Genomic DNA, 115,717 nt, shown 5'->3' on the forward strand with positions numbered 1-115,717 from the left:
CTTGTCGCTCGCCGCCGGTCCCATGGGGACCTGGTGAGCGTGCACCTCATGGGACCATTGTTCCCTGCCAGTCTTCCCTGGGAGCCGACTGCAGATGGTGAGTATACTCTGTGTGAGTCTGCGATTGAACCCTTTTGGTTCATGGATGTTGTCAGGAGTGCCCTTGCTGCCTTTTGAAATCCTCAGGTAGCCAGAATCAACACACAGTCGATAGGGTTCTTTTCCAAGGCTTTATTTCCATTCAACCTAATGACGCTTACAGATGCTAATTGCATGAGCCTAATGAGGGAAACTTAAGAGAGCTGCCTACCAGGGGTTTCTAGCCTTAGTGAATCAGTTGATCTCTGTTTGGAGGTAAAGGCGGGAAGCCTCTGAACTTAAGGGCTAGGAGGCAAAAGTCCACCCCTTTCCCGTGGGGCATCAGGGCGCAGCTGTTGATGTCGCGCCAAGTGGGCTGAGTGCCTCCTCTCGGTGCCCTCCATCTCCCGCTTGTCCCTGCGCTGGCGCCTAGCATCCCGAAACTCCAGTTGTCCCTCCCCCTGCCTGCCAGGGTCGCTACCACTCTCAGGAATGTGAGCAGGGAGGGGCTTTTATTTATTTATTTATTTATTTATTTATTTTATTTCTATACCGCCCAATAGCCGAAGCTCTCTGGGCGGTTCACAAAAACTAAAACCAAACAACACACAATAAAACAATTTAAAATATATAGAACATTAAAACCACAATATAACAATACAACCACAATAAAACCTAGCAGCAGTACAGGAGTTTAAAATACAGATTTAAAACAGCAAAGATAACAATTTAGAAAGCTAAAATGCCTGGGAAAATAAAAAGGTCTTCACCTGGCGCCGAAAGGAGTACAATGTAGGCGCCAGGCGAACCTCACTAGGGAGCTCATTCCAGAGCCGGGGTGCCACAACAGAAAAAGCCCTCCTCCTAGTAGCCACCCGCCTCACTTCCTTTGGCAGGGGCTCACAGAGAAGGGCTGCTGATGATGATCTTAAGGTCCGAGCAGGCACATATGGGAGGAGGCGATCCTTCAGGTAACCTGGCCCCAAGCCGTTAAGGGCTTTGAATGTTAACACCAGCACTTTGAATCGGGCCCGGAAATGGACCGGCAGCCAGTGCAGCTGGAAAAGTACTGGCGTAATATCAGCTCGCAGGCCAGTCCCTGTTAACAATCTTGCTGCCCTATTTTGGACCAGCTGAAGTTTCCGGACCGTTTTCAAAGGCAGCCCCACGTATAACGCATTGCAGTAATCCGGACGAGAAGTTATCAGAGCATGGATAACTGTAGCTAGGCTATCTCTGTCCAGATAAGGGCGTAGTTGGTATACCAGCCTAAGCTGATAAAAAGTGCTCCGTGCCACTGAGTTCACCTGTGCCTCAAGTGACAGTTCTGGATCCAAGAGCACCCCCAAACTACGAACCTGATCCTTTAGGGGGAGTGCAACCCCCTCCAGAACAGGTTGATTATCACCTAGCCGGGCAGACGAACCACCCACTAACAGTACCTCCGTCTTGTCTGGATTGAGTTTCAGTTTATTGGCCCTCATCCAGTCCATCAGCGTGCCCAGGCACTGGTTCAGAACAGCCACTGCCTCACCTGGTTTTGATGAGAAAGAGAGGTAGAGCTGGGTGTCATCCGCATATTGATGGCACCTCAGCCCACACCTCCGGATAACCTCCCCCAGCGGTTTCATGTAGATGTTAAACAGCATGGGGGATAGAATAGAGCCCTGTGGAACCCCATGGCACAATTGCCATGGCACAGAGCAATAATCCCCCAGCACCACCTTCTGGAATCGGCCAGCCAAGTAGGAGCGGAACCACTGTAGTGCAGTGCCTCCAACTCCCAACCCAGACAACCTATCCAGAAGGATACCATGGTCGATGGTATCGACAGCCGCTGAGAGGTCCAGGAGAATCAACAGGGTCGCACTCCCCCTGTCCCTGTCCCGGCATAGGTCATCCCACAGGGCGACCAAGGCAGTTTCCGTTCCAAAACCAGGCCTGAAGCCCGATTGAAATGGATCTAGATAATCCGTTTCATTCAAGAGTGCCTGGAGCTGTCCTACAACCACCCGCTCAAGCACCTTGCCCAGGAAGGGGATGTTGGCCACTGGCCTATAATTGTTAACATCCTCTGAGTCCAGGTTAGGCTTTTTCAGGAGTGGTCTAATTACTGCCTCTTTTAAAGCGGCAGGCACCACTCCCTCTCTCAAGGAGGAATTTACAACCTCCTGGACCCAGCCGGACAACCCCTCCTTGTTTGATTTAATAAGCCATGAAGGGCAAGGGTCAAGCACACAAGTGGTCGATCGGACTTGGCCAAGCACCTTGTCTGCATCCTCAGGCCTCAGTAACTGAAACTCATCCAATAAAACTGGACCAGACGGTGCTCTGAACGCCTCTACCAATGGAACTGCATTAATCGTGGTGTCCAATTCATGACGAATCTGAGCGACTTTATCCTCAAAGTGCTGCGCAAACCCGTCACAGCGTGCTACCGAGGGTTCCACCGTCTCTCTCCCTGGCCCAGAATGTAACAGGCCGCGAACCACTCGGAAAAGCTCCGCCAGATGACACTGAGAAGATGCAATGCTGGTGGAAAAGAACTGCCTCTTTGCCACCCTCACCGCCACAGAGTAGGCTCGATAGTGGGCTCTTACCTGTGTTCAGTCAGACTCAGCACGAGTTTTCCTCCACCTGCGTTCTAGCCGTCTCCCCTCTTGCTTCAGTGCCCTCAGCTCAGGTGTATACCAAGGAGCTGGCCGGGCTCTGCTCAGAGGGAGAGGGCGCTTGGGCGCGATTGTGTCAACCGCCCGAGTCATCTCTGCATTCCACAGAGCGACCTGGGCTTCAACAGGAGCACCAGCCATACCAGCAGGAAAATCCCCCAGAGCCCTCTGGAATCCATCGGAATCCATTAATCTCCGGGGGCGGACCATTTTAATAGGTCCCCCACCCTTGCAGAGGGGAAAGGCCGCCAGAAGTCTAAACCTCAGCAGGAAGTGATCTGACCATGACAAAGGGACAGATGTTAATTCCTCTACTTTCAGATCACCATCCTCCTGCCCAGTCGAGAAAACCAGATCAAGCGTGTGTCCTTTTATATGCGTTGGGCCAATGACATGTTGGGACAGCCCCATGGTTGTCATGGCGGCCATGAAGTCCTGAGCCGCCCCGGATACAGCGGCCTCAGCATGGAAGTTGAGATCCCCCAGGACCATCATCCTGGGGGTCCTCAACACCAAGTCCGAGACCACCTCCATCAGCTCAGGCAGGGAGTCTGATGGGCAGCGGGGTGGGCGGTACACCAACAGAATCCCTAATCTGTCCCGGGTACCCAACACAAGGTACAGACACTCAAGATCTGCACTCGAATGAGCAGGAAGCCTGGAGAGGGAGATTGAATTCCTATAGACCACGGCAACCCCCCTCCCCGACCCTCAAGTCGGTGTTGGTGCTGCACCGAGTACCCAGGAGGGCACAGCTGGGAGAGAGTGACCCCTCCCAGTTCCCCCACCCAGGTCTCAGTAATACATGCCAGGTCAGCCCCCTCATCCACAATCAAATCATGGATGAGGGAGGTCTTATTTTGGGCCGACCTGGCATTCAGCAGCAGCACCACCAGACCCGAGGGCAGACTGGTAAGGCTGCCAGGAACCATCAGGTTGGGGGAAGAACCAGAAGAGGGGACAGCTGTAAGGTGTCTAGCCCCTCTTCTCCTCAGCTGGCCTGTTAATCCCCCAACGCCATACCTCCCCCTGCCCGTGACCACAGTTATGGTGGCACCTCCCCCACACCCTGAGTTGTCCAATAGTCCTCCCAGGCACATATTAAAATATTAAGATATAAAATATACAACAGTTTAAAAGAATATAAAAGAGATAAAAGAGAACAGCAGCTAAGAAGGAGCAGATAGTCCACGTTTGCCCCTTCCCCTGGTCTTTAAAGCTGCTGCCCTCTGCTGCTACTGCTATTTGCTGCTGGTGTTGTGGCTGCTGGTGTCTCTGGAGAGGCAGGTGGGTAGATCTTGCGACTCCAAGTGCGACGCTAAGTGCGCACTTAGCGTCGCACTTGGCGCGATGCCGAGGCGCTGCCTCTGGCAGCCCCGCCTTAAGTACCTGTGGGCGGGGGCAGAAGCAGGCTTTTCCTCCAGCAGCACCACTGAACAGCGCACGGGTTCCTCTCCCACGGTTTCTATCTCAGTTCAGAATCAGAACTGCTTTGGGGCTCTATGGGCTCTGATCCAACCCTGACAGATGTTTGGGCTGGTGGGAGACTAGGATGGTCTGTTTGGAGCCATTGTCTTGTCTGAAATCTGTCAGCCGTTGTTATGTGAAGAATGTGCTGGTAGAGGTGAGTGGATCCACCCTAGTCCCTCAGCAGTCTCATCCAGGCAGCCCTGCCTGCCGCCCTCTGATGGGTCCCCAACCCAGGAGGAATAAAGACGTGGTGTGAGAGTTGCCCAGGTCATTGGGGGAGCTGCCCCGAGCCCTGAAAAGGGACAGAAACAAGGGCTTCAACGACCACTCCCTCTTGGTGTCTGGGCACGCGGACTTAGCTGCGGCAGTCTGCCCTCCCCTCCCTCGTGTGTGTTGGGGCTCCGTAGTTGAAGGCATGGGGTCCTCAGGTTCAAAAGTGGTACCACTGCCTCCTAAGAGCACGCTGGCTTATTACATGTTTACCCGTTACAGTCTTGGGACATGTACATTTCTAGATAAGCGGCATTTTTTCACAAGGGATGATCCCAAAAAGCAGTTCCCAGTAGAGGGAAGTTTTGATATGGATAAAATTGTTCAGGGTCCAGTCTTGAGCCATTCTTGACTGTACCACACCTTGGTGTTTGCTTTGAATAAAACATCCGCTCGAACTACCGTCCCTGGTCTGTGGCTGAGAGGGAAGAAGCAGGGGGCTTAAATTCTGCAGCACCATAAAGCAACACAGCACCAGCACAGAGAATAAAAACACATATGAGGAGGTAGAGCCATCCCATAGGGTTAAAAAAGTCATTGAAATGTTGTCAAAATATTGGCTAAAGTAACATTAATATGAGACTTGCTATAACAAATCTGTTATAACAATTGTTATAACAGATTTGTTATATAACAATTTGTTATATAACAATTGTTCAGGAGGCAGCAACGAAATCCGTCCCAAAGAAAAAGAAATGCAAGAAAGCCAAGTGGCTGTCTGATGAGGCTTTACAAGTAGCTGAGGAAAGAAGGGAAGCGAAAAGCAAAGGAGAAAGGGGAAGATATACCCAACTGAATGCAGAGTTCCAGAGAATAGCAAGGAGAGACAAGAAGGCCTTCTTAAATGAACAATGCAAAGAAATCGAGGAAAACAACAGAATGGGAAAGACTAGAGATCTCTTCAAGAAAATTGGAGATCTCAAGGGAACGTTTTGTGCAAAGACGGGCATGATAAAGGACAAAGAAGGCAGGGACCTAACAGAAGCAGATGAGATTAAGAAGAGGTGGCAAGAATACACAGAAGAACTATACAGGAAAGATCGTAATGTCCCTGATAGCCATGATAGTGCGGTCACTGAATTTGAGCCGGACATCCTCGAGAGTGAAGTCAAGTGGGCCTTAGGAAGCATTAGTAATAACAAAGCTAGCGGAGATGACAGTATTCCAGCCGAGCTATTTAAAATCCTCAAAGATGATGCTGTTAAAGTGCTGCATTCAATATGCCAACAAATCTGGAACACTCAACAGTGGCCACAAGACTGGAAAAGGTCAGTTTACATTCCAATTCCAAAGAAGGGCAACGCCAAAGAGTGTTCAAACTACTGCACCATTGCGCTCATTTCACATGCCAGCAAGGTGATGCTCAAAATCCTACAAGCTAGGCTTCAGCAGTATGCGAACCGAGAACTACCAGAAGTACAAGCTGGGTTTCGAAGAGGCAGAGGAACTAGAGATCAAATCGCCAACATTCGCTGCATCATGGAGAAAGCAAGAGAATTCCAGAAAAACGTCTATTTCTGCTTCATTGACTACGCTAAAGCCTTTGATTGTGTGGATCACAACAAACTGTGGCAAATTCTTAAAGTGATGGGAGTACCAGACCACCTTACCTGTCTCCTGAGAAACCTGTACGAGGGTCAAGAAGCAACAGTAAGAACCAGACATGGAACAACCGAGTGGTTCAAAATTGGGAAAGGAGTACGACAAGGCTGCATATTGTCACCCTGCTTATTTAACTTATATGCAGAGTACATCATGAGAAATGCCGGGTTGGATGAATCACAGGTCGGAATTAAGATTGCCGGGAGAATTATCAACAACCTCCGATATGCAGACGATACCACCCTAATGGCAGAAAGCAAAGAGGATCTCAAGAGCCTCTTGTTGAGGGTGAAAGAGGAGAGTGCAAAAGCTGGTTTGAAACTCAACATTAAAAAAACTAAGATCATGTCATCTGGCCCTATCACTTCCTGGCATATAGAAGGGGAAGAAATGGAAACAGTGACAGATTTTACTTTCTTGGGCTCCAAGATCACCGCAGACGGTGACTGTAGCCATGAAATTAAAAGACGCTTGCTCCTTGGGAGGAAAGCTATGGCCAACCTAGACAGCATAGTAAGAAGCAGAGACATCACCTTGCCGACAAAGGTCCGTCTAATCAAAGCTATGGTTTTCCCAGTAGTAATGTATGGCTGTGAGAGCTGGACTATAAGGAAGGCTGAGCGCCAAAGAATTGATGCTTTCGAACTGTGGTGCTGGAGAAGACTCTTACGAGTCCCCTGGACTGCAAGGAGGTCAAATCAGTCCATCCTAAAGGAAATCAACCCTGACTGCTCATTGGAAGGACAGATAATGAAGCTGAAGCTCCAATATTTTGGCCACCTAATGTGAAGAGAAAACTCCCTGGAAAAGACCCTGATGCTGGGAAAGACTGAAGGCAAAAGGAGAAGGGGACGGCAGAGGATGAGATGGCTAGATAGCATCACGGATGCAATGAATATGAACCTGAGCACACTCCAGGAGAGAGCGCAGGACAGGAAGGCCTGGCGTGCTATGGTCCATGGGGTCACGAAGAGTCGGACACGACTGAACGACTGAACAACAACAACAATAACAAATCTGAGTTTTTACAAAAAGTTACAGATGTTTAAAAATATAAAAATGTTTGAATAAGCCTGGGTGAAGGAAAAGGTCGTGGCCTGGTACCAAAAAGATGTTACAGTCGGTGCCAAGTGGGCCTTTTCTAGGGATACTGTTCCATGGTCTGGCAGGGTGGGGGCAGGGCAGGTTCACCAAGGAGAGGGCCCTCTCTTTCATTGCCACCCTCCATGCCTCAGATGGAGGGGGCGCTTGGAGAAAGGCCTCGGTCGAAGATCTTAAGGCACGGGTAGGTACATACATCTTTTCAGCATCAGGCCAAGATCTGTGTTTACCCTGTTTTTTTAAAAAAAACATAGTTCTTAATATTCCCAATCTGGGAAAGGTGTCACCGGCTGCATTCCATCTGTGGGCGAGGCCAAAGGCAACAGAGATGTGGCCAAAAGCAGAGCGGGCAGGGCCAAAATGAGATCCTTACCAATTTTAAGCATACTCAGAAGCAAGCAGGGCAAACCTCAAAAGTAAACGGGACTGAATCCCTCAGCAACTTCCTCTCCCCACCCCACCCCTCTCCCCTGAAGAGGAAAGTGAATGCAGGGCCAGCCCTAACATGAGGCAGGGAGAATCCCCTGCCTCGTGCAGTGGAACAGGAGGAGCAGCAAATTGCACACTCCCTCCCCCCCGCCTGTTCTAGGAGGGCCCACTGCCACCTCCTCCAGTGGGTGCTCCAGAGAGCCTTGCCAGCTGCTCTCATGCTGTGGGAGGCATTTGCCACATTAGGATAGTGGGCTCTCTGTAGCAACACCCTACTTGGTGACACTACCAGCTGATTGGGAGAGTCATAGAATCATAGAAGAGTAGGGGTGGAAGGGGCCTACAAGGCCATCGAGTCCTACCCCCTGCTCAATGCAGGAATCCAAGTCAGAGCATCCCTGACAGATGGCTGTCCAGTCTCGTCTTGAAGGCCTCCAGTGTGGGAGAGCCCACCACCTCCCTAGTCCTGTGGGCTGCTCTCCTGCTGTGACATGTGCCGCAGCAGGAGAGTGGCCAGTGTGTCTCTTGGGAGCAACCACCCATCCTCTATTTTTGAGGATGCCCTCTGAGGGGCAAGTCAGGCACACTAGTTTTTATGTTATTGGGCTTTCATAAGCCCCAACCCCATAAGCCAGAAATGGTAATAGAATGATTTAAGCTCCCTCATCAAGCTCCTCCCAAACCATTCCCCTAGAGTACTAAGCACTGCCCCCTTTATATCATGTTGTTCACTTATTTTCACTTGCCCTCACCAGAATAATACCCTTCTCCCCAAGAATTGTCATGTCTGTGTGGTCACAGATGGTGATTGGTCTTGCCAAAATCCCCCCTCATTCTCTAGTCTTTGGGCCTGTTTGCATGTAGCAGCAGCAACTTATGGGTTAATTAATTAACCTACAATTTGCTGGGTCACATGCCCAGTATGTGCTGCCGCCGCTTTGCATAATCAGCCTCTGAGCGACCCAATCAGCGGTAGTGTTGTGACATGCAAACCCAGACACTATGGGTTGGTTATGGGTTAAACAACCCATAGTTAACCTAAGCACTAGTTGTAGGTTAACTATGGGTTGTTTAACCCACAAAAAACCCAGAATGTCTGGGTTTGCATGTCACAAAACAACCTCTGATTGGGCCGATCAGAGGCTGATTATGCACAGCAGCAATGGCACATGCTGGGCATGCGACCCAGCAAATCGTAGGTTAATTAACCCATGATAACCCACCATGTTGTGCAAGCTGGTCACTGAGTTAAGTTGCAATGAGCCATCATGGTCCAATAATTGTCTTCCCTTTTGTGGTTGGGGTCTTGGGGGCAAATGGGTTGTATTGTAACCCTTTGGGCCACTCCATTATAGTTATAAACAAGAAAATTGAGTTCTACCTTTTCCCTCTTGTGGCCTGGATTTCTGTTCCAGACTATACAGGTCTGTTTAACTCTGGTAACCCCTTACACCCTGTTACCCTCTAGATGTTTTATAACTATCACTGATCAACAGTGTCTGGTGCCCATTGGGGCTGGTGGGACGGAGGGCAGGGCAGATACACAATATTCTACTGAGATTGTTGGAGAATGGCAGGACAAGATTATGAGTGGCAATCAGCGACAGCATGCCATGCATTGGAGCAAATGTACCTGGTTGTGGTGGGATGTTTAGCCTTGAGTAGAGAAGGCTGAGTGGAGATAGGATAGCACTCTTCAAGTACTTGAAAGGTTGTCACAGAGAGGAAGGCCAGGATCTCTTCTCGATCATCTCAGAGTGCAAGACATGGAATAATGGGCTCGAGTTACTGGAAGCCAGATTCCGGCTGAACATCAGGAAAAACGTCCTGACTAACAGTCAGTATAACAATGGAACCCATTACCCAGGGAGGTGGTGGGCTCTCCCACACTGGAGGCATTCAAGACGAGGCTGGACAGCCGTCTGTCAGGGATGCTTTGACTTGGTTTCCTGCCTTGAGCAGGGGGTTGGACTTGATGGTCTTATAGGCCCCTTCCAACCCTACTATTCTAGGATTCCCTGCCACAAGTGGGTGGGGGAGAGACAGAGGGTCACTGCCCCATTCGCCCCAAATACTGAGCCACCTCTGTCACTGATCATTGGCCATACTGGCTGGGGCTAAATTGAGTTGAAGCCTAAAGCATCTTCAGGGCACCCAGTTGGGGAAAGCTGCTTTATGTTGACTGGCGTCAGTGCTTACAGAAGGCAACCCACCAAATCTAGTATGAATTGGCCCCAATGTAGATCCCTGGTGGCTTATTACAGTTCGTAATCTGCAATGGAAAGATTGAGAGACAGTGTCGTGTAGTGGTGTTGGACTGGGACTCGGGAGATCCAGGTTTGAGTCCCCCCACTGCCACCTCAATCCAAGGACAAAGAGTCTGATGAGGCCTTGCTTGGATGGGGTGGAGGGGGACAGGGAGGAGGTGCCCCAAAAGACCTCCGGTCAAGTCCAGTGCACAGTGTCACCACTTGACTGTGGCAGAGGAGGTGCCCCCAACAGCCTGGGCAAGCCCCCCAAGTGGCCTCAGTGGCACTGCCTGGAGCCAAAGTGTCTCCTGCTTGAAATATAGTGAAGGTCACAGCAGCAGAGTGCCCTTGCTGGGAGGGAGGGGAGAATCAAGCACCCGGCAGCTGCTCCTTTTTTGATCCAGGGATGTGGCCAAGCTGGTCTCCTGGTTGCCATACTGTTCTACCTAATGGGCTCCCCAGAGACATCTGGTTGGCCACTGTGGGAAACAGGAAGCTTGACTAGACGGGCCTTTGGGCTGATGCAGCACGGTGCTTCTTAAGAAGCCTTCCCCAGCCTCAAATGTGGTGGATTACAATTCCCAGACGTAGGTTTAGCACGCTTCAGAAACAAGAGCATGATCTACTAATGAGTTCAGATGTGCACTCCTTGTATACAAGTGTTCCACAGGCCCAGGCATTGGTCGTTACAGGGTAAAAATGAAGAGGAGAAAAGCATCTCGGATAGGAAAGCAAAAAAGAGAGTAAACTCAGGCACTGATTAGGGCAAGAAATGGTTTTAATCTTGCACTTGTAGCTCACAGAATCATAGAATCATACAGTAGTAGGGTTGGAAGGGGCCTACAAGACCATGGAGTCCAACCCCCTGCTCAATGCAGGAATCTAAGTCAGAGCATCCCTAATAGGTGGCTGTCCAGCCTTGTCTTGGATGCCTCCAGTGTGGGAGAGCCCACCACCTCCCTGGGTCACTGGTTCCATTGTCGTATTGCTCTGACAGGACGTTTCTCTTGATGTTCAGCAAGAATCTGGCTTCCTGCATCTTCAGCCCAACTTGAGCTCAATGCGTTTGGAGCCAAGGACTCCTTCCTCAGGAGCTTGCAAGATTCTCTAGTACGTCTTGAGGGATAGAATCCTCAAAGTCATTTTTAGAAGAGAAGAGCAATGGCTTTCTTTCTTTCTGATCTCATTCACAAATGCAGAGGCTGTTCATGAATGAGGACAGACAGAAAGAAAATCATTGCTCTTTCATTTGAAAACTGATAAACGATAAATACTGGTATTTGGTAGAGGACTCAGGCCGATTTGCACAAAACGAGGGTGATTAATAAACCACCCAGCAACCCTACAAGAGGCCATGGGTTCTGGGTGGTTTGTTAACCACCCCAACCACCCCCCTTCGCTGGATTCAGACATCACGGCAACGTGCACTCAGCGAGGGTAATTAGGGAAATCAGCCGGGACACGACCGGCACATGCAGCGGTGGTTAAGAAGGCCCCAAGGCTTACTGTAATGTCATGGAAACGTGGTCTCTGGGTCCAAAAAGACCCTGCTTTTCTTTCACTATAAGCCTGGCTGGTACACAGCAATACCACTTAAAGATTGAAGACTGACCAGTCTACCCCTCCAAGAAGCATCAGAGCCTAAAGGCCCATAGAGTACACATGTGAATACTCTGTGTACTCCAAGTATACCAAAAAACATTATACCTGTACAAATAGTGGATAACAAAATACATCTGACTAAACCATTCTTGGCATCACCACCACTTTGCAGAGCACTTCTCGCTTGGGGCATGGATTTCTTGAGTTAATTATGCATTGCATGAATAAATACAGTTTATTGATTTATTGAATAGATGGTTATTTTTTTATCCCACCTTTTAGAGGCTGTTCACCCTCATAAACCAGCTTTACAAAGCTATCAGTAAAATGGCAATATAATCAGTTCACAAAGTATTAAAACAATAAAATAATCAAACAATATTAAGATTAAAATAACAACAGTAGATATTTCTTTGTTTATTATGTACATTTATTCGTTGCCATTATACTGAGGGCTGTACTATGTCACCCTTTGGGTGAGTTTCAAAAGCCGCTTGGAAAAGCACTACCAGATGATACTAAGATACATTCAAGGTAGAGAAAACGTTCTTCTTTGCCACCATTGCAGCCACCTAGTAGACTCGATAATGAGCTTGTACTACTGTTCGATATGTTGCGGTTTCCCTTCACTTCCTTTCTAGATGTCTACCCGTTTACTTCATTGCCCTTACTTTTGCTGAAACCCAAAGAGCTCCTTGGACTGCGTTAACCAGAAGAGTTTGCTCAGGGGCAATCATGTTAACTTCCCAGGTCATACCACAGGTCAACCAGGGCTTCGACAGGAGCGCCAGCCATACCAGGCACAAAATCCTCCAAACTGTTATTTAGACACAGTGCCATGCAAACAGTAAAAGAGCTAGCCAACTGGAAGTTTTCCCCACACTCTAAACATTTAAATCATTTTACCCTTGGCCTTCTAGGCCCCTTCCAACCCTACTATGCTATGACCCCATGTGAACCTTCTGATGTTCAATAAGGGAGCGCTTTCCAAAATAGCTCTTTCCACACTCCAAGCACTGAAACGTTTTCTCCCCCGTGTGAATTCTTTGGTGTGACACAAGGTATGAGTTCTGACTGAATTTTTTGCCGCACTCCAAGCACTGAAAAGGTTTTTCCATTGTGTGAATTCTTTGGTGTCTCCCAAGGTATGAGCTCTGAGTGAAGCTTTTTCCACACTCCAGGCAATTAAATGGTTTTTCCCCTGTGTGAATTCTCTGGTGTGAGACAAGGTATGAGCTCTGAGTGAAACTTTTTCCACACTCCAAACATTTAAAAGGTTTCTCCCCTGTGTGAATCCTTTGGTGTGCTACAAGTTGTGAGCTCTGAGTGAAGCTCTTTCCACACTCCAGGCAATTAAATGGTTTTTCCCCTGTGTGAATTCTCTGGTGTGAGACAAGGTATGAGCTCTGAGTGAAACTTTTTCCACACTGCAAGCATTTAAAAGGTTTCTCCCCTGTGTGAATCCTTTGGTGTGTTAAAAGGAGTGAGTTCCATCTGAAGCTCTTTCCACACTGCAAGCATTGAAAAGGTTTCTCGGTGTGAATTCTTTGGTGTGTCATGAGCTGTGAGCTGCAATTGAAGCTTTTTCCACACTCCAAGCATTGAAAAGGGTTTTCCTTTGTGTGAATTCTTTGGTGTGTCATAAGGTGTGAGCTCCAACTGAAGCTCTGTCCGCACTCCAAGCACTTAAATGGTTTCTCCCCTGTGTGATTTATTTGATGAGAAGTAAGATGCGTCTTCTGAATGTGAGTTTTTTCACACTCCAAGCATTTAAATGGTTTCTCTCCCATCTGAATACACTCATGCAAAGTAAGTGACTCAGCCCAACAGAAGCTCTTTCCACACTCCAAACTATTAAGTGGTTTCTCCGTTAAGTGGTTTTTTTGATGGGAAGTGAGGTATTTCTTAATTCTGAAGTTCTTTCCACACTCACAGCATTTGAAAGATCTCTCTCCTGTATGAATTCTTGTATTAACGCTTGATTGACAACTGAACTGTTTCCCACATACAAGGCACTGAGTCCTTCCTTCTCCTTCATGTATTATTTCTTGGACTGGGATTTCACAGATGACATCATCCTGAGAAGCAGAGGCTTCGTCCCTCCTCTTCACTTTTGCCTCAGTTCTAGTGCTCTGCTCGTCAACCTCTTCACATCTGGTTGTTTCCAACAACACCCTGCGTGGTTTTCCTCCATCCTCCGTGTCCTGCCCATCACCACCTGGAAAAGAGAGGGACAACTGGTAAGAGGCCAAGAGAGATATGGGGTATGAAGTAAAAAAATGAACACTATTTGTTATCTATCACCTAGCAGCAGCGATTCCACCACACTACAGCAGAGGGAGAGATGGGACTGCAGACTGACTCTCTGTCTGCTCTGCTGAGAGACCAGCTCTTCCATGAAAGCTGGTAGTTATAAATATTTTGTAACTTTGGGTATCCTCACCTCGGACTTCCTGCACAATTCTTTTGCAGAATTCCCTGTGGTTCTCAGCCGGGAAGGCATGAGGGTCTCTTTCTGCTTCTGGGCCGCCTGAGTCTTGCTCTTCCATTTTCGATTCATGCTCCATGGCAGCCACCATCAGGGCTGAAAACATAAGAACATAAGAAGAGCCAGAACCAATCAGACCAAAGGCCTATTTAGTCCGGAACTGTGTTCAGAGTGGCCAACCAGGTGCCCCAGTGGGAAGCCCGCAAGTAGGACATGAGTGCAACAACACCCTCCTGTTGGTGTTCCCCACCAATGAGTATACAGGGGCATACCGCCTCTGATCCTGGAGGAAGTCTATAACCATCATGACTAGCAGCCGTTGACAGACTTATCCTTCATGAATCTAATCCCCCTTTAAATGAACTCCATAGTTTAACTATGTGCTGTGTGAAGAAGTCCTTCCTTTTATCTATTCAGAATCTTGCACCATTCAACTTCATGGGATAATCCCAGTTCCAGTATTACAGCACAAAAAGAAAACCACCTCCCTACCCACTTCCTCCACACCCTGCATAATTTTGTGCACCTCTGTCATGTCTCCCTGTATTTGTCTAAACCAAATGGTCCCAGACATTGTAATGTTGGGACCCCACTGTTTATGTCCCTCCACTGTGAGACAAGACTATTTATTCCTACTCTCTGCTTTCTGTACCTTAACCAGTTACCGACCCATAAGAGAGCTTTGTCTACTGGGCGGTATAGAAATGTAATAAAGAATAATAACAACAACAACAAGAGGACATCTCTTCTTATTCCACGATTGCTAAGTTTGGTTAGGAGTCTTTAGGGATTTTGTCAAAAGCCTTTTGGCAATCCAAGGAAACGCTCTCTAGAAGATCACCTCTGTCCACATGTTTATTGATACTTTCAAAGAACTGTGAAAGAGTAGTGAGAACTTACCTTTGGGGAAGCCATGTTGCTTCTTTTTCAGCAGGGCTTGTCCTTCCGATGGCCTTGTAGGCCCCTTCCAACCCTACTATTCTATGATTCTATATGCTTACTAATAATGCTTGGCATTACACTGGCCATTGCTCAGTCCTCTGGTACAGAGGCTGATCTTAGGGACAGGTTACATGTTTTTGTTAGAAGATCAGCAATTTCACATTTCATTTCTTTAATAATTCTAGGATGGATACCATCTGGACCTGGTTATTTGTTAGCTTTCAGATTGTTAATAAGGTCTAGAACTTTATCTCTTGTCACTAGTATTTGGCTTACCTCCTCAGACTCCCTTTCTGAAAATACCAGCTGAGGCATGGGTATCTGCCCTACAACTTCTGCTGTCAGGAGGACAGATGTAAAGACGTCATTTAGCTTCTCTGCAATCCCCTTATCCTCCTTAAGTACTCCTTTAACTCTGTTGTCATCCAGTGGTCCAAACTGTCTCCCTAGCGGGTTTCCTGCTTTGAAGTATTTAAATAATTATTTTTTGTTGGCCTTGATGTTATTAGGGATATGCTCCTCAAAATCCTTTTTTGCATCCCTTATTGTTTGCTTGCACATTCTTTGTGCAAATTTGTGTTCCTTTTTGTTTTCCTCATTTGGGCAAGACCTCCACTTTTTGAAGGAAGCCTTCTTTTCTCTAATAGCTTCCTTGACACTCCCCATTAACCATGCTGGTGACTTCTTGGACTTGGTGCTACCTTTCCTGACCTGCAATACACATTCTAGCTATGCTTCTATTATTGTGGTTTTGAGTAACCTTCACCTTTGTTGGAGGTATTTAAGCAGAGGCCCGATGGCCATTTGTTAGAGATGACGTAACTGCATTTTGCAGTTCAGAGCCTACAGTTCAGAGCAGGGGATGGGACTAGATGATCTCTGAGCTCCCTTCCACCTCTATAATACTATGATTCTATGAAATATGTATAAGATTGCACTGCATGTAATCCAAACTTTAAAACTATGTCATGTTAATTTTACGGGCTGTATAAATATCTGAAATGCTTTCCCAACAGCCAAAAGTACTTGAACTGAAATTCTTGATCAGAAAAAATATGAATAATATAGTATGGTTTAAATGTTACATTTCAACAAATTAAAATCTTGATTTGGAAATGACATTTATTGGAATACCTGCAAATATTTAAGACATGACAACTCGACACCACACTTTTCCCTTTCATTATTTATATTTTAAGGAGGAAAAATGAAGGCATTTCGGCTATTTCGGCTCAGAGAGCTTCGGCTATTGGGCGGTATAGAAATGAAATGTAATAAATAAATAAATAAATAAATAAAAGGCACAGAAAACTAACATATTAAGGGAGCAATCATATATATATATATATATATATATACACACACACACACACACACATACATACACACAGACACACATACATAGTTGTGGGATTTTTTCTGTCTCAACATGTACAAGATTGTATCTTACATGAAAAATATTCATGACAACTTTGATTTTTAGATTTGACTAGTCCTGCATCCATTCTAGTTGCTGGATTCAACTTGAACTCTGTTCATTATGTTACTCACTGTTGGGAATGAATCTGAGTGTGTGGAGATAGCTAGCAGCACAGATTCAGAATGGGAACAGCCAGAACAGGGAGAGGCTCCCTCCCTAGTGAGCTCAGATATGGCAAGGCCTTCTTCTCAAGACCTTGGTGCACAGATGGCTTGGCCTGGAGGGGCCCCCCTTTCCTCCTCAATGAGAGACCAGGTCTCGGGGGAGGAGGAAAGTGAGGAGCGTGACTTGAGGGATGCCAGGGTCCGTCGCAGAGCAAAGTGGGAAAAGTCAGAGGTGGAGCTCAGACGCTCCTCCAGGTTGGCTATGTGTGAAAGCCTACATAGGAGGGAGCTTCTGTAAGGGAGGGGCATCCCCCCTAAGCTAGTCTGGCTGGGAAGTTCTTGTTCAAACTGCCCGCAACTTCTCTAACTTCCACTTCAGCGCCTCAATTGGTATTCGTAATTTTGTGGGGTAGCTGTTTCCTTTGTAGCCTGAGAGTTTCCTAGAATTTGCATTTGTAAAGAACCTGGTCATTAACTAATAAAGTAGTGAGCCAGAAACCTGGTATCTGGGAGAGTGTTGATTGCGGAGGAGGACGAAGGAATGTGACACTCATTTTATGAAACAATGCTGTTTTAGAAGTAGACATTTTTATGTGGAAAAATAGCATAGTGAAAATTTTTCTACCCCATGTCCCTGGCTCCATCTCCTTCTACAGAGACCCCACAATCCTTGAAGCAGAACTGGTCCCGTGATAGTGATGACAATAGCCCTTTTCTACCTAAAGCACCCATCAAGCCAAAAACAACTAGGAAGCCTTACCCAGAGAAGCCAGATTTCCACAATTCTCCTCCATAACTTCCACATGCAGTGCTCTTTGGCCTGGATCCAGCCATGCCCACTCCTCGTTGGTGAAATACACAGCCACGTCCTCAAAGGTCACTGGACCCTGAAGGAGACAATACGTTCTCCTTTTTAATTTTAAAAGGCAGTATGGGGAGACACTGCAGAAACATACAGAATTATGCATGGTGTAGACAATGGATAGCGAGAAGGTTTTCACCGTCTTTCATAATACTAGAACCCAAAGAGGTCATCCAATTCAACGGAGACAAAAGGGAGGACTTCTTCACCCAGCGAAGAGTTAGACTACGGAATTAATTCCCACAAGATGGGGCAACAGCCACGAACTTAGATAGCTTTCAAAGCAGACTAGCCAAATTCAAGGAGGAGTATAAAGCTATCAAGAGCTACTCGTCACAAAGGCTCTATGGTCCCCCCAGGAGCAGAGGGCTGTATCCAATTCAGCACCAGCACTAACATAAACTGCATTGAGCTGGAGTAAGCAATGTCTAGTGCAACGCCAACAGCATAATTCACTTTATTTACATTGGCACCAAGACCTCTGAATAACAGGGGGAGAGGGGGCTATTGCCCTCATGGCTGGCTTATGCGCTTCCTAGCTGTCAGGGGGCCCTAGCTGGCCTCTTTCAGTCTATTCCAGTAGCCAACTCCAGACACAGACAAAGGATTCTTTTCAAGGCTTTATTCCTTTTACAACTTAATAACTCTACCACCAGCGACTAGGCTATGAACAGCAAAGTAACCTATGCCCCTGGGTTGGAAACAGTTGGTCCCCGTTTGAACGAGAATCACTTGCAGACCCTGAACTTATGGGCTAGGGAGAGTCCCTCCCCTTTTCCCTTGGGTCCTCTGGATGCGACCGTTGCTTGCGCGCCAAACGGGCGCTACGCCTCCTTTCCGCGCCCTCCATAGCTCGTCGCTCTCTGCGTCTGCGTCGAGCATCCAGCCAGTCCTCCTCCCGCGCTCCTTCACTCCCAGGACTGCTATCTATGTCTGGAATGCCGGTAGGAGGAATCTCTGCCAGCTGCAGGGCCTGGGAGGGAACAGCGCGCTCCTCTCCCATGGACGGCTGTTCCTCCTCAGAATCAGAACTGCTCTGAGGTTCTATGGGCTCAGTGTCCACCCTGACATCAGCAGCATCTCATTGGCCACTGTGGGAAACAGGATCCAGCAGTGCTCTTCGTATCTTCACAATCGACTGAAAGGGGCAACTACAATGATCAAGGGACTGGAGCAGCTCCCCTATGAGGAAAGGCTACAACAGCTGGGATTGTTTAGTTTGGAAAAAAGGAGGGTAAGGGGAGACATGACAGAGGTCTACAAAATGATGCACGGTGCAGAGAATGTGGATCAGGAGCCATTTTTCTCCCTCTCTCAAAATACTAGAACCCAAAGGGGTCATCCTGTGAAACTGATTGGTGGGAGATTCAAGACGGATGAAAGGAAGGGCTTCTTCACATAGCTCAGAGTTAAACAATGGAATTTGTGACCACAAGATGTAGTGATGGCCACCAATCTGGATGGCTGTGAAGGTTAGACAAATTCCTGCAGCAGAAGGCTATCAATGGCTACTAGTCCTGATAGCTATATGCTACCTCCAGAGGCAGTATGTACACCAGTTGCTGGGGAACATGGGGGGGTGCTGTTGCGCTCGTGCCCTGCTTGTGGGTTCTGGGTCGACAGCTGGTTGGCCACTGTGTGATCAGAATGCTGGACTAGATGGACCCTTGGTCTGCTCCAGCACGGCTGTTCTTATGTTCTTACCTAAAAGTTTAGTTAGGTGAAAAGCTTGGTGGGATTCCCTTGAAGGATTCTAATGGTGGGACCTTCCCACCATTCCTAGCGGCTGCGTTCACTGAAGCAAAGGGGGAGAGACAGATTCCTGAGGGCCCAGGCCAAGACCTCCAGGCCACCCCATTGCCTGTCTTCCCAAAGATTCCTCCCTTACCTGATCAGGCTGCACAGGAGCTGTCTCCACTCCAGCGCAAACAGGAGAAAATCGAGAATGGATAGCTGGTGTCATTTCATTGCCTGAGAGGAATATAGAGATAGATATTGTGAGTGTTTCTACATGAGGCATTTATTGTGCCCTTGTGATTCCTCACTCACAGTAGTTTGCAGGTGCTTTACATGATGTTGTCCTCCTCCTCTCCCATGCTTTGTAATCATTTTTGCGTTTGTTTGTTCTTTCCTAAAGGTGGGAAGTCTGGTATTTCCTTGAATGGCGGCATGAAATCCTGGTGTATTTGCGCAATTCTGCTACTCCACACCACCACCTAGTGCTTGTGTAATGGAACATATCGAAAGGCAGCAAAAGAAAAACCCCAGGAAAAAAAGCACATGTAAAGGAGCTCATCTTAATCCCACAAAGAACCTGGAAGCAGAAGTCTCGATAAAGTGGCAGGTTAAAAGCCTTGTGTAGAAAAGCCCTGCATCTCCTTTACGCAATTTTTTTTTTAATGCAGGTCTTATGATTCAGTTCCTTGCGTGAAGGAAAAAAAAAAAGGTTATCTCCATGTTTGGCTCTTGGGGCAGAATTCCAGACTGCTTGTTTGAATCTGTTATGGAGCTACAGAATATATTTAAGACAAAGTGCCTTCTTAGAGCTCTGCTGTGATAACAAAATGGAGTGGGCATTTCCGGCTTTAAGCATACACAAGATTGGGCTCTGCTGCTGAAGGGATCACAGTAAGAGGTTGGTTGTGAGAATTTGCAAACTTAGAGTTTGCAAACATCTCTTTTTAAGCAGTGCTAGCAATGACACAATCTTCACTGCATCAACTGCACCCCATTCTGCAAGGGAAGATGACGGAAAGGTACGATTGAAGAGGAAGATGGCTGAAAGACCAAGGAAAAATGTGGGTGTAGGGAGGCTACGTTCGAAGGAGAATCATACAATTTTAGAGCTGGAAGGGACCTTGGATTCCAACCCCCTGCTCACTGAAGGATCTACAACAGAGAAATATACCTGCAGTGAAAGAGAGCCTGCCACCTCTCGAAGCAGCCTGTGCCATGGCTAAACAGCTCTTACCATTAGGATGTTTCTCCTAATGCTTAGCTGAAATCTGCTTCCCTCTGCCCATTGGTTCTAGTCCTGCACTCTAGAGCAACAGAGAACACATTCGCTCCATCTTCCGTGTGACAGCTATTCAGAGAACACCATTGTGTTCTCCTTTAATCTTCTCTTCTCCAGATAAAGTCTTTCAACTGTTCTTCATAGGAATCTGTTTATTGTGAAATGCCTAGAGAAATTTATTTCCTGAGGGGTTTAATACATTTAGGAAGCAATCCTATGGATATGTGGTTTTCCGAGACCCGACATCTGAGCCTGTGTTCTGAGGTCAGTTCCCGGAGAACCGACCTTCCCCTGTTTCCGCGCTGCCTCGCAGGCAGCATGGGATGGCCCCTTGCGCCCCACTTGGAAGAGGAGTGCAGAGTGGCCAAAACGGGGCATTCTGGGGGGCGTTCCGGGGCGGGGAAGGCAGAAATGCCAGTACGACACATCCTATGTATCGCCTGGCAGCCTCCTCCCCCGCTCCGCCTTCTCGCAGCTAGATAGCCAAAATTGGCTGTCTAGCCGCAAATGCCGGGCAGAAGAAGTGCAGAGGGAACGATCCCCTCCGTGCTTCTCCTGCTCTGCATTGGATAGGCGCTCACCTCTGAGTTCAGAGGCGGCCGCCTATCCACATAGGATTGAGCCCTAAATTAATAAATAATCAATAAAATTCCCAGACTTTCACCATCTAAAAGATCTGTAGAACAACATGAGAGTTTATTAGAACCTGTACCGCTGCTACTAACATGGCTACTTGGAACCATGCTATCACTAAGATGGCACAGAAGTTAAGCTAGGCACCTTTACAAATTTTCTTGTGATTGAATAAAGTCTTTACTCTTCTCTTAAACTGGAGGGAGAGGGTTTACTGTAGAATACAGCCTTAAAGAGGCTGTTCAGACAACACGTTAACCCACACTCAGTGGTTGAGTGTGGACTGTTGTTGAACTGTGGGTTGTTTGTTGAACCGTGGGTTGTTGTCAGAATGCAGCCAGGGTGGCTTGTTAACCATGCGGTATGGCTTCTTAACCATCCTGAACAACCCAACAACAAACCAGGGGTTCTCAAGGTGGCTTGTTCAAGAAAATAAGCCACACCACATGGTTAACAAGCCACCCTGCGGATGTTCACAGACAACATGCTAACCCACGGTTCATCAACAACCCACACTCAACCACTGAGTGTGGGTTAGCGTTCTGTCTGAACAGCCTCAAAGTGTTGACACTCATGAAGGTTTCAAACTGGGAGAAGATGCACATGAGCATCTCTCCTCCAAAAGCTCAGGGAAGAATTAAAACAGTCCCCAGATTTCAGGCAGGCATCAGAAGGAGAAATCAAGAGGAAATTTCCCCAGTAATCCTTACCAAGGAAAGTGGCAGCTTGATCAAACTCCTCCAGGAGCCACCGGAACAGGGATCCCTGCCTGGTGCCTGATGGAGCTTTCATTGCCTTACGGCAGGGGTGCTGAACCTTTTTCAGCCCCATGGCCAAATTCCGTTTTGAAGAAGCTCTCGGGGGCCTCATTCCAGAGGTGGGCAAAGCCACAGGCAAAAGTGGGCAGGGCTGAAATTTTTTTAAAAAGACAATTCCATTATTACCAATTTATAGTGGAAAGCATGTCTGCTCAGAAACTAGCAGATAAGAATCACTCAGCAGTAGTTTCAAATAACATCCCCAATATCAAGCTTCTGCATGTCTACTCAGAAGTAAGCAGGACTGAATCACTCTGCCACTTCCTATCCTGGGCCCCACCCCCTCTCCCACAGAGGGAAAAGCTTTTATCTCTGTTCAGCAGCTGATTGGAGATAAGAGCGTCATCCTGCTCAGAACTGAGAAAGGGAGCCTTTACAGTGTAAAGGAAATGGAGATGACATCATTTCCCTTGCTACCCAGGGGTATCAGGTGCTGATCAGAGAGAGGAAGCTGCCGGACTGGATGGTTCTCCACCCCTGCCTTAGGGAAATTAGCGTCCACTTCTGCTACTGGTCTCCACCCCTGAAAGGGAAGTGAGGAAGGATCCCATGCTGGGAAGTGGGAGTGGGATTAGAGAAAGAATCGTACAAGCAAACTGCTTGGGAGTTGGATCTCCTCCCCTTAGGTTATTAAAACAAAGGGTTGGACAATTAATAGGGAATTGTATCCCTGGTCATATTATCTATTCCTTGGAACTACCAGGATGAAATGCTCTCACCTGCTGCTTTTCCTGAGTCTTGTCCTCTACCTGGCTCAAGAGGAAACCTTCAGCCAGGGCCACTGCCTGGGAGCTGGTCTCTGGTCCACATCCTCTCACCCAGCTCTGCATCTCCGGGGGCAGGATGGTCAGAAACTGCTCCAGAATCACCAGGTCCAGCACCTGATTTTTCGTACATTGCTCTGGCTTCAGCCACTGAAGGCAAAGCTTGTGGAGTCGGTTGCGAGCCTCTCGGGGCCCCTTGGCTTCCTGGTAGCGGAAGTGCCGGAAAGACTGGCGCTTTTCATCCAAGCTGAGGGCGTCCTCCTCACCCAGGATCTCCTGGACAGTTCTTTCCCAGAATCCCCCCCTGCTCTCAGCTGGGATGGCATCAGGGTTCCTTCCCTCTTCTGGGCCTGCTGAGCCTTCCATTTTTGACCCATGCTCCAAGGCAGCCCCCATGAGTGCTGAAATATCACCTCCCTTTTCTTCCAGTTACTTTCTTAATAGAAGGAGTGTCCAGATTCATGAGCCATTTAAGTTGTGGGAAGCCAAGCAGTTCTGTATGCAAAGTATGACACTATCGAAGTCCTAAGGTCTTTCTTAAGCAGACGTGGATGATTCCAGCTGGTGCATGGGTCTTCTCCCTGAAGGAAAAGCAGGCAAATACTACGCCTCAAAGAGGAACTTAGAGCAGAGCTCCCCAACCTTTCCCAGAAGGCAAACTGGTGAGATTCTAAGAAAAGTCAAGAATCTAAATACAAGGCAGAGGCGGGCTCTGAGCTCCAAAACACAAAGCCACTCTTTTGATCCTACTGTTTTCTCTTCCAACCCCCATTTCTCAGAAGACAAACTGATAAGGGCCCACAGCTCAGTGACAGAATCTGTGCTTTGCGTGCCTAAGGGGCCAGGTTTGATCCTAGCAATTCCAGTTAAAGGGTCTTGGTAGGAGGGCCTGGAAGTCTCAGGCATGAAACTTTGGAGAGGTGCTGCCAATCAGAGCAGGCATTACTGGCATAGATGGACCAGAGAAGGTATGAGAAGAGTGGGAAATACGTTACTGAAAGCAGAGATGTGGCATTAGGTTTTTAGAACCATTCATTATTACTGTTTGTTATCTCAAGGAGCGCCTCCAGCAACACCAGACAGACAGCTTAACAAGATCAGCCTCGGATGGCCTTCTCTCTGTCCCATCAGCCAGGACAGCTAGGCTGGTGAGGACAAGGGAGAGGGCCTTCTCTGTGGTGGCCCCCACTCTGTAGAACTCCCTCCCTAGGGAACTGAAAACTTGGCTATTCAGGCAGGCATTTGGGGTGCCTTAGGGTATTTTTAAATAATGTTTTAATGTATAATTTTACTGTTTTAAATTGTACCATTGTACATTGCCCAGAGTGGCCGGGTGACCGGCCAGATAGGTGACTAAGAAATTTAATAGTAAATAAATAAATATTGGCTGTTCAAAGCTGGCGGTCTTTTACATTTCTGTGTTCTGGTCTGGTTGGCATATCTGTCCCCACGGTCTGGCCAGTGAAGGATCTAGAGAGCAGCATCCTGCTTCTTTCTACAAACCCGTAGGTGGTGGCTGCTGACGTTGTAGGGAGTCCTAGGAAAAGTCTGGACTCAATGACCTCTAGGGGCCAGGGCCATGTGAGGGGACCCCTAGACACTGACCTTGGGCCAGACACAATTTTTTACCCTAGCCTATTTCACAGCATGGTTGTAAAGACAAAATAGGGGAAAGGGAGAGAACCATGGGCTTGGAGTAAGGGTAGGATGTATTTCTAATTATAGCGCCACTGTAGTGGCCCTATGTTGATTTGGCTGAATCACATTCTGCCGTCGTAATCAGAAATGGGGCCGTAAGTTCTATGGCCTATACTGACAAAATGGCTGAACAGTCTGATCTGAAACCTGGCAGTGTAGGAGATGTGGGTTTGAGGACAGTCCATGCTGGGCAAGAAATGGTTTATTTATAGGAGTTTAAATCTTGACAAGTGCCCACCAGCAGTTTGACAAGTATGGTCTGTTTCCTGCCGCCCAATAGGCTTACATGGGGCTCTTATAGCAATATTTCTCTGTCTGTACAGTGTCTTTTAGAAAAGAGTTTGTCAAGGGAAAAATTGTAATACGTGCTGTGTCACAGAAGTATAAGGTGCAGTATGTGCTGAGGGTCTAGTATGTGCTGTGTCCCAGAAGTATAAGGTATTTATAGGTTTTGGGGGGAAAAGGGTAATTTTCCACCCAATTTTAGACTATGGAATTTCATAAGCTCTTATTCGCAGGATGGGAGCGGGAACAGAATGGAATGCGAGTGCAGCCCTATGGTGGAATGGCAGCACCCTTTCTGACCCTAATGAACCACTGTAGGGAGATTCTTTCTGAGGAGGAAGAGGGAACAGAGACTATAAATCAAGGTTCTGCCCTTTCCAGAGTTACCAGTCAGTAGATGCTTGACAGCCGTCGATAACGGAAGCCTACAGTAACTTCTGAGTCTTGGACTGCACACTTAGAGATAGGTTATATCTTAAGACATTTAAGGCGCAATCCTATGCAGGATTAGACAGCAAAAAGTCCTACAACTCCCAGCATTCCCCAGCCAGCTGGCTGAGAGTTGTAGGAGTTTTTGCTGTGGATTGCATAGGATTGCTACTTTAAGGCACAATCCTATGCATGTTTAGACAGAGAAAAGACCTACAACTCCCAGCATTCACAGCCAGCCACGCTGGGAGCTGTAGGACTTTTCTCTGTCTAAACATGCATAGGATTGCGCCCTTATTTATTTATTACATTTCTAAACCAATGGCAGAAGCTCTATTACCTTTAAGGAATAACCCACCTTTAGGGAACGTATCACTACTGAACTCCCTTTTCTATGATTTTCATAGAATCATAGAATAGTAGGGTTGGAAGGGTCCTATAAGACCATTGAGTCCAACCCCCTGCTCAGTGCAGGAATCCACATCAAAGCATCCCTGACAGATAGCTGTCCAGCCTCGTCTTGAATTCCTCCAGCGTTGGAGAGCCCACCACCTCCCTAGGTCATTGGTTGCATTGTCGTATTGCTCTAACAGTCAGGACGTTTTTCCTGATGTACATCCGGAATCTGGCTTCCTGTAACTCGAGCACATTATTCTGCGTCCTGCACTCTGGGATGATCGAGAAGAGATCCTGGCCTTCCTCTCTGTGACAACCTTTCAAGGCCTTGAAGAGCGCTATCATCTCTCCCCTCAGTCTTCTCTTCTCAAGGCTAAAAATGCCCAGTTCTTTCCATCTCTCCTCACAGGGTTTTGTTTCTAGTCCTCTGATCATCTTCATTGCCCTCCTCTGAATTTTATGTTATTGTTGAGAGACTTACTTTGAATCATTTATTCATTTGGATATTTGTTTTGTGCCCTCCCCCCTCCCCCCTTTCCTTTTCCCTGTTAAATACATCCCATTTTTGTTTTATAAGTTGCTTACTAATTTTTTCCCCACCTCCTTTTGGGGAATAGGTTTCCTGGGGGCGGGGGGAGGCACACAAATTTAAGGTCAACATCATTTTGCCTCATCCAGTACTGAAAGTATGAACCCAGGTCCCATGGTTTCTACCAACCCATAGGGTTGCTGGTAGGGAAGGTAGGGTTACATTTGGAAGCACCCCCAGGACCTGAGTTCATACATACAGGAGTGGATAAGGGAGAAAGATGCTTTCCAGGTTCACTCAAACTCTGAGAAATTACAGCTGTTAAGGGCCATGCCCTTAAAAGACATGCTGTTTAGCCAATATGGTTTCAGGATGATAAAGCTAACCAAAAGCCTGTGTGGGAAATGTACAGGAGTAAGGAGGAATGCTTTACCTGTGACACTGAGCAGGGAGTTGGACTTGATGACCTTCATGGTCCCTTCCAGCTCTGTCATTCAATATGGATAGATATGGCCTTCATATCAATATGGATAGATATGTCCTTCAACGATATCAGACTGCCTGCACTTTAAGATCAGAAAAAGAGGCCCTTCTCATTTGCCCATCTGGGAGAGCAGTCAGGTGGGTGATCACAGGGGAGAGGGTCTTCTCTGCAGTGGCCCCACACCTTTGGAGCAAGCATTGGTGGTCAGCCATGCTTCGTCATTGCAGGCTTTTAAGAAGGACTTGACAACATATTATTTTACCATGGCCTTCTCTTGATACGACTGATATTGTTGCTGGTTTTATTGTTGGCTTTTATTGTTGTTTTTATTGTTTTTATCGCTTTGAATACTTTAACTGTTTTTATGTATTTTATTGCTGCAAGCCTCCTTGAGAGGTTTCTGCCTTGAAACGTGGCCAATAAACGTTTTAAATAAATAAATAAATAAATAAATACTGGTTGCTAGTTGGGTACTTGTAATGTGGAACGGCAGCTTCAGCTGCATATAGTCCATGTGTCTATTCCAGCGAACAGAAAAATCTGGGACTTAGGTCCACCACTTTGCCACGGGCAGCCATCCAGCTCCAAATTTGTTGTGAAGCTGGAATGGTCCACAGAATAGGACACCACGTCATACGCACATTTGCTGGCCCTCAATAGCTGTAATTTTCCAGCCTTTTGGAGCCTGAGTGAACCTGGAAAGCCACAATGTGTTAAACTGAAAGACATTTTTTTGTTTATTGAATCAACCAATACATAGCTGCAGGGCAGTGGAGGCTGGTGACTCCGATTTCAGCGCAGCTCTAAATCCATTCTGGATTTCAGTTAGAACCAGCCAGAACTCTACAGAAGCTATCCAAGGTGTGGAACCCTATTCCCAAAATGGGTTCACAGCCCCACCCAAATTGAAGCCACCAGCCTCCACTGCTGCAGATAACATTTCCACATGGCGTGAAGGTGGGAATCAAAGAGCATTTAGATCTTGCTTGGTTCTCTCAGCTCCTGCCCCTAGAAGCCTCCCTGGTTTTCTTCTGTCACTGGCTGGGCTTGGCCTTTCCCAACCTGTTGCCTGCTGGTCTACAAGTCCCAGCATGCCTCAGGGCAGCTATGCGGCATAGTCCAGCATATCTGGAGGGCACCAGGTTGCAGAAGATTGCTTTGGAGGCTGGCTTCCTTTCCGCTTGACATCTTCCCACCCACTCACTGTCCTGCCTTGCATTTTCTGCTCAAGCCTCCCATGTGCATCTCCCTCACCCGGATCTGTCTGAAGATCCAGGTGATTCCACATGGACCCACAGCCCAACTGGAGTCCGCCCGGAGAAGAGCCTTCGGTGTGGTGGCCCCCTTCCTTCGGAACTCCCTGCCTCTGCAGGCCAGGCAGGCGCCGACACTGTGCTGCGTCCGTGCCTCCCGAACGCAGCTCTGTTCCAGGAAGCATTCCTTAGCCGACCAGCCATGGTGTTTACTGGTATTCCGTTTCCAAAAGCACAACTTTAATCATGGTGCTTTAATTGTTTTTATCTGTTTACCTTTTATGTTCACCACTCCGGAATCTGTTTTAGATGTGGAGCCCTATACGGATGTTGTAGATAAAATAAATGAATACGGGGCGCTGTGGTTTTCTTTCACAGGGAGGTGCGGGGACCCACCAAATCCTCCTAGGTGAGAAAGACATGGCCCAATTCTCGCCCCGTAGAAGGGAGTCCAGATCCTGCTGGCGCGGGATGAAAGCCGGACCGAGCTCCAGCCTCCTCCCGCGAGCGCCCTTCTCTTCCTCCACACATCAGCCCCCGGCTTCTCCCCAAAATCATGCACCAGACCGGATGGGGCGGTGCTTCTTCTCTGGAGGACCCCCCTACCCTTCCTCTCTAGGAATCCGTCTCCTCGTCATTTAACCCTTGGAAGACTGAGCAGAAAACTCTCTCTGGGACTCCAAGCCTGCCATTCTAGTTGCGCTTCTGTGGGATTAAGGGAAGGGGACCTATCGGTGGTGCAGCTAGAGACGTTTTAAACTCTGAGCCCGAGGGTCTTTCAGGGGGCGGGGGCTTCTTAAGGCGGCAATGTGTCTTGCCAGATCTTGCGCATGTTTACGCAGAAGTCTCCCACTGCGTTCTGCAAAGCTTATTCTGAAGGGTGCGCATCGGATTCCAGACAAGAAATCAGCACTTCCTGGCATGTAGAAGAGGACAGATTTTATTTTCTTGGGCTCCAAGATCACCGCAGACGGTGACTGTAGCCATGAAATCAAAAGACGCTTGCTCCTTGGGAGGAAAGCTATGGCCAACCTAGACAGCATAGTAAGAAGCAGAGACATCACCTTGCCGACAAAGGTCCGTCTAATCAAAGCTATGGTTTTCCCAGTAGCAACGTACGGCTGTGAGAGCTGGACTATAAGGAAGGCTGAGCGCCGAAGAATTGATGCTTTCGAACTGTGGTGCTGGAGAAGACTCTTACGAGTCCCCTGGACTGCAAGGAGGTCAAATCAGTCCATCCTAAAGGAAATCAACCCTGACTGCTCAATGGAAGGACAGATACTGAAGCTGAAGCTCCAATATTTTGGCCACCTAATGCGAAGAGAAAACTCCCTGGAAAAGACCCTGATGCTGGGAAGGATTGAAGGCAAAAGGAGAAGGGGACGGCAGAGGATGAGATGGCTAGATAGCATCACCGATGCAATGAACATGAACTTGAGCACACTCCGGGAGAGAGCGCAGGACAGGAAGGCCTGGCGTGCTGTGGTCCATGGGGTCACGAAGAGTCGGACACGACATAATGACTCAACAAGAAGACACAGCTAGACAAAAAGACACGGGAGATGAGAGACTAGGCAGAAAGGACGGAACAAGGCCAGGGCTGAGAGAACCAAGCAAGGCTGAGAGAACCAACCAATTACCCAGGGAGGTGGTGGGCTCTCCCACACTGGAGGCATTCAAGATGAGGCTGGACAGCCACTTGTCAGGGATGCTCTGACTTGGATTCCTGCACTGAGCAGGGCATTGGACTCAATGGCCTTGTAGGCCCCTTCCAACCCTACTATTCTATGATTCTGTGATCTAAATGCTCTTTGATTCCCACTGTCATGCCATGTGGAAATGTCCTCTGCAGCAGTGGACGCTGGTGGCTCCAATTTCAGCAGGGCTGTGCATCCATTCTGGGTTTCAGTCAGAACCAGCCAGACCTCTAAAGGAGCTAGCCAAGGTGCTGAACCCATATCCTTCCCCCCCCCCCTGGTCCCCAGAACTATCCATGCTTTTACAAAGGCTGACACATTGGCAAAAACAAAAACAGTTTGCAAATGCAGCCAAATAAAATAAAGTAGTTTTGCATTTGACTGAACGATACTCTTTCCATGCCTAGAGGCATGGAAAGAGATTTGATGTTCTTTACTGCATTTATTAATTTCATTCATTGGCTCCCCATCAACCTAGTCCTCTAGGCACTGTACAAATAAAATCAAATAAAAACTTAAAACATAATACAAACTTGGGAAAAAGTTTTGGAAAAATCTTCATCTAGACTCCATTTACATGATCTAAACAGAAGTTTTTATAAAGGTCAGTATGCATATGTTAACGCCCACCCACCCCCTCCACCCCAGGATTTTATAATATGGGACATGATGTGTGTTGGCCCTGAAACACATGCTGATATGGTTCATATTTGGGGGGCATATCCAGTTATTAAGCAATTTTGAAGTGATGTTATTAGGGCAGTGGAAGAAACAACAGGGCACATTTTACCAGTAGATCCTAAAATGTCTATACTAAGTTATCTGAAGAATATAATGCCATAATCTGACTTGGAGTTAGTAATTCATTTATTGACAGCAGGATACGTATGTTCTGTAATTGGAAAAAAGTAATGCTCCTCCTGTTTCAGATTGGTATTGAAAGGTATAACATATGGTTTAAGATGACTAATGTCTAAGATTATTATATAAAAAAATACGTTATTTTTATTTTTTTTAAAGGAAAAAACACACACAACAACATACACAATACACACACACGAAAATATCTCTTAAAATTGTAAGGTATCTACCTTTGGCTCCCCTTACACAACAAATGCTTATTATTCTCTACTTCTTATCTTAGTTGTATATCATACACTGAGTTCACAGACATTATCTCATTTCTCTCCTAATTTTTAACAACAAAACAAAAGAGAATTAACAATCTCAAAGTTCAAAATCCACATACATAGATATCATTTTTCTCTATTTCTTGTACAAATTCTATAAAAGGTTTCCAATCTGACATAAATTTAGTTGTTGATCCTTCTTCAATTATAATAGTAAGTTCTGCCATCACTGCCAGTTCCATCATTTTCATGATCCACTTGCTCACAGTTGGTACTGTTTCATTCTTCCACTTTTGTGCATACAATAACCTTGCAGCCGTTGTCATGTAGAGAAAGAGGGTTCCCCCCTTCTTTTACATGTTTATCTGTTAGTCCCAATAAAAAAGTTTCTGGCTTTAATTCTATAGTAGTCTTTAATATTCTTTGAGCTAAAGACTGTATTCATTTCCAAAATATTTTAGCTTTTTTACAAGTCCACCATAAATGATAAAACGTCCCATCTTGATCTTCACATTTTCCAGAAACACCCTTATACATTTTAGACAGTTTAAACGGTGACATACAGGCGGGGCCAGAACTATTGGAACAGGGATAACTGTTTTGGCAGTTGGCCTCTGTACGCCACCACATTGAACTTGAAAGGAAACACACCCAGATGGGAGTGAAGTCAGGACTTTCAGCTGTAATTCAAGGGGTTTGACAAAAGTGGGGCACTAACCATTCAGGAAGGACAGCCAGTGGCATACACACACACACCCATCGTTGGTGGCTCATAAGTAATGGAACAAAAGGCCAACAAGCAGCTGCATGGCCAGGTGTGGCCTGTTTCCTGGGTACCCCATGACCAGTCAAGCAGATAAAAGGCCTGGAGGTGGTTCTGAGTGTTACATTTGCATTTGGTAGCTGTTCACTGGAACTCCCAACATGAGGACCAAAGAGGTGTCCATGCGAGTGAAGGAGGTCGTCATTAGGCTGAGGAAACAAAATAAACCCATCAGAGAGATGGCAAAAACATTGGGAGTGGCCAACACAACAGTTTGGAACATCCTGAAAAGGAAGGAATTAACTGGCAAGCTCAGCAACAGCTTGGAAGACCACGGAAGACAACTGAAGTGGATGACCGCAGAATTCTGCTCATGGTGAAGAGGAACCCTTTCACAACATCTAGCCAAGTCAAGAATGTTCTTGCGGAGGTAGGCATGTCATTGTCAACATCTACAGTCAAGAGATGGCTTTATGAATGTAAATACAGAGGCTTCACAACAAGGTGCAAACCACGGGTAATGCTCAAGAATAGACAGGCCAGATTAGTCTTTGCCAGCAAAAACCTAAGAAAGCCTGCCCAGTTCTGGAATAAGATTATTTGGACTGATGAAACCAAGATTAACTTGTACCCAAATGATGGGAAAAGTATGGAGAAGGAAAGGAACAGCTCATGATCCAAAGCATACCACATCATCTGTCAAACATGGTGGAGGCAGGGTTATGGCATGGGCGTGTATGGCTACCAATGGAACCGGGTCACTGGTGCTTATTGATGACTCGACTGCTGATAAAAGCAGCAGGATGAATTCTGAAGTGTCTAGGGCTATACTTTCTGCTCAGATTCAGCCGAATGCTGCCAAACTGATAGGACGCTGCTTCATATTGCAGATGGATAAGACCCAAAACATACAGCAAAAGCTACCCCAGAGTTTCTCCAGGCAAAGAAGTGGGATGTTCTTCAATGGCCAAGTCCCTCACCTGCTCTCAACCCATCAGAGCATGCTTCTCACTTACTGAAGTGAGGTGACTGAGGGCAGAAAGACACACAAACAAGCAGCAGCTGAAGGCAGCTGCAGTAAAGGTCTGGCAAAGCATCTCGAGGGAGGACACTTAGCATTTGGTCATGTCCATGGGTTCCAGACTTCAGGCAGTCATTGACCGCAAAGGATTTTCATCCAGGTATTAAAGGCGACCTTTAAGTTTGAAATGATGTTGGTTTGTTCCATTACTTATGAGCCACCAACGATGGGTGTGTGTGTATGCCACTGGCTGTCCTTCCTGAATGGTTAGTGCCCCACTTTTGTCACACCCCTTGAATTACAGCTGAAATATACTTCGCTCCCATCTGGGTGTGTTTCCTTTCAAGTTCAATGTGGTGGTGTACAGAAGCCAACTGCCAAAACAGTTATCCTTGTTCCAATATTTCTGGCCCTGACTGTATACCATCTATATATCATCTTATAAAAATTCTCTTTAAGACTTGTACATAAATTTTAGATCTTTTCCCCACATACTTTCCCACTCTTCCATTGATATGACCAACATTTTGTGCCCATTTTATCATACCATCTTTACTTGTTCATCCTCTGTCTCATATCTTAACAGTAATTTATACATTTTAGCAATAACATGTTCATCATTTGTACACAGTGCTGTTTCAAACTCAGATTGTTTGTTCAAATCCACCATTTTTCTCATCTATTTTAAAGCTTTCTTTAATTTGCAAATATGAAAACCACTGGCAGACATGACCTTCTTCCAATAAGCTTTCTCTTGATTTTAACTTATATTCCCCTTGTGACAGTTCCAGTAAATCATTATATCTTATCCATTTAAGTGTGCTATCAAATTCTCTTCTATGCATTGCTTCTTGTGAAGATATCCAACGTGGTGTTTTTTGATAGAACTTTAATTTATATTTATTCCAAATTCTTAATACAGCCCTTCTTATATAATGATTATTAAAATCTACATTCACTTTTGTTTTAGCATACCACAAATAACCATGCCACCCATATCTCAATTCATGTCCTTCTAGTTCTAAAAGTCTTCTATTTTTCATTGTCACCCATTCCTTCATCCACATCAAGCAGCAGGCAGAAAAACAGGTTTTAAAATCTGGTAATCCCAAACCACCTCTTTCCTTTGCATCTTGTAAAATTTTTATTTGAACTCTTGGTTTTTTTGCTTGCCATATAAACTTCGTTATATCTCTCTTTAAAAGGTAAATCAGATGTAATAATGGGTATCATTTGAAACAAAAATAACATTCTAGGTAGTAGATTTTAATTGTTGCAATTCTTCCCAAAAGTGATAGCTGTAATTTTTCCCATTTTAATAGGTCTTGTTTAATTTCATTCCACATTTTTAACGTAGTTATTTTGAAAAATAACAATTCATATCTGTCAAAAAGACTCCCAAATATTTTACTTTCTTTTCAATTTGGAAGCCAGTCTTATCCATCAACTTTTTTTTTCTTGAACATTCATAATCTTTGTTAAAATTTTTGTTTTCTGTTTATTAACTTTGAACCCTGCCACTGCTCCAAATTCTTTTAATTTTTTCATTAAAATTTCAATTCCCTTTAAAGGTTCTTCCAACATAAACACCAAGTCATCTGCAAAAGCCCTCAGCTTATATTTCTCCCTTTTAATCTTTATCCCTGTATTTCGATCATCTTGTCTTATATCTCTGTTCAATAATTCTAAAACCAATATAAACAATAGCGGTGATAATGGGCAGCCTTGTCTTGTTCCTCTTTGTATCTCACAAGGTTTAGTCAAGTCCCCATTTATAATTATTTGAGCCTTTTGATCAGTATATACCGATTTCACCCATTTTATAAAGTTTTCCCCAAAGTCCAGTTCTTCTAAAGTCTTAATTAAAAATTTCCAGTTGAGATTATATTTTTAATCTATTTTTATTTTATTTTTATAAATGAAATAAACACTGCCAACAATATAATCAGAATCTTCAGTTTCCAACATTGCAGTATTCTAAGAAAAAGAAAAGGTAATTTTTTATAAGGTAATATAAGGCATAAGGTAATTTTTTGTGGAGACTCGTGAAAATTGAACAACAACAGTCCCAAAAGTCCCTTTAGTGCCACGTATTGAACCAGGAACACGATATGCATGCTCAATATCAAGTAAAAAATTAGATGGTAAAGCAAATAGCTCATGCAAATGTTTATCCATAAACTCAGCCAAACCTAAATCAGTAGCCACGTCTTGCAGGTGAAATTATCAAATGCTTTCTCTGCATCTAAAAAGATCAAAGCTGCTTGTTTTTCTGGGTGTTTTTCCAAATATTCCATCACATTCAAGACCATTCTTATATTATCTCTCATCTGTCTCCTTGGTAAGAAACCACTCTGGTCCTCATATACAAACTCCTGCAATATTTTCTTGAGCCTTTCTGCCAAAATTGTTGCAAATATCTTGTAGTCATTGTTTAATAATGAGATTGGTCTGTATTTTTTAGTTGAGGTTAAATCCTGTCCTTCTTTAGGTATTAATGTTATATATGCTGTTTTCCATCTTTCCGGTATCTCCCCCTTTTCTAAAATATTCTTCATCATATTTTTCAACGGTTGTAAAATTTCTTCTTCATACTTCTTATAATATAATCCTGATATTCCATCTGGTCCCAGAGATTTTCCCAGTTTAATTTTTTTATTGCTTCCACCATTTCATTTACTGTTATTGGGCCATTCATCATTTGTTTTTGTTACTTAGTAATTTTTGGTAAACTTTATTTATGAATATATTTATCCATTAATTCTGGGGAGATATCATGTCCTTTATACAAATTTGAATAATATTGATGAAATACTTTCTGAATTGCCATATTATCGGTTAATTCTAATCCACTTTCACTTATTTTCACAATTGTTTTCTTTTTCCTTTCTATATAGGCCAACCATCTTCCTGGTTTATTAGCAAATTCAAAATTGCTTTGTTTTACAAAGTTTAATTTTTTTTGCATATCCTGAACTGTTAACATCGACAATTGTTGATGGAGTAATTTAATCTGTCGGAGGACACTTGCCTTTCCTGTTTTTTTTCTTTACGAATTCTTCTTTGTTCTTTATCTGTTTTAGAGTATTTTGTACCTTCTCGTCTCTCTTTTTCAGTTGCGTGTTTTGTTGTATAAAATAACCTCTCATATAGGCCTTACTTGCATCCCATACTGTTCAGATATTTGTTCCCTTGTCCAGATTCAATTCAAAAAATTCTCTCAATTTCTTTTTAGTGTCATCCACAATACTTTTATTTTGAAATATAATTTAATTCAATCTCCATCTAAAAGTAGTGCTTCTTTTCACATATGACATAGATATTGGGTTATGGCCCGAAAATGATCTTGGTAGAACTTGTATTTTGCCAATATTTGTAGCAAGCTCTTTAGTTGTCAAAATCATATCAATCCTTGAAAAAGTTTATGTCTTTCTGAAAAATATGTATATTCTTTTGAGTTTCCATTTTTATCTCTCCATACTAAAACCAAATTATCCATCAGTTCAAAAAAACTTTTAGGTAATTTCCCTTGATTATTCTTTATTTTTTTCTCTGATATTCTATCAATTTGAGGTGCAATCACCCCATTCCAATCTCCCATTAAACACCAACTGTCAAAAGTTAGATCCACGACTTTGGATAAGAGATCCTCATAAAATTCCGCTTTGTCGTCATTAGGTGCATAAACCCCTAAAATCAATGTTGATACACCATTCAGTGTAATTTTAACTCCCACAGAACGACCTTGTTCATCTGACAGTACCAATTCCGGTCCCAAATGTGGCTTAATATATAGAACTACTCCGTTTTTCTTTTTTCGGTTTGCAGTTATAAACACTTCACCTACTTTTTTCTTAATTAAATATTTGGTATCTTCTTTCTTCTCTTGTAAGCATCTTATATCTTGTTTCAATTTTTGTAAATAGTAAAATATTTTCTTTCTCTTTAATGGGGCGAATGCTCCTCAAATGTTCCAAGTTAAACATTTATAATCCATTTTTTTAGAAAATATAAGATTAAGGTACTTTCTTAATTTCCACCTGAGTGCTGTCCTCTTCTTGTACATCAGGTTGTAGGTCTGTCCAATCTTTTCCATAAGTTCGAAGGAACTCTCTTGCTTTTTGAACTGAGTTCAACTTAAATCTCTATTCTCTGTAAGAGAAGACCACACCTTCTGGGAATTCCCATCTAAACATGATCTTTTTCTGTTTCAGGATTGTTGTTAAAAATGCATAATCCCTCCTTTTCCTCAGAAATCTTCCAGGAATTTCTTTCATGACGTTAATCTCTTTGCTCACCATCTTCAGTTTAGTTTTATAGTGCTTCTGGAGAACTGAATCCCTTGCACTTTTCTTTACAAAATGGACAATAATATCTCTGGGTAGACCTTTTGTTTTTGCATATGTCGAATTCAGTCTATAAGCTCGATCTATTTCCATTTCCATGATTTTCTCTCCTTTACTCAAAAAGGCTGCTATAATCTTTACCAATTCTGTTCTGAGGTCAGGTTCTGTGCTGCCATAACTTTCTGCGACCCCTCTAAAACGTAACGAACGTTCCTTATCTTTAAGCTCAAACCAAGCTAAGGCATCCTGCTCATGTTCTAACTCTGTAGTTACAATTTCTGCATTATTTTCTAGTACTTCCACTCTGTTTGTCAGCATTTTAAACTCTTCTGTTCTTTGATTTAATGCATCATCTAATTTCTTAAATTCTTGTCTCAATTCTTCCTTCGTGTCTCTAATCTCCCCCTTTACTTCCAATACTTGGCTCTCCATCCATTTTTCTATAGATTGTTCAAAGGTGCCCATCCTTTGTTCTATACGTTGTTCAAAAGTGCCCATCCTTTGTTCTATGCGTAGTTCAAAAGCCTCCATCTTTTTGCTTATAGCAACTATAATATTCTGTGTTTGTTCGTCCAAGGCCATCTTTTGTATATCTTGCTTCTGCTCAGGTACCTCTTCCTTACTTATAGATGTTGCTTTCACCGATAATTTCGTGGCTCCCGTCAGTCTCTTTTAAAGAGCCTTTCCTGGATTTAGTATTTGTACTTCATTGTTCTGTAGGCATCTCCCAGATATTCGCTCTACTACGAGTTATTCTGATATCCTTTGCTGGTTTATCCAAATTCATAGCACTCATTCAATTATCTTCTTCATTACTTCCTTTATAAATTAATCTATCTGGTTATCCAGTAAGTAATTGATCCTCCAATGCCAAAACAGATCTCTCTCAGTATCAAAAGGAAAAAAGAGACAAAAAAGAAAAAGAACATAAGCTGCTGATTTTTTAGCATCCAACAGGTGTCAGCAGTACTCCTTCTTTAATAAATTTCAGGCAGTCAGCCCACAAGTTGATATTATTCCAGCCTATTCCAGGCTTTCTGCCAAAGATTTATTTATTTTGACTTCGTCGCTTTCTCAAGGTCATGCAGAAGAAAAAAGCAACTGGACAAAAACATAGCTTTCAGCCATATAAATTCAAACATTAAAACCTTCAAGCAATGATTTAAAGAAATAGAAAGTTAATTAGGCTGTAATACTTATTCAAAAATGCAAACAGTCTCAGTACTCTTCCTTTTTTCTGCCTTTGAAAGGACCTCTTGAGCTAAATTCACTTTGTAAAGGTCAGCAACTCCTTGATTTTAATTCAGGTTAGATTTATACAACTGCCATACTTTCGCTTTTTGCTGTGCAAGTGGTGCTTGCTGGTAGCTTAAATTTCCAAATACTATCTAAGATTGGAGCTCGCTGGTCCTTACATTCTCTTAATTAATTAAGAGTTTCAAAACAGCGTTTCAGTAGGTGTTTACCTCCGGCAACTGACCTTAGTTTTGAGCCCCTTTGCACTCTCCGCAAAGGCAGCTGTTCTTCTAAGATTTCATCTGGATGGTACTGCAGGCTTCCCCTACATTTTCCAGGGGGAAAAAAAAGGTTTCTCAACCTTTTCACAGCTGTTTGAAAGAAGTGACCTGTGGAGCCCCACAAGTCACTGCCAGGATGACATGGCTCCTTACCAGAAGTCAGATTACATATTATTTGAGAAATCCAAGGGGGAGTAATACTGAGGGAGTTATATGAAGCTGGATTCTGTTTGTAGCATATTGGAATAACAACTTTCAGGATGCTACTCAACCTTTCATTTTTTCTTCTTTGTTGTGAATAATTGTGATCTTTTTCATACTGGAGGTTTTTAGGAATTATGTATATTTTAATTAATAAATAAATAACATAACACAAACAATATGCAATACCGTAATGCAATACAAACCCCACATAGAGAGAGAGAAAACACATATGGAGAGCTACAACCATCCCATAGGATTAAAACAAAGATCAAACATTGTCACAATAGAGACTAAAGTAACATTAATATCAAACTTAAATAATGCATCTCAATCGTACAAAATATAAACGTGGTGCTGAAAAGAAGTTACAGTAAGTGCCTGGCAGGCCTTTTCTAGGCATACTGCTCTACAATTGGGCAGGTGGGGTGGGGGGGTGTCACCAATGACAGGGCCTCAGATGGAGGGGGCAAATGGAGAAAGGCCTTGGTTGATGATCTCAAGGCACAGATAGGTGCATACATCTTTTCAGCACCAGTGTAGGGGAAATACTTTGGTTAAAAAATGTTATTTGGGCTTTTAAAAACTTGAATAACGGTGTTCCCGGTAGATCAGGTCCCTACAACCCTGTCAAGTGTGGGAAAATTGATTATTTGATTGGTTGACCCTGAGACTATGCAGTGCCTTTATAAATACCTGCTTATATACTTAGGTTATATTTTAAAACATTTAGTAACAAAAAGCAAATATATTGAAGACAATTATAGAATGAAGGTGGTTCTCTCGTACTTGTTAACCATGTTTTAAAAAGGAAGAGGGAACGAGACGAATCATAGTACATACGTTACCTATACAGGTTTCTGCTAGCAGAGGTCGCTCCCTGCTGGGAGAAACCCCGCCCAGTACCTTTCTTTTAATTTCTTGATGTTGCACTTCAACAAGATACGTGACATGATTGGTTACTGTATGCAAATTTTAACTCCCACCTCTTCATACCTATCCAGGAGATAACTTTGTGGAGCTGAAGCATTTCTCTGAGGAGGGCTGTCTCGCAGGAGGTGCTGAGGCGCGTCAAGGTGTGTGTGGGACTTTGGCTGCATCCTCTTCTGGTCCCAGAGGCTGCTAATATGAGGTGGGGGAGTACATCTGCTGCCAGTCAGTGTCAACACTACTGGGTTAGATATGGCTATGCACTACTTCCAGAGCCAGAGACAGTGAGCCTATGTACACCAGTGGCGGGGGAACACGGGCGGGAGGGTGCTGTTGCACTCATGCCCTGCTTGCAGGTTCCTGGTCGACAGCTGGCTGGGCACTGTGTGAACAGAACGCTGGACCAGAAGGACCCTTGGTCTGATCCAGCAGGGCTCCTCTTATGTTCTTAGATGAACCAATGATCTGACAGTATAAGGCAGCTTCCTATGTTCCTAACATAGTTCTTAAGGTACTGAGGGTCCAAGCCGTGCAGTGCGTCACAGGTAAAAACCAGCACTTTGAATCGGGCTCAGAAATGAATCGGAAATGAGTGAAGGCAAGAAAGGACCAGCACAATACGTTCACAAGGTCTGGTCCCAGTTAAAACTCTCGCTGCCAGTTCGGAAACTCAAGCGGCAGCTCCCACACCATCTTCACAGGCAGCCCCACATACAACGCACAGCAGGAATCCAGCCAGAGCAGGGACCGCCGAAGCCAGGCTATCCCCATCCAGAGAGGAGTATCAGGTGAAGCTGATGAAAGGCACTCTGCATCACGGAAAATACCTGTGCCTCTAGTGAGCGATGGATCCAAGAGAACCTCTTAGCTACAGATTGCTCATTAGGTCAGGAGTGGGGAACCTTTTTCAGTCCAACTGGGGCCACATTCCAAGGCAAAATGGACGTGCCCAAAGGCAGAGCGGGCGAGACCAAATGCGATCCACATCCTTTTTAAATTAACTCAGTGAATTCTTTGGCATCTATTAAGGTCCCTGTTCTACTGAAACTTTCCATACGCCATGCTTTTATATGGTTTCACCTGTGTGAATTCTTTCATGTAAAGTAAGTTAGCGAACCAGAAGCTCTTTTGACACTTTAAATATTGAAATCATTTTTCCCCTGTGTGAAATTTTTGATGTGAAATAAGGGAGTTTCTCCCAAAATACCTCTTTCCACACTCCAAGCATTTAAACGGTTTCTTGCCTGTGTGAATTCTTTGGTGTACCATAAGCTGTGAGCGCCAACTGAAGTTCTTTCCACACTCTAGACATTTAAATGGTTTCTCCCCTGTGTGAATTACTTGGTGTGTTCTTAGTTGTGAGCCTTGACTGAAGCTCTCTCCACACTCCAAACATTTGAATGGTTTCTCCCCTGTGTGAGTTCTCTGGTGTGTCGTAAGTTGTGAGCTCTGAACGAACCTCTTTCCACACTCCAGACATTTAAATGGTTTCTCCCCTGTGTGGATTCTATGATGTGCCATAAGGTGTGAGCGCCAATTGAACCTCTTTCCACACTCCAGACACTTAAATGGTTTCTCCCCTGTGTGAATTACTTGGTGTGTTCTTAGTTGTGAGCCTTGACTGAAGCTCTCTCCACACTCCAAACATTTGAATGGTTTCTCCCTTGTGTGAGTTCTCTGGTGTGTCGTAAGTTGTGAGCCCTGAATGAACCTCTTTCCACACTCCAGGCATTTAAATGGTTTCTCCCCTGTGTGGATTCTATGATGTGAAATGAGTTGCCCACGCTGACTGAAGCTCTTTCCACACTCCGGGCATTTAAATGGTTTCTCCCCTGTGTGCAATCTCTGGTGTCTCATAAGGCGTGAGTTCCATCTGAAGCTCTTTCCGCACTCCAAGCATTTAAATGGTTTCTCCTGTGTATAAGTTACTTGATGAGAAGGGAGATGCATCTTCTGAGGGAAAGTTTTTTCACATGCCAAACATTTAAGTGGTTTGTCTCCCATGTGAGTTCTCATATTAAGATTATGGCTTGATTGACAACGCAACGTTTTCCCACATACAAGGCACTGAGTCCTTCCTTCTCCTTTGTGTAGTATTTCTTGGACTGGGATTTCACAGATGTCACCACCCTGAGAAGCAGAAACTTCGTCCCTCCTCTTCCCTCTTGCCTCAGTTCTTGTGCTCTGCTCTTCAACGTCTTTACACCTGGCTCTTTCCAGCAACACCCTGTGTGGTTCTCCTCCATCCTCCTTGTCCTGGAGGGCATCACCACCTGGAAAGGAGAGGGACAACTGGTAAGAGGCCAAGAAAGAAACAGGATATGCAGTCAAAGAACTAACACTACCAGTTAACTATCACCTAGCAGCAGCGATTCCATCAGGCTACAGCAGGGGGAGAGATGGGACTCAGGGACTCTCCTTCGGCTCTTCTGAGAGACTGGTTCCATTGAGATGCTCCTCTTCCTCAATTGTTTCCTTAATTGCTGGTGGTTATAAGAATTTTGGGATTCTTGAGTATCCTCACCTAGGACCTCCGGCAAGGTTCTTTCGCAAAATTCCCCCTGGTTCTCAGCCGGGAAGGCATGGGGGTTTCTTTCTGCTTCTGGGCCGCCTGAGTCTTGCTCTTCCATTTTCGATTCATGCTCCATGGCAGCTGCCATCAGGGCTGAAAACATAAGAACATAAGAAGAGCCAGGACCAATAAGACCAAAGGCCTATTTAGTCTGGAATTGTGTTCACAGAGTGGCCAACCAGATGCCCCAATGGGAAGCCGACAAGTAGGACCTGAGCGCAACAGCAGCCCTGTGCTCGTGTTCCCCAACCACTGGTACACAGACGCATATTGCCTCTGATCCTGGAGGAAGTCTATAGCCATCATGACTAGCAGCCGTTGACAGCTCTATTTGCCATGTATTTGTTTAATCCCCCTTTAAAGCCAGCCAAATTGTTGGCCATCATAGAATCGTAGGGTTGGAAGGGGCCTACAAGGCCATCGAGTCCAACCCCCTGCTCAATGCAGGAGTCCAAGTCAGAGCATCCCCGACAGATGGCTGTCCAGCCTCATCTTGAATGCCTCCAATGTGGGAGAGCCCACCACCTCCCTAGGTCATCGGTTCCATTGTCGTATTGCTCTAACAGTCAGGATGTTTTTCCTGATGTTCAGCCGGAATCTGGCTTCCTGTCACTTGAGCCCGTGATTCCATGTCCTGCACTCTGGGATGATGGAGAAGAGATCCTGGCCTTCCTTTCTGTGACAACCTTTCAAGTACTCGAAGAGCGCTATCCTATCCCCCCTCAGTCTTCTCTTCTCAAGGCTAAACATGCCCAGTTCCTTCGGTCTCTCCTCACAGGGCTTTGTTTCCAGTCCCCTTGGACTGGAAGCTCACCACACCTTGCAGTAGAAAATTCCACAGTTTAGCTATGCATTCTGTCAAGAAGCACTTCCTTCTGTCTCTCCTGAATTTCCCACCATTCCATTTGGTGGGGTAATCCCAGTTCGAGTATTAAGGAGTGTGGTGGAAATGGGGAAGACGACTGTCATTTCAAGGGGTTTGTGGTGAACAACAATTTCTCCTTTCTGTGCCTAGACTTCTGGGTGGGCCTGTTGCTTTAAGTAGCCAGCTATGCTTCTTTTTATTATTATTGTTATTTATCAGTGCCAGCTATCTTCCTCTGATGGCATGACTTGATGGGCTTCTATTTACCCTCTGATAGTCCTTGGTTGGACTGCAACGTCTACCAACTAGTACGATTGCCTAGGATAGTTTGACCTCAATCACTGACGTCATTGGAGTATGGCCAGAACATAGGTGGGATTAATATGAGCATAACAGTAATAGGGTGGGATCTCAATGCAGGCCGACCCAGGAAAGGTGCTGCGGATCAGGCCTTTCCATTCTGAGGGGGTTCCCGGCAACTGTAGGGACGTATGCCTTATAACCTTGCTCTGTAGTTTCTTGCTGAGATCATTGCCTGGTGCTCTTTGGTCCCTGGCTCTGTTAGTTTCTTCCTGCTTAATAAAATCTTTAGCCTTCACCCATTGGGGTGTTCATTGTTTCTGAATCCTAAAAATAACTGTTGCCTCTTGACAACACCGCAAGAGGGAGAACAGCCTCTCCCTATTGGTTCCTGGACCCGTGGAAATTGCCTACCCCTGGTTTAAATGATAACTGGAAGGTACCAGGTTGGGGAGGGCTGTGCAAGGGCATTTCATTCCCCCCCCGAAAGGCAAAAAAGGGGCACCATCCCACAGAGAAAGCTATGACGCCCAGTAAGCGCTCCATATTTAATTCAATTCAATTCAATTTAATTTAATGTATTAATGTATTACATTTCTATACCACCCAATAGCCAAAGCTCTCTGGGCGGTTCAAAAAATTAAAACCAAATGCGGATGTTGACATTTTAAAAGATTTCTCACTGTCCTAAATCAATGGAGTTCTGAATTGGCACGCTGGCCTTAGATTTAGGCTCCGATCCTTTACGTATTTACCTGGGAGTAAGTCCCATTGAACTCAGTGTTGTTTTCAACTTAGGAACCATGTACAGGATTACAACATATGTAAAGAAAACTAAAAAAAAGGAGTATGTCACAATGATTTTACATGCTGCATGAATATCTGAACATGCTACATAATTTTTTATTTATTTATTTATTTCTATACCGCCCAGTAGCCGAAGCTTAAATATAACAACAGCCAAAAGTACTCCAACAGAAATAGTGGATCACAAAAAAAATCAGTCTTAATATGGTTTAAACATTATGTTAAAACATGTAAAGCTTGACTTGGAAATGCTTTATGCCAGAATACATGGAAACATTTAAGATATGATGACTCAACACCATATATTTCCATTATGTTATCTATATTTTAAGGAGCCAAATGAAGGCCCTGAAAACGGTTAACATATTATTTCTATTAGCACGCCTAAGGAGCAGTGTGCATCTATCTCCTTCCTCAGAATACTTACATGAAAAATATTAATGACAACTTTGATTTTAGATTTGACTTGCATTGCATCCATTCTAGTTGCCGGATTTGACCTGTACCCTACACTGCTATCTGGAGAGATGCTGGGGGCGGCAGGACTTTTTTCTGTCTAAACTTACACAGAATTGCATCTGAATTCATTTTATGAAACAAGTGGACATTTTTCTCACTGGACTGATCTCTCCCTTTTTATTAAGATTTTGTTTTAATCTTGATTTTAATGTTGGCCTACTTGAGTGCCACTTTTGGAAGAAAGACAGGATATAAAATTAAGAAATTAAGCCATTAATATGCACCTATCAAGACACAGACCACTAGGAAGCCTTACCCAGAGAAGCCAGATTGCCAGAGTTCTCCTCCATCACATCCACATGCAGCGCTCTTTGGCCTGGATCCAGCAATGCCCGCTCCTCACTGGTGAAATACACAGCCACCTCCCCAAAGGTCACCGGACACTGAAGGGAGGAGAAAATGTGGTCTTCTTAGCTTATGGGAAAAGGGGAGTAAGAGGGGACATGATACAGGAATATAAAACTATGCATGATACGGAGGAGGCTTTCACCCTCTCTCATAATACCAGAACCTGAAGAGGTCATCCATCGAAGCTAAATGGTGGGAAATTCAACTGAGACAAAAGGAAGGATGTTTTTAAACAGCGCATAGTTCAGCGAAGGAATTTGGTTCCGCAAGACGTTGTGATGGCCACCAATTTGGTGGAACCAGGTTGCAATCCTATGCATCTGTAGACAGAAAAGAAGTCCTACAACTCCCAGCGTAGCTGGCTGGGGAATACTGGGAGGTGTAGGGCCTCTTTTCTGTCTTAACATGCATAGGATTGCAACCTAGCAAAATTCATGGAGGATTATAAGACTATCAAGGCATATTGGACGTGAACGCGAACAGAACAGAATAAGAAGGGGAGAGGGTGCGATTGCCGTCATGTCTGGCTTGTGGACATCCCAGTAGCACCTTGCTGGCCGCTGTGGGAAAAAGGATGCTGTTCAAAATGGGCTTTTGGTCAGATCCAGCAGGGCTATTCTTATCGTCACAATCTGAAACTATAGTTAAGATGAGGTGCTTGAGGGGTTTCCCTTGAGGGATTCTAACCTTCGTGTGTGGCCTTCCCACCATTTCCAGTGGCTGCCTTCATTAAAGCAAAGGGAGAGAGCGAGATCCTTTAGGGCTCAGGCCTAGACCTCCGGGCCGCCCCATTGCTTGTCTCCCCACAGATCCCTCCCCTACCTGATTGGGCAACACAGCAGCTGTTTCCACTCCAGCACAAACAGGAGGAGGCATGGTTGGCGGCATTTCATTGCCTGTGAGGAATACAGAAGCAGATATTGTAGCACAAAAGATTTATAAAAAAATTAAATGGGTTTTTTTCATTCAGTTCCTTGTGTGAAGAAACAAGAAAGAATCTTTGCATGTTGGCTCTTAGGGCCAAATTCCAAACTGCTTCTCTGGATGTATTACAGATCCACAGAATATAGCTAAGGCAGGGAGACAGCATCGCTCCCACCCCAGCCTGCAGAGCAAGTGCCTTTCTAGAGCTCTGCCGTGGTAAAGGAACAGGACTTCCAGCCTTTAAGCATATACACATTTGGGCTCTGCAGCTGAAGAGATCACATCAGGAGGTTGGTTGTCAGAATTCGCAAACGATTTGTGAGCATCTCTTTTTAAGCACTGCTATGCCATCTGCAGTGCATCTCCTCCACCCCATCCTGCAGAGGAAGACAACTGGGGTTGAAAGACAAAGGAAAATGTGGGTGTAAGGAGGCTACATTCTAAGGAAAATCAGATTTTTAGAGTTGGAAGGGACCTTGGAGATTATCTAGTCCAACCCCCTGCTCACTGCGGAGTCCACAATGCAGGACTGCACCATCCCTGACAGATGGCCCTACAGCCTCTGCTTAAGTTCTTCCATGGAAGGAAAGCCCACCCAATTTGCCCCAGGAATCCTTACCCAGGACAGTGGCAGCCTGGTCAAAGTCCTCCAGGAGCGACCGTAACAGGGATCCCTGCCTGGTGCCTGATGGAGCTTTCGTTGCCTGACGGCAGGGGTGCTGAAGCTTTTTCAGCCCCAGGGCCAAATTCCATTTCGATGAAGCTCTCAGAGGCCGCATTCCAGGGGTGAGCGGGGCCACAGGCAAACGTGGGTGGGGCTGAAAAAGAGAAGAGAACCCTGTTATTATGAATTTATACAAGGAAGCACTATTCAGAAGTAAACATGGGCATGATGGAATCACTCAGCAATACTTCCAAATATCATCCCAAATGCCCAGCCTCGGCATGTCTACTCAAAAGTAAGCAGGGCAAGGCTCAGAAGTAAGCAGGACTGAATCATTCAGCAGCACACCCAAGCAGCATTTGTACACCGAAGCAAGTATGAGTGTCATGTCTACTCAGAAGTAAGCAGGGCAAGGCTCACAAGGAAGCCGCTTCCTCCCATGGCCCTGCTTGCTCTGCCATGCAGGGAAAAGTTCTTATTCCAGAAGAGCAGCCAGTGAGAGCTTTACCCTGCCAAGAACTGAGAAAGGGAGCCTTTACAGCAGAGATGAGGGACTTGTTGCCCTCCAGATGTTTTGGCTGACAACTCCTCCCATTCCTCACTGTTGACTGACTATACTGGCCGGGGCTGATGGGTGTTGTAGGCCAAAACATCTGGAGGACCACATCTTGTCCATTCCTGTGTACACTGTAACGGCAACAGCTTCATTTCCCAGAGGAACTAGCTGCTGATTGGAGAGAAGAGTTTTTCCCTCTGTGTCAGATGGGGCAAGGCCCGGGGAAGAAGCTGTTGAAATGGAGCGGGAGCCCCCTTAGGCTGGCCAGCCGGAGGTTACCCACCCCTGCCTTAGAGAAATCAATTGCTACTTCTGTTAACTGTCCCTGCACCTGAAGCCGAAGTGAGGAAGGATCCAATGTAGGAATGTGAAGTGGGATTAGGGAAGGAGTGGTGCAGGCAAAAGGTTTGGGGGTTGGATGTCCTCCCCTTGGGTTGAACCCCCACGCCAAAAAGTTGGACGACTAATAGATATTTTTTTCTTATTTCACATTATCTGTGAAACGGAACAAGTTGCCATCGGAGTTCTGCCAGGCTCTGTCATTGCGGGCTTTTAGTAAGGCCTTGAAAACATATTACTTTTAGGACGGCCTTGAAACATATTACTTTACCATGGCCTTCTCTTGATATGACTGCTGTCGCTGCTGCTACTGCTGCTGTTGTTGCTGCTGGTGGTTTTATTGTTGTTTTTATTGGTATTTTACTGTCTTTGTGTTTTTATCGTTTGAAATATTTTAACTGTTTTTATGTTTTTTATTGCTGTGAGCCGCCTTGGGAGAACTCCTGCCCTGAAAGGCAGCCAACAAATGTTTTAAATTAATAGATAAAACCTCCATGGAACTACCAGGATAAAACACTCTCACCTGCTGCTTTTCCTGTGTCTTGTCCTCCACCTGGCTCAAGAGGAAACCTTCTGCCAGGGCCACTGCCTGGGAGCTGGTCTCTGGTCCACATTCCCTCACCCAGCTCTCCATCTCCGGGGGCAGAATGGTCAGAAACTGCTCCAGAACCACCAGGTCCAGGATCTGATTTTTCGTACGTTGCTCTGGCTTCAGCCACTGAAGGCAGAGCTTGTGGAGTTGGCTGCAAGCTTCCCGGGGCCCCTCGGCCTCTTGGTAGCGGAAGTGCCTGAAGCCCTGGCGCTGAACATCCAAGCCGAGGGTGTCCTCCTCACCCAGGATCTCCTGGACGGTTCTTTCCCAGAATTCCCCCCTGCTGTCATCCCGGATGGCATCAGGCTCTCTTCCCTCTTCTGGGCCAGCTGAGTCTTGCCCTTCCATTTTCGACCCGTGCTCCAAGACAGCCCCCATCAAGGCCAAGATATCACCTTTCTGGCCTTCCACTTTCTTTCTTAAGATAAGATAAGATGCTCCCAGGTTGAGCCTTCTAATCTGTGGGAAATGAAGCAGCTCTGTATGCAGAATATTACACTACTGAAGCACTATGGTATTTCATAAGCAAAAGTGGATGATTCCAGCTAGTGGCTCCCTGACGGAAAGGCAGTGTCAGGGTTGTATCTGAGCCCATAGAGTCCCAAGGCAGCTCTGATTCTGAGGAGGAGAGACAACTCGTGGGGGAGGATTTCTCTCAGACTTCAGAGGCGCAGCTGGAGGGGGAGCCCCCCTCACATCCCTGGGAGCGACAGCGAACCAGGCATTGAAAGGGAGGGAAAACCTGATCTTTTAGATGCGAGGCGCAGACGCAGGCACAAGCGAGAGATCGCAGGAGCTGAGCTTCGGCGCTCAGCCCGATTGGCTCGACATCAACAGCTACGCCCAGAAGCATCTCGAGAGAGGGGGAGAACTTCCCCTCCCACCCCTTAAGTTCAGAGATTTGCCACGCTTTTCCCAAAAGGAGATCAACTGATGTCCTAACCCTTAGAAACCCCTAGATGGCTGATCCTTTGTGGTTTCTCTGAGTCTCAAGCAATTAGCATCTGTATGCCACATTGGGATAAAAGGAATTAAAGCCTTGGAAAGCAGCCCTTTTGTCTGGTTGTTGATTTTGGCTACTGGAGAATTCAGTAGGCCCCACGGGCATTCCTGACAGGCAGGCAAATATTAAGCCTCGAAGAGGCGCTAGGGACTGGGGGGAGATTCCCTCACCTGAGGGGTGGCGAATCATAGAAGAGTAGGGTTGGAAGGGGCCTATGAGAACATCGAGTCCAACCCCCTGCTCAGCACCTTTCCTGGCTTGAGACGCATCCCTCCCAATGGTCTCTGCTCACCAACTCTTTCCTTGCGTAGACTCCGAACAGGCATTACGGGACGGGACTTCTCACCCTGTATGCTTCCCTGCCCCGCAACACACGCTCACACCCGCCTCTCAGCATGGTGGTAGCGCAACCATCCATCCATCGCAGAGCAGGCGACAAACCAGCTGCAAGCAGAGGGCGCGGCGGAGCGAGAGAAGATAAGGAGGGCGGCTCCGCCCGCTCCGCCGAGGCACCTGCTCGCTCCTCCTCCCCCTGCGCCGCCGCTCGAGGCTGCGTTCATTCCGCCCCCCGTTTTCCGTCCGGAGCCAGGAGAGCGTCAGGGGCGCCCGAGATCCGAGTCGGGGCCCCGCGCCGACTCTGGAGCAAATGCAGCTCCGCGAAAAACAGCAGCTGGACGCGCACAGGCGCCGCCCGTTCCGCCCTCGGCGCCGGGGCTCTCCCCGCTCGCGCCTCTCTTTCCGGCCTGCGCCGTCCAGCTGCCCTCCTGCCGCGGCTCTGCGGGCCTCCCGGCGCCAGGTGCACGCTCCCCGCTCCCCGGATCCTCCGGGCGGGAAGACAGCGGCCGGCGGCCTTCCGCAGGAGGGGCCCGGACCCTTCGCCGCGCCCACGCAGGAGCCCGCTCCAGCCCGCGCGCGGCGCCCTCGGCTCCCCGCGCGCATCCGCCTCCGCGCCCCGCAAGAAAGCCGCAGGCAAAGCTCCGGAGCACCCCTCGCTCCCCCCTCCCGCGGGGCCGAGCCCCCTCCCGCTCTAGGAACCCGGCTCCCGCCCCTTTAACCCGTAGAAGACCGAGCGGGAAACGCCTCTCTGTTACAGACAGGATTTTCCCCTGGAAAAAAATGACGTTCCTACAATTCCTGAGCTTACGCGACTGCCTGAAGGGGCTTTGGGAACTTGTAAAGGGCTTGCTAAGCGCCTCCTCCTCCTCCTCTTACATAGGGCATGGAGTAAGAAGCAACTGCTTGGCCTTGATTGTATTGCACCATCTTCAAAGACCCTGATGCTGGGAAAGACTGAAGGCAAAAGGAGGAGGGGACGGCAGAGGATGAGTTGGCTAGATAGCATCACCGATGCAATGAACATGAACTTGAGCACACTCCGGGAGAGAGCGCAGGACAGGAAGGCCTGGCGTGCTGTGGTCCATGGGGTCACGAAGAGTCGGACACGACTGAACAACAACAACAAAAAACACACGCCAAGCTCAGGCTTGAAATATACACTCCATATATCACAAGCTGTACATTTAGGACACAATCCTATGCGTGTTTAGACAGAAAAAAGTCGTACCACTCCCAGCATGCCCCAGCCAGTCTTTCAAATTGCTTCTTGGATGGCACGGGGTGGAGTTCACAAAGCAGCAGGCAGCAGAAGCAAAGGGGTTATTGAGCTCCCAGTGGCCTGCCTGACATTCTTGGCAGGCTCCATTCATCTAGGTGGTTCAAGGATGGTCTGGCCTGAACAAAACACAGCTCTCTGGCAGGGTCAGGCCAGAATTCAGCATCAAACACAAGATGGTTAGGATGGCTTTCCTGCTAGGCTGCTGCAATGTTTTCTGGACCAGATCCAGGGTCTTCTGCTTTCGAGGCCCAATCTGAATATACAAGGAAGGTGGTAGCACTGCCTGAGACAGACCTATTGCTCACTGAGTAGAGGGGGACTAGTACTACAAGTACTAGTTCCCCTCTACTCAGCACTGGTTAGGCCTCATCTGGAGTACTGTGTCCAGTTCTGGGCACCGCACGTTAAAAAGGATGCAGAGAAACTGGAGAGGGCAATGAAAATGATCAGGGGACTGGAAACAAAGCCCTATAAGGAGAGACTGAAAGAACTGGGCATGTTTAGCCTTGAGAAGAGAAGACTGAGGGGAGATAGGATAGCGCTCTTCAAGTACTCGAAAGGTTGTCACAGAGAGGAAGGCTAGGATCTCCTCTTGATCATCCCAGAGTGCAGGACATGGAACAGTGGGCTCAAGTTACAGGAAGCCAGATTCTGGCTGAACATCCAGAAAAACTTCCTGACCATTAGAGCAATATGACAATGGAACCGATGACCTAGGGAGGTGGTGGGCTCTCCCACACTGAAGGCATTCAAGATGAGGCTGGACAGCCATCTGTCAGGGATGCTCTGACTTGGACTCCTGCACTGAGCAGGGGGTTGGATGCAATGGTCCTATAGGCCCCTTCCAACCCTACTACTCTGTGATTCTATGGCTCTAAGTTATATAGCCAGTGTGGTGTAGTGGCGAGTGTTGGACTGGGACTTTGGGCTAGTCACTGACTCTCAGCCCAGCCTACCTCGCAGGGTTATTGTTGCGAGGATAAAATGGAGAGGATTATGTATGCTGCCTTGGGTTCCTGAAAGAGGAAGAAAGGTGGGATGTAAATGTAGTTTATTATTTATTTTATTTATTACATGTATATCCCACCTTTCTTCCATTGTAGAACTCAAGGTGACTACATGTGGTTCCCATGTGGTCCCCCCTCCAAGCACTGACCAGACCCAGATCTGCTTAGCTTCAGCCCGGTGGCTACCTCATGTGTCTTCAGACTATGCCCTGGAATGTAATAAATAAGTTACATATATAGTCACTTCAACCCAAAGATTGGAGGACTGGCTGTCCCTCCTTGCTGAAAATCTTGCTTTAGGAGGCAGTGAGCCATCATTGTACAATAATTACGACCCCTGTTGTGGTTAGGGCCTTGTATTATGCAGGAAGGAGCCTTGTACCTTTACGTCATCCTCCCCCAACCTGGTGCCTTCCAGATGTATTGAATTACAATTCCCATAGTCCCCAGCCAGCACAGCCAGGTTGAGGAAGACAGTTCTCATAGGGTCAATCTCCCAGTGGTCCCTCGGCCGGTGTCAGCACTGCAGCCCCAGTGCAAACTTTTGTTTTAAAATAGTTGTGTTAAGGGCCATGGAAGCCTCAAGGCAAGGGTACTGCAGACGCATACAGAAAATGCTTCTCTCAGTTATACTGGCTGCTAGAGACAGTGGAGAACACGTAGCACCACCAAATCAAGCAAAGCAAAGGCATATGGCATTCCCAAACAATTATTACTAAGGAAAATGAGCCAATCTTGTTCCACTTTATATAACAACTGCACTGAAGATCCATATAACACAGCATCTTCTTTCTAGCAGCACCAAAGCATATACTTCTGAGACACTGCCAATGAAAGAAACAAGTGTGACAAATATTTGCCCCAGAAGTCTTTGCGCTATAGTTTAAACATCTTGCAAGATTCTTGCACTAACCTGCATAATAAGCTTCCTTGCAAATATTCCTCCTCCATATTGTTGGCTTCTAGCTCTCTCATAGGGTTGTATCCAATGTTAGTCCTACTTATAGTAGACCCACTGAAATGAATGGGACTTAAGTTAGACTAATCTTGGATACTGCCCATTAGCTAGAACGTTCATATGAGAAGTCATTTTTACTTTTTAAAGAAAGGCATGCTCCTGAAATAATTTATGATAATTGTTTAATTGTAACAACTCTGTATTTTTTGTATGTGGCCTATGCTATCTTATGATCATGTAAAAATTGCTTTAGGATTTTAAAGTATAAGATAAAGACACACCTGATGTCAGAGTCCTGTATAAAAGAACCTCTGTGTGTCAATCCCAGAACCTACTTTGCCTGGTGGCACTTTGTTCTTAAAAAATGGAATGGGATATGTTAACTGTTGATCCATGATCAAACTAAATACAAAAATCCCATCTCATGAAGTCCCTAGCCAAGGACAAATTGGTCACACAAGACTCTCACTTCTTGTTTCTTTCCTGCACTGGATATTCAGAGGTATATAACCTCTAAATATGGAGGTTCCTTAAAACTACCATGGCTAAGATCCATTAAGAGACCATAAATTAAAATAACAGGAGATTTTTTTTACATCTATTATTAATTTATTATCATTAATTATTAATTATGTACTTGTATTGGTTGCCTACCAACCTACTCTTCTACAAGACATACAAATTAAATCAATAAAAACTAAAAATATTGAAAGTTCCATTACCCTTTGGGCCACCAGATGAGAATAAGAAGATGCAGTGGAAGATGCAGAGAAAAAATTCTTTGCCACCATAGCAGCCACGCAGTAGACTCAGTAAAGAGCTTGTACTATTTGATATGTTGCAGTTTTCTTTCACTTCCTTTCAGGATATCTATCCATTTACTTCATTGCCCTTTCTTCTGCTGTAAACCAAGGAGGTGCTAGGGTTCTGTTAAACAGAAGAGTTTGCTCAATGGCAATCGTGCCAAGTGCCCAGGGGTTGTCTCCACGACAATGGAAGGAGAAGCCAACGGTGGCTAACCCAGATTTTTCAAGGAGCTGGCTTTTGTCCACGCAGGGCTCCACAAATGAGCGCACCTCACCATTCTAAGTCCCTTCACAGGAACATACTTCCAGATGGGGTGGGGGGATTGAAGTGAACATCATCAGACCGGCAGGGGCTGATCAACCAATGCAAGAGGCTTCCCCCACCCCACTCCAATGCGAGGGGCTTCTCCTGTCCTTCCTTACAGCTGACAAAACTGTGAAGGATGGAAGCCTCAAGGCTTCACACTAATTACTCCAAAGCAAACATTAAAGAAACACAGGTGCAGCCTTCTTTCTCCCCCTGGCTCCTGATCCTGCAAACAACTGAAGCTTCGCATTAATTACTCCCTTACAGCTGAGAAAGCAGCTTCAACATAGCACTTTACAGCCTTTCCGAGAGTTAACCCTCTGAATACTTACACCACCATGGCTCCAACCAGCCCCCTATCTAATCCCCTTTCTCTTTCCACTGAAGATCCTGATGCTGCAAAGGATCGAAGCTGCGAATTAGTTTTTTCCAAAAAGCGAGGAAGCAAACATCAAAGACATGCAGCTTCAACATTAAGGCAACTAAATGCGTTATTTCAATGCATGGGAATTTTGGTAACTTCTGGACTGTGCATTTCGGGAACAAGCCTCACTGACCACAATGGGAATTACTTCTAAGTGACACACATGTTTGTGCTGGAAAAGACAGAAACAGGAGACAGGGATGGGACACCAGCCCCCTTTCTAACCCGATGCAGCCCAGGGTCCAAGGTGCGAATCTGTTACTTCTGAATGGCAATAAACCAAACAATGGAGAATCGCAGCTTCGAGATAGCGCTTTACAGTCTTTAGGGAATTAGTGCTTTAAAATGTGCTATTTCAATTGAGGGGGATCTCTGTAAATTCTGAAGTGTGCATTCAGGAGACAAGCCTCATTGGCCACAATGGGAGTTACTTCTGAGTAGCCACTAATTGATTTGTGCTGGGAAACACAGGGACGGGAAACACAGGGGCAGGAAACACCCCTTTACCGGGGTCATGGTGAAAGGCACACCCCTGGGCAGGGCTAGCATACCCGAGGTAAATGCAGGGGCTAGGGCACACAACAACTATACCGTGGAGAACCCCACTTAAGGAAAACAATCAAACTTTAAGTAGTCTCAGGAAATCCAGGTTTTCCGCTAAAAGCTCCAGGGTGGCTGTGGGATGGCTACAATGTCATGTGCCTCAAACAACCTTGAAACAGAGCCAGCTTTCAGCAAATCGACTGTGGAGACACCCCCTAGGTCATCTCTGCATGCCACAGATCAACCAGAGCTTTGACATGGATGCCAGCCATACCAAGCAAAAAATCCTCCAAACTATTGGTTAGACACAGGGCCATGCAAACAGCAACAGAGTTAGGCAATAACGCTCTTTCCATATACTAAACATCTAAATCATTTTTCATTGTGTGAATTTTTTGATGTTCAATAAGGGAATGTTTCCCAAAATAACTCTTTCCACAGTCTGAACATTTAAAAGGTTTCTCCCCTGTGTGAATTCTTTGGTGTTCCACAAGGTGTGAGCTCCGATTGAAGCTCTTTCCACACTCCAAACATTTAAATGGTTTCTCCCCCGTGTGAATTATTTGATGAGAAGTGAGGTATCTCCCAAAACGGAAAGTCTTTCCACACTCCAAGCATTGAAAAGGCTTATCCACTGTGTGAATTCTTTGGTGTGCCCTAAGTTGTGAGTTCTGGGTGAAGCTCTTTCCACACTCCAGGCAACTGAATGTTTTTTCCCCTGTGTGAATTCTTTGATGGGAAGTGAGGTATCTCTCAACAGGAAAGCTCTTTCCACAATCAAAGCATTTAAATGGTTTCTCCCCTGTGTGAATCCTTTGGTGAGCTATAAGTTGTGAGCTCTGAGTGAAGCTCTTTCCACATTCCAGGCAATTAAATGGTTTCTCCCCTGTGTGAATTCTTTGGTGTGCCATTAGTTGTGAGCTCTGACCAAAGCTCTTTCCACACTCCAAGCATTGAAAAGGTTTCTCCCCTGTGTGAATTCTTTGGTGTGCCATAAGATGTGAGCTCCGATTGAAGCTCTTTCCACACTGCAAGCACTGAAAAGGTTTCTCCCCTGTGTGAATTCTTTGGTGTGTTATAAGGAGTGAGTTCCATCTGAAGCTCTTTCCACACTCTAAGCATTTAAATGGTTTCTCCCCTGTGTGAATTCTTTGGTGTGACAGAAGGTTTGCACTCTGAATGAAGCTCTTTCCACACTCCAAGCATTTAAATGGTTTCTCCCGTGTGTGACTTATTTGAAGAGAAGTGAGATGTGTTGTCTGAGTGAAAGTTTGTTCACACTTGAAGCATTTAAATGGTTTCTCTACCACGTGAATATACTCATGTAAAGTAAGTGACTCAGCCCAACAGAAGTTCTTTCCACACTCCAGACTATTAAATTTTTTCTCCACTGGGTTAATTCTTTGATGGGAAGTGAGATATTTCTTAATTCTGAAGTTCTTTCCACACTCACAGCATTTAAAAGATCTCTCTCCTATGTGAATTCTCGTATTAATGCTTGATTGACAACTGAACTGTTTCCCACATACGAGGCACTGAGTCCTTCCCTCTCCTTTGTGTATTATTTCTTGGACTGGGATTTCACAGATATCATCCTGAGAAGCAGAGGCTTTGTCCCTCCTCTTCTCTTTTGACTCAGTTCTTGTGCTTTTTTCTTCAACCTCTTTACATCTGGCTCTTTCCAACAACACCCTGCATGGTTCTCCTTCATCCTTCCTGTCCTGCCCATCACCACCTGGAAAGGAAAGTGACAACTGGTAAGAGGCCAACAGAGATACGGGGTATGAAGTCAAAGAACAAACACTATTAGTTAACTATCACCTAGCAGCAGCAATTCCATCAGGCTACAGAGGGAGATATGGGACTGCAGGAACTCTCTGTCGACTCTGCTGAGAGACCAGCTCTTCCATAAAAGCTGGTGGTTATAAGTATTTTGCAACTTTTGCATAGCCTTACCCAGGACTTCCTGGACGGTTCTTTTGTGGAATTCCCCCTTGTTCTCAGCCGGGAAGGCATGAGGGTCTCTTTCTGCTTCTGGGCTGCCTGAGTCTTGCTCTTCCATTTTCATTCCGTGTTTCATGGCAGCCACCATCAGGGCTGAACACATAAGAACATAAGAAGAGCCAGGATGAATCAGACTGAAGGCCTATTTGGTTTGATTGTATTCACAGAGTGGAAAACCAGATGTCCCAACGGGAAGCCCACAAATAGGACATGAGTGCAACAACACCCACCTGCTCATGTTCCCCAACCTTTGGAATACAGAGGCATATGGCCTTGGATACTGGAGGTAATATATTTCAAAATTTTGTTTATTTAGTCCATAGACCTTTCCACATCCGGAACACAAAATAGTAAGTAAAATGAACAATTAAAAAGGATACGTTAAGATATGTAAAATAAGCAGAACTACCAATATTAAAAGGAGTAATTAAAACCAAACATACCTATGCATAACATAAAATCAGCAACCAAGTTTGCATTAGAGATAACGTCCATGACACTTATTTCCCAAAAGATACTATCGGTCATTAATGAACTGTGATCTTATCTTAATAGTTGCAGCAAAATATTTGGCTGTGTGTTGTTTCAACCTTATTTATGCCAGCCAATATATGAAATGTAAAGTCCAATGATTGTTCTAAGCAGCTGTTTGCTTCTTTTGGCTTCAGCCGCTGATTTAGGAGTTAAAAGATGACCCAGAGGACACCGGGTTGTCTCGCTGTTACATTTCACCTGTGTAAGGCCTCAGGCCTGAACCAAGCTATTAGTAGTTCTCGAGGGGCTTAGATGATCCACAATGCTCTCTGACTTTGGTCCAGTCAGCTGCTGTTTTCCTGCCTTTTGATTTACCAGGATGAGTCAAAGGTCGATAGCGTGGCCTCAGCACATTCCATACTAACGAACTGTGGTATCTTATCAGGTCCTAGGATGTGCCTGAGAAGTGAAGCTTGTTTGCCTTAAAGCTGCAGGTGTCTGTGCTGAGAAAGTGTTGACTGTTTTCCTCCTGAATAAGCACTATTAGTCTATGCTGGGAAAGCTGCAGATGAACGCTAATTAACGCTTGCTGCTGTCATGCTGCCTCACTGCTGACATGTATGGTATAAGACCCATTTTACCCCATGGCTCTGGGTTCAGAGAAGCTGTCTAATCCAACGATTGGGTATGCCTGTGCGGTGTAAGTACTCAATAAAGTCTCCTTGTAAGCAAACCTGGATCTGGCTTATCACTATCTCGGCACCTCCAAACCTTAGTAGCCCACAGCCAGGGCATACAATTTGTACTTTACACATTATGTAACTACTTCATTTTACAGAACAATGCACTTGTACAAGCAGTGATTTTTATGTGGAAAAATGAAGTAGTGGAATGGTTTCTACCACAAATCACTGGCTCTATCTCCCTTTTTTATTAACATTTTGTTTTTAATCTGGATTTTAATGTTAGCCACTTTCAGGTCCATTTTTTGGGCAAAAAGGCAGGATAGGAAATAAGTAAATAAATAAGCACCTATCAAATCAAAAACAACAAGGAAGCCTTACCCAGAGAAGCCAGATTCCCACAATTTTCATCCATAACTTCCACATGCAGGGCTCTTTGGCCTGGATCCAGCAAAGCCCACTCCTGGTCTGTGAAATACACAGCCACATCCTCAAAGGTCACCCGACCCTATGGGAAGGAGAAAAGGTGTTCTCCTTTTTATTTTAGCTAAAAAGGGTGTAAGGAAAGACAAAATAGAGGTGTATAAAATTATGCATGGAGAGGAGACAATGGACAGGGAGGAGGTTTTCACCCTCTCTCATAAGACTAGAACCTGAAGGGATCATCCAATGAAGTTGAACAGTGGGAAATTCAACTGAGAAAAAAGGAAGGATGTCTTTACGCAGTGCATATGGAATTTATTTCCACAAGATATGGTGGTGGCTACCAATTTTAAGAGGGAACTAGAGAAATTCATGGAGGATTATAAGACTATCAAGGGATACTAGACATGAAAGCTAAATAGAACATCCAGGATCAGAGGCAATATGCCTCTGAATTACCAACTTCTGGGGAAAAACAGGGGGGAGAGGGGGCTACTGCCCTCATGTCCTGCTTATGGACTTCCCAGCAGCATCTGGTTGGCCAAGGTGGGGAAAAGGATGCTGGTTGAAATGGGCCTTTGGTCTGATTCAGCAGTGCTCTTTGTATCTTTACATTCTGAAGGTATAGCTGGGTGAGATGCTTGGGGGGATTCCCTTGAAGGATTCTAACCTTCGTGAGAGGCCTTCTCACCATTTCCAGTGGCTGCTTTCATACAGCAAAGGGAGAGAGATGAGCTCTCTAAGGCCCAGGTTAAGACCTCCACGCTGCCCCAGGGCCAGGCTCCCCAGAGATCCCTCCCCTACCTGCTCAGGCTGCACATCAGCTGTTTCGACTCCAGCACAAACAGGAGGCAACTGAGAATGGATAGCTGGTGTCATTCCATTCCCTGCAAAGGACACAAAGGTGATGGGAAGATATTGTGTCTCCTTTACACAGACTTTTTTAAAAATAGTTTTTGTTTCAGTTTCTTGGGTGAAAAAAATCCCCCTTCTCCCCATGTTGGTTCAGAATTCCAAACTGAGTGTTTGGATCTTTTACAGAGCCACGGAAGACAGTTAAAGCAGGAAGACGCCATCTTTGGTGCATTGCTCCCACCCCAGCCTGCACAGTGAATGCCTTTCTAGAGCTCTGCCGTGATAAAGGGACAAAACTTCCAGCATTTACAAGATCGAGGCTGGTTGTCAGAATTTACAAACTTAGAATTTACAAGCATCTCTTTTTAACCGGCACTGACGCCATCTTCAGTGCGTCTTCTCCAGCCCATCCTGCAGAGGAAGACAATTGGGGCAGAAAGGCCAAGGAAAAATGTGGGTGTAAGGAGGCTACGTTCTAAGGAGAATCATAGAATTTTAGGACTGGAAGAGTCCTTGGAAATCATGCAGTCCAATCCCCTGCTCACTGCAGGGCCTACAATGCAGGACTGCACCAACCCTGATAGATAACGCCCCAGCCTCTGCTTAAGTTCTTCCAGGGAAGGACAGCCCACCCAGTTTGCCCCAGTAATCCTTACCCAGGACAGTGGCAGCCTGGTCAAACTCCTCCAGGAGCCACCGGAACAGTGACCCCTGCCTGGTGCCTGATGGAGCTTTCGTGGCCTGAGGGCAGGGCTGCTGAACCTTTTTCAGCTCCACAGCCAAATTCCGTTTTGAAGACACTCTCGGGGGCCGCATTCCAGGGGTGGGCAGGGCCCCAGGCAAAAGTGGGCAAAGCTGAAAAAAACAAAAAACAAAAATTCCATTATTACTGATGTATAGTAGGAAGCATGTCTACTCAGAAACAAGCAGAAAAGAATGACTTAACAGCAGCTTCAGATCACATCCCAAGTATCAAGTATCAAGTATCAAGTATCAAGTATCAAGCCACTGCATGTCTACTCAGAAGTAAGCAGGACAAGGCTCAGAAGTAAGCAGGACTGAATCACTTCACAGGTTCCTCCTGGGAGAAGCTCTATTTCCTGATCAGCAGCTGATCGGAGAGAAGAGCTTTATCCTGCTCAGAACCCATAAAGGGAGCCTATTCAGTGTAAAGGAAATGGAAATTACATCATTTTCTTAGCTACTCAGAGGCATCAGCTGCTGATCACTTCATTGATCATAATTCTATACCACCCAACAGCCAAGGTTCTCTGGGTGGTTTACAAAGATTTAAGAAGTCTTAACCTGACGCCAAAAGGACGATAATGTTGGTTATTGTTGGTTAGTGGTGATAAGGGCTTTTCCCTCTGTGACAAAAGTGGTGGGTTCTGGAAAGTAGCTGCCACACCAGGTGGAGAGCCCCGTGGCCTTATGAGTCCCTTGGGCCAAACGTTCCCTATCTATGAAAATCAGTGACCGCTTTTGTTAATATTCCCTGCATCTGAAATGGATGTGAGAAAGGATCCAATGTAGGGAATGGGGAGTGGGATTAGAGGAGGAATGGTACAGACAAAGGGCTTGGGATGCCCCTTACATGGGATCTTTAAAATAAGGGGCAAATAATAGGGAGTGAAGATATTCCTGTTCATGTTATCTGCCCCTTGGTACTACCAGGATGAAATGCTCTCACCTGCTGCTTTTCCTGCATCCTGTCCTCCACCTGGCTCAAGAGGAAACCTTCAGCCAAGGCCACAGCCTGGGAGCTGGTCTCTGGTCCACATTCCCTCACCCAGCTCTCCATCTCCGGGGGCAGGATGGTCAGAAACTGCTCCAAAATCACCAGGTCCAGGATCTGATTTTTCGTATGTCGCTCTGGCTTCAGCCACCGAAGGCAAAAGTTGTGAAGTTGGTTGCAAGCCTCTCGGGGGCCCCTGGCCTCTTGGTAGCGGAAGTGCCTGAAGCGGTAGCACTGTATATCCAAGCTGAGGGTGTCCTCCTTACCCAGGATCTTCTGGATGGTTCTTTCCCAGAATTCCCCCCTGCTCTCAGCCAGGATGGCATCAGGATCTCTTCCCTCTTCTGGGCCAGTTGAGTCTTGCCTTTCCATTTTCGATCCATGCTCCAAGGCAGCCCCCATCAAGCCCAAAATATCACCTTCTGCTTCTTTCAAAGAGTTCCCAAACTGGTGGGCCTTAAGTTGTGGAAAGCCAAGTGCTTCTGTATGCGAAATATGACACTTTTGAAGCACTAAGGTCTTTCATAAGCAGAAGTGGATGATTCCAGCTAGCACCTGGGTCTTCTCCCTGAAGGAAAGGCAAACGCTGTGACCTGGTCTGCATGGTTATGCAGCCCATTGTGGCTTATTAGCCATGTTGGGCTGCAGTGGCTGGTGACACCATCTTGCCAATTCAAGCCCCCACCCTGGTGGCTTCACATGTCATTGTCAGGAGCGCCCTGGTGGCCTCTTTCAATCTACTCCAATACCCAACTCAAGACACAGACAAAAAGATTCTTTTCAAGGCTTTAATCCTTTTACAGCTTAATGACTCTTTCAGATGCTAATCACCAGCAACTAAGCAAGGAACAGCAGAGTAGCCTATGCTCCGGGTAGGCAGTTGATCCCTGTTTGAAGGAGAATCACTTGAAGACCCTGAACTTATGGGCTAGGGAGAGATCCTCCCTCTTTCCCTTGGGTCCACGGGAGGCGGCCGTTGCTTGCGCGCCAAACGGACGCTATGTCTCCTTTCCACGCCCTCCATCGCTCATTGCTCCCTGCATCTGCATCGAGCATCTAGCAAGCCCCGTTCCTGCACTTTCTCACTGCTAGGATCACTATCTCAGGAATGCTGGCAGGAGGAATCTCTGCCAGCTGCTGTGCCTGTGAGGGATGAGCTGGCTCCTCTCCCACGGATTACTGATCCTCCTCAGAATCAGAACTGCTCTGGGGTTCTATTGGCTCAGTTTCCACCCTGACTGTCATCTGACTCCAGCAAGGGTGGATTGATGGGGTGGTTAACAAACCAACCCATAGCCTTACAACAGACCATGAGTTTTGGGTGGCTTGTTAACCACCCCAAGCCACCCTTGCCAGGTTCAGACGACACAAGAAGCCACGCCCAATAAGGGTAATTAGGGAAATCAACTGGCATGCAACCAGCAAGCACAGGGTGGCTAAGTCCCTGTGACCATGCAAACCAGGCCTAAGCCTCAAAGAGGAACTAGGGATGGGGAGGAGGTTCCCCCATCTGAGGGCTGGAGAACAAGGCCATTATTTTTTTGAGAATTGCACAACGCAGCATCCCTCCGACTGGTCTGTCTTACGCAACTCTTTCCTTCCTTCCTTCCCTCCCTCCGCTCCCTCTCTCTTTTTTTGTTTTTCTCTTAGGGACATGTGAGGAACAGGGCTAGTCTACTTCAAACAAAGAAGGGTGGGTCTGCTGAGCAGCCACTGATTCACTGAAATGACTGAAAAAGGATTTGTTAAAAGAAATTCAGGAACTCTACCATTTGTCGATTCCTGCATGACAGCATCTTTCTTTGCTGGCAATGAAGATTACACAGGAGATGAGGAGAGTGAAGACTGCAAGGTTAATATCAGAACCGGTTTTATATCTCAAATTCACCTCCCACCCTGCAGTTTCCCTGTTATACAGCATCCTTGCATGGGGGGGGGGGATTGTTTTGTCTCCCCCTTTTAAAACTAGTGTAACTGCTTCTGCGAGTGACCCCCTCCTTCATTTGGCTTCTTTCTACGTCAAAACTGCTAGGCCTCAGTGCTGCTATTTGGCTTTTGCCACCTTCCAGTCTTGTACCTCATAAAGGAAAGAGGCTACTGAATTCCTCATAAGAGGCAGATAGAAGCAGTTACACAACTGCTGCTAGAGATGAGGCCTATGCGGGGAACAGGCCTTATCTACCTCAGACACACGAATTACGCCATTCAAGTATAAAAGTTGCCCGTTACTTTCAAGACGTTTCTCATTCCCAGGGCACATTTCACCAGCCCTGACAGAAGTCCTTTTCAGCTATTTCCAGGGTGAAAGACAAAATGGATGAAATCTGCCCCCCTTCCCCAGAAAAGGAACAGAGGGCTACAAGTGGAAGATGTTGTCTACTTTCCATCTGTTCCTCACCAGCCTAGCTGTCCAGAGCCCTGCTGGATCAGACCAAGGGTCCATGTAGTCCAGCATTCTGCTCACACAGTGGCCAACCAGCCGTCGACCAGGAACCCACAAGCAGGGCCAGCTCCAGCTTTTTTTGGGGGGGGGGTCCCTTGGGCAAAACACCCTCCTTGGGCCCGCTCCCTCCATGAGTCCACCTTCTCACCGCCACTTTCGCCAGCTGCTCTTGCTCTTCTTCCTCTCGCTCATCACTGCTGCCACTTGCTTCCTTGACAGGCAAAGAGCCAACGGGCAAGTCGCCTGCGGCATCTGCTGCTCCTCCTTCTCACTGCCTCTGCTGCCTGGGCCAGAGCAAAAGGGGAACAAGCAGGTTGCAGCAGTGAAGAGGAGGAGCAGCTCCAGGGGGCGCTAGTCAGTGGGCCCCTGCCGGGGTGTGGGCCCTTGGCAAGTACCCAGTCAAGCCTACCCTTGGCACCACAGTTTTATTTATTTATTTAATTTATTACATTTATATCCCGCCTTTTTTCTTCCAAGGAACTCAAGGCAGAGTACGTTACCCTCCTCCTCTCCATTTTATCCTCACAACAACCCTGTGAGGTAGGTGGGGCTGAGAGTCTGTGACGGGCCCAAAGTCTCCCAGTGAACTTCCATGGCCGAGTGGGGAACAGAACCCGGATATCCTGGCTCCCAGTCCAAAACTCTCACCACTACACCACACTGAATATTGATTCATTTATTACTTTTCTATACCGCCCAATAGCCAAAGCTCTCTGGGCAATTCACAATGGAATACAAGCGGGATAAAAGTTTGGATGACATGCTCAGCAACCTATGATGCAGCAGAATAAAAGCAGAAGTGTCCGGCGGACTGCTCGTGTATGACAGCCCACAGGCCGTTTAACGCATGGGCTGTTGTGTCGGGCAAGCCATGTCACTGGGTGGCCCAGTTTGCATTGACGACAAGCCATGGGCTGTTTAAGCCACGGGTTGTCAGGGCCGTGCAGGAGCCCTGCACTTCTGCTTTGAGTAGGTTGGGCTGAGAGGCTGTGACTGGCCCAAAGTCACCCAGGGAGCTTCCATGGCCGAGTGGGGACTAGAACCCGGATCTCCCGGCTCCCAGCCCAGCACTCTAGCCACTAGGCCACACTGTCTCTCTATCAGTTTTACCAGCCCGTCAGGGCAGGCGGGCCCGGAAGGAGGGAACCTGTTGTGCACAATGCACAGGGCGGGAACCTTCGCCTCCCATTAGCTCCCTCCTCCTCCCCCCTTCTGCGTCCACCACTCACCAGGTCCCCGCCAGGCCTGCCTAAGGCTGGGCGCTGTGCACGAGACAAAGACCCCTTTTCCCAGGGAAGGGAAGGGGGCGGGACAGGAAGTGTCTGCCACGCCCCCTAACCCTTTCCTTCCTCTTTGCCCCTCTAGGAATCTGGAGACTCGCTCACCTTAACCCTGAGGGGGCTCTTGGTAGCTAGGGGCGCTTCTATCTATCTATCTATCTATCTAACCATCCATCCATCCATCCATCCATCCAAAGGATTTTTATCCCGCTTTTGAGTCAAAAGGCTCTCGGAGCCGATGGCAAGAATCAGCCGTCAGACAGTCCTTGCTGTAGGCTTATGAAAGGAGGCCTTCAAGCCGAGGCTGGACAGCCATCTGTCGGGGATGCTCTGACTCAGACGCCTGCCTTGAGCAGGGGCTTGGACTCCATGGCCTTGTAGGCCCCTTCCAGCCCTACTGTTCTAGGATTCTGTGGTTTGGTTTGGTTGCCCAGATGGATGGGAACAGCGGAGGCTGGTGGCTCCGTGTCAGTGGGGCAGGGGATCCGCTCCGGGTTTCAGTCAGAACTCTAAAGGTGCTATCCGAGGAGCTGATAGAGCTCAGCACCTTGGATAGCTCCTGTAGAGTTCTGACTGAAACCCGGAGCGGATCCCCTGCCCCACTGACACGGAGCCACCAGCCTCCGCTGGATGGGAATATACCTTTTCTGGAACTGGTTGTACTCTGTTTGCACTGCATCTATTGCCCTTCTGGGCTGGCCCATGCAAGGCACGGAATAATGGGCTCATGTTGCAGGAAGCCTGATCTCCACTGAACATCAGGAAAAACGTCCTGACCGTGAGAGCAATATGACAATGCAGCTGGGGAGGTGGGGGACTCTCCCACACTGGAGGCGTTCAAGACGAGGCTGGACAGCCACCTGTCAGGGGTGCTCTGACTTGGACTCCTGCACTGAGCAGGGCGTTGTTCCCTGGACTAGCTTATGCCAGTAATCAATTTGTTAGTCTTCAAGGTGCCACAAGACTCTTGGCTGTTTTGCTGCAGAAGACTAAAACGGCGCCTTGATGCTGAAGTTTCCAACTAGGTCCTTATGTGCATGAAAGCGCCGTCGGTAAACCTAATGAGGAACTAAAGTTTATATGCCCCTGCAGCCCAAAAGTAGCCTTGGACTACCCCATATCATATATCTCCATGACTAGGGGGCTGTCCCCTTCGAGATCCACAATAATTCTCTTCTTTCAAAATGCTCTTCAAGGCACCACAAGACCCTTTGTCACTTTTGCTGTAACAGAGGAGCACACCTTTTTGGCAAGAGCCTTGCAGGCTCTTAACCTGAGCCATCAAGCATAGCTAGACCACACACCCTGACTCACCAGCCCCACCCCTATCCCACCAGGCTCCTCCCCCTCTCCGCCAGGCACTCCGCCAGGTCTAAAACTCCTGGAGCCTGAAGGCCTTCCCCAGCCTGGTGTCCTCCAGATGTGTTGAACTGCAGCTCCCATAATCCCCAACCAGGATGCCATGTATTATGTGTGTGTCAAAACATAACAATATACTTTGCCCATGGCTCTGAGTTCAAGGAAGCTGTCTGATCCAACCATTGGGTACGCCTGTGTGCTGTAAGTACTCAATAATAGTTCCTTGTAAGCAAACCTGGATCTGGCTTATCATTATCTCGGCACCTCCAAACCTTAGCAGCCCACGGCCAGGGCATACAGCCCTTCAGCCTCCTGGTAGCAGAACTGCTTGAACTGCCAGAGTTCTACATCTGGGCTGACAGTGTCTACAGCCAGGATCTTCTGCACTGTCCTTTCTCAGAATTCCTCTGTGTTTTCTGCCTTGATAGCCTCCGTGCCCCTTCCTGCTTCAGGGCCATTCGGGCCGTGGTCTTCCATCCCTACTTTGTGCTGCAGGGGCAGCCTTGTACAGGCTCAAAGGAGTTCTTCTGTGAGATTCCTCCTGAGGGTAAGAACTGCCTTCAGCAATTGCTCTGCTAAGTCCCAAGCTATCAACGCTTTGCTCTGTGACTGAACTATGGCAGTCTCTAGGCAGGAAGGTGTTTGAGAATTAAAAGCGGGTGATTCCAGCGCGTGACTGCATCTTCTGTCTGTAGGATAGGAAGGCAAATGTAAATACTGAAAGAGGAATACACCCAGATTGCCTACTGCAGCATTTCCCAACCTAGCACCCTTGAGATATATGTCATACTACAATCTCCATCACCCCCAACCCTTGGGAGGGTTTTACCTTACAAGGGCAGGAGACAAATACATCAAATTAATCAATAAGCCAGGATAGTTGACTGCAGCATTCCCCAACATAGCACCCTTGAGATGTGTTGTAGTAAATTCCCATCCTGCTCAGTCCAGCACATCTGGAGGGCACCAGGTTGGAGAAGGCTGCAGAAGACATTTCTGATGTATTTATCTGATGCTGGCCACTGTGCAAACAGAATGCTGGACTAGAGGGACCCTTGATCTGATCCAGCACAGCTCTTCTGATGTTCTTACCTGATGCAGTTGTATCCAGCCTTTTAAGGTAAAAGCCTCCCAATGTATTAAGCCTCCCAAAGTAAAAGCCTCCCATATATTAGTGTCCATCTAATACATGTGATAAAAAATGAGCAGAAGATCATAGGAACATCGGAAGCTGCCTTAAACTGTGTCAGACTCTCGTGTGTTTCTGGCAGTTTTTCCAGCCCTACCTGGAGATGTCAGGGATCGAAGCAAATGCTCTATCACTGAGCTACAGCCTCTTCCCAATACATGCCCATTCATTTCTTATCCAAATAATCTGAAGCAAAATAAATTCTTCATGCAATTGGCATCCTGTCCCACATCATCCCAAACCAACAGAAAAAAAGCTCTTTGTCTACGCTTAACTGCCATGCAGGGGAAGATTTTTTTAAAGGAGCATTTCAGCGTGTGGGGAAGGGAGTTTTTTTGGTGACTAAACAGAGAAAAACCTTCCCCTTGGCATCACTGGACACTCAGGACTCTGTGGAATAGATCTGGGGCCCTGTGTAATAGATTTGGGGCTAGGGGCCTATGAGCCCAGGTCTACCAACGCCTCTGGCAGGTGGGCAGATTGAAGAGAAACCCACTGCACAGCCCACCTCCCTATGGGGTGAAACTACTGGGAGGGATGATGGGCGTTGCAGTTGCACATCTGGAGGCATCAGGTGAGGGAAAGCTGAACTAGCTATTCTCAGCCGCCCCCTTCTTCGCCTCCCATCAGCAGGTGCTTCCTTGCCTTTGCTCTCCCTTCTCTGGCTGGGCATCTTCCCCCGCCACTCAGGGGTGGGTGGGCTCCTCACCCCCCTTCCTCATTTGTCTCACCCCCCCCCCACTGCAGCAGCAGCCCTCAGAAGGATTTCCCACCCAGCACCCCAAATGCTCTTCTTGGAACAACACACCAGTTCGCAGCTTGGCATGTGGGAAAATCTGAGACCCCCTTTCACACGGAAGGGGACGGAGAAAAAAGGGGCCCAGCTCCCCTCCCCCATTTGTCTCTCTACTTCATACTCTTTCAGATTAACCCATAGATTGAACTGAAGCTTGCGGAAAGCAACAAGGGACAAAAAAGCGTGAAGGTGTTTTTTGTCTTGTGTTTACACTCAACACCTTTGCTCCGGATTGACAGATCAGGATTAAGAACATCAGAACATCAGAAGAGCCCTGCTGGATCAGACCAAGGGTCCATCTAGTCCAGCACAAGCAGGACAGGAGTGCAACAGCACCCTCTTGCCCATGTTCCCCAGCCAGTGATGTACATAGGCATACCGCCTCTCATGCTGGAGGCAGCACATAGCCATCCGGGCTAGTAGCCATTGATTCAGGACCTACTGCAGGGCTTGTTCCTCCAGTGCCTTTGGCAACAGAGCAAATAGCTCAAGAGGGAGGGATAGATTATTTCCCAGCATGGAGAAACAGGAGTGGGCTTTCTCTGTTGAATTTCTGCCTGTTGTCCATGCAGCTGTTGTATTGCTGGGCCTCCCCAAGAAGCAGGGCACCACTTCACTTTGTATTTTCTAAATGCATCAAAGAATCTGATCCATTCCTTTTATCGTTGTGCTTTCAATTTGTTTGTTTGATATTAGGTTTTAATTAAGATTTTGTGTTTAGTTTGCATTATACTGTTAGATGCCTTGAGTGTCTTTTTTTGGTGGAAAGGCAGGATAAATAAATTATTTTGGAAGAAAATAAATGTCAGATCCTCGGTGTCAATCCCCCCCCCCCAGCATTTCCTTGTTGGGAAGGATGGGAGTTGTAGTCCAATGCGGCTGAAGGGTGCCAAGATGAGGAATACAGGGTTCACGGGGTCTATGAAGCCACAGCAACCATCCAGGGTCCCTGCAGAATGTGGTGGCCAGAGGGCATCACGTGCAAATAAAATAAAACAGAAGATGGAAGGGGCACTGTAAAGATAACTCAGCATTTTGGTGGTGTTCAAATTGGAAATGGAAGTAAGGGCTGGGCCTTTAATTCTCAGTGTTGGCCTCATCATGTAGCTCCTTGTTTTATGGTACTCTCATGAACCCTGCTAAGTGAAAGTCGTCACCCTAAATTTATAATTGGCATCTCCTTATCTGGATTCCTTTTGTAGTGAGTTGGTTAATGAACCAAACTGTGGACTTCACAGAGTTCTTAGATGCTGGTAGCAGACCTATGTAATTTAGCAGTTTTATGGTTAAGTATGCAGGCCTTTTATACCAGGCCTTAATTGGTATCAAGCGCAGTTTCATATGTCAACAACTATGCATATGCCTGGTTACCCCACCCTTTTCCCAAAGAGAGTGGTGTCTTATCTTATTCACGAGATGGGAGGATTTTACTCCTAAGTAGGAATGCTAGAGGCTCTCTCTTATTAGCTTCCCAGGCTGGGATATTTATTTATTACATTTCTATACCGCCCAATTGCCAAAGCAATTTACAATTTACAAAGCAGTTTACAATGATTAAAAATGTTAAAAATACAGTATACAGAGATTAAAAGTCATTTACATAAAAAACACACAAACTGACAATATACACAAGAGAACATATATCTAAAACAACTTCAAACAAGCAGTCTCAAGCAATCAACCATAACCATAAGACAATCCAGGATCAATTAAAATTCATCATATGCTGCCAAATGCCTGGGAGAAGACAAAGGTCTTAACCTGGTGCCGAAAAGATAACAATGTTGGTGCCAGGCAGGCCTCATCGGGAAGACCAACCTGGTCCCATACATCAGTCACTGGTGTATTTGCTTTCCTTCCCCTCCTTCCTCCCAATCCCTTTTCCTTTTGTGTCGTGTCTTTTAGATTGTAAGCTCGAGGGCAGGGACTGTCTTAATATTCATCTTTGTAAGCCACTCTGGGAGCCTTTTTCAGCTGAAGAGTGGGGTAAAAACACCCCGAAATAAATAAAAATAAATTCCATTATTGGGGGGGCACCACTGAGAAGGCCCTCTCCCTTATTGCTGTCTTCCGAGCTTCCCTTGGAGTAGGCACCCAGATGAGGACCTTAGATGTTTAGCGTAGTGTATGGGTAGGTTTCAAGGACCTTTGAGGTGGAGTCAGGCCTGCCCCGCGCCTGCTTCTAGGAGGAGAGTATGTTTCTGCATGCCAGCCTGTTGGTTCGAGAGAGGGAAGGGAGAAAGCTATAAAGTCAAGCAGGTTAGTTTTGATCTCTGGTCTCACTCTAAGGAGGAACCTGCATGCTACTGGCCTAGAGAAACTTGTGGTCCTGAGGAACGTCCTTCCTCTATCTTGGGGACCCAGATAGACATTCAGGGTGTGGCAACTGCTTTGTCACCTGAAGGGAGGTGTGAATTTCCTGTGTTTGCGTATATTCTGCATCTATTTTCTATCAATAAACTGGCATCTTTTGCACAAGCGTCTTAGTTCATCCTGATAACCAAAAGGATCTGATTGATGACTGGGAACTGACAGAGTCAGGACCCCATATCAGTACACCTTTCTAATCAGCAAAGGGTGCTATCGATCTGTCTCTAATGGCATGGTACTACCGTCTCTCATCTGGCAAACTTCAGAAACACTTTTACTCCTCCCGGGCCAGAAGGCTAAACTGGGTTGCATTTGGCACTGGGATCTCATTTTTAATTCCAGAGTTCTCTTGGATTATAGAATTTCCTAACTGAGCAGCAGGGGCTCGATGATGCCAATATGACAGATTGGCCTGAGCTGCCACATCAGTGGAAGGGCCATTGTCTTGCTTGCAAAAGGTCCCAGGTCCAATCCCCGGCACCTCCAGGTAGGGAGGCTGGGAAAGACTCTGGTCTCAGACCCTGAAAAGTCCCTGCCAGTCTGTGTAGACCAGGGGGAGGCAACCTGCGGCCCTCCTGATGTTTTGGACTACAATTCCCATCAGCCCCAGTCAGCATGGCCAATGGCAGGGACACAGAAAGGGATATTTGCATTGTAAGGCAAGGCAGATTACAGTTGAAACAAAAAGTTTTGCCCGTTATTGAAAGAGGGACTAAGCTTTCCTCTTACTTTATTTATTTATTTACAATATTTATATACCATTCCACATTAAAAGATTTCGGAGCAGTGAACAACAAAGATAAAAGAATAAAGCACCATATTAAAACATTTAAAAAAGAAACAAATTCTGAACTTAATAAACCGCAGCAGGTCACTCAAGGGAGGCCTCTCAAAATAACGATGTCTTCAGGAGGCGCCGAAAGCAACACAACATTGGCACCTGCCTGAGCTCCAAAGGCCGGGAGTTCCACAGGAAGGGGGCCACCACACTGAAGGCTCTTTTCCTGGTGGACTCCAGCCGGGCCATGGGTCCATGTGGAACCAAGTACATTATGAATGTACTCAGAAAAATAAAGTGACTGAAAGCAAGTTTATAGAAAGAAGGTCTTTTGTGGAAATATATTGGAATGAAGTGTTTTATTCATGTGTCTCATTTTTATTTATTACATTTATACATGGTTCTTCCCCCTCCCCTCTTTTAGCCTTGCAATTTCCTTGGGTGGGAGGCTAGGTCTGAGAGACTGCGACTGGCCCAGGGTCACTCAGTGAGCTTTATGGCTGAGTGGAGATTTAGAGTTGGGTCTCCCCAGTTGTAGCCAGGGGTGGGGAACCTATTTGGGCCCAAGGGGCCCATACCAGCCTGCCCGCACTTTGAGATCATTAACAAAGGCCCTTCTCACTTGCCTGCCTCCAAGGGTGGGTAGACTGGTGAGTACAAGGGAGAGGGCCTTCTCCACGATGGCCCCACACCTCTGGAAGCAGCTTCTATCAGGGGTTCGTCAGGCCCCTTCTTTGCAGCTCTTGAGGAAGGCTTTAAAGACCCACCTGTTTTCACTGGCCTTCCCATAATCAGTGGGCTGCAGGTTTCACTGGTGCAATCTATTTTATAGTAGTAGTAGTAGTAGTAGTAGTAGTAGTAGTAATAATAATAACAATTTATTTGTATCCCGCCTTTCCCCCCAATACTGGGACACAAGGAGGCTTTACAACAGTAAAACTTGTACAATTAAAACCTATAAATAGAAGTATAAATAGAAGTATACAAAAATTAAAAATATAATTAAATCATCAATAATATTAAAATTTTATAAAATATCAAAACATTAAAAGACAACAAGAAATATAGTATCCATTCATCATATTCTCACAGGTCCAGACTAGCTATCCCCAAAGGCCTGCCAGAACAAAAAAGTTTTTACCTGTCTGCGAAAGCATACCAAGGAGGTGCTACTCTCGCCTCCCTGGGAAGGGAGTTCCAGAGCCTTGGGGCAGCCACCGAGAAGGCCCTCTCCCATGTTCCCACCAGATGTGCCTGTGATGGTGGTGGGACCACGAAAAGGGCCCTCCCCTGAAGATCTCAGGGCACGAGTAGGCTCATAGGGGAGAACACGGTCTTTCAGATCACCTGGACCCGAGCCATATAGGGCGTTATAGGACATGACCAGCACTTTGAATTGCGCCCAGAAACAGACTGGGAGCCAGTGAAGCTGTTTTAGCAGGGGAGTTGTACGCTCCCTGTAGCCAGCCCCAGTCTGGCAGCAGCTCTTTGAACCAGCTGAAGTTTCCAAACACTCTTCTGAGGCAGCCCCACGTAGAGCACGTTGCAGTAATCCAAACAGGATGTAACTAAGGCATGTGTCACTGTGGCCAAGTCAGGCATCTCAAGGAACGGGCGCAGCTGGCGCACTAGCTTTAGCTGTGCAAATGCACTCCTGGCCACTGATGAAACCTGGGCATCCAGGCTCAGGGCTGAGTCCAGAAGTACACCCAAGCTGTGAAACTGTATTCAGGGGGAATCATAGAGTAGCAGGGTTGGAAGGGGCCTACAAGGCCATCGAGTCTAACCCCCTGCTCAGTGCAGGAATCCAAGTCAGAGCATCCCTGACAGATGGCTGTCCAGCCTCGTCTTGGATGCCTCCAGTGTGGGAGAGCCCACCACCTCTCCAGGTCATTGGTTCCATTGTCGTATTGCTCTAACAGTCAGGATGTTTTTCCTGATGTTCAGCCGGAATCTGGCTTCCTGTAACTTGAGCCCATTTTTCCGTATCCTGCACTCTGGGATGATCAAGAAGAGATCCTGGCCTTCCTCTGTGTGACAACCTTTCAAGTCCTTGAAGAGCGCTATCTTATCTCCCCTCAGTCTTCTCTTCTCAAGGCTAAACATGCCCAGTTCTTTCAGTCTCTCTTCTTTGGGCTTTGTTTCCAGTCCCCTGATCATCTTTGTTGCCCTCCTCTGAACCCTCTCCAGCTTGTCTGCATCCTTCTTAAAGTGCGGTGCCCAGAACTGGCCACAGTACTCCACATGAGACCTAACCATTCCTGAGTAGAGGGAAACTAGTACTTCCCGGGATTTGGAAGCTATGCTTCTATTAATGCAGCCCAAAAGAGTATTTGCCTGTTTTGCAACCACATCACACTGTTGGCTCTATTCAGCTTGTGATTGACAACAATTCCAAGATCCTTTTCGCTTGTAGTGTTGTTGAGCCAAGTATCCCCCATCTTGTAACTGTACATTTGGTTTCTTTTTCCTAGGTGCAGAACTTGGCATTTATCCCTATTAAATGTCATTCTGTTGTTTTCTGCCCAGCACTCCAGTCTATCCAGATCACTTTGAATTTTGTTTCTGTCTTCCAACGTATTAGCTATCCTGCCCAATTTTGTGTCATCTGCAAATGTGATCAGCATTCCCTGCACCTCCTCCTCCAAGTCATTAATAAAAATGTTGAAGAGCACTGGGCCCAGGACTGAGCCCTGCTATACCCCACTTGTTACTTCTCCAAAGTTTGAGAAGATCCCATTGAGAAGCACTCTTTGAGTCAATTCTGTAGCCAACTGTGGATCCACTGGATCGTTGTTTCATCTAGCCCACTTTGAGCTAGTTTGCTCATCAGGATATCATGTGGCACTTTGTCAAAAGCTTTGCTGAAGTCAAGTTATATTCTGTCCACAGCATTCCCACAGTCCACAAGGGAGGTTACTTGATCCAAAAATGAGATCAGATTCATCTGGCAGGATTTGTTCTTGACAAATTCATGTTGGCTTCGAGTAATCACTGCATCGTTTTCAAGGTGCTTACAGATGGATTGCTTTATAATCTGCTCCAGAAATTGTCCCAGGGATTGATGGGACTGACTGGTCTGTAGTTCCCAGGTTCCTCCTTTTTACCCTTTTTGAAGATAGGGACAACATTAGCCCTCCTCCCGTCATCTGGCACTTTCCCCGTCCTCCATGATTTCTCAAAGAGAACAGGCAGTGGTTCTGAGAGTTCTTCTGCCAGTTCCTTTATTACTCTAGGGTGCAGTTCATCTGGCCCTGGAGATTTGAACTCATTCAAAGTAATCAGGTGTTCCTTGACCATATGCCTATCAATCTCAAGCTCCAATCCTGCCCCTTCAGCCTGTACTTCGCATTTGCCAGAGGGGTCATAGACCCTCTTTTGGGAGAAGACTGAGCCAAAGTAGGAATTGAGCACTTCTGCCTTTTCTTTGTCATCTGTGATCATTTTGTCATCCTTATTTAATAGCTGAACCACCATTTCTTTCCTCTGTCTTTTACTATGCATGTAGCTGAAGAAAGCCTTTTTGTTGCTTTTAGTATCCCTCACTAACCTCAGGGGAGTGTAACCCCATCCAGCACAAGCTGAATCCCTATTCCCTGATCTACCTTTCGACAGGAGTACCTCTGTCTCGCCTGGATTAAGCTTCAATTTGTTTGCCCTCATCCAGTCCACTACAGCCGACAGACACCGGTTCAGCACCCCAACAGCTTCCTTGGAATTAGATGGAAAGGAAAAGTAGAGTTGGGTGCCGTCAGCGTACTGGTTTTTATATATATATACATTTGCCTATTTGTATATTTTTGTATGGTTTTTATCCCACCTTGAGAGGGTCTAAAGGCAGCCTAACTTTTAAATGAAATTCGCTCTAGACAAGCACATCAGGGGCCGCTGGCACGCACCCCAGATGCACCCGACCCTCCTACACAGTCTCGCACACACAGACACGCACACGCACATGGGACTCTGCCGGCGCCTCAAGGAGCCACCACAATAAATACAAATAGCATGAAATTACAGCATTTAAAAAGCTAAAAACGAAGCGTCTATAAGAGACGAGCAAGAGAGCAATCCTATGGGGATCGACAGTCGCCTTCGAACCTGGGGGCGACCGCCTATCTGCTGCAGGGCGGGAGGAGCAGTGAGGAGCACATCTCCTCCACGCTCCCGCCGCCCAGAAGTTGTGGCTAGACAGCCAATTCTGGCTGCCTAGCTGCGGGACCTCGGAGCATGGGGTGGGGAGGCCGGATGACACATAGGAAGTGTGGTACCGGCACTTCCATCCTGCCCACCATCGGGAACGCCGTTTCCCCTGCTCCACGCTGCTCTTCTGAGCAAGGAGCGCAGGGCTGATCCACACAGGTGGCGTGGGAGGGGGTGGAGGTCAGTTCTCCAAGAACCGACCTTGGAGTGCAGGCTCCAAGGTCGGTTTCCAGGAACCAACCAATCCTATGGCCATCTAGCTGCTGACTAGTGGCCACAGGAACATGCCCTAAAATATTTGTCAATTAATAGGCCCCGCAAACAACCTCCGACATCTCCACAGGGCGCAAATCGAAAAGGAAACTAAACTCTCTAGCACAGGGGTGTTAAGCCTCAGGCCTGAGGGCTGAATCCATCCCACCCGAGGTCCCAATTCGGAGGTCTACACCCCTGCTCTAGTGAAATTCATGGATGTACCATTCAATACAATGGTGAGAAAACTCAAGCCTTATTGTTCGAGTCTGAATCTTTTGATATGGAAGCACGAGTCTTATCAGCATTTCATTCCACACTCCCAACGTTGCTTGGATTTATAGGATTCTTCCCCATGTGGATTCTTTTGTGAGAAGAAAGGTTTGTGCTACGATTGAAGCTCTTTCCACAATCTGAGCATTTAAATGGTTTCTCTCCTGTATGAATGAATTGATGTTGTGTAAGGTTACCAATCCTACTGAAGCTCTTTCCACACGTGGAACATTTGAATGGTCTCTCCCCTGTGTGGAATCTTTGATGCAAGCGAAGGTGTCTGTTCTGGCTGAAGCTCTTTCCACACTCTACACATTTATATGGCTTCTCTCCTGTATGAATGCTTTGGTGTTGTGTAAGATAACTGATCCTACTGAAGCTCTTTCCACATGTGGAACATCTGTATGGTCTCTCCCCTGAATGAATTAATTGATGTTGTGTAAGGTGTGCATGCCGGCTGAAGTTCTTCCCACACGTGGAGCATTTATATGGTTTCTCTCCTGTGTGAATTAACTGATGTTGTGTAAGGTTTCCAATCTTACTGAAGCTCTTTCCACACTCTAAGCATTTATGTGGTCTCTCCCCTGTGTGAATTCTTTGATGCAAGCGAAGGTTTCTGCTCTGGATGAAGCTCTTTCCACACTCCAAGCATTTATATGGTTTCTCTCCTGTATGAATGCTTTGATGTTGTGTGAGGTTACTTTGTTTACTGAAGCTCTTTCCACATATGGAACACTTATATGGTCTGTCCCCCGAGTGAATTCTTTGATGTGAGATAAGGTGTCTGCTCTGGCTGAAGTTCTTTCCACACTCCAAGCATTTATATGTTTTTTCCCGTGTGTGAAGTCTTTGATGGAAAGTAAGGGTTCTCCTGTAAGGGAAGCTCTTTCCACACTCAGAACATTTATATGGTTTCTCTCCTGTGTGAGTTATTTGGTGATCCTTAAGCGCTGCGCTCTGGCTGAAACTCTTTCCACACTCCAAACATTCATAGGATTTCTCTATTGAGTGTACTCTTTGATGTTTAGTAAGGTGTGTCTTTTGCCTGAAGCTCTTTCCACACTCTGAGCACTTAAATGGCCTCTCCTGTGTGTGGATGGTTTTATGTGATCTCAGGCCTGAGCTTGACTTGAACTTCTTTCCACACGCTAAGCAGGTATGTAGTTTTTCCCTTGTGTGGACACTTTGATGCAACCTAAGGTTTACGTTCTGGTTGAAGGTCTTCCCACACTCTGAGCAAGCATATGGTTTCTCCCCTGTGTGGATTCTGCGATGTGTTGTAAGGTTTGCACTGCGACTGAAGCTCTTTCCACACTCTGAGCATTTATATGGTTTCTCCCCTGTGTGAATTTGGCAGTGCTGTCTAAGGTTCGTTACGTGACTGAAGCACTTTTTACACTGTGAGCATTTATATGGTTTCTCTCCTGTATGAATTATTTTATGCTTTGTAAGGTTACCTGTCCTACTGAAGCTCTTTCTGCACTCTGAGCATTTATGTGGCTTCTCCCCAGTGTGAACTCCTTGGAGAGTGTTAACATTTGATTTACCCTTTAAGATTTTTGCATGTTGAGGGAATTTGTTCCCTTTGTTTCCTGCCTGGCATTCTTCTAACATTGGGATTTCATGCAAGTTAGCACCATCATAAGCAACAGGTTTCTTCCTCCATTTCTGTTTTGCTTCAGGCTTCCTCCTCTGATGTTCATTCCCTTTCTCACTCTCACTCCCATCACCTGCAGGAATAGAGAGAGAAGCCCGATCAGCGAGAAATGGATCCTCATAGCTGGGAACAAACCCAATAAACTGCTCTGTGTACACAGCACTAAAGAAAAGACAGAGCAAAAGCAGATCCTGCCATACTGGCTGCCAGTGAATGACAACGTGATGCTGGGTATAGAGTTTTGGATACTCTGCATCAGTGGTGGGCAACTTGCAGCCTTCCAGATGTTCCGGCCTACAACTCCCAGCAGCCCTAGCCATTGGTGAGGGCTGCTGGGAGTTGTAGGCCAGAACATCTGGAAGGCCGCATGTTGCCCACGCCTACGCTACATGAATAATCTCCCAAATTCAATTTTCTAGCACCATCAATTGAAGGAGGTGACATAGCGGGATGGGAAGAGCATCAGCAAAGACCTTGCAGGGCCACTGCTGGTTAAGAGTGGACAGTACTGGGCAAGATGGACCAACAGTATATTCTATGGATCTTGGTGTGTTCGATGAGACCTGCTACTACATAGATATTTCGCTCACAGTTTGTACACAAATCATCTAGCACCCCCTCCCCCAACTTGGCATCATCCAGATGTTTTAGATGACAATTCTCACCATCTCTGACCACTGGCCATTCTGGTTGGGGCTGATGGAAGTTGTAGTCCAAAACATCTGGAAGGCACCAGGTTGGGGGAGGCTGATCTCGCACTGTATCCGCCACCCCCCTCCCTTCCCCCTCACTGTTTTGCCTGAAAGATTTTGCAAATGGCAACTGAGTGAGATTTAGCTAGAAGAAAGGGCTGCCAGGAGAACTCACAGAAACTCATGAGAACTCATCTAGCTAGAAGACAGCGCTGCCAGGAGAACTCGTAGTAACTTAAAGAAATTCACAAGAACTCACAGAAACTCATGAGAACTCATCTAGCTAGAACACAGCGCTGCCAGGAGAACTCATAGTAACTCAAAGAAATTCACAAGAACTCACAGAAACTCATGAGAACTCATCTAGCTAGAAGACAGCGCTGCCAGGAGAACTCATGAGAACTCATCTAGCTAGAAGACAGCGCTGCCAGGAGAACTCATGAGAACTCATCTAGCTAGAAGACAGCGCTGCCAGGAGAACTCATGAGAACTCATCTAGCTAGAAGACAGCGCTGCCAGGAGAACTCATGAGAACTCATCTAGCTAGAAGACAGCGCTGCCAGGAGAACTCATAGTAACTCAAAGAAATTCACAAGAACTCACAGAAACTCATGAGAACTCAACTAGCTAGAAGACAGCACTGCCAGGAGAACTCATAGTATCTCAAAAGAAACTCATGAGAACTCATAGAAACTCATGAGAGACATCATATACCTCGACTTCAGCAAAGCTTTCAACAAAGTGCCCCATGATCTCCTGATGAGCAAACTAGCTCAAAGTGGGCTAGATGAAACAACGATCCAGTGGATCCACAGTTGGCTACAGAATCGGACTCAAAGAGTGCTGATCAGTGGGACCTTCTCAAGCTGGGGAGAGGTAACGAGTGGGGTACCGCAGGGCTCAGTCCTGGGCCCAGTGCTCTTCAACATTTTTATTAATGACATGGAGGAGGAGGTGCAGGGAATGCTGATCACATTTGCAGATGACACAAAATTGGGAGGGATAGCTAATACTTTGGAAGACAGAAACAAAATTCAAAGTGATCTGGATAGACTGGAGCGCTGGGCAGAAAACAACAGAATGACATTTAATAGGGACAAATGCCAAGTTCTGCACCTAGGAAAAAGAAACCAAATGCACAGTTACAAGATGGGGGATACGTGGCTCAACCACACTACAAGCGAGAAGGATCTTGGAATTGTTGTCGATCACAAGCTGAATATGAGGCAACAATGTGATGTGGCTGCAAAAAAGGCCAATGCTATTTTGGGCTACATTCATAGAAGCATCGCTTCCAAATCCCGGGAAGTACTAGTTCCCCTCTACTCAGCACTGGTTAGGCCTCATCTGGAGTACTGTGTCCAGTTCTGGGCACCACACTTTAAGAAGGATGCAGACAAATTGGAGAGGGTTCAGAGGAGGGCAACAAAGATGATCAGGGGACTGGAAACAAAGCCCTATGAAGAGAGACTGAAAGAACTGGGCATGTTTAGCCTTGAGAAGAGAAGACTGAGGGGAGAGATGATAGCACTCTTCAAGTACTTGAAAGGTTGTCACAGAGAAGAAGGCCAGGATCTCTTCTTGATCATCCCAGAGTGCAGGACACGGAATCATGGGCTCAAGTTACAGGAAGCCAGATTCCGGCTGAACATCAGGAAAAACTTCCTGACTGTAAGAGCAATACGACAATGGAACCAATTACCTGGAGAGGTGGTGGGCTCTCCCACAATGGAGGACTTCAAGACGAGGCTGGACAGCCATTTGTCAGGGATGCTCTGACTTGGATTCCTGCATTGAGCAGGGGGTTGGACTCGATGGCCTTGCAGGCCCCTTCCAACCCTACTATTCTGTGAATCTATGAATCTATGAGAACTCATCTAGCTAGAAGACAGCGTTGCCAGGAGAACTCGTGAGAACTCAAAGAAACTTATGAGAACTCATTTAGCTAGAAGACAGCGCTGCCAGGAGAACTTGTGAAAACTCAAAGAAACTCATGAGAACTCATTTAGCTAGAAGACAGCGCTGCCAGGAGAACTCGTGAAAACTCAAAGAAACTCATGAGAACTCATTTAGCTAGAAGACAGCGCTGCCTGGAGAACTCATAGTAAAGTAACTCATGAGAATTCATAGAAACTCATGAGAACTCATCTAGCTAGAAGACAGCGCTGCCAGGAGAACTCATCAGAACTCATAGAAACTCATGAGAACTCATGTAGCTAGAAGACAGCGCTGCCAGGAGAACTCATGAGAACTCAAAGGAACTCATGAGAACTCACAGAAACTCATGAGAACTCATGAGAACTCATTTGGCTAGAAGACAGCGCTGCCAGGAGAACTCATAGTCTGATACACCCGACAGTGGTCCCCACCATGATCTTGATGGCGAGGAACCCTCAGGTGGTGGCTGACGTCGAGTGTTGCTTCAGCTGGTGCGCCATTCTTTCCAGTGTCTTTTTATGACTGAGGGGGTTTTGTTTTTGTCCCCTTGGTTCTTGTGGCTGCCTAGACCTATAAAGGTTAGCACTGCTTTCTTTTAAATTTGATTCCTGTGATTTTAACTGTATTGTTTTGATTATATATTTTGATGTTTCCTGTACCCTGCTTGAGGCCTTGGCCCAAGAAGTGGTATAAATATTAACTTGACATAACCAAGCAGCTACCTGGTGATGTCTCTCCATCCTCAAAGCCCTCGACAAAAGGATCTTCCCCTTCTTCCAGGCAGGAGGCAAGATCAGGTTTGGGAATTAGAAGCCCTTATTCGGAGGGAGGAAACAGATCAGTTACTCCCAGCACTTCCAGTAATAACAAATATTTAGGAATGGCAAAGAAGCCTATATGAACCTCCACCCTTTACCTTGAGCCCAATAAAAAGAAGAGGTGACAAGACACCTTAATTCCTGCACATATGTATGCAGCAAGGGGTGGAGGTGAAGGTACTGGAAGCATCAATCTCTTGCCAGAACATGGCTGCTGCTTGCCCAACATGCTTAAATTTGCCCTGGGAAGGCAGCCATAGAGAAGGTGGCAGTAGTGTACCTCTTAGCCATGGCACAGCGAACAGAAGCCACAACCCGGTATCCCAAGGGGAGGCCATTACGTAGTCCAGCCTGGTGCGGGTTCCATTTGACCCTCCCACCCGCACCCCGCAAAATCCTCGGCATTAAATCTGGAAGATGTCAGGTGCTGAATCACAGAAAGAGCTGATGACAACTAAAATTACGTTTTAGCATTTCCAAACTGACCTTAGGACCCGGTTTGCACGTCAAAAACAACCCACAGTTTGTTAACTGTGGGTTTCTGATAGCAAAGCAGGGGCAAGCAAGCATGTTGGCTCCTCACTGCCGGCCCACTTCTGAGGAGTTAACCTAGGGGACGACTTGTAACCCAAGAACAAACCATGGGTTACAAGCCTGGCTTGTTCTTCCTCCAACAACCTCCATTTCTGGGTTCAAATGCCACACTAAACAGTCCAGGGATGGCATATCCCTGGGTTGTTTAACTCAGGAGATGTGGGCAAGCAGAAGCCAGCATGATTGCTCATTCCTGCTTATTCACGGCTACTTAGGGTTCTGTTTGAAACCCTGGTAGCCCTCAGGGGAGCTGTGATGTGTGAACTTGGCCAATGATCATTGCACCATTATCTCTAGGATTGTAGGAACGTCTCCTTGTGAGGCCCCGCTTGGAATCATGGCTAATACACTTTATGAACAAACAAATACAACGTCTGAAGAACGCAGACCAGCCACTGAAGTCCTCGATGGCATCCCTACAATGCACCGACATTAATCAGCAATAGCAGCAATTCTTGCTTTCAGAATCTCTCGGCCAAGGCAAAGAGGGAGCCTTACCCAGAGAGGTTGGATACCCATAATTCTCCTCCAGAACTTCTTCATGAAGGGCCCTCTGGCCCGGATCCAGCAGAGCCCACTCCTCCCCCGTGAAATGCACAGCCACCTCTTCAAAGGCCACCAGACCCTGAAAGAAGAAAACAGTTTCTCCTCACAGATAATGCAATGATCCAAGAAGACGGTAGAAGTGAGGTGGCTGAAAGTTCTGCTGCAAGAGCCAGTGCTTCCTTGCTTGCATCCAAAGCCTCCCCAGTGGGCAGTTTTGACAGGATCCAGACTATTTTAGACAGGGGGCAGAAGCACCAAGTCTGTCCCCTGGGCTCTCCAGTCATTCTTCTCCTACCTGATCCAGCGACTGTGCAGCAAGTGTTTCTGCTCCCTCACAAAGAGGCGAAGACCTGGAATGAAGTGCCCAGGTCACGTCACTGCCTGTGAGGGAGATAAAGGAGGCGGTCAGAATGCTTGATCCTGTTGGCCCTATTCAAGGCACTGGTCCGTAGTATCAAAGTTCTAAATGGCCTGGGACCTGCATACCTCAGAGAGGACTTTCTCCCACACTTTTAAATGTTTTTATTTATAAGGTAACTTACACCTTCCTTGCCTGGTGGAATAGAAAAGCCTGGTGGAATAGAAATTCTGGTCATAAGCCCTTACAGTGGTTTTTTATTATTATTATTGTTATTGTTAATTATTATTATTGTTAATATTATTAATTATAGTTATATATAATTATATATATAATTAATAATAATACTTATATTTCTATCCCACTTTTTTCCCCTCTTACAAGGAACCCACAGCAGCTTACATTGTCCTCCTCCTCTCCATTCTATCCTCACAACAGCTCTGTAAAGTAGGCCAGGCTGAGAGTCAGTGACTGGCCCGAAGTCACCTAGTGAGCTTCATGGCGAAGCGGGTCTCCTGAGCCAATCCAACACACTAACCACTACACCACACTGGCTGTCTTAGATCTGAGAGTGCATACAAGGGCCTTTTCTATTATGGTGCCCCCTTTGGAATGCCTTCCCCATACAGTTTCCGTTCCTGGGTAAAAAGCCTTCACTCCACTAAGGCATTTCTTGTGGCCCCTTTATGCTGCTGAGTCTGATTTTCTGTCTGACTTCTTTTGTGCTCGTCTTGCGTTCTTATACGAGTGACTATATTTCTGGACAACCTTTTAACCAACAGTTCCACCGACACTTTCCATAAAACCCAAACCCAGCAAAACAGTGATGCTAGAAAACACAATAATTAACAGAAAAGAGCAGCCAGACTGACTAAAGTTAAAACCCAAAGATCAGACTAAATCCCACCAACTTTACAAAGAAAAGACTAGACCCTCATCTGTTCTCCAAAAGCTTACCTAAAGAGACACCTTTTCACTCCTCGGTGAAAAATAGCAAGAGATCATGAACCCCCAGGGGGAAGGGAACCACACTGTTCACACTGAAGATAGGGACAGAACTTCATTCAAAGTTCTGGAAGTTAGAGCAGAGGCACATAGGAGAGAAGATGCTCCCCGAAATAACTGCTGGACATAAGAATAATTAAAGGCCCAGTTTGCACATCACAGCAACTCAGGCTTTTAAAACATCCTGGGTTATTTATTGCATTTATATCCTGCGTTTTTTCCTCTTGCAAAGAACCCAAGGCGGCTTACAATTATTATTATTATTATTATTATATTTATTTATATCCCGCCTTTTTCCCAATACAATATCCTCCTTCTCTCCATTTTATCCTCACAACAACAACCCTGTGAGGTAGGTTGGGCTGAGAGACTGTGACTGGCCCAAAGTCACCCAGGGAGCTTCCATGGCTGAGTGGGGACTAGAACCTGGATCTCTGGGCTCCCAGTCTAACACTCTCGCCACTACGCCACACTGGCACACATGCATTTAGATTGCCAGTGCCCAGAGTGATGACTAAACCTGGTACTCTGGCTTCTCTCTCCCGACAAGCCAGAGTTGGAAACCAGGTTTTAACCTCTTGGTTTCAATTCTGAGTGCTGGGATGGACTCATGTGAAGTCTTCCTGCGTTGTAAATGCACACATTTTTAAACAATGAAAGAGGCTGGAGACGAGCATTTTCCTACCTCAAGCTCCAGGGAAACATGACGGCAGTCAGCACACTCAACAAGAGATTGAGATCACATTGAAATACATGCCCGTCAATCCTTACCCAGCGATGCGGCACGGCCATCACCTGCCCGTATGATCTCCCTCCATGGCAGCCTCCCTGTGGGATCCCGGGGAACCTTCTCTGGCTCAGGGAAATTGCTGACCACTTCTGTTTTTCCCTCCGACTGGAACACCTGAAGATCCCAGGCAGGGAAAGGGCAGAGGCATTAAGAAAGGAAAGGAATGGGGCAGGCAAAGGATTATGTTATCTGCCCCTTGGAACTGTCAGGATGCAACATCCTCACCTGCTGCTTTTCCTGCTTCTTGTCCTCTGCCTGGCTCAAGAGGAAACCTTCAGCCAGGGCCACTGCCTGGGAGCTGGTCTGTGCTCCACATTCTCTCACCCAGCTCTCCATCTCTGCGGGCAGGATGGTCAGGAACTGCTCCAAAATTACCAGGTCCAGGATTCGGGACTTCGTGTGCCTTTCTGGCTTCAGCCACTGATGGCAAAGTTTGTGGAGTTGGCTGCAAACCTCTCGGGGGCCCTTCCCCTCCTGGTAGCAAAACTCCCTGAAGTGCTGGTGCTGTACGTCCAGACTGAAGCTGTCCTCACCCAGGATTTTCTGCACTGTTCTTTCCCAGAATCCCCCAGTGTTCCCAGCCTCAGTTGTGTCAGGGCCTTTTTCTGCTTCACAGCCAGCTGAGTCTTGCGCCTCCATTTATTATCTTTACTTGAAGATGGCTTCCAAGGCTGCTGAAAGGCCCCCACCTTTGTCAGCCAATTTCTTTCTTAAGGCATGGAATGCCAGACAGGAGGGGCTATGAAGGTCGCTAAAACCAAAGAGTGGTTCTGTGTAGAAAGTATTAGGGGGCTTCCAGACTAGCCTTTCATTGCAACATCGCCCTGCCTCATTCACAGAATTTTACAGGGGGTCCAGATGGCTATGTCTTCCATTTGTAACCGTCCCATGTTTTCCTGCCATTCCTTCTGTCTTTTTTTTCCTCTTACCACCGAAAATCCGTTAAGGAAGCAAAGAAGGAATAGCTGCACGATGTCTTGGTAGCACTAGGAGCTCTCCATCTGGAAACACCTTGTTTTTCTGGAGGCAGGAAGATATTTTAGAAGCAAAAGTGAGTGATCAGCAACCAGGGCTTTTCCCCGAAGGAAAAGAGGACAAATACTAGAGTCAGGGGCGGGAAAGAGTCCTTCCGCTGTGCTCAGAGATTAAGGGCGCAAGCCCATCTGGATCGAAGGTCGCTTCTGAGCCCGGGGGCGATCGCCTATCCAGTGCAGGGTGGGAGGAGAGGTGAGGAGGGGATCTCCTCCTCGCTCCCTCCACCTGGCTTTCACAGCTAGATAGCCAATTCCGGCTGTCTAGCTGTGGGACCTCGAAGCGTGGGAAGCGGCGACCGGAGAATACGTAGGATGTGGCATACCAGCATTTCCGACCTCCCCGCCCCCAGGAACACCCCACTTTCGCCGCTCCACACTGCTCTTACAAGTGCAGAGCCGATCCACAATGCCTAAGATGCGGTGCGGCAGGGGCTGGGGTTCGGTTCTCTGGGAACCGGCCTCGAGGCGTGGGACTAGCAGCCATAGGATTGCGCCCTAAGAGCAGTACCCGGTGCACATCGCGTTGCGCTACTGTAAGGGTGCACAATTGGTGCTCTGGCACAATGCGGATAAATAAACTCCGGGGGGGGGGGGATAAAAGGAGATCCCCGGCTGCCTCCTTCCCAGACTGACTGCCCTTTGCTCCCTCGGCTTCTAGCCCCTCGGGCACTTCCGAAACCCCTTCCCCCGCCGTGGTTCCGACTCCCCTCCTTCCAGAAGCGCCTCGCGCTCACCGGTCACCCCTTTGGGGTGGGCGTGGTCGGGACAGGAAGTGAGTGTCCCTGCTTCTGAGCTGCCTCTCTAGGACGTGGGACCCTCTCACGCTTTTGACCAGGAACCTCCCGATCAAGCTCAGAGAGGATGCACCTCCTCATCCAGTGGCTGGGGAACATGGGCGGGAAGGTGCTGTGGCACTCCCGTCCTGCCTGTGGGTTCCGGGTCGACAGCTGGTCGGCCACTGTGTGAACAGAATGCTGGACTAGATGGACCCTTGGGCTGATCCAGCAGGGCTCTCCTTACGTTCCTATATCCCTTGCCCTGCAAAAGCCCGGAGAGCCCCGCGATGTCGCCCACTGTTAATTTTGCAGGATAGAGATGGGGCAAGAGGCCAAGAACGCTTTACAACAACCCTGCTTTGTAGCTCAGTTTTATTATCCATTTTCCAGGTCTTTTTTTTCTTCTTTTTTCCAGGGGATGGGAATAGAGAGGGTGCTGTAGATTGCCAAAGCGCTGCTGGGCAAAGAGTGATGAACTCTTCCCCTGTAGCTCATTTTGGCAATCGATTTTATTGAAATTTACTTTAATTTTTGTGAACCGCCCAGAGAGCTTCAGCTATTGGGCGGTACAGAAATAAAATAAATAAATAAATAAATAAATAAATAAAATCCCAGCTGCTCCCCATCCCGCAGGAATTCAGCGGCCCATCTGCATTATGAACGGTAACGCGGCTGTGATTTTGATTGGAAAAATGGGCTTCAGGGAAAGGGTTAATCAGCCGCTGGGACAAGCCCAGGGCCCCGCAGCCCAGTCCCCGGCAGAAGCAGAATTTGATGCCTTTAATCATGATGGTGCTATGCTTTAAGTGTCTTTAAAATGCAAAAAGTTCCTTGTTGAGTTCCTTGCAAGAGGGAGAAAGGCGGGGTATAAATGCAATAAATAAATAAATAAATAAAACTGCACATGCACAGAGTATTCTTTTTTAAGCCAGGGTTGGCAAACATTTTAAGGTAAAAGGAATGTAGAAGCAGTGGTAAAGCACAGGATGGCGGCAGGGGGGGGGATGTGAGTTGAGTATTTCACAACTGAATACATAAGACCATTAAGTCCAAGCTCTAAAATTACCTAGCTACACCAATGCAGCCAGCAGCGCTTCTGCAATTAAGAACCTCAGAGGAGCCCTGCAGGATCAGACCAAGGGTCCATCCAGTCCAGCACTCTGTTCACACAGCGGCCAACCAGCTGCCCCAATGGGAAGCCCACAAGCAGGACATGAGTGCAACAGCACCCTCCCACCCATGTTCCCCGGCAACTGGTGCACCTTTATTTATTACATTTATATCCCACCCTTTCTTCCATTGTGGAAACATAGGAATGCTGCCTCTGATACCGGAGGCAGCATATAACTATCAGGACTGGTAATCATCGATAGCCTTCTCCTCCATGAATTTCAAAAGAACACAAGAAGAGCCCTGCTGGGTCAGGCCAAGGGTCCATCTACTCCAGCATGCTGTTCGCACAGCGGCCAACTGTCGACAAGGGACCCACAAGCAGGGCATGAGCACAACAGCACCTTCCTGCCCACGTTCCCCAGCAAGTGGTGTACATAGGCATATTTCCCCTGACACTGGAGGTAGCATAGAACCATGAGGACTAGTAGCTATTGATAGTCTTCTCCTCCATGAATTTCTCCAAACCCTTTCTGAAGTCATCCAAATTGGTGGCCTTCACTACACCTTGTGGAATTAACTTCATAGCCTCTCCTCGCCAAAAGGGGTGACTCCGAAGGGTAGTGTGTGCTTTCCCCAAAGAACATTGTTAGCTATTCCATTCGCCCCTCCCTAGTTTTCAGTTTCCGTGTATTGTCCCAGATAGCATGGATTAAGTGCTCCTAATGATGGGTTTGCCTCCCCCCCCCCCGTCCCCACAAACCCGGTTTTTCTGCCCGAGGCTGATTTGCAACTCCAGCCCCAAATCCATGCGGCAAAGCCCTAGTGAACCCGCAAGCTGGGCAGCGCGTGCCGCTCTCTGCAGTTTAATGGATTTTGGGTTAAAGGGACAGCGTGCAGATTCCTAGAGAGGCAAAACAGGAAGAAAGGATAAATCACTTCCTGCCTTTCTCCCCCTTTCTTTGGGGGCTTCGGAGTTCCCCCAGCGGTGGGGGTGCGGTAGTTCCTTTGGCTGGGGTCCGCTGAGCGCCTTCCAGGCTCATTTGGGCGAAGGGGAGAGGAAACTGTGCTGCACTGCAGGGCTGGTGTGAGATGCCACGGTGGAGACCGCCGCCTCAAAGCAAGAGCAAAGAAAAGAAGGTATTTTATGCATGCACGCATGCATGCATGCATGCAGGTTCACAGACCACTTTCCAGTGAGCTGTTAACAAAAATGATATAATCATTTTAAAAGTCCAACAATAAAAATGCAGTAAATATAGCAATACATCAATGCAACAATAAGAATTATTGTTTTTGTTCCAGAGGGTGTCAGCGCCCACCCAGAGGGCCAGTGTGGCGTAGCGGCCAGAGTGTTGGACTGGGAGCCGGGAGATCCGGGTTCTAGTTCCCACTCAGCCATGGAGGCTCCCTGGGTGGCTTTGGGCCAGTCACAGACTCTCAGCCCAACCCACCTCACAGGGTTGTTGTTGTGAGGATAAAATGGAGAGGAGGAGGGTAACGTACACTGCCTTGGGTTCCTTGCAAGAGGAAAAAAGGCGGGATATAAATGCAATAAATAAATAAACAAACAACCTTCCCCATGCAGTTCCGGAGGTGGGAAATGTGGCATGTTTTGTACGCCTCCTGAAAAGGCACCTGTTTACCCAGATTTCCTCTGGCTTGTAATTAATTGCAATTAATCATATGCTGTTCCATCTTACCATGCCGTGTATTGCTTTTTATTGTTGCTGTAGTTGAAATTGTTTTTAATAGTGCATTTTAAATATTGATTTTTAATATTTTTATGTAAGCCACGGAGGGAGCAAGCCTATGTGGATTGATGGTCGACTCCGGGGGCAACCGTCTATCCAGTGCAGGGTGGGAGGAGTGGTGAGGAGCGGATCTCCTCCTCGCTCCTCCCGCCTGGCTTTTGCGGCTAGACAGCTGATATTGGCTGTCTAGCCGTGGGACCGCAGAGCGCAGGAAGCAGCGGCTGGATGACACATAGGGTGTGTCTTGCCAGCTTTTCCGACTGCCCTGGCCCACCCCCGAGAACACCCCATTTTCGCCGCTCTGCGCTGCTCTTACGAGTGTGGAGCACGGGGCTGATCCACGCTGCCTACAAGGCGGTGCAGGAGGGGGTGGGGGTCAGTTCTCCAGCATCCAACCTAAGTGCCCGTGCTCCTGGGAACCGACCTATCCTATGGCCATCTAGCTGCTGACTAGCTAGCTAGACGACCATAGGATTATTTGGTTTCCAGAGAACCCCCTCCCCACCCCCTCCCCCAGTGCCTCATAGGGAGCACGGATTGTCTACACTGTAAGAGCAGCACAGAGTGGGGGGAAAGGAGGCGTTCCCGGGGGCAGGGCAGGGAGTTCGTAAGTGCTGGTACAACATTTACTATGTGTTGTCCAGCCTCCCCACCCCACGCTCCAATGTCCTGCAGCCAGATAGCCGAAATCGGCCATCTAGCTGTGAACGCAGGGTGGTTGGAGCGTGGAGGAGAGGATCCTGTCCGCACTCCAGCCGCAGTGCATTGGACAGGCAGTTGCCTCTGAGTTTGGAGGCGGCCACCTATCTGCATAGGATTGCTCCCCTATAGATTTTATTATATTAAAGGGTATATAAGCATTAATAAACAAGTATCTAACTATAAAAATACAATAAATACACTAGTCAGCAATAAAATTATAGCCATACCGACTGGGTCACTGGTTGGTAGGGAGGCATCTGCAGGTTGTTAGGAACTGAGGGGGCTGGGTGGGGCTCCCCCCTCCCTTGCCCCATGATTATGGCTCAAAATAATTAGTTCTGGAAACAAATAGTGGGGAGGCCCTTGTCACAATTTAGCCCCTTGTTTTTAGCCCCTTGTTTCTAGCAATTTTAAAATTTAGCAATTTAGCAAAAATTTAGCAATTTTTAGCAATTCTAGCCCCTTGCTTTTAGTCCCTTGTTTTTAGCCCCTTGTCACAATTTGTCAATTTTGTGACCAATAGCGGGGAGGCCCTTGTCACAATTTAGGCCCTTGTCACAATTTTGAGCAATACTGGGGACCCAGTGCAAGCTGGAATAACTCTCAAGTGGTTCAACACAGTCAGATTTAATTTCAAAAGAGACATTTTAAAAAACTTTTAAATGATAATTGTATTTATTTCCATACAGGATAAAAAATAAAAATATTCCAGATATGGAATAATTCCCAAATGATGCTACAGTCAGATTTGATTTCAAGAGAGGATTAAAAAAAATCTAAACCTTTTTTATTGATGATTTTCTTGATTTCCATGCAGGTTACCATGGAAAAATACTAAGACTTATTGATAGGCAAATGGATTCAAAGGACAAGAAGAAAGCTACACAGTGGCGCAAACTTTAGGAAAATAAGCAAATAAGAAACTTGTTGCAATCAAGTTAACTTCTGAATAAGTGACAGATATTATGTGGTAAGTACATTCAACCAAAATGACATATCTCTGATCTGATAACCTGTCTAAGTGAGACACAGACCACTAGGCTCAGCTTTCCATAATCTTTAATACTACTGGAGATTTTTATTTTTAATTTGTATTTTATTGTTAGCCTCCTTGAGCACCCTTTTTTGGCAGAAAGGTAGAATATAAATGAATTAAATCAATAATAATTGTCATTAATTCCATGTCCTTCCAGTGGCTAGAGATTTCCCATCTAGCTGCCAATAAAAGGTTATCAAAGTCTTGTGTGTGTGTGTGTGTGTGTGTGTGATATATTCTGTATTATCATCAAAATGACTGAGCAGGAAAAGCTTTGCTCCCAGCTTTTACAATGTGGTGAAGTATAGTGCCGATTTCAGTAAAGACTTGGTCGTCAGAGATGGAAACTTCACAAACTTCGGGGATTCGCCAAAAGGAAGGTGAGACTCCAAAAGATTGCATCTCTTCAGAAGTTCTGGTGGTGCCGAAAAGACCAAAAAGTAGACACCAGCAGAGCTGCTCTGCAGAGTGCATTCCACAACTGGCATTCCATACCTTGTAGAGCTGGAAAAAGTGCAGAAAAGGGCAACTAAAATGATCAAGACACTGGAGCATCTCCCCTGTGAGGGAAGATGACAACAGCTGGGATTGTTTAGCTTGGAAAAAAGGAGGGTAAGGGGAGACATGATAGAGGAGTATAAAATTATGCGTGGCGTAGAGAATGTGGACAGGGAGACATTTTTCTCCCTCTGTCAAAATACTGGAACCCAAAGGGTTCCTTTGAACCCATGAAGCTGTTTGGTGGGAAATTCAGGACAGGTAAAAGGAAGGACTTTGTCACACAGCACAGAGTTAAACTATGGAATTAGCTACCTCAGGATGTAATGATGGCCACCAACTTAGGTGGCTTTAAAGGGGGTTAGATAAATACCTGGAGGAGAAGGCCATCAATGGCCACTAGTCCTGATGGCTATGGGCTCCCTCCAGTACCAGAGGCAGTATACTTATGTACACCCGTTGCTGGGTAACATGGGTGGGAGGGTGCTGTTGCACTCGTGTTGTGCTTGTGGGTTCCTGGTTGGCAGCTGGCTGGCCACTGTGTGAACAGAATGCTGGACCCTTGGTCTGATCCAGCAGGGCTCTTCTTGTGTTCTTATGGGGTGCAACAGTGAAAAGGCCATCTGCCTCAGTTGCCAACTGCCTCATCTCATTTGCTGCGAACACTCAGAGAAGGAACCTCCCTGCAGCCTCCAGACTCTAAACCTCATTCTTTGTCTGCCTTTCCTCCAGGGAGAAAACACAGCCACTGCCAGAGTCATCCCAGGTGACCTTTTGGCCCACGTGGAGGCTGCCTTTGGAGCACAGATGGGAGATTGATGTGGACGGTGCTGTCGGTTCTGAAGAAGGGAAAGGCCCTGAAACTATCCAGGCTGGAAGCAGTAAGGAATTCTGGGAAACAACTGCGCAAGAGCTCCTGAGTGGGGACACCCTCAGCTCGGATGTTCAGCGCCGGCGCTTCAGGCAGTTCCGCTACCGGGAAGCCAGGGCCCCCCGAGAAGTTTGCAGCCGACTCCACCACCTCTGCAATCGGTGGCTGAAGCCAGAGCAACACACCAAAAATCAGATCCTGGACCTGGTGATCCTGGAGCAGTTCCTGACTGTCCTTCCGCCAGAGTTGGAGAGCTGGGTGAGAGAATGTGGAGCGGAGACCAGCTCCCAGGCAGTGGCCCTGGCAGAAGGTTTCCTCCTGAGCCAGGCGAAAGAAATGAAGCAGGCAGAACAGCAGGTGAGACCGTGTTATCCTGGTGATTCCAAGGGGCTGAGAATATCTCCAGCTTTTTTTGTAGATCATCCAAGGACAGAATGTCCAACTCTCTCCCTGTGTCCACACTGGTGTAACTGGGCCTGGGCCTAGGGGCAACAGTCTAGGGACGCGTAGCCTGGCCGGGGGGCGGGGGATGACCACCCAGGGGGTGGAAGGGGATGGGGGAAGCAGCAAACATGGTCACGCTGGAGCCTGATGCACTCTTTCCTCTAATTTTTAAAAAACTTCTTATAGTCATGGAGGGGAGAGCTTGCTGGGCATGTATGTGGGTATAGATGCTCATGAAGGGCAACTAAAATGATCACGGGGCTGGAGCATCTCTCCTGTGAGGGGCGGTTACAGCAGCTGGGACTGGTTAGCTTGGAAAAAAGGAGGGTAAGGGGAGACATGAATTTTGCATGGTGTGGAGAATGTGGGGCGGGAGACATTTTTCTCCCTCTCTCACAATCCTAGAACCCAAAGGGCTCATCCCAGGAAGCTGATTGGTGGGAGATTCAGGACAGATAAAAGGAAGGATGTCTTCACACAGCACAGAGTTAGACCATGTATGGAACTTGCTACCACAAGACGTAGCGATGGCCACCAATCTGGATGGCTTTAAAAGCAGGTTAAACAAATTCCTGGAGAAGGCTATCTGTGGCTACTAGTCCTTTGGGGTTGGACTCGATGGTCTTGTAGGCCCCTTCCAACCCTACTATTCTATGATTCTTGATACCTCTATGCTACCTCCAGTACTGGAGGCAGTGAGCCTAAGTACACCAGTTGCTGGGGAACTTGGGTGGGGGGGTGCTGCTGCACTCATGTCCTCTTTGTGGGTTCCTGGTCGACAGCTGGTCGGCCACTGTGTGAACAGAACACCGGACTAGATGGAGACTTGGTCTGATCCAGCAGGGCAATTCTGATGTTATTTTATTTTTTAAAATATGATCCTGTTGTGCACCAAAATGGTGCTTACTCGCAAGTGAATGCGTGCGTTAGGGCAGCAAAAGTGAACTCCATTTTAGATCTGTAGCTGTGATGGGTGCTATGATTTCAGCGAGTCTTCAAGTACTTGAAAGGTTGTCACAGAGAAGAAGGCCAGGATCTCTTCTTGATCATCCCAGAGTGCAGGACACGGAATCATGGGCTCAAGTGACAGGAAGCCAGATTCCGGCTGAACATCAGGAAAAACTTCCTGACTGTAAGAGCAATATGACAATGGAACCAATTACCTGGAGAGGTGGTGGGCTCTCCCACACTGGAGGCCTTCAAGACGAGGCTGGACAGCCATTTGTCAGGGATGCTCTGACTTGGATTCCTGCATTGAGCAGGGGGTTGGACTTGATGGCCTTGTAGGCCCCTTCCAACCCTACTATTCTATGATTCTATGATTCTCTGAGTTTAAAATGTGAAACTGCGTGTGCTCAAGAGTATTTCTGTTTTATTTGGGTTTGTTTCTTTGTTGCTGTAATGTATCAGGAATGTAGAAGCAGTTGTAAAGCCTGAGATGGTGTGGGGAAGAGAAGAGAAATGTTAGTTCTATGCTTCACAATGGATGTAATACGCATGCTTGTGTAAAGCCACCAACACCGCCCCATACCCCAATTAAAGGCAGCCGCCGGCAAGATCACATCACTCCGGTGCTGAAGGAGTTGCACTGGTTACCAGTTGTTTTCCAGGCCAAATTGAAGGTGTTGGTTTTGACCTTTAAAACCCTATATGGTTTTGGCCCAGCCTATCTCAAGGAGCGCCTCCAGCAACACCAGACAGGCCACTTAACAAGATCAGCCTCGGATGGCCTTCTCTCTGTCCCATCAGCCAGGACAGCTAGACTGGTGGGGACGAGGGAGAGGGTCTTTTCTGTGGTGGCCCCCACTCTGTGGAACTCCCTCCCTGGGGAACTCCGCCATGCCTCCTCTTTAATGAGCTTCCGCTGTGCATTAACAACGTGGTTGTTCAGGCAGGCATTTGGGGTGGGTTAGGGTATTTTAGAAAATGTTTTTATTGTAGAATTTTATTGTTTTAAACTGTTTTATTATATGCTTTGTACGTCGCCCAGAGTGGCTGGGTGGCCAGCCAGATGGGCGATTAGTAAATTTAATAAATAAATGAAGCCCAGGATATAAAATTACCTGGCTGTACATCCAGTGCCCTTTTCTGCCCCATTAGCTTTGTCATTCTTTTTCCCTTTCATGTCATCAGCTTCCAACTTCTCTTTCAGGTGCAGGGGGCATCAGACACCAGGCAGAGGCCACTGTTCATGAGGACCACTCAGGAGAAGGATGGAGTGGCCAGCTTACTGGGTAAGGATATTCGGGGCGTATTTTTACTTTGTGTTTCTCGTGTATCTCTGAAATCAGTGGCCTGCATTCATGTTCCCTTGAGTCTGCAGGGATGATCCTTAGTTTCAGCCTCACTGAAGTTTTTAGGTTTCAACAGCTTAAGATTTCATACGTCTCAACCAGTGTGATGCGGAGCTGTTTCTCAGGGTCTGTTTCCTCTGAGTTGTGTGCTTTTCCTGAGGCAGCTGCCTCATGTTGCGTTTCTGGAAGGACACATGTTGGTTTTTTTTTTAAGCTCTTAGAGGTATTTTGCCTACTACAGCCAGACAAAGTCATTCTCCTTTAAGCAGCCTCCTTCTAGTCTTGCTGGGTGGGGGGCTGGGGGTGGTGTAGTTGGCATCTTGTGCTTTGCACCAGTTTGAAGAGCTAATCAGGCACTCGCCCCGCTCCTCCCTTGGCCAGGGGGAATAATGGAGTGTTGTGAATTCAGGCTGTCTCTCCGAAGAAGCTCCGGTCACCATCGGTTAGTAAGTTCAGTATTTTGTTTTGTGCCTGCTTTGTTTCTCTTCTAATCTTATAGCATTTTGTAATGAACTTTGTGGTGTAATGGGGAGTTTGGGGAATTCTTTCACACCAAACTCAAGGGAGGGAGAGTGTTTTGTTGTGGCCTAGCTTATCTGGGCAGTACACTACTAGATAAGGGTGCTGTTGTGCTCATGTCCTGCTTGTGGGTTTCCTGTGGGCAGCTGATCGGCCACTGTGTGAGTGGAATGCCAGACTAGATGGACCCTTGATCTGATCCAGCAGGCCTCTTCTTCTGTTCTTAGGAGATACTGAAGGAGGGAGATTCGGTTGGTTGTCTTTCCAACGGGCATGATCACTCCCAAAATCGTCATGACCAGCCTTCCCCAATCTGGTGCCCTCCGGATATTTTGGACCAACTCCCATAAGCCCCAGTCAGTGATTAGCAACGCTGGGAGTTGTAGTCCAAAACAGGGCACCAGGTTGGGGAAGGCTGATCGAAATAAACTTTTTGAATTATGCCTGAGAGCGAAAGTGGATAGAGGGTAGGGGGGTGTTGAAGGGATCTGTCCGGGAGTGGAGCTCACCAAGCTTTCCTCAGTTGCCCCCGCTCCCTCCCCTGGACTTCGGCTAGCTTCCCCGTGACCTGGCCCAACTCGATTTTCATCGAGTAGGGCCAGTTTGCAGATTTTCCAGGGTTTTAAAAATTCCCGTAAATAGAACGTTGCACAAAGTGCAGTTGCAGTGTGCATAATTTGCGTAAATTTCAGCTGCAAATTCAGCCACAATTTGTGCAAATTTCCGTTTATGAAAAACCCCTGAAAAATGTTCCGGGATTTCAGGACAAGCAAATGGAAGCTGAGCTGGGCAGGCAGTGGGAATCCGTCGGGCCCCAAAGGCCCGGACTTGAAAATGACGGACAGCCCTAGTGCAAAATGTGTGTTATTTTTCCTCCCGACTGAGATACGAAATGTTCGTAAAGGTAAAACATCATCCCACCACCCTTGTCTCCCTTTCAGGTGATGGAATGATGCTGGTGACACATCCGTGCTCATTTCTTCTTTGTGGTGGGATGGAAGCCTCTTTCACACAAGCAGATCGGGTAGGGGAGGAATCCATGAGGAGAAGGGCAGAGAGCAGCCAGGCTCCCTTTCTCTCTCCTCCTTGGCCTGAAAGAATCTCTCGTTTTCGGTTTACTTCTCTCAAAACTGCCCACCTCGAAGGCCATGGACACTGTCAAGGAGGGATTGCATCTTGCTGGATAATGGCCAGTCCTCTTGCCTTCATTCCCTTCGGGATCGCACAATACAGCGGGGGCCTGAGGGCCGAATTCCATTTTGGAGATGCTTCTGGGGGAGGCGGGGGGGGCAAATTCCAATGATGGGCAGAGCCAAACGCAAAAGGGGCAGGGCGAGAAACCCCCAATACCAGCATATTTTAGCTTAAATCTCTTATTGCCAGGAATTTCCTTGGGAGAGGCATTTTAAGCTTTTAGAATTGTGTGGGGAAATTGCACAAAAGCCCTGAAATGGTTGGTGGTTCGGAGGAAATGGGTGGAGCCAGGGGAGGGGGCGTGGCCCTTTGGGGACCCCTCACGGAGGCCTAGATTGTGGAACTGCCCCTGCATTATCTGTGAGGCTAAAATGTTCCTTCTTTCAGAGCCCAGTGAACTTTGAGGACGTCGCGGTGCATTTCACCAGGGCGGAGTGGGCTCTGCTGGATCCAGGCCAAAGGGCTCTGCACAGGGAAGCCATGGAGGAGAATTTTGCCAATGTGGCATCTCTGGGTAAGGATTCCTTGTTCCTTTGTTATGGAGAAGCTCTGACATGAAGTGTTGTTCACGTGTAGCTTGGGTTTGGGCGTCTTTGTTGGCATCTTTCATTCCTTCTCTATATCGTCCAAAAGCCAAAATTCTTTGGGTGGTTTGCAAAAAAAATTCAAAACTTTTAAAGTATAACATTGTACATAATATAAAAAACATTTACATACAAACATATAAACAGACAACACACACACACACACACGGATGTTGGAAAAATCCACAATGGAACCAATTTAGTTTGGATTTCTATGAAGCCCACCTGCCATTTCCACAGTGAACCGGCTTTTCCTGAGTCACATGGATTCCATGGACTTGGGGACTGGTTGTTTTACTTTCTGGAATGTAAAGCTAATGTATTCATAGAAAAATGCATAAAAAAACCCACCAGCTGAAAATGTACATTTCCTCCATAGGCCAAATGATAGAGTGAAAGGCACTGACAATCCACAAAATGCAGATGGAACGGATTTTACAAAATCCGTGCATCCCTGCACACACATATATACCGAGCAAAAAATACCAGGACCCAATTAAAAATCTTATCATATATTTTCAAATCCCTGGGAGCAGAGGAAAATCTTAACCTGGTGCCTAAAGGATGACAACATTGGCACCAGGGGGGCCTTATTGGGGAGATCATTCCATAATTTGTTGTTGTTCAGTCGTTCAGTCGTGTCCGACTCTTTGTGACCCCATGGACCATAGCATGCCAGGCCTTCCTGTCCTCCGCTCTCTCCCGGAGCGTGCTCAAGTTCATATTCATTGCATCATTCCATAATTGGGGGCCACCAATGAGAAGGCATCACCTTAGCGCCTTGTCTAATGTGCCACTTGTTCAGGATAAGGCTGCATGGGCAAGGGACTTTGTGGTAGGCAGCCAGGAGTGAAAGGATCATGACATCCTAGGCTACCTGCCTTTATTGTAATTGAAGTCCATAACCCAGGTATCCTCTACCCTAATTGAATTAAGAAGAGTTACCCTTCTGCAGTATGCAAAGTGCGGGAACTCTGGATAAACAAATGCTTTCCTGATCTCCAAGCTGCCACCATTGTCGAACAACCCCCCCGAGGGTGCCTTTTTAAGTTGGTCAATCTAATGCACTCGAACAAAATATACAGTTCTAACACATTCAGGCTTCAGGGTTACAACACCTGGGATTGTTTCGCTTGGAAAAAGGGCGAGTCATGGGAGACCTGATAGAGGCGTACAGAATTATGCACAGTGTGGAGAATGTGGATAGGGAGACATTTTTCTCCCTCTTTCAAAGTACTACAACCCCAAGGGGTCACCCCACGAAGCTGATTGGTGGGAGATTCAGGACAGATAAAAGGAAGGGCTTCTTCACACAGCACAGAGTTCAGCCGTGGAATTCACGTCCACAAGATGGAGTGCTGGCCACCAATTTGGATGGCTTTAAAAGGGGGTTGGACAAATTCCTCAAGGAGAAGGCTATCAATGGCTACTAGTCCTCATGGCTGTATGCTACCTCCAGTGTCAGAAGCAGTGAGCTTATGTACACCAGTTGCTAGAAATATGGCTGGGAGGGTGCATGTGGCTTTCCGTGGGCAGCTGGTTGGCCGCAGTGTGAACAGAGTGCTGGACTAGATGGAGATCTGATCCAGCAGGGCTCTTCTGGTGTTCTCACGTAAGTTAGATCAGCAGGTTAAAGTACCACCTGGATACCCACTGGGGTCCCCGACTTGATTGTCTCTTGGAAGCATGGCTTTTGTAATGTTTCGCCTGCCTTAACTCAGCCAAGAAGCTAAGGAAAACCTCTGTTCATCCTCAGGAGTCAAGCTGTTGTCCCCTTTGTGCAGTGCGCATACATGTGTGAATGGAAACATTGGCAGCAGCCCGTGGACTTTGGATGATGAAAACAATGTATAAATATTAACAAAGAATGCTGAGGAATTTTGGGGGGTACTGATGTGTTTCAGCACCCTGCATATTCCTCTCTGAGCCTGGCAAGATTCTGGGCTCTCTCCAAATGGTGATAGAGCCACAAGTCTTGTGTACATCTTCTCTGCTTTGTCACAGTTAATTGGTGATTTGAGGCCCCATTTCTGCCTTCTGCTGTAACCCGATCTTTCTGCCATTTCAGACAGTGATGTGCGAGGAAAAGGAAATAAGGAAAAACCACACGGAGAGCCCTTGGAAAGAATCGGCTGGAATGAGGAGCGAAGGGAAACTTTAGCAAGGCAGAAGAGGAGAAATCAGTCTTGTGTTGCTTCGCTTGGCAGTTTCCATGAAATCCAAATCCAAGAAAACATGGGGAAAAGCAAGAATAGGACTATGTGCTCTCTGTGTGGGGAAAGCTTCAGTTGTAAATCAAGTCTAAATGCTCATAGGAAAATCCACATGGGGGAGAAACCCTTTAAATGCTTGGAGTGCGGAAAGAGCTTTGGTCGAAACACACACCTTACTTCCCATCAAAGAACCCACACAGGGGAGAAGCCATTTAAATGCTTGGAATGTGGAAAGTATTTCAGTCATAGACTGAGCCTTACTTCCCATCAAAGCATTCACACGGGGGTGAAACCCTTTGAATGCTCAGAATGTAAGAAGCGCTTCTGTGACAAATCAACCCTGAAAAAACATCTGAGAATCCACACGGGGGAGAAACCGTACCAATGCTTGGTGTGTGGGAAGTCCTTTACTTATCGAATAAGCCTTACTTCCCATCAGAGCATTCACACGGGGGTGAAACCATTTGAATGCTCAGACTGTAAAAAAAGCTTCAGTGATAGATCAGCACTTAAAGGACATCTGAGAACCCACACAGGAGAGAAACCCTTTAAATGCTTGGAGTGTGGAAAGAGCTTTGGTCGAAACACACACCTTACTTCCCATCAAAGGATCCATACAGGGGAGAAGCCATTTAAATGCTTGGAGTGCGGAAAGTGCTTCACTCATCGAATCAGCCTTGCTTCCCATCAAAGTATTCACACAGGAGTGAAGCCATTTGAATGTTCAGATTGTAAGAAGAGCTTCTATGATAGATCGACCCTTAAAAAACATCTGAGAATCCACACAGGGGAGAAACCATACCAATGTTTGGAGTGTGGGAAGACCTTCTCCCGGAGGCCAAGCCTGACTTCTCATCGAAGAATCCACGCAGGTGAGATGCTTGGGTTGTATAGAAAGACCGCGCAATGTATTACCCCTTTTTACACATCAGAGGAGGAATATGTTACGGGTTTATATGATTACGTTTGTTGTAGAGATAGAAGATAGAGAGAGGGTTGGATCCAGATTTAAGTGGGACCAACTGTGCTGGCCAAAATGGACTTCCCTGTCCCCTCCTTTTCTTCTTCACACAGGGTATAGTTAAACTATGGAATTCACGTGCACAAGATGTAGTGATGGGCACCAATTTGGATGGCTTTCAAGGGGGACTGGACAAATTCCTGGAGGAGAAGGCTATCGATGGCTACTAGTCCTGATGGCTATGTGCTCCCTCCAGGAACAGAGGTAGTATGCCTATGTACACCATTTGCTGGGGAACATGGGTGGGAGGGTGCTCTTTCACTCATGTCCTACTTGTGGGCTTCCTGTGGGCCACTGTGTGAACAGAATGCTGGACTAGGTGGAGCCTTGGTTTGATCCAGCAGGGCTCTTCTTATGTTCTCCTTCCCACAGCAGCCGGTCCAGGCCCCTGAAAATGGACACAGAGAGATAAATGGGGGGGCGGGGGATCTGTGGTGTAGGCAGAAGAGTGGGGATCCCCACAGATCAGGTGACCGTCCACGAGCAGACCACTTCCTCTCGTGCCAGATCCCTTCCTTTTGAGGAAGGCAGATCCTGGATCTAACCCAAAGATGTTTGTCTCTCCCCTGTAATAAAATAACCCTGTGCTGGTATTCATGCAAAACTTTCCCTTCCTACCTGCCCTTCCCCACCCCCTTAGCTACCTATTTTTCATAAAATAGGGAGGAAGCTTCTCTTTGTCTGAAATGTTCTACAACTCCTTCATAGTTTCAGTTTCTCCTCTTCTGCACGCGTTCCAGTTCTGCTGTACCCCTTTCTGCATGGGGTGGATAGAACATCAGAACATCTCTGGTGCGGTCTCCTGTTTTCCACAAAAGCCAACCAGCTGCTTATGGAAAGCCCACAGCACAACATGAGGGCGGTAACACCCTCCTGTGTGTGTTCCCCAGCAAATGCCTCTGGTCCTGGAGGTAATATTTAGCCATCATAGTGGATTGTAGCTACTGTTAGCCTTATGCGCCATAGAACACAGAATTCCAAATGCAACCACACTGTTGCTTTGTATAATGGCATTTTATTCTCAATATGTTTGTAGCAGTCACAACCACAGGGTTTTCTTTTTCAGCGGCACTGTGCAAAAATGGACTTTTTCTCTGAGGTTTCCACCAGGTTATCGTGTCGTTAACACCTGGTATGCTGCATGGCGGGAATGGCTTCTAAATCACCCCACAGCCCGGCCAGAGCCTGTGAAACATGAATGGCTGCAAATTCACAACTGATTTTAACACCAATGGCCCCTTAAGAGAGTTTACACTATGCCAAATGTACAATTTCATTAGATATTTATGGACCTATTGAGCTCTAATCAAATATTAAAATACGAAGATGTCATGAAAACTTTAGATAACCAAAACCCACGTTGGTCTGAAGTTGATCCAGTCAGATTTAGAAGTTTGGTAGAAAAACATTTCTAGCTGAGGAAAATAATGTTTTGAGGCTGCTATATGAGAAAGAATGGCAATCGCTTAGTATCAAAAGGATACTTTAAAAAGCAGGGGGAAAGAAAAAAAATGTAATTGGTTGCATTCAAGACAATATAAATTTTGAGATATTGTGTGTATTTGGAATTACAGGAACAACATTTTGCTTTCATCCTGACATGCTAGCTTTCTATGTGCAGGAAATGGTTTTTGCACAATGGAGCATTCAGGACATGTGCACCCCTACTTGTCTTACGTACTGAGTGTACCATCTGTGTGAGAATGAGGCCTTGACAGATTGTTCCAAGACTCATCTTTTGAATGCTGCACTTGGATGTACTTTTCCTTATACCATCCCTCTAACTCCTATGTCCTGCATGGGCATGGAACCTTTGCTTCTGTTTCAGGTGCCCAAGAAGCCGTTCCTGGAGCTGTTCGCTGATTCCCATGCGTCAAGGCCATTCTGAAGCTTATGAGGTGTGAACAGCACAGGATGGCTCTGACAAGGACAGGGACTGTTTGATTTACTCTGTACCTGTTACGTATCAGTGGAATATGAAAGACGTTTGGGAAACGTTTGGTGGAAAAGAGTCCAGCAAGTGTGAGCTAGCATCCAAGCAGGGAGGCATGTCCTGCGATTTCCTGACATCAGTTAACTGTCTCTGCATTGCAGATCTCTTGACTTTTTATTTGTTTACAAGTTTTAGAAGGTGGAGGGAAGCATATATTTAAAAGACGTGTAACAAAGATGGAAGTGTGTGTGTAGATACGTATACACACGCGTGCATGCAGAAGTTAGCAACACGTTACCAAACATAGTTGCTTGGTTGTGACGGTTCCTATACGTTTTTCAAGAAATCCTATGGGTGGTGTACTCTGACAAGCACTGTATGCATTATTTGCATAGATTTGTTCATTTTCATGAATTCTTCTGGTTCTGGTAGCTAAGGAGTGGAGACGAGCAGTCTTGTAGGACACCAAAGTCCCGTCCCCCCCCCGCCTGAGGAAGCTGACTTTCTACTACCTGGAAATGGGACTTTTGAGGGTTACATTTCCTCCAGCTAATGAGATCATGCTTCTCAATTTATTTCTGTTAACTGAAACTCAACATTAAAAAAACGAAGATCATGGCATCTGGCCCCATCACTTCCTGGCATATAGAAGGGGAAGAAATGGAAGCAGTGACAGATTTTACTTTCTTGGGCTCCAAGATCACCGCAGACGGTGACTGTAGCCATGAAATTAAAAGATGCTTGCTCCTTGGGAGGAAAGCTATGGCCAACCTAGACAGCATAGTAAGAAGCAGAGACATCACCTTGCCGACAAAGGTCCGTCTAATCAAAGCTATGGTTTTCCCAGTAGTAATGTATGGCTGTGAGAGCTGGACTATAAGGAAGGCTGAGCGCCGAAGAATCGATGCTTTCGAACTGTGGTGCTGGAGAAGACTCTGACGAGTCCCCTGGACTGCAAGGAGGTCAAATCAGTCCATCCTAAAGGAAATCAACCCTGAGTGCTCATTGGAAGGACAGATACTGAAGCTGAAGCTCCAATATTTTGGCCACCTAATGCGAAGAGAAAATTCCCTGGAAAAGACCCTGATGCTGGGAAAGACTGAAGGCAAAAGGAGAAGGGGACGGCAGAGGATGAGATGGCTAGATAGCATCACGGATGCAATGAATATGAACTTGAGCACGCTCCGGGAGAGAGCGCAGGACAGGAAGGCCTGGCGTGCTATGGTCCATGGGGTCACGAAGAGTCGGACACGACTGAACGACTGAACAACAACACACTACCTAAAATAAATATCCAGCATTGCTAATATAACAGCTGTAGGGTTTCTCATTACTTTTACTCTCTGCTTCATGTGGGTTCTCTGTGGGTTCAGTACTCGCTGTGGGTTCCACTTCAGGCTGGAGACAGGCCTGGGTAACTTCTGAGCTTTATATTTTCAGAATGGGGGAGCAGCCCTTGGGTTGTATCTGATGGTGGTCCGCCAGTGGGAGGAAAGTACTGATGGAACAGATTTCCCCCTTCAGACTCCACACACTCTCCAAATCTGCTCTGGAGGACAAGGGGTGGAGGGGAGGACAAGGAAGTCCTGTGGTGCAAGTGGAAGTCCTGTTAAGTGAACAGACTTATGGTTGTTTGGCCAGCTGTTGGAGTCAACCCTTTGTGTGTGTCCTTGTCCCAGTTCATGCCAAGTGCAACCTGAAACCTAAGACCAACCGTTTATAGCACCTAGAAGAGCCTAATCTTGTGAAGTCTGCAATCTGCTCCTACACTCCCCAGGAAAACTATGGCCTGGTTCACATGTCATGGCTACCCAGGGTTTAAAGAGACCCTGGGTAGCTGCAAATGAGCAGGAGCAAGCCAGCCTGCTATCTCTTGGCTGCCCAGCTGCTCCCGCTGAGTTAAAGAACAGAGGGACACTCTATCCCTGGGTTGGTTATCATGATGTCCAAACCTGGAATTGTAGGCTGTTGGAGGAAGAACAACCCAGATTTGTAAACGATGGTTGCTCGTTCCTGCTTCATTATCAACACCCCATGGTTAACAAACCATAGGTTGTTTGCGATGTGCGAACAGGGTCTAACACTAAATGTCAGCTAGCTTTCTCCAACTTGGCAGGCTGCAGATTTGCTGGCTGGTGGAAAATGGAAGTTGTAGTCTAACACACCTGGAGGGCTTGGTGATGGCTGTTGTTGACTTTATGGCTTCAACACCAGGTTGGCTTTTTTCTTCCTCCAGCTCAGTCTGGAGAACATGAAAGATTGCCTGCTATTTTGTGACATTTGGCTTAGTCCTAATAATAGGTATTGATTGCCCAGCTGAGGCTGTGCCACGAGGTGTGCTTGAACAGATGAAGCCCCTGTACCCGGAACCAGGTAGTTGCTCTGTCTAGCCCAGGAATGTCTGATCTGACTGAGAAGCTGCTCCTTAAGGCAGTGGAAAGTGCATCATAAGAAAAGCCACGCTGGATCAGGCCATGGCGCCATCTAGTCCAGCATTCTGTTCACACAGTGACCAACCGGCTGTCAATGGGAAACCCACAAGAAGGATGCGAGTGCAACAGCACCCCCCCGCCCACGTTCCCCAGGAATTGGTGTACATAGGCACACTGCTTCTGCTACTGGAGGTGACATATAGCCATCAAGTCAGGTAGCCATTGATAGCCTTCTCCTTCATGAAATTGGTGCCATGACTACATCATGTGGCAGCAAATTCCTCAGTTTAACCATGCACTGTATGAAGAAGTCCGTCCTTTTATCTGTCCTGAATCTCCCACCAAGCAGCTTCATGCGATGACCCCTTTGGGTTCTAGGATTATGAGAGAGGGAGAAAAATGTCTCCCTATCCACTTTGTCAACACTATGCATAATTCTGTACACCTCTCTCATGTCTCCCCTTACTCCACTATTTCAAAGCAAAAACAATAGATTTTTCAAGATTTTTTAACAAGAGTAGTGTCTGTGATGAACTCCCTCTCTGGAAAGATCCTTGAACAAAAAACAGCCATAGATCCCCAAATTTGCATCTCTACACATTTCAGACTGACTGTCTAGCTTCCTCTTCTTCTCCCCCATAACTCAGCTTATATAAAAGAAGTACAGTACAAATCACCAGGTCCTACCAGGCTATTGGCCGATCAGTTTGAATTTCCCTCCCCTGGAAGCCCCAACCCCATAGAAATCCTTGGGCTTTTAAAGATCTCCTTTCTCTTTGAGTGGCAAGCAAGGAGGCAACATCAGTCTAGCTCTGCTGGGTATGGGTCTCCTCTTCCCCACCTGAATGCAGGTTTGTTGAGTTACTCTTAGGATTCTTATACAGTCATGTGAAAAAGAAAGTACACCCTCTTCGAGTTTTATGGTTTTACATATCAGGACATAATAAAAATCATCTGGTCCTTAGCAGGTCTTAAAATTAGGTAACTACAACCTCGGATGAACAACAACACATGACATACCGTGTCATTATTTATTTTACAGAAATAAAGCCAAAATGGAGAAGCCATGTGTGAAAAACTAAGTACATCCATACTGCTTCCAGAGGTATGAAGAGGCTAAATAGCAGCCAGGCGCTGCTAATCAAATGCCCTTGATTAACTGATCATCAGCAAGTGTGACGACCTCTATAAAAGCCAAAGTCTCCGGAGTTTGCTCGTCTCGAGCATTCAGGTGTGTGTTAACACAATGCCAAAGAGTAAAGACATCAGCAGTGATCTTAGAGAAGCAATTGTTGCTGCCCATCTATCTGGGAAGGGTTATAAGGCCATTTCCAAACAGTTTAAAATCCATCATTCTACAGTGAGGAAGATTATTCACAAGTGGAAAACATTCAAGACAGTTGCCAATCTTCCCAGGAGTGGACATCCCAGCAAATTCACCCCAAGGGCAGACCGTGCAATGCTCAGAGAAATTGCAAAACATCCAAGAGTTACCTCTCAGTCTCTACAGGCCTCAGTATGTTAAATGTTAAAGTTCATGACAGTACAATTAGAAAAAGACTGAACAAGTATGGTTTGTTTAGAAGGGTTGCCAGGAGAAAGCCTCTTCTCTCTAAAAAGAACATGGCAGCATGGCTTAGGTTTGCAAAGTTGCATCTGAACAAATCACAAGACTTCTGGAACAATGTCCTTTGGACAGACGAGACCAAAGTGGAGATGTTTGGCCATAATGCACAGCGCCACATTTGGCAAAAACCAAACACAGCATATCAGCACAAGCATCTCATACCAACTGTCAAGCATGGTGGTGGAAGGGTGATGATTCGGGCTTGTTTTGCAGCCACAGGACCTGGGCACCTTGCAGTCATTGAGTCGACCATGACGTTCTCTGTATACCAAAGTATTCTAGAGTCAAATGTGAGGCCATCTGTCCGACAGCTAAAGCTTGGCCGAAATTGGGTCACGCAACAGGACAATGATCCCAAGCACACCAGCAAATCTACAACAGAATGGCTGAAAAAGAAAAGAATCAAGGTGTTGCAATGGCCCAGTCAAAGTCCAGACCTCAACCCGATTGAAATGCTGTGGCGGGACCTTAAGAGAGCTGTGAATAAACAAATGGCTGCAAACCTCAATGAACTGAAGCAATGTTGTAAAGAAGAGTGAGCCAAAATTCCTCCACAACGATGTGAGAGACTGATAAAGTCATACAGCAAATGATTACTTCAAGTTATTGCTGCTAAGGGTGGTTCTACAAGCTATTGAATCATAAGGTGTACTTAGTTTGTCACACATGGCTTGTCCATTTTGGCTTTATTTCTGTAAAATAAACAATGACATGGCGTAATATGTCATGTGTTGTTGTTCATTCAAGGTTGTATTTACCTAATATTTACCTGAGGACCAGATGATTTTTATTATGTCCTGATACGTAAAACCATAGAACTCAAAGAGGGTGTACTTTCTTTTTCACATGACTGTAAGTCAGGTTTAGTGAGCTAGTCTGATGTTTCATGGTGCAATCCTATGCATGTTTAGATAGGAAAAAAAGTCCTACAATTCCCAGCATGACCCAGCCAGCAGGGCTGGCTAGAGGGATGCTGGGAGTTGTAGGACTTTCTCCTGTCTAAACATGCATAGGATTCTGTCTTTATTTTTAAAAAGCAACTGACTGTTCTCGGCATCTCTCTGCTTGGTTCTTTAATAAATATATTGGGCTGGAAACTTGTTTGATTTGATTCTCTGGCCTGGCTTGAAAGTTGGGCCTCACTCGTGTGCAGGATGGGTTGGCAAACACACTAACCAGGTTGTCAAGGAGTTAAAAGGAGGCTCTGAAAGAGGGCCCTATCTTCCGTCATATATTTTATTTATTTATTTATTTATTTATTTCATTTCTATACCGCCCAATAGCCGAAGCTCTCTGGGCGGTTCACAAAAACTAAAACCAAACAACACACAATAAAACAATTTAAAATATATAGAACATTAAAACCACAATATAACAATACAACCACAATAAAACCTAGCAGCAGTACAGGAGTTTAAAATACAGATTTAAAACAGCAAAGATAAAAATTTAGAAAGCTAAAATGCCTGGGAAAATAAAAAGGTCTTCACCTGGCGCTGAAAGGAGTACAATGTAGGCGCCAGGCGAACCTCACTAGGGAGCTCTTTCCAGAGCCGGGGTGCCACAACAGAAAAAGCCCTCCTCCTAGTAGCCACCCGCCTCACTTCCTTTGGCAGGGGCTCACGGAGAAGGGCCGCTGATGATGACCTTAAGGTCCGGGCAGGCACATATGGGAGGAGGCGATCCTTCAGGTAACCTGGCCCCAAGCCGTTAAAGGCTTTGAATGTTAACACCAGCACTTTGGCATATATAAAACCCATAAGCCTGTCTTCCCCTGTGGGCAGGATATTAAAAAGACGGGATGGGAGTAGTGATGGTGCTACCTCTGAGGGATACAGGCAAAAAGGGTGCCTTACAACGTGGCCTACTTTGCAGGGGGGAGGGGCAGACATACCGATTTGTCACAGAGCCACATACCCATCATCTAGAAAATGAGCCACCACATTTCTTTTGATTTTGTCTGCCCGCTCCCTTCTCTTTTCTACCTCAGGCTAGAAGTGAGAGCTGCCCATAGAAAATAACACTGAAATTCAGGATTTTAGCATAGCTGTGATTGGTGGTTTTTGTTAGTTTTTTTAAAACAACAACTACAGGAGCCCCTGCTCTAATTCCTGTCTTACTTCATACGAAAAGTGGGATTAAAAAATAATAATAAACGTAATAAGCGCCCCTGCCAATCTCAATAGAATCCGTTGGTATTGTCTCCATAGAATGTCAGAACTCTGGCTGACTCCAGGAATGGGAACCCATTCTTATTCCCTTGTTTTGTGGGGAGAAGAGGCGAAGAAAGGGTGTACAATAACCCTGCAGTGTATTCGAGTGTTGTGCCAACATTTATTTTTGTTAAGGAAATGCAACGGGGGACAGAAGCTATGAAGTTGATTGCAGCATTGGTGCTGAGGGAAGGGTGATTAACTGCCATCATCAGAGGTGCGTTTGGTGGCCGCGCACAACAGGGCCTTCTTGGTGGCTTCTCCCAGGTTGTTGCATTCGCTGGCAAAGGAGGCTTGGTTCACTCCCTCTCTATCCTTCCAATGGCAGGCAAAGAGCGCTTTATTCAAGGAGGCCCTTTGGCCTGTAAGTGGGTCTGTGGGTTGGGTGCTCTTTTTATTCTATAATTGTTATGTTTTTATTGTATTTTATTGTGTTTTAATCTACCTTAAATTGTTTTTGTAAGCTGCTTTGAGTAACTTTTTTTGGTAGAAAGGCGGGCTATAAATCAAATAAATAAACAAACAAACCCTTTTCTGAAGAGGATCTGGGTTTTTCCCCACCAATGAGCAGGAAAATAAGACATTTTCCATTGGTGGATGGAAGGGCATTTTGATTGCAAGAAGTTAGACAAAGAGAAAGGGTAAATCCCTCCCCACCCCAAAACACTTCTGAGATCGACTTTGAGCACAAACTCACCCAGAGACCGGCAAAAGAGTGGTTTGAGCTTCAGGGTTGTAAAAGGGTGTTTCAAAATGTTCCGGTGGGCATTCCTCTGTGCTCTGCAACTTGATCACTTTCAGAAGGTGTCTCTTTACGAAGGACAGTCCTCTGCTGGCTGTCGGACACACAGTCCTGTGTGCAAGGGCCTCCTCTATTTGAGCAGCTGACGGGTCCAAGTCCAGTTTAAAGGGAAAGAACCAACAGACGGCAGAGCAGCAGGTGTTGCACAAATTATGCTCAAGTTCGTTCCCTCTAGGAGGGATATGCCAATATCCCCTGAGAGACACACAGAACTCTGAGATTCAGTCCAACGCAGTTTTATTTGGCAGGAGACAAACAGCGCTGTTCGGGTGGATTCTCGCAGCTAACGCCACAAAGGAGAACCACACCCTAGATGTTTTTGGTACAGCTTATATGCATTCAGTATAATGACCTCATTAGCTATGCAGGGTGGGCCATGTAATATTCATGAACTTCATAAGCATGCATAGTTGACATGTCTCTACGGCTGACCTGTCCTTGCAAGCTGGGCAGGAAGCGATCTAGCTGGAACTGGTCCTACCCAGCGGCAGGAGTGGCGGCTACTCGAGGTGGGGGGGGCCCCTCTGGCTGTACCTGATATGAAACAGACCGTTACTGTTGGTGTCAACAAGGCAGTTGATAAGACTATCTCCCTCTGGGACTTTCCACTGTAGGAGGCTGCCTCAGATGGCTGCCAATACTTTGAGATGGTGCCTCTTTGGTTCTATCACAGGGGCCTTGAAATTGCCCATAAACTGTTAGCAGACTGAAGGAGGGAACCCTTCAGGTATCTGGACAAAAAAGCACTGCAAGTTGGATCATTGTGAAGATGTTTAATTGAAGCCCCTCTTAGTTTGCCCTACATAATTTTTTTTTACAAGGGCACTGGATAACATACACCACGTTATCGCTATTGCGTGTGGAAAAATCGAGATCATACACCCTTTTGTCAGCAGGATTAACAAATGATAAACACCTGTGAGGGTGTTTGGTGCCCTCTGGGTACAGCGGCCCCACTTAGGACTTGTTGCTGAGGACCAGAAGAAAGGCTGATATTGGTATGGACTAGCCAATCCTTAAGATTTCTAGGAAGTCTGAATGTAAATGAAGGTTGTTTTTTGGTGTTCTGGGATGACATCTGACAGGTGCCAGTATTTTCTCACACTGTTGCATACATTTTTGTTGATGGAATCAAAAGGGAGACTGTACACAAGCCTTTCTTGAGGAGGGCAAATTCTAGCAGTCAAAATATCTCTGTTTTTTGGGGTGGCATTATATTTTGCTACCGCCAACACCGTTCTGGAGTAGCCTCCATTTTGTAAATTGGTATGGCAACCCACTCCAGTATTCTTGCCAAGAAAACCCCATGGAACGTATCACAAGGCTAAAAGGTATGACGCCGGAAGATGAGCCCCTCAGGTCGGAAGGTGTCCAATATACTACTGGGGAAGAGCAGAGGGAATTTCCAAGTAGCGCCAGAAAGAGTGAAGCGGCTGGGCCAAAGCCGAAAGGACACTCAGCTGTGGATGTGTCTGGTGGTGAAAAGAAAGTCTGATGCTGTAAAGAACAATATTGTTTAGGAAACTGGAATGTAAGATCAATGAATCGAGGTAAGGTGGAGGTGGTCAAACATGAGATGGCAAGACTGAACATCGACATCTTGGGAATCAGCGAACTCAAATGGACAGGCATGGGCGAATGTAATTCAGGTGACCATTATATCTACTACTGTGGGCAAGAATCCCTTAGAAGAAATGGAGTAGCACTCATAGTCAACAAAAGGGTGGGAAAAGCAGTACTGGGGTACAATCTCAAAAACGAGAGAATGATCTCAGTACGAATCCAAGGCAAACCATTCAACATCACAGTAATTCAAGTCTATGCCCCAACCACTGAGGCCAAAGAAGCTGAGGTTGATCGGTTCTGTGAAGACCTACAACACCTTCTAGAACTAACACCAAAAAAAGATGTCCTCTTCATCATAGGGGATTGGAATGCTAAAGTAGGAAGTCAAGAAATCACCGGGATAACAGGCAGGCATGGCCTTGGTGTACAAAATGAAGCAGGACAAACGCTAATAGAGTTTTGCCAAGCGAACACGCTGATCATAGCAAACACTCTTTTCCAACAGCACAAGAGACGACTCAACACATGGACATCACCAGATGGTCAATATCGAAATCAGATTGATTATGTCCTTTGCAGCCAAAGATGGAGAAGCTCCATACAGTCAGTAAAAACAAGACCTGGAGCTGACTGTGGCTCACATCATGAGCTTCTTGTTGCAAAATTTTGGCTTAAATTGAAGAACGTAGGGAAACCACTAAACCATTCAGGTATGACCTAAATCATATCCCTTATGAATATACAGTGGAGGTGAGGAATAGATTTCATAGATGGGAAAGACTAGAGATCTCTTCAAGAAAATTGGAGATCTCAAGGGAACGTTTTGTGCAAAGATGGGCATGATAAAGGACAAAGAAGGCAGGGACCTAACAGAAGCAGATGAGATTAAGAGGTGGAAAGAATACACAGAAGAACTATACAGGAAAGATCTTAATGTCCCTGATAGCCATGATAGTGCGGTCACTGAACTTGAGCCAGACATCCTAGAGAGTGAAGTCAAGTGGGCCTTAGGAAGCATTAGTAACAACAAAGCTAGCGGAGATGACAAGTCTTCCAGCCGAGCTATTTAAAATCCTAAAAGATGATGCTGTTAAAGTGCTGCACTCAATATGCCAACAAATTTGGAACACTCAACAGTGGCCGCAAGACTGGAAAAGGTCAGTTTACATTCCAATTCCAAAGAAGGGCAACGCCAAAGAGTGTTCAAACTACCGCACAATTGCGCACATTTCACATGCCAGCAAGGTGATGCTCAAAATCCTACAAGCTAGGCTTCAGCAGTATGCGAACCGAGAACTACCGGAAGTACAAGCTGGGTTTCGAAGAGGCAGAGGAACTAGAGATCAAATCTCCAACATTCGCTGGATCATGGAGAAAGCAAGAGAATTCCAGAAAAACGTCTATTTCTGCTTCATTGACTACGCTAAAGCCTTTGATTGTGTGGATCATAACAAACTGTGGCAAATTCTTAAAGTGATGGGAGTACCAGACCACCTTACCTGTCTCCTGAGAAACCTGTACGAGGGTCAAGAAGCAACAGTGAATGAAGCAGAAATAGACACTTTTCTGGAATTCTCTTGCTTTCTCCATGATCCAGCGAATAACTTCAATCCCATTGATTTCAATAGGTCTTCTCTAAGTGTGACTAAATTTGAATCCAACCCAGTAACAGCAGCTTGAGCCTCAGGGATGCAACATATTTCTTTGCTTATTTACTTTATATCCTGCCTTTCTGCCCCCCAAATGGTGCTCAGTAACTATAAAATCCAGATTAAAAACAAAATCTTAACTAAAACATAACACAAAAACAAATACGTTAAAAGTGCAACAATAAAAGAAATAAACCGCACCAGCCAATTAAAAAACCCTTCATTAACAGATCGGCTTATAATATGCCAAAGGCCAGCCTGAATAAAAACAGCTACCTGTGAAATGACAACAGGCAGGGCTAACCGTTAGCCTACTTTAGCAGGGAGCTTCATAGGTTGGAACATTTATTCATTTTATTCATTTACCCAAATATTCATTTAGCCAAATATGAAGGGTGCAATCCTACTCATGCTTAGACCAAGCAAAAAGTGCTACAATTCCCAGCATGCCCCAATCAGCAATCCTTCTCCTGCCCTGAATGGATATTTTTATTTCATTTAAGAAAACTGATACCCTGCTCTGCAATTGTGATCACAATGCTCAAGGTGGCTAATTACAAAATGAATCATTAGGTAGTGAATCCATAATTCAACCGTGCTTTCAAATTCTGGAAATAAGGAAATACCTTGCAAATAACATTTTCAATTTTATTCAGCTCCTCAGTAAGGGCCTGAATGGGCAGAGCTAGAGCGGCATCTAGGAAGGGGAGGGGGGCGACCCACTTCCTGCTCATGCCCTCTCCCTCCCCTCTTTTGTGTCCGAGGCTGGATCTGCATCGGTGTCTGCTGGGAAGGAGGATCTGGTGAGTTATGAGAGGCTGGAGGAGTGGAAAAGGGGAGACCAATGGAGGCTGCGGTGCAAAACTCTATGCAGGCACTAAACAGAGGAGAGGGAGAGGCCTGGTTTGCATGTAACAACACCCAAAGTATGGATTGAGTACGGGTTGTCGTTGAATCGTGGGTTGTTGGTACGCGTGACCCCTGCACTGTGGTTTAACTATGGGTTGTTAATCGCGAACACCCAGGAAGAGAATCTGTTGTTTGTTGTTGGGTTGTGGCTCTGGTTTGTTCCTGGTTAACAACCCAGAGTTAAACCATAGCGCAGGGTTCGCAAGTAACGGCAACGCACGATTCAATGACAACCCATACTCAACCCATAGTTTGGTTGTTGTTCGGTGAGAACCAGGTCTGAGAGAGAGAGGGAGGAGGCAGGAAAAAGACAGAGAGAGGGAGAGACGGCAGACTGGCAGAAAAGAGAGAAAGAGAGAGACGGAGAGAAAAGGCAGGCGGAAAAGAGAGAGAGGGGGGAGAACGCAGACAGACAAAAGAGGGGGAGAGATAGCCGTGGGGGGGCAGGCAGGCTGGCAGAAAAGAGAAAGGGAGAGAAAAGAGATATTCTTCGGCTGTGCTGGGAGACAACCCTCATACACCACAGTGGTGGATAGCTTGATTAAACCATCAACCCAGCGTGCGGCTGCTGTGAAATAACTCATGTCCTGCTTGGGGGTTTCCTGTGGGCAGCTGGTTGGCCACCGTGCAAACAGAATGCTGGTCTAGATGGACCCTTGGTCTGATCCAGCAGGGCTCTTCTTACGTTCTTAAATTCCATGTTGGGAGTCATTAGGGAAGGAATTGAAAATAAAACTGCCAATATCATAGTGCCTTTGTAGAAATCTATGATATGGCCACACTTGGAATACCATGTACAGTTCTGGTCACCACACCTCAAACAGGATATTGTAGAGTTGGGAAAAGTGCAGAAAGGAGCAGCTAAAATGATCAGAGGGCTGGAGCAAAAGGCGAGGAAGGGGAGATATGATGGAAAAGGGAAAGGAAAGGTTCCTCCTGTGCAAGCACCAGGTCATTACTGACCCCTAGAGGGATGCTGTTTACGCTGGCGTTTTTGTGGCAGACTGTAGCAGGGTGGTTTGCCATTGCCTTCCCCAGTCGTGACTACCTTTCCCCCAGCAAGCTGGGTACGCATTTTACCGACCTCGGAAGGATGGAAGGCTGAGTCAACCTGAGCCGGCTACCCAAGACTCAGCTTCTGCTGGGATCGAACTCAGGTCGTGGGGTTCAGTATTGCAGTATTGCAGTATCGGTTGCAATACTGTCACCTCTCCCTCTCTCAAAATACTAGAACCCAAAGGGGTCATCCCATGAAATGGATTGACAAGAGATTCAGGACAGATAAAAGGGAGGACTTCTTCACACAGCACAGAGTTCAGCCGTGGAATTCACGTCCACAAGATATGGTGACGGACACCAATTTGGATGGCTTTAAAAGGGGATTGGACAAATCTGCAGAGGAAAAGTCAGCCAATGGGTTGTATCCAATTGGGCCTGTCTGCCAGTAGAACGGATTCTCCCTGCAACCCTCTGATGCCATGCTTGTGGGTTTCCCAGGGGTACCTACATGGCCCCTGTGGAGATGTTTACCCTCACCCTTAGATTAATCTGTTAATAGAGAATTCCATTCCTTTCAGCTCCCTGTCTCCTTTGAGGAGGTGGCTGTGTATTTCGCGAAGGAGGAGTGGGCTTTGCTGGATCTAGGCCAAAGGGCCCTCTACAGGGAAGTTATGCTGGAGAATTATGGGAATGTGGCCTCTCTAGTTAAGGAACTATTTCTCTTTTGGAGGAAGCGTACTGGCTTTGGAAGAAACTTCTATCAGGATAGTGGAAAAGGAAAGGGCCTCTCCGTGGTGGCCCCGCACCTCTGGAATCAGTTTCCATCCAGTGTTCAGAAGGCCACTTCTTTGCAGTTGTTCAGGAAAGCTCTGAAACCCCACCTGTTTTCGCTGGCCATCCTGCAGTGTCTTGGGCTGCTCGCCCTATTTGTGATTTCCGTTTTATTTATTTTTATTGGTAATCTCTGTTGGTAATGGATTTTTACTGAAGATGTACTTACTGATTTTTGTGGTATGCGCTTTGTATGGTGTTTTATCTTGTATGCTGCCTTGAGAGGTATCCGCCCTTAAAGGCAGCCTAAAAATAATTGTACATAAATGAAATTGTTAGCCTTTGACTTGCTTTAGCTGAGCAGTATCAAAGACAGGCACTGGCGCCTTCTCCTCCATGGCTGTGTTCCTGACTGGCATTTCAGGCCATGTTTTGGTCATCTGTGGATACGTCATCTGCAAGAATCAGGTGGCTGCATCCAGGCTCTCACTCTGCTTCCCACCCTGCTAGGTACAGCTGCAGGAATTAAAATATCTTTTCCAGGGGAGCAAAGTCCTTATCTTGGGCAGTATCCAACTTTGTCATTTTGTTAGCTCTAACAATATTTCACTAGCAGAAACTAGGTTCCAAATCATGAGCAAGAGGAGAATCCAACTGAAGTTACATTTGAGCAAGCAGTTCTGCATTACTCTTGCACAACCCATTGTGCAACCAGTTATGCATTATGCTTGTGCAACCCATTGTGCATTACACTTGTGAAACATGTTGTGCAAACGGTTGTTCATTACACTTGTGTCATCCATTGTGCATCCAGTTATGCATTACTCTTGCACAACCCATTGTGCAACT

At 46.4% G+C, this 115,717-nt stretch overlaps 4 protein-coding genes across 12 annotated transcripts; 1 reads left to right on the plus strand and 3 right to left on the minus strand.

The window, feature by feature from the left end:
* Positions 1–10,630: 10,630 nt before the first annotated feature.
* LOC146356222 (uncharacterized) lies at positions 10,631–53,116 on the minus strand. The gene is made up of 13 exons (XM_084830042.1): positions 53,048–53,116; positions 47,674–48,201; positions 46,211–46,409; positions 45,490–45,563; positions 44,576–44,702; positions 41,616–41,921; positions 40,411–41,529; positions 22,533–22,999; positions 21,706–21,904; positions 19,235–19,317; positions 17,245–17,371; positions 13,914–14,054; positions 10,631–13,688 (listed from the first exon to the last, which is right to left on the minus strand). The coding sequence occupies exons 1-13, from the start codon at positions 53,114–53,116 to the stop codon at positions 12,412–12,414; spliced, it is 4,716 nt and encodes a 1,571-aa protein (XP_084686168.1). The 3' UTR covers positions 10,631–12,411.
* On the minus strand, positions 49,809–64,330 carry LOC146356223 (uncharacterized). 4 transcript variants are annotated; one of them, XM_084831379.1, is made up of 7 exons: positions 64,252–64,330; positions 60,535–61,147; positions 59,501–59,699; positions 58,794–58,876; positions 57,948–58,074; positions 56,362–56,502; positions 49,809–56,140 (listed from the first exon to the last, which is right to left on the minus strand). In XM_084831379.1, the coding sequence occupies exons 2-7, from the start codon at positions 60,979–60,981 to the stop codon at positions 54,765–54,767; spliced, it is 2,373 nt and encodes a 790-aa protein (XP_084687505.1). In that variant the 5' UTR covers positions 60,982–61,147; positions 64,252–64,330; the 3' UTR covers positions 49,809–54,764. The 4 variants fall into 4 exon arrangements, with proteins under 4 accessions (XP_084687505.1, XP_084687507.1, XP_084687506.1 ...); XM_084831381.1 differs by having other exon boundaries at positions 60,535–63,306; positions 64,252–64,320; XM_084831380.1 differs by having other exon boundaries at positions 63,171–64,320.
* A 10,089-nt stretch (positions 64,331–74,419) lies between these two features.
* LOC146356224 (uncharacterized) lies at positions 74,420–109,312 on the minus strand. 3 transcript variants are annotated; one of them, XM_084831310.1, is made up of 7 exons: positions 108,870–109,312; positions 84,143–84,937; positions 83,899–84,031; positions 82,060–82,145; positions 81,717–81,843; positions 80,529–80,621; positions 74,420–77,249 (listed from the first exon to the last, which is right to left on the minus strand). In XM_084831310.1, the coding sequence occupies exons 2-7, from the start codon at positions 84,554–84,556 to the stop codon at positions 75,556–75,558; spliced, it is 2,547 nt and encodes an 848-aa protein (XP_084687436.1). In that variant the 5' UTR covers positions 84,557–84,937; positions 108,870–109,312; the 3' UTR covers positions 74,420–75,555. The 3 variants fall into 3 exon arrangements, with proteins under 3 accessions (XP_084687436.1, XP_084687435.1, XP_084687437.1); XM_084831309.1 differs by lacking the exon at positions 108,870–109,312 and adding an exon at positions 85,686–86,666; XM_084831311.1 differs by lacking the exons at positions 80,529–80,621; positions 108,870–109,312 and having other exon boundaries at positions 84,143–85,662.
* Positions 87,765–104,881, plus strand: LOC146356225 (zinc finger protein 75D-like). 4 transcript variants are annotated; one of them, XR_014787277.1, is made up of 9 exons: positions 87,765–87,977; positions 90,111–90,263; positions 91,560–92,055; positions 94,295–94,376; positions 95,897–95,979; positions 96,537–96,663; positions 98,802–99,818; positions 100,021–100,171; positions 101,796–104,881. XR_014787277.1 is itself a non-coding variant. In XM_084831579.1 (8 exons), exons 2-8 carry the CDS (start codon positions 90,259–90,261, stop codon positions 100,029–100,031), a joined length of 1,821 nt encoding a protein of 606 aa, XP_084687705.1. In that variant the 5' UTR covers positions 87,765–87,977; positions 90,111–90,258; the 3' UTR covers positions 100,032–104,881. The 4 variants fall into 4 exon arrangements, 3 of the variants coding, with proteins under 3 accessions (XP_084687705.1, XP_084687704.1, XP_084687703.1); XM_084831579.1 differs by having other exon boundaries at positions 100,021–104,881; XM_084831578.1 differs by lacking the exon at positions 100,021–100,171.
* Positions 109,313–115,717: the final 6,405 nt, after the last annotated feature.

Source organism: Heloderma suspectum, chromosome 2, assembly GCF_057233095.1.
Source record: "Heloderma suspectum isolate Gila_16-S chromosome 2, 16-S_ref, whole genome shotgun sequence".
NCBI classification, from domain to species: Eukaryota; Metazoa; Chordata; class Lepidosauria; order Squamata; family Helodermatidae; genus Heloderma; species Heloderma suspectum.

Excerpts from the sequence above, each read along its gene's own strand:
- LOC146356222 (XM_084830042.1), bottom strand. The coding sequence starts at position 53,116 with ATGGTGGCAAAGAATTTTTTCTCTGCATCTTCCACTGCATCTTCTTAT. Across the intron at positions 41,922-44,575 it reads TGGCAATCTGGCTTCTCTGG|CCCTGATGGCAGCTGCCATG; the intron begins GTAAGGCTTCCT and ends TTATGTTTTCAG. Across the intron at positions 14,055-17,244 it reads TGGAAATCTGGCTTCTCTGG|CCCTGATGGTGGCTGCCATG; the intron begins GTAAGGCTTCCT and ends TTATGTTTTCAG.
- LOC146356223 (XM_084831379.1), bottom strand. The coding sequence starts at position 60,981 with ATGGGGGCTGCCTTGGAGCATGGATCGAAAATGGAAAGGCAAGACTCA. Across the intron at positions 58,075-58,793 it reads CTGATGTGCAGCCTGAGCAG|GGTCGGGTGACCTTTGAGGA; the intron begins GTAGGGGAGGGA and ends TCCTTCCCATAG. Across the intron at positions 56,503-57,947 it reads TGGGAATCTGGCTTCTCTGG|CCCTGATGGTGGCTGCCATG; the intron begins GTAAGGCTTCCT and ends TTATGTGTTCAG.
- LOC146356224 (XM_084831310.1), bottom strand. The coding sequence starts at position 84,556 with ATGGAGGCGCAAGACTCAGCTGGCTGTGAAGCAGAAAAAGGCCCTGAC. Across the intron at positions 81,844-82,059 it reads CTGCACAGTCGCTGGATCAG|GGTCTGGTGGCCTTTGAAGA; the intron begins GTAGGAGAAGAA and ends TTCTTCTTTCAG. Across the intron at positions 77,250-80,528 it reads GGATGGAGAGACATCACCAG|GTGATGGGAGTGAGAGTGAG; the intron begins GTAGCTGCTTGG and ends CTATTCCTGCAG.
- LOC146356225 (XM_084831577.1), top strand. Across the intron at positions 92,056-94,294 it reads TGAAGCAGGCAGAACAGCAG|GTGCAGGGGGCATCAGACAC; the intron begins GTGAGACCGTGT and ends CTTCTCTTTCAG. Across the intron at positions 94,377-95,896 it reads TGGAGTGGCCAGCTTACTGG|GTGATGGAATGATGCTGGTG; the intron begins GTAAGGATATTC and ends TCTCCCTTTCAG.